Below are 143,178 nucleotides of genomic sequence, written 5' to 3' on the forward strand. Positions count from 1 at the left end.
CTGGGGCTCTCCCTGGCCCATTCCTCCTTCTCTGTGGCTCCCAGGAAGACGGCAAATTTCACCTCCAACAAGAAACAAACAACTCCCACTCACAACACCCAGACTCTCTGGCAGAGGGGAGAGGTTTCTGCATTGCTCATTTTCTGTCAAGTTAACACCAGCTGAACAATCTCCTTTTTTTCCCCTGGTGGTTCCCCCTCCCCTTCCTTTCTTTTTCCATTTCAACCACCTCAAGCAGAAGGCCCTCCGAGGCACTGGTGACTTCAAAGACACCAGGTCCAATGTGCAGCAAGTGATAAAAACCTACACAGCAAGCACTGGGCAAATTAATATCCCCTCCAGAGCCACCAGCTCTCCAGTCCCGGCTGCCCCATAATGAGGTGCTGTCCTGAAGGGGAGGGGGAGCTCGGTGCAGGAGGGGAGATGTATTTAATGTATGCAAATTGACTCGCATGCAAATTGCCACTAAGTTAAAAATAACGCATTGCATGAGGAGTCGGGTCTTTTAAAGCATTTGTATATTCATTAGGGTAATCTCTGTTATCAGTCACCTCTTTGCTTGCACATTAAGTGCTCAGTTTGAGGGAAGTTTGTGTATTACAGGTCTGGGGGGTAGCTGTGGCTTCATGCTGGTCCCAGCCACCACACAACAACTCCAGTTTTCATTCCCTTCCTCTCATAGACTACAGGGGTTAAAATCACCCTTCCTCAGAGGGGAGACACTCAAAGTGATCAACTTCAAGGATAAAAGTTCCAGAGCCACCCAGAGCAGCTCTTGACATCCTGAGCCTTCCCCAGGGGCAGACCAGAGCATCTGTCCCAGCTGGCTCAGGGTGACCAAGCTGGATGGAAGGGACAACATCAACCTTACAGCTTCCCTTCCCTCTGCTGACCAGGGATGACTGGAGCTGTGTCATGGGAGTTTAGGCTGGATATCTGGGGAAGGTTCTTCCCCCAGAGGGTGCTGGCACTGCCCAGGCCCTCTAGGAAATGGGCACAGCCCCAAGGCTGCCAGAGCTCCAGGAGAGCTTGGACAACACTCTCAGACCCAGGGTGGGGTTGTTGGGGTGTCCTGGGCAAGGCCAGGAGCTGGACTGGATGATTCCTGTGGGTCCCTTCCTGCTCAGGGCATTCTGTGGCTCCATGAAATCAGAGTGTAAATGCCTCCTCCAAGGCTGAGCTCCACAGGGCAGCTGATCCTCCCCACACCCAGCAAAACTAAGTAATGTTAGATCCTGCCAGTGATGCTAAGCACTGGGATAGCTGCTGTCAGAGGCCAGTGCATCCAGCTGATCCTGGCTCATGGATCTCATGGCAAATCCACTGCTGCTCCTACCTGGCATTACAAGGGAGCCACAGGGTTTGAACAGTGCACGGGCAGTGGAGTGGGAATGGGTGGTGGATGCCATGTCAGGATGATGGGTGCAGTCCTGCTGCCAGGGGAGTATTCAGAGACCAAGAGCATGGGGTTTGTCCACAGTTTGGTACTGAGCCTTTGCTGCAGGCTTAGGAAGGGTCTCTGATGGGATCTACATGGAGAGCAGTTCTCCATCCAGCCATGCTGGAGTAAGTATATAAACACTTTGCAGTCTTTAGACATCCAAAGCCCTGGGAGATAGCAGGGAGGGAGGGGTATCCTCTGGACTGAAACACAGAAGGAGCCCTGGTGTCCTGCCTTCACTAGGATAGAGTTAATTTTTTCCTGGTAGTTAATACATTCCCCATCAATTGCAAAGGTCCTGATGGTGCAGAAGGGGAGTGGCCCTAGACAGAAGCTCCAGCCATCCCAAGCAAGAGAACAATCCAGAAAAATCTTTGCTTCAACTGTACCAAATTGTCATGGCCAGAGCTGCTGCAGCTGGACCATCTCCAGGTCCCAGAGGAGCATGTTCTGCCATTCCTGTTTTGATAATTTCATATTACTCAGCCCAACTCTGATGAAGTTACAGTGTTAGCACAACCCTCCAGCACCTGCCAATGATCAGGAAGTTTCTTACTTCATTAGCTAACTCTGTTCCTCTTGGGAGCCTTGCTCTTCTGTCCTGTGCATGTCAAGAGCTGTAAAAACAAGCAGAGACTAAAGGGAGCCTAAGGACAGCAATAAGCATTACTCATTTTCCCTCAGCTGGAATTCTAAATCAACATACAGGCAGAGATCCACCCTGCCAAGAACCAGAACTCCTGCTCTGAGGAAAGAGGAGCAGCAGGGCTGAGCTCCCCTCTCCAAGCACTGCCCACTGGGAGCTGTCTGCTCCTCCTGTGCCTCACCAAGGGACAGACCTGAGCAGGGATGTTGATGGAAATCCCTCCTCACAAAAGCAAGGGCAGGTTTAAAGTGATTGGATTAAACTGCATTAACCTCTGTGTGGACATGGTCACCCCAGATTTAAGTGGTCATTGCTCAGTTTAGCAGGAGCCACTTCAATGTGACCTACTTCACCACCTGAGTAAATAAGGCAAACCAAATAAAGGTCAATGACTGTGAAGAAGTGGCTACCAAGAGGAGAGTGACCCACTCAGAGCCTACCTATCAACACAGATTAACAGCAGACACCATCTCTCATCCCTCTGCCTGGAGCTCCAGCTTGGAAGAGCCACTGAGTCCTGGGTGGGAGCAGGACACCCAGAGTCAGGGGGTCACCCTTAATTCAGGCAGGAGCAAAGATCACAAGTCATGTCAGCAAGAATAAACTCTCATTTCCAGGAGCTCAGCCCTTGCCTCAGCCAAGGAGTTTCAGCTTGCCAAGAGATGGGAACAGAGAGGAGATGCTCCCACACACAGGGATGTGGCAGAGCACCACACTGAGCTGCTCCCTCCAGGTGCCAGGTTATGGCCATCCCAGTTTGAACTGGAGGAAGCTGTAGTTTGTGACCTGTCACAAATATGCAGGTGATGATGAAATGGTGGGGACCACCCTGCAACACTTCCAACCTTCCCAATCTCCTTCACCAGGGAAGGCTGGGAGAGGGAGGCTCCTAAACCCTTGTGCAAAGGTGATGGCATGACATCAAACTCAGCTGGGATGTGGGGAATGGGAAATCATCAAAGCATGGAGCCAGCAGGCAACAAATGGGATTATACAGATGCATGGACTGGAGATTAAAAAAAAAAAATAAAAAGATTACAAAAAAAAAAAGAGATTACAGGGACAAGACAGAGATACTTTCTACTAGCCCTTACAGTGACTGGGGATTCTGGCACAACTGGAATGGATGGTAAGAGAGACCATTCCTGTGTGTTCTCCTCAGAGAGGACCCGCTGCTGCTGGGCTAGAAACCCACTGCTGTCCCAACCAGGCATTTGTGTCCCAAATGGCCCAGCTTGCAGGCTTCTCCTCCCCACACCACCCCATGTCCACAGCTCCTGGCCCCCAGGCAGCACATCCCCAGTGCTGTGGTGGGCAGGGGTCTCTTGTCTGCCTGTCCAGAAGAGGATGGACAACAGTAATTATTCATGCAACAGCAGCTGCTCTTTCAGCTTTCCCTGAGCTCAGCCAAGTCAGATGTTTCTTCTCTCTGTGCCATCCCCCTCTCCCCACCCCGTGCTCCTTCCCCCCAGTTTGTCATTCCCAGTGACATGCCCCACTGGTGACCAGGAGCTGGTGGCCATCTCTTCCTGTCACCAAGAGTCAAGGTGAGTGATCCTGCCAGGTGCTGCATTTTCCAGAGCATGAAGAGCAACTGAGCCTGAATCCTAATGAGCTGCCACCACTCCACTGGGGTTCAGTGATGCTTTCCCAGTGTCAATCAAGCAAAAACAGATTATCCTGCCCAGCCTGAAGTGCAGGGACCACCTCCCTTTCCCATTTGTGAAGCCCCAGCAGCTGCTGGTGAGAAAACACAGAATAATTGCTCTCCAGAACCACCTAAAGGAGGTTGTAGCCAGCTGGGGGTTGGCCTCTTCTCCCAAATAAAAACCAATAGGATAAGAGGAAACAGCCTCAAGCTGTGCTAGCAGAGGTTTAGGTTGGATATTCTGGAAAATTTCTTCACAGAAAGGGAGGCTGAGCACTGGCACAGGCAGCCAAGGCAGCAGGGGAGTCCCCATCCCTGGAGGGATTTCAGACACATGGGTGTGACACCTGAGGACATGGGTGGCCTTGGCAGTGCTGGGTTAATGGTTGGACTCAATGGCCTGAGAGAGCTTTTCCAGCCTAAAGGATTCTGTGACTCTCTAAGGATCCCCATTGGGCCATGTGTGGTGCTACACCTGCTGCCCTCACAGCATGCTCAGGACAGGGGCACCTTCTCAGTGTGGGAGCTTCTCCCAGAGCTCCAGGGCACAGCCCAGTCCCACCACAGAGCTCCCCTGACCCCAAAGGACAGGTTTGCTCTCTGCCATACCCAACTGACCTGTTTCCCCATGGCTCCCAGCAACAGCTGCTGCTGCTGCCCTGTTGTGTGGAGACCGCTCAGAGCTGGTGAGGAATTTGGGAATTTTTTTCCCCCTGAACCCAGCATCCTCCATCCTGCTCTGAGTCCTTCATGGAACACACAGCCAGGAATGCCCAGCCAAGGACAGACCAACACCTCCACTCTCAGATTATTCTCTTTTCTGTTCCCTGGTGCCAATGATCACAGGAGGGCCTGCAATCGAGACTGAAAGGTTAGAGTATGGTGAATTTGAGCTCATCCCAAATCAGGGAGTCAGGAATTCCTGCTTTCCCTGCAGGGTCTGTTCTCTCCTAGCATTGCTGAACAGCCTGGATATGCTCCCCACCACACGGCACAAACTGGAATGCTTCCTAATTAACTGCATGGGAGAGGATAAAAATTCCCTGCTCTTCCCAACCCATCCAAAAGTCAGGGATGTGAGCAAAGACACCAGAGCAGCAGAGATGGAGTGGCTGTGGCGGAACATGTACCCATCAGCATGGAAACTCCAGCTTAATCACCTACATCAGGTGTCCATTTCCATGAGATGGAGCACACACACAGGGCCAAACAGCAGGGCCTGAAATTTGGAGACATCACAGCTCAGGGCACAGGGATGTGCTCTGTGAAACTCTAATTGCAGGATGTTGGGCAGGACTGTCAAACAGCTGGCACAGCCACCCTGTCACCTCCAGGCCTGCTGCTACCTGACCCGAGCCTGCAAGCACAGCATCCCTTTCCAGACCCATTAAGTCCTGCCAAACACTGCAGCTCTGAGGCAAGGCACAGAGGAAAGAAGGCAGCTTGCTAATGCTCATCACATCCCCAGCCCAAATCAGCAGCAGAGCTCTCCACCAGCCCCACACCCAATTCTCAGCTGCTGCAGAGGATCTGATGTTTGAAGGGCTCTGCCCCTGCCCAACCTTTGGCTCAGGATCACAAGGTCACAGTTAAGGAGGCTCTGAGCTCCTCGTGGCTGTCACTGCTCCTCGCTGAAGCTGTTTCATCCCAGCTGCTCTGGTTGCAGGGGCTGTTGCTGGGTTCAGCTCCCAGTTTTCCTTCCCTCTGTCCAGGCACGGCACATCCCTCTCTGGCAGGGAAATCAAGGTGCCGCAGCAGCCATGAATTATTGCTCACACAAAGGGCCTAGTGCCCTGCAGCTCCAGGGTGCAGTGACCTCCATGAATACCTGTGCACACACCCCCTTTGAGGATTTGGAGTGTGAGCACCAAGGCTGCACAGTAAACCAGAGATTAATGCACAGCTGAGCAGAGCATTCCTAGGCAAGAATACAAAGCAGAACAAAGGCCTTGTCATGCCTTCAGTTTCTTCCCCACGGTTTCATTTATTTATTTCATTCACTTTGGAAAAAAACTTCCTGAGCACAACTTCAGCTTACAGCCCTGGCTTTGCAAAACTCCAGTGTGCAATAGGAGCCTCCTTCCTTTGCAGGAAGCAAATCTCCTGGAAAGCCAAGTCCTCGGCAGACTTTTTAGGCAGTCAGCACATTCTGGAAGCCTCATGCTGCTTCCAGGGGGTCTGTCCAGAGAAATCTACCTTTTAATGCCAGTGATCTGCACCAGGGAGGTCTAGAGAGCACCTGGTCATTCAGCAAAACCCATTAAATTCTTGGGCCCTTGGCAGGGGTCAGGGAAGGTATTTTGGGATCACTCTTCCACCTGGCTTCAAAGCATGGCAAAGCAGAGCCAAGAGCAAGAGGGAGAGCACAGCTGAGTGTGGGGCTTCACATCACACCTTAGCAGAAGGAGATAGTCAGAATCACTGAGTCATGGAGGTTGGAAAAGCCCTCTAAGATCATCATTACCCCAACACTGCCAGGTCCACCAATGACCCATGTCCCCATCCATGCTTATTTTGTCCTTCTCAGGACAACCTCCTCCCTGCCTTACTCTACTTACAGAATACTCTGAATGCAGTTGCTATAGAGGTTCTCCTCTCAGAAGAAGGTTCTCAAGATCTTCCCCTTGCATCCAAACGACACAGGATGCTTTAGGTTGGAAAAGCCCTTTAAAACCATTGAGTCTGATTATTCCCCCAGCACTGCCAAGGCCAGCACTGACCCATGTCCCCAAGTGCCACATCCACATGCCTGTTAAATCCCTCCAGAAACAGAAATTCCACCACTGCCCTGGGCAGCCTTTTCTAATGCCTGACAACCCTTTCAGTGAATAAATTTTCCAGAATATTCAGCATAACTATGATCCCAAGGCAGGTTTTGGGATGGCAGCTGTCTGCAGCACAGGTTGGGTGCTGGCAGGATAATCCACTGAGAGGGGCACAGAGACAGAAACACACTTGTGACTGTTTTCCAAACAACAACACAGGGTGGAAAGCACTCTCCTGGATTTGGATGGTGGAGGAGCTTGATGCCAACACAACAACTAGGCCTGACCTACTGACATTTCTGCAGGCTCCCGATTCCTGCATGGGGGCTGTCACTTTAAATTTGAATTGCCTGAGTATTTTCCATCACAACAGCCTGATATTTTTTCCTCATGAAGAATAAATATTTACAAACCTTCACTCTCGCCAACAAAAGCATTCTGTTCCAGAATTTTCTTGGGGTTTTGTTCTGTTTTTTAACAGTTTCAGAAATCATTGCTCAACAATTTAATTTCTCTTACTAAAACAAGCAAGACAGAAAAAGGATGCACAAAGCAGGGGAAGGATCATGGCAACTCCTGGCTCACATTCCAGTGTTTTCAGTGATGTGCTGAAAAATGGCTGAGAGCATCTGTAGGAAATGCAAAGGATAACAGCACAGTAACTCCAACCAAGGACAGGTCAGGCTGTAGGAAATGTGATTGCTTGGTAAACTAATGAGGGCTCAACCACTTCATACAACATGGGGCTGTAAACAGATGAAACAAAATGCAGCAGCACTGCTCCTCCAGCCAGAGGAGCCAACTCCACATTCCTCAAACATCTCAAGAGCTTGCAAACAAAAGCAGAGCCCAGCAAAGCCATGACCAGCTCACCCTTCATCCACCCCAAAGTCTGTCATCCCTAAGGAGCTGGCAGCCCACCCACAGGCGATGTCCCTGCCAGTGCAGCTCATTCCAGTGGGATGTGAGGGGGCTCAGCGAGGGAAGGTCAGGGTGGACACCTTGCTGAACTTGAGCTTCCAGCACCAAGCTGAGCCACCCACAGCCCCTGCCCAGCGGAGCACAAAGGGAATCATGTTTCACATCACTAGCTGGGGCTGGCAGGAACATTGTGTCCAGCTTTTGTATTCACACCTACCAAAAAAAAGTATTGTCAGAAACAGCAAGTTCAGACAATAGCTACAATAATAAATTTTGGGTGTGAAAAACCAGCCTTGAGGTGAGAACCTGAAAGAGTTCAGTCCATTCAGTTTGCTAAGAAGGTTAAAAAGCAACTTGACTCCAGTCCAGGCATTGCTACCCAAAACAATGCTAGTGGCTCTTTGCTCTTGCTCACTACAATCCAACAGCCCAGGCTGGAGTTGCAATGTCCAAATCCAGACCTGAGGTGAAAATTGCTGCCATATGGGTTCATGAGACTCAGATGCCTTTCCAGAGGAAAGGTTCCTACTCAACTGACGACACAACCAAAATTTGAAGATGTATTCTCCTGCCTGTGTGATGCTGAAGCCAAGACAGCTCTTCCTGATTTCCCCAAAATCCCATCCCTCACCCATTCTGGCTCCAGAGGTGATGCTGGAGAGCAGCTCAGAGCCTCCATGCGCTGCAAAGCCCAGGGAGAGGAGGCCACCCAGACCACACAGCGCCAGGAGCCTCTGCTGTCTAGGAATTTGTTGTAGGATATCCCATGGACAAGCAGGGATGTGGCCATGGCTGAGCTGCTGGGACACCCTGGACAGCCAAGGGACACCCAGAGCAGAACTCCAGCACTTTTCCATTACTGTCACTGGCAGAAGGGAGCAGCCAGAATGGGCTACCAGGCAGCTCCTGTGGACAGAGAGATGGAGAGCCCAGGCTGGGAGCGATGAGATAAATTCTGGAGATAGATGATTTATTGCATAACCCCCACAATATGGAGCTGCTTGACTCTATTAGGTGGATGGATGGCAGGGAATTTAAGAAGAGAAATAGATTTTTTACTCAGCTAATTAGCTAAAAAGGCTTGTCTGGAAACACGGGCCCCATTGTGTCTGAAGTCTGCTGACACACGGCTCAGAGCCACATTTTTCTTCCCTGTTATTACTCTGCCTCCCAGAACATCCCTCAGAGACACAGAGAGTGGGGTGGGATCCCTGCAACAAACCACTGGCACCCAAGACACCCAAAAAATGTTAAAGTGACATAATAAATACATGAGTTTATGTGTGTATACATAAATAGCTGCATACACTTCCAGGTATATTAATGCACCTACAGATATACACAAACATATTACTTATTAATACATTCTATACATGAAAATATCAGTATGCTAAAAAAAAATAAAGTCCATAAAAGAGCCAAGTTTGCCATCAAAACCAGTTTGCTGCCTCACATTAACCTTCCCCATAATTTAAAAGCAAACTGGGGGCACCTGATGAAACAAAAGGGCTGTAGATTGCAGATAAATAAAAGAAAAATATGACTTGACCCAGCACGGTCACTCCTGGAATCCACTACCCCAGGAAGTCATGGAGACGCACACCAGTGGAACAGACATTTTAAAGGACTGGATAATTTTATGAGCATTAATAACATTTGCAGCTATGCAAGCTAATAAAATGTTACAAGGGTAATCAAACTTCATGCTTCAATGTGTAAGTTGATCACCTGTGAGCGCTGAGAAGGAATTTCCTCTCTGGTGCTGTTGCACTGAGCAAGTAGCCAGCTGCGCCACAGGAGTGCACTTTTAATAAAAAAAAAATTAAATACTAAAAAAAAAGAAACAAAAATCAGTATCACTGCTATGTCTTTGCTTTGGTTTTCTCCTTCTGCATTAGCTGGCACTCAGCAGAGACTCTGAATATCAGTGAGATCTTTGATGTCAACTTCCTAAGGTGTCCTGATGCAGTTTTGGGGCAGCATATCCAACACAATCCAACAATAATATCACTTTACTCCTGGAGAGTTGTCCCTGTAAGCTGGCAGCAGGAATTACACCAAGCTTAACCTGTCATCCCCACACCATGGATCCCACACTGACTCTTCATATTTCCATACTGGACAAGTTGTGTTGGCCAGCTAAGCACAGGCTCTTACAGTAACTCTGAGCCCCGTCACAGAGGAACTCCAGGTATTCCCAGGAAAACCTGGCAGCTCTCTACCAATTTGAGCTCTCTACCAATTCAAAACTATCCAACATGTTATTTATAACATCCAAGCAGCAACCTTGGTGTTTCCAGTGTTTTCTAGCCTTGGAAGTTAATGCCCTCGTAATTAATGAACTGACAGCAAACGCTGCAATCTGCTGCCACAAGCTTTGCAAAAGAAAGACAGACTTTGCTCCTGTGCCTACCCTTCTGTTCCAGGGAATCCAGGCTCAGTTCAGCCAGCTGGGGAGGAGGCTGAAGGGAGGATGGGACATAACAGGAGCATCAAAATAAACCTTTCACTACAAAACAACAAGCACAGTGGGGTTATCGATGCAAATTCAAAGGGTTGGAGGGGACAAGGGTGTGCTCAAACAAGGGACCTGCTCCTGGAGCCTGTTCTATCCAAAACAAAAAGAGAAAATAGGTATTGCATAGAAGGAATATTGGTAGAACACATGCTCTGGGCTCTCCACCATGGGCAGACCACAACAGGGTCTGGTGAGCTCTCCTGTGAAGCACAGCCATTGGGAACACAAAGCTACAGCTCCCTCCCACACCCTCTCCCTCCACCATGGTTAAAACCTGTCACAGCACATATCATAATTGAGATGACCACATACACAATGTATTACCATACAACTTCAGAAAGCTTTAAGCATTCTCCCATACAGAGTAACACCTTACCTCATCAGAAGGCTTCAGGCATCTGCCCATACACAGTAACATCACCTCAGAAGGCTGCAAGCACTGGCCCTCCTTGTTCTTCAGCCCAGCCTTTTGTCCCCTCCTGTTGATGCCCTGCCCCTGTGTGCCCTCTGTTCCCTTTGGTGGTTGCTCAGTGCCCCTGGGCACTCCATGGCTCGTTGCTGTCAGTGCTGCTCACCTGCTGCTCACAGCTGCAGCTCATTGGGGATGAGGCTCAGCCCCACAAACTGTGTGCCTCCAAAAACCCACGTGTGTCACCATGGTAGCCATGCCTGAACCATTCCCTAAATCCAAGCAGCCAACACCCAGGCCTGGCTTTGCTGCTGTGCTCCTCCTGCCTTTGGGAGCACCTTTCCCTGGGTCCCAGAGCCAAGGGTTGGAAGAGGCAAGACTCTCCTGGGACAGGAGGAAAATGCATCTGTCATCAGAACTAAGGGGTGCACCACTTATCACCTGGGGAGGGTTATTCACAAATTCCTCTTCTGAGCACAAGGTGTGTTTGAAGGAGAACGTGAGGATCCATTAACCACCCTGGCCATGCATGAGACCATATTTCCTCTTCTTTGTCCTTAGAGGAAGGCTGTTCAATATTCCTTTGGGAGAGAGGAGGCAAAGGACACAAGGATTGCATGTGTCAGTCACCCTTTCATTCCCAAACAATCATTCTCACTGTGACAGTGTCCTCCAGGCCACAAAATCCATATTTTTCTGAATACACAGCACTGAGAATTGCACTCACTGCCCTCCAAAGACCTTTCCAAATGACATTCCCTCCTCAGCCCGGACAGCATTTGGCCTGGAACACGATATGCCTCGGGAAAGCCATAACTTTTCCATCAGGACAGGAAAGCTCTTTAAATCACGGTGAGAAGAGCGCCGTCATCAGAGCCCGGAGCTGAAACCCCATGTGATGTCACACACGTGAACCCAGCATGCTGACAACAGCCGTGGGGTTTAGAGTTACAGGCAATAAAGTATGACATCATGATGACATCATGGAAGGAGAAATTCAATTCCCAGCCCAGGGGCTATCAGTTACTGCTTTATTCGAAAACCTGTCACTGTGTGCATGAGCAATGAGCAGAATCCATCATTTCCACAGGTTTTTATGGCCACCATAAATTTGGAACACTTAGGCCTCAGCCACCTCCCCGTGTCTCTCCAAGCCCATCTGTCAGTTCCTGCAAGGCTCCCTCCAGATCCCAGCACTACAAATCCCATTTCTGGGAAAACCAAAGCAGCTCAGGGCTGCTATGAGATCACACAGATTGGGCTTTGGGGTGAGCAGGCACCTGTCAGCTCTGCACGTGGCTTCCCTCACTGCTGGGCTGACACAGCTGGATGCTCCATGGACAAACCCTCTGACACTTGCACGACCACTAAAAGCCATTTTAAAACCTGTTTTGATGAGCACTCCCGGGCAGATGCTTCCAGAACATCTCCTGGGGCAGGCTGCCCATCTCACCCCTGCCAAGGCACTCACCAATGTATGTTAATAAAGGATTAATTTCACAGATATTCAGCAGGTCGCAGAGGCAGAGGTGAATGAGCTCTCCAGTGAGGCAGGTGGAATATTTTGGGGTGTTTTTTATGATTAGATATCAATCTGTCTACTCTTACAAATATGATCTGGCTCATGTGGTCATACACACATTTAACTCAGTCTTCATAACACCTCAGGCAGCGATAAGGGATGGATTTCTCATAAGATTCCTGACACAGAAGAGGCGTCCTTTGTCTTTGCCTCCTTTTATTGCTTTTATTTCACCTGTTCCTGCAAAAAACAAAGCAGTGCCATGACCCAACAGATATTTCCTGGAGTATATCAGAGACGCTTGACTGTGTCATTTCCAGTCATGAGCTGGGAAACTTCTCCACTGCAATGAGCCCCTACTTCCAATTTCCTGACCTCCACAGCATTAGATTAGACCAGTCTGATCTTTACCAGATACCTTGAAAATACAGAAATGTCCTCTGCTTGCTCCCACCCAGGACACAATTTCCCAGAGTATTGAAATAAAATTTAAATTTCCATTTCCATCCACTACAGCTGCATTTGTCCTGCTCACCTCTTACAGGTCCCCTGCAAAAATGTCATCCCATGCAAAAGTGACCTCCCTGCATTACCAGTGTCCCTTGGGACCTTCTAGATATCCTTGACTCAACCCCAAAATCCCTGCCCAGGATGCTTAAAGGTGGTGCCTTTAAGGGAGTTTAGCTGATAGACATCAAACACCATATCAAGTTATGATAACACATTTTTAACTCTTGTTGATGCCCAAAACAACCTTGTTGATGCCCAGAACAACCTTGTTGATCCCTGGGGGAAAAAAAAGTCACAGTGACAGCTGGGCTCAAAAAATTCAAGTTCTGCTAAGGATCTGGCAATATCAGCTGGATCATAACCCAGAGCAGGGTTCACTTAATTTTCAAGACATTTCATGAGACAGTCTTTACACTATCTCAGTTCATTACCTCTGTGGAAAGATCAAGGATAACACTAGGGTTTGGAGATGAAAGGACTTGGCAAGTCACCTTCTCTTTTCTCACAGGCAGTGAATAACCAAAGAACAAAGCCACCTCGTTTAAGAAGGGTTGTTGGACAAGTCACTTTTGAGGGAGTCTGTTGGTACTTAGGGAGAGCAAAGGGCTGCTAAAATTCCTCACATAACCACCCCCTTCAGTTCCCAGGTCTTGCAGTACCAAAATCCACTGTATCATTTGAGCTCTGCACCTCTGATTACTCGAAGCTTTTCCTGAAGTGTGACTGTGCACTAATACCCAGCACTGAGAAGGATTTTAAAATGCCAGTGAGTTTTTCTTAACCCAATTTCCACGGTCCCCATCAGTTACACACAATTAACAGGTAATTACGGGCAGGTTCTGAGACAGCAGCCTGTGTGCAACACTCCCCCTGCCCAACGTGCCTAACACACCGTGCAGCTCCACCTTCACCAGCCAGGAGACAGGAAAAATGGGAAAGGGATTGACTCAATAACCTGAGACTTGCTGCAAAAATGTATCTCTGAGTTAAACATTCAGAGCATACACGACCAGAGCACCAGCAATTACTGGATTTGTTACTGCCTCAACTATCATGACAGGCATTGAAATAAATCTCATTTATATGACATACAGTCATCTAGAAATGCCTCTTTTTTTTTTTTTTTTTAAGAAATTCTTTTAAGATGTCAATGCACTACACATGGCTCCGTTTTGAGACCTCTCCAGACTGGAGATCAGACAAGATATACAAGCCTTTCAGCCTGCCAAGATTCATACTTGTTAGGAGAAGCCTGAATTCAGAATTTTCTACACAGTGCCTCTGTGAATGTGATTAAGGAAGGCCTCTTGCCACTAAATGTTGGCTGCAGGGATCCAGCTCCCCCTCTCCCACCATCCTGCAGTGTTCCCAAAGGCTGGGCTCATCCAGACATTCATGTTGTGTTTCCCTCTCCTACTCAGGCCTGGGATGCTTCCCTGGAGCCTGCAGCACAGCCCAGATGTTTCTCCTGGCCCTTCAGGCGTCCCCACCACATCTGGTACCCCCATGCCCTTGCTCACCACACTGGCACAATCACAACAGGCAGAAGACAGAGTGGGCTGGGGAGCATCTCAGTTGTTCTGGTCCATGGATGCCAAGATCTGACCAGCAGGTCACTGACGTCCAAACCTGTGCCAGGGAAGGGTTAGGCTGGATAGCAGGGAAAGGTTCTTCCCCCAGAGGGTGGTCAGGGTTTGGATGGGCTCCACAGGGAACTGGCACAGGCCCAAGGCTGCCAGAGCTCCAGCAGCATTTGGACAATGCTCTCAGGGGTGCCCAGGGTGGGACTGTTGGGGTGTCCTGGGCAGGGCCAGGAGTTGGACTTTGATCCTTGTGGGTCCCTTCCAGTTCAGGATATTCCATGGTTCTATGAAACTCAAGAGCATCTCCCTCAAGAGGTCCTGCCTCCACTGGCATTCCTGAAAAACCTGGTCCTAAGGCAACAGCTTCACCTTCACGTCACTCTTTCCTTAAACACTTTGGGAAGGGTCATTCTGGCAGGTGCTGTAGCTGGGAATCATCACATCCACCCACCGAGCAGCAAAGAAATCCACTTGTTACCTTCCTCCACTTACACATCCCGCTCCCACAAATTACTGCTCAATTAGGCTCTCCTAGAATCCATCACACAGCTCCAGGAGAATGTGGTCCCAGCAACTGCCTCTACAGGCAAGCTGAGGCAGTAAATAGAAAGGGCTAATTGGGGAAGGGGGGAGATGCTGTTTCCTGATGTAAAAATAACTGACACTTCCAGGAAATAATGGTATAAATAGAAAATTAAGCCATTCCTCCTCCAAAAATATTTCATAATTATGTGTCATAAAAATAATTAGGTTATGGTGAATTAGTACAAATGTTTACAACAAAATTGCCATGCAAAACATTATGGGTAATAACATGCTAATTGCTGTAGAAGCAAAAGCTGATTATGTTTCAGCAATATTAAAAGTTGCCAACTCAGCGCTACCATCCAAGCTCCGACATCTCTGAGCAGCACTGAGGACACAGGGAGAGCTGGTGAGGAGAGAGGGACATGGCAGGAGGGCAGCCTGAGCCCTGCCCTGCCAGGCTCTTCCCCTGCTGGGTGGCAATTCCCAGAAAGCTCACACCAGGTAATCCTCAGGGAGCACCCTCGGAGGATGAGGCATCGCCCTGGCTCCCTGGCGAGACTGAGGGAACCTGGAACAGCCAGGAGGGGACTCAGCTGGGGCTGCCCAAGGGGTGCCTGAGGTCTGGTCCTGCACAGCCAGCTCCCAGCCAGAGCCAGATGGGATCTGGACCCTGCTCTGTGCAGATCCTGTTTCGTGCAGAGCAGCCAGGCAGCCCTGCAGGACCCCATCCCTGAGCCTGGGCAGGACGGTGTGAGGTGAGCTGATGTGGATTTTTCACCCCAAAGCCCTGCAGGGTGGATCTCTCTGTCTCTGCACTTGCTCACTGCCTGGCACATCCCAGCTCTTCCCATTGCTTCTGGTGTAAGGACATTCCTCCTGTTCCTGCCACACAAGTGTCCCAGAGGGGTCAGGTCCTGCCACCAAAGGATGGTCTCAGCCCCTGGGCAGTCCTAGAGCAACACCTGCCCTGTTCAGTTCATTTCCCTCTGCCCAGCAGGTTCCACAAGTGTCTGAGGGCGAGCTGCTCATTCCAGGAGCCTGCCACGGCATCTGTGGGATCTGCAGCAGCAGCAGACCCTGCTTGAAGATGGCTTTTTGACAGCATCAGTGGCCTCCTGTGTGCAGGAGCCAAGCTGTCTGCACACACATCTCCACTGCTCACCCAAGCCAATGGTTTTTGGGTTGGATCCCCTTGATTCAAGATGTCTCAGAAGAATTGGGGTCTGAGTATTGCAGAGGTTTTCCACACATGCCCATAAATCTGTTTGGTTCCTTGTCCCCTTGTCAGCAGATGTGGCAAACTGCTCAAGGGGAGCACTGGGTAAAGTTAAAGGTGTGAATTTAAAGCACATTGCTTTAAAGTTAGGAAATCCCGGCAGACTGTTCTCACTCAGAACTGAAGTGACACTAATTGGGTTTACCAAGCTCATTTCCAACACAAATGCCGATAAACCGGATTACATTTCAGTGGGGGTGTTCACACAGAACTTCAACATATTTTAGCTAATCCTCTTTCCAAGTAAATTTCCCTTAAACCCTCTAAGCGTCCCATATTACAGTTTCTCCTGCAGGGGAGTTGCTGAGTTTTACCATTGAAAACTTCATCATCTTTGTCCTTGTTGCATTAGATTGGAAATAAGAGTCTTTCCAAAAGGCAGAAATTCCTCATTTCTCTTTTAGCAGGGCCTGGAGCCAAGGCAGTTCTCAGACCATTACAGAACTGGGAAAATTGTCCCAAGAGCAGGCAAAGCCCATCCTTAGTGCGAGACCTCCCTGCCCACAGCTCAGGGGCTGGAACTGGATGATCTCTCAGGTCCTTCCAACCCAAACCACCCTGTGATTCTTTGTGTGGACCCCTGACACCTCTCCAAACCCCGCACATCTCCAGCGATGACCCTCGCGTGACACCGCGGGCATTGATGCCGCTCCCAAGTTTGCAAATACTGGATGAAAGGCGCCATGGAAATGGTGGGGGTTATTTTTTTTCCTTTTTTTTTTTTTTTTTTTTTAATACAAAGCGTCGTTTGAGATGTTAATTGGGACGCAGTTTAATGAGAGGCTGTGCGGTGAATGGGCCGGGAGCCGCTCGCTCGGAGCCGGCCGTGCGCTGCGCCGCGCTCATTATGCGCCGAGTCACACCGGGCAGCTCCCGGCAGAACGCCGAGACAGAGGTAAACCACTGTTTGGAAACAAAGGAGGGCTCTCTCCATCCTAATTAGCGGCAGGTTGCAGGGAGCAGCGGCGGAAGGCGAAGGTCACTTCCCACAAGGCTCGGCTCGGGATGCCAAAACACCCACTTAATTCAGGCGGCTCAGCGGGCAGAGTCAGACCAGAGCAATTACACTGCCTGGATTTCCCCACGGAAGGGTTTAACAATGCAACTCTTGGAAAGAAAGGTGACTGCAGGAGCTCTTTATTCTGCCACCTCGGAGCAGGGGGAAGCGCAGCCCACCGCGCTGCCGCTCCGGCACCGGCACGGCCGTGGCTTTGTGCCGCTGCACCGGGAGCCGAGCTGGGAGGGCCGCCTTTCTCTCCGTTTGCTTTCTCTCTATTTTTAACTTGAGACGTGAATAAGAACCGATTTTAACATTTAAAAACCAAAGACAAAAAGAACCACAAACGTGAAGACCCTTTGGAGCGGGTTGAGTTCCCTCTGAGTACTCCCAGTTTTCTTCCAGATGCTGCCGGTGAGAATTAACCTTTAAAGGAACCATCTGAGCATGAGCCCTGGGAGCGTTTTTGGGAGCAGCAGCTCCTCTGCTGGGGTAGTCCTTGCGTGGCTCAGCCCAGGGATTCAGCTGCTCTGTTAAATGGCTCACTGCACCCCAGCCACCTCGCACAGACAGCTCTTCCAAAAGGTCAGAGTGCCTTTTTTGCCCTCAGCTGATATTTCCTCCCTGCACACACCGCGGGTGATGTGTGACCACGTCTGCACCTCTCACAGCTCCCTCACACAGCAGCTCCCTCTCAAAGCATCTGCACCGCCCTTGGCACCTTCTGCTGATGGCAGGAGCATCTCCCGGGGGCTGTGCAGGAACAAAACCACCTCCATCCCTTCCAAAGGCTCCAGAACAGGGAATTTTCAGTGGGAAAGGAAGATTGAGATTTTTCTAAAGTTTTTATTTTTAGCCTGATAAACAAGGGATGCAGACACCATCTGGAAACCCCCTCAAAGGCTTCAGATCCAACATGTTGTCCAGACCCCTGTTCCCTGTTCCAGCTAACCAGCACATACTGGATAGGATCCACCCCAATCTTGGGTGGGAAACAGCTCCAGCCAGCAGCTCAGCAGGAGGCAGAGCAGCCATGGGGTTAGGGCAGCTTTCTTTGACTCGTTTGTGAAATACATTTCAGATCACAACCTAGAATCCTAGCTCTTCTTTCCCTCCAACATGCTCCACGTTGTTCACAATCATCCCCCAGCATGGAGGAGTCCAGCAGACCTGCTTCCCACTGCTGAGCCACAGCTGCCTTGTGCTCCACAATCCCACCCCTGATGTTGGACCAGAGATGCCCAAGACATCTTTCAGAGCTGCAATTCCCCTTATTTCCTCTCCCAGCTGCATCAGCAGTAACTAATACTGAGCACTGGCATTACAGGGCTGTCCAGCTGTTTCCAAGCAGCCCATAAAACAGCTGGCAGTGCTTGAGAGAGCTCTGTGTCTGTGTGTCACAGCCAAGCCCACTGTTCCCAGCACGAGGAGCAAGCTGGCACAGGGCTGGGGACACACTGGGTGGATCTCAACAATGTGCCAGTCCTGCTCGGTCACAGGCTGGCACCTATCCTGGCACATCTCTTGGCATCAGGCTGACTTTGCAAATCTGGGTGGCTGGAGATGAAAGTTGGAGTTTTCTTGCTCTGGAGATGTTTCCAGGTTCTTTCAGAGAGTGCTGAGAGACTGTTTTAGGTGCAGGTCTGCCAGGAACAGAGATGCTTAGTGGGGAAGGGAGGTTTTCCAGCAGGGGTGTGTGGCTCTCCACCAAGCTGGAGATCCCATCGTGCCTCCCTCATTCCTGTTAAATGCATTCCCAGTGCCCCCTGGCCACAGCACTGGCCACTGTTCCCACAGGGATCCCATGGGGATGTCAGCAGCTGCCTCTATTTCTGGAGGTCAGGTTTTCTCCTCAAACCTCTCCCAAGTGATAAAACCCTCAGTCAGGTGAAAGCACATCAGTACCACCACCATCCCCACCCCCAGCACACAGGGAAAGACACACCTTTGCTTCCAGATCTCCCTCAGTTCAGGTGAGAGATTTGGTGTAGGGGCTTGAGTTAACTTATGTATTGTAAATATATGTATGGCAGTGAAAGATCTTTGTATTGTATTAGTGACCCTGCCCTGATTCTAGTTATTGTAAATGGGCTGCAGCTGTGATGTCCTTGATTGGGCAGCAGCTGTAGCCCATGGAGGTAGCTGAGATAAAAAGGGGGCGGGGTGGTCAGGGAGAGCCTTGGAGAGGAGCCCTGACTAAGAAGCAACAACACCACTGCTGTGAAGATCTGCCGTGAGAAAACCACCAAGGAGGTATGAGACTCAGGAAATATAATTATACAACAATATGAATACAACATCTGGTGACCCCGACGTGATAAAGATCTGCAGCCACAACGAACATCGAAAGAAGGTATGGAATCCCCTGGACAGCCGAGAGCTGCGGCAGCCAGAGAGCTGGGACAGAAGATAGGACAGCCGAGAGCTGTGGCAGCCTGAGTGCTGGGACTCTAGAATATAGTATGGCCTTTGAATCATGGAGCTGTAACAGCAGAAAGCTATAAGACTATGGCTTTTCAGAGAGCTGTAAGACTATGGCCTTTGAGGAAAGGAGCCTGGGAACATCTAGGGATTTGTGTGTATACAAGACAGCTGAGAGCTGTGGCAGCCTGAGAGCTGGGACAAAAATGTCTATGGTAATTGTAAAATTGTTAAAAGAAAAGGGGGAAATGTAGGGGCTTGAGTTAACTTATGTATTGTAAATATATGTATGGCAGTGAAAGATCTTTGTATTGTATTAGTGACCCTGCCCTGATTCTAGTTATTGTAAATGGGCTGCAGCTGTGATGTCCTTGATTGGGCAGCATCTCTAGCCCATGGAGGTAGCTGAGATAAAAGGGGGTGGGGTGGTCAGGGAGAGCCTTGGAGAGGAGCCCTGACCGAGAAGCAACAACACCACTGCTGTGAAGATCTGCCGTGAGAAAACCACCAAGAAGGTATGAGACTCAGGAAATATAATTATACAACAATATGAATACAACAATTTGGTTATGGCAAATCAACCAACACTCACAACAACCAAACTGCAGCCAGGGCCCCCTGTTTGCCTCTTCTCCCTGTTAAAAGTTAACTCAGAAAGTCACCAAGTACCTCACAACCAGCAATTCACAAAATTGGCCCCCTGCAGCTTGGTTCCCCTTGACATTCATTGCCTGCAGAGCCCGATGAAGAGCTGTTTATCTCTCCTCCTCCTCCTAAACACCTCCAGAGCCTCTGCTCCAAGAAGTTTGAGCTGCTCCCTTTTTCTGGGCAGCACTGGTGTTTCTTCACCCATGTTCTCCCCAGCCCCACATGTTGCTGGGAGATCACTCAGGAGACAAGAAGCTGCTCTGCTCACCAAACCTCCTCCAAGCACTGCACAGGGCATCTGCTGAGCACAGCAGTCCCTCCCAGCTCCACTCATGCTCATTTTTAGTGCATTTCTTGCTCCTACCTGGCTTGAGGAGAGGGGGCAATTGCAGCCCAGCTCCCTCCCTTTGCAGAGCACCAGAGCCAGGGAAGGCCGTGGTGGATTTTTCCAAGGACAGAGCTGGTAGGACATGAGCACCATCAAGGAGCATCCCACACTGGGCCAGCACTTCCAGGGATGTTCCTACACACCTGATCCACAGCTGCTGGAAACCACCTGGGACTTCCACCTGCTCTCCTCATGGAAAACCCTCTGCCTGCTGTCTCCAGCCCTGCAGGTGGGAGGAGATGCCCATGCTCAATGCTCTGCTGGCCAGCACAACCCTCCATGCTGAGGGACCTCAGAAACGCCCCTTCTCCACCCCCCACTCCTGCTCCTGAGCAATTAAACCCTGTCTGCCAGGGCTGGGCAAGATAAATGGTGTTTATTGGGATGGCTTTCCTGTGTGCCAAACATAAAACAAAATGCCAATCAATAGAGCTGCCTCACCTGATGGTTTTATTTCTCTTCTCCTCCCGCCCCCACTTTTAACTTTGCTCTGGAGCTCTCGGCGGGGTTTGCACCGTGGTGATAAACCAACAGATCCTCATTAACCCGTGGGCAAGAGCAAGAATTTGCCTTTTCTCTCTCTTTCCCTTTTCCCTTTTTTTATTTTTTTTTCAAAACTCTCCCTCTATCAATATTTGATGAGGGTAATTTCAAAGACTTGTTTAGTATGATCTCCACATAAGGAGTCCTTGGGAGTGTTTATCACGTTTGAGGTATAATTACATTCAAATGCTGAGACACAGTTGCCAGGGTTACAGCTGCTGGTGGTTCCTCCAGCTTTTGTGTGTCTGGGGCTTCTCACCGCCCCCTGTGCACTCCCACACCCCACGCACTCCCCTCCTCTGGGGAAGCAGGGGAGGGGGATGGATGGATGGATGGGAACCTCAAGGAGTGGCCAGAGCAGGTCACACCAGCACTCCCAGCCTGAAGGAAAGCCAGCATTCCCTTCAGGGTGTACCCAGTGCAGGGGTTAGGGGTCAGGGATGGGGTAGAGTTGAGCAGGGAGTTCAATGTTGCTGACAAAAATATTGCAGTAAATCCCTCCAGCCATTCCCTTGGGTCTTGTCAGTGAGGGAGGAGAGAGGTTTAGCTTGGATATCAGGAAAAGGTTCTTCTTCCACAGGGTGCTGGGCACTGCCCAGGCTCCCCAGGGGATGGACACAGCCAGAGCTCCAGGAGAGTTTGGACAATGCTCTCAGGGATGCCCAGAGTGGGATTGTTGGGGTGTCTGTGCAGGGCCAGGAGCTGGATTGATGAACCCTGTGGGTCCCTTCCAGCTCAGAATGTTCTATTGAACCTCCATGGCTGCAAAAGCTCCATGGAAAGGGAGGCAGCAATGCCTTTCCTTCATCCCTGGAATCCCCAGGTGAACTCTAAAGAGCCAAGGCATCAATTTCCAGTGGCAGAGGCCTGCAGAATCCCAAGGGAGAGGTCCAATGGTGCCAGCACTGGGACCTCCTTGCACTCTCAGCTTTCTCCACCCTGCCACAAGCTCCTCTGCTCTCACCAGCCCAGGAGAATCTTCTCAAGAGGTTCGTGGTGCTTGTGGACACCAACTCTGTGTGTGCCAAAATGGGGACACAAACTCCAGCTGAGACAACATTGCAGGCATTAACCTGGCTTAAAGCAGGTACACACAGAGATAGGGATGGATGGAGGGAGGGATGGATGGATGGATAGAGGGATGATCTAGGATGTCTGCTGGAGATGTGGTCTCACACTGCTGGCCATGCAGAGAGGGAAGGAGCTGCCAGCTCAAGCTCTTTGCTGTCACTTGAGCAAAGGCCAGACACAGCCCAGTGCTGTGTGTGTGACCTGACCACCAGAGCTGGGAGCAGCCCCTGCCCCAGTCCCTGCTGCCTGTGTGGACCTACTGGAATGCCCCCAAGACTCTGCTGTACTGGGAGAAAATTAAAACCTGAGCATTTCCACCCCAACACCAGATGCCATCCCTGCTGCAGCAGCGGCTTGGAGATCTCCAGGCCAAGGGCAGTGCTCAAGGAGGCACCAACACCAACCTCAGGGAAGGGGCACCCAAGGATGAGCCATTCCCTGCTCCTGGCCAGGCTCTGGGGCTGAACTCAGCCTGCCCAGCCAGATTCACCTCCCTTCCCCAGCCTGCACCCAGGCAGAGGCTCAGCTCCTACCTGGCACTTCCTGGACAGCGTCAGTAAATGCAGTTTCAGTCAGTAAATGGCAGCAAGGAACTGGGATTGAATTGCCTTTGTTCTAGTTCCAATTTTAAATAATATGAACCTTCCTACAATAGGCAGTGTTATCACTAATCCCCACAGCTGAGCCTGAAATAAGCTTACAAACCATGCAGTAGCACTGTGGGAAGAACAATTATTCCAACAAAGGATGGAGAGGGGAGGAAATAACCATGAGCTCCTTGGATTAGATGGAGGGTGAACACAATTGTTGTCAATTCACAATAAATAAATAATTATTTTTTTTAAAGCCACCAAAACACAAAACAAACAAACAAACACTAAGAACAAATGCAGCGTGAAGGCCCGGTAAAATATTCACAATTATTTCAATGGGAAAAAAAGGTACCTGCTACAGTCAATAGGTTGTAAAACAAATTCAGATGGAAGCTATTGCTTACCCCTAAATCAGCTCTAATGCACTGGCAAATGTGATTATCAGCATTCTGCAGGGAGCAGCAGCATCAGCATTCATTCCAGGTGTGCTCAGTGAAGGCTCTCTTGGCCACAGGTTCATTTGTAATTATTAAAATGCACCTTGTTAGCCATGCAGCAAGTCCCAAATTTCTGGGCAGCGGCACATGCAGTGTTTGCTTTAATTTATTCTGTGCAATTTCTGCATTATTTTACTGTGTCAATGCCACAGTGCAAATGAGAAACTCCATCTCAAAGGCTCCAAAGGGAAGAGAGCTGAGCGCTCCCTGTTTCTGGTGACTTGGAGCTGGCACGTCCTTTGTTCCTGGGGAAAGCTTTTCATCAAGGACAAACAGCCAGAGAGCTGGCAGCCACCGTGGCTGTTCCACTGCCACGGGTGGGAAAGGGACCAGCTCAGTGCCTGGGTGCACACCAGGGGGAAGGCAGTAATGTAGGGAAGGGAAAGACTGGGTATCACCCCAAGGACTCACAGCAGTGTGCTGCTGGGCCACCCTGCTATCCAAAATTACAGCAGAAAAATGGGGAGAGAAGACTTAAGATACCTTGCAGCATGAGATGTGAGAGATAACAAAATGGTTTGGGTCAGAAGGGACCTTAAAACTCACCCAGTCCCACCCCATGCCATGGGCAGGGACACCTTCCACTGTCCCAGGTTGCTCCAAATCCTGTCCAGCCTGGCCTTAGACACTTCCAGGGATGGGGCAGCCACAGCTGCTCTGGGCAATCTGTACCAGGACCTCACCACCCTCACAGGGTAAAATGTCTTCCTAATGTCCCATCTAAATCTTCCTCTGGCAGTTTAAAGCCTTTCCCTCTTGTCCAGCAACACCCCTGAGCCCTTTTCCTCAGGGCTGCCTTCCATCCTGTCCCCACCCAGCCTGTGTTTGTGCCTGGGAGCGCCCCAGCCCAGGTGCAGGACCTTGCACTTGGCCTTGTTGAACTTCACCAGAGGAATGGAGGATGCCTCACCTCATTTGTCCAAGAGGAGAGCAATGGCAAATCCAGGTGAGAAACCCTGGAGCAGGTCTGCCTCAGCTGGAACCAGGAGCTTTTGAGGAGAGGAGCACCTGGGCACAGCTGCAAGGGAAGATTGGCTCTGTTAAAGGGTTCAGCATGGGGAGATAGAGTCAGGGGATTCCCTAACTCTCTAAAATCCCCCAAAATGCCCATTACCATTCCCAAAGAGAGGGCCAGGTGGAAATCTGATCCTAAGGGTTTTTAAATATGAGGTAGGAAGGATGAAGACATTGGCATGAGGGTCCAGAGTGGTGCAGAGAGCACTGCTTGGTGGCCTCATCTCCCAAGGCTGTGGCACCAGGCATGCCACTTATCAGGGGAAGGGAAGGGGATTGAGGTGAGCACGGAGCATGTCTGAGCATTCAAATTACAAGCAGGGCTTGTAAGGGACAGGATCTGACATTTAATGCCTCTGTTTGCAAAGTGCTTGACATTCACGATAACAGGAGCGGCACAGGCAGGCGGGGAGGGCTCTGCATTCCCGGGAAAGGGAGTGAAAAACAGCCTGGCTTTCCCTCTCCACTGGCTGGGAACATCCCTGGGAGACAGACACAAAGGCAGGGAGCTGTGTGCCTCACACAAACACCTGCAGCACCCCTGGGATGGGCTGCCTGCAGACTCCTGGAAAAGTCACCTCATCCCCTGGTGCCGAGCTTCCCTCCTCAGCAGATGGATGATCCATCCCTCTCACCACATCCACAGGAGATGTGCCACACGTGTGGAGCACACACCCAAAGCAGCCAGGCTTTGATCTTATCTGGGGCTCTGAGGAGCCATTAGAAGAGAAATAAAGTTCAACACTCAGTCTTCTCTTGGAAAGCTGCAGACTGGAGATGGAAATAACTTACTTTAAGGTGCCTCTCCTGACAGCAGTTCAGGGAGGGAAGAGGGGAAATCAGAGTTACAGCTAATGCTTGGCAGGAACTGGAGGCTTGGAACCAGATTTAGTGCAGGGCTCAGCCTAGAGGTGCCACCACTGGTGTGGGCAGCTGGGTCCTCAGCAAGAGGTGCCTGAGTCCTGGAGGTGCCCAGATTGTCTGGACAGGGCTTGGAGCAAGCCAGGGATAGTGGAAGGTGGGACTGGATGAGCTCTGAGGCCCCTTCCAGCCCAAACCATTCCATGATTTCCTTCCCCAGGACAGCTCTTGTCCCACATTGGCCTCCAGAGGTTCTCCAGGCATGGCTGGAGAGTGGCCTGCACGAGCAGATCAGTCTCAGGCTGTCCCCACCCCAGCAGTCCCAGGTTTTACAGAGCAGGGCCTGGCAAAGCTGGGCTCAGGAAGGCTGGTGACAAAACTACTCAGTATTGACACAAAACAGTGCTTTCACCATGTGTGAACACTTAATTCCAGTCTGATGTTAATGGACTGTCCAGCACAGAGACAGGGCTTGTGTGGTGGCAGGGGAGGGGACAGAGCCCAAGGTCCCCAGAGCACAGCACAGATCCTGCTTTCTCAGCCATCCATCCAGCCATGTCTGCTCTTAATTACATTAAAATAACACTCTCCCACCTCATTTTTTATTATTAGAAATGAACAGATTTAAAGCATTTCCTCTCAAATTATGGTTCACCTGAGTAGATAATTAAAGGAGATACACTTTTATGTGTAATTACGCCTACTTCTGCTGCTGTATCAGGGCTTCAAAAATATTTGCAAAACAACTCAAAACTTTTATTTTGTCAGTGCAATAATTGCTGCTTGTCAGGGCTATCGGTGCCAGCATCTGCTCAAGCAGGAGCAGCATCTCACAGGCAGCCTTGCTGGGAGAGGGAGGAGTGTGGAGCTGCAGAGCATCGCAGGAGATCTGCTGGCAGAACAGCTGTGCACACCCTGCCACGGAGCCAGCACTGAGCTCACCCAGGGAACAGCTCCTGGAAAGGAGAAGGATGTTTGTTTGAGTTTTGTGGAGAGCCAGGAGGCTGGAGGGAGGATGTTCAGGCTCCTAGTCTGAGCAGTGCAAGGTTTCCCACCCAGCAGGTTGTGGAGACCCACAGGGACAAATCTCCACACATTGCTGGATGAATCTGGATTGGTTTGGTACACTGAAGGCTCAGCACAGAAACAGAAATCCAGGATGGTTTGGGTTGGAAGTGAGCTTAAAGCTCATCCAGCCCCACCCCACCCCACAAGCAGGGACACCTTCCACTATCCCAGGTTGCTCCAAGCCCTCTCCAGCCTGGCCTTGGACACTTCCAGGGATCCAGGGGCAGCCACAGCTGCTCTGGGCACCCCGTACCAGGGCCTGCCCACCCTCACAGCCAAGAATCTCTTCCCAAAATCTCACCTCAACCACTCCCTCTTGTCCAAAGTCCCTCTCCAGCTCTCTTGCCCAGCTCTCCCAACCCTATTTATTCCGTCCTTGCATTTGGTGCTTCTGCAGAGGAGCTGCACCTGTGTGGAGTGACAGCACCCACACCTGGGTGCAGTAGCAGAGGTGTGTCCATTCCCCTGACAGGGACAGGGAATGGCTCTTTCTGCTCCTCATGAGGCTGACAGGGACAGGGAATGGCTGTTTCTGCTCCTCGGGAGGCTCCCTTTGTCCCAGGGATGGAGCAGTGGCCACCTCTGCCAGCAGCCAGGAGTCACGGGCACTGGTCTGGTGTGGGATTCACATTCTCTGAACCTGAGAGAAGCAGTGAGAGAAGCAGAGAAAAGAATGATCAAAACAATTCTTATCTCATTCTCTGCTCCTGTGTTGTGCCAAAGTAGAATGCTACATGGAGATTGTTTACCCAAAGTGGTGGTGTTTTGTTTCTTTGGCCTGTCAGGACTAAGTGTGTGTGTGTGTGTGTGTGTGTGTGTGTGTGTGTGTGTGTGTGTGTGTGTGTTGGGTGACAGCCACGAGATTCAGTGCAGCGGAGTTGAGTTGGGTGCTTGTGCACATTCAGTTTAGATGTAATGTAATACAGTATGGAATAATACAGTATAATAAAGTAATTTATTAGTCTTCTGATATCAATGGAATCCTCCTCATCATTTCTCCCTGCCAGGGGGGTCACACTGAATGCCGGGGAGAGCACCGGTCCCTCTGGGCACCCCAAGGGTGACACGGCACAGCCAGCCCGGCTGGGCTCATTAATTAAGGCTGGGGGGTAATTAGCACAGCTCAAGGAGCAGAGCAGTACTCGGCACTGCCAGCCCAACCCATCCCATCCCGGCTGTGCCTCACATCCCACCGAAATTACCGAGCCAATTCCCCCTGAGGGCAGAGCTGCCAATCCTCCCTGAGGGCAGAGCAGGCCCGACACCTCCCCTGCTGCCCCCACAGCCCCGGCAGGGCCGCCCGGGCTCGGCAGGGGAACAAACCTAAAGGAAAGGGGTCCAGAAGAGGCTGTGGGGACATGCAAAGGAAGGAAACGGGGACAGAACATGGAAAAAAGTTGCTGACTCAGCACAGTGAGGCCACCTGAAGAGCGAGGGATGGCTGGGCAGGTGGCAGGGAGCCTGGAGGTCCCAGGGACTCTGCAGGGCAGAGAGGTCCAAGAGAGCAGCAAGGAAATGCCTGGAGTCCCTGGTGCAACTGCAGGGGAACAAAGCTTGTCAAGGAATGTCTGCAGCAGCAAATGGGAACGGGGATCAGGCAAGGACAGGGTGCTCCTGCACCTTGGGCAGCTCCTGGTGGGCCCACAGGTAATCCCAGGGATGCTGTTACAGCTACAGACACACCTGAGCTTCACACAGGGGACAGCAGGCTCCACAAAATCCACCAGTTTCTCCCTGACTTATAATCACAGAATCATGGAATAGGCTGAGTTGGAAAGGACCCACAAGGATCAGAGTGCAACACCTGGCCCTGCACAGACACCCCAACAATCCCACCCTGGGCATCCCTGAGAGCATTGTCCAAATGCTGCTGGAGCTCTGGCAGCCTTGGGGCTGTGCCCATTCCCTGGGGAGCCTGGGCAGTGCCCAGCACCCTCTGGGGGAAGAACCTTTCCCTGATATCCAGCCTGAACATCCCCTGAGTTGTCCTGGGGGAAAGCCCCCAGTGGTGATGAAGCTGCTGAAGTGATTTTGTGCTGCCCTTGGTTACTCTTGTTTTAAGGCACTGCCTGGTGAGCCTCACTGATCGAACCAGGAGCCACATCAAGAACCAGCCCTGCACAATCTCCAGCTGGACTCCAATTTGGGGCCTGTTTGCCTTCCCAGAGCACACACACCGCAGTCTCCTGGAGGGCCACCCACCTGTGACATTGGACCCAGACAGTGTTTGCAGAGCCAAGTGACCAAACAGACACTGAAGAGGGAAGGGAAGGTGGCTTCCTTGGGAGGATGGAGCTGCTGGGATGAAGGCTGAGCAGGGACCACCAGCATGGGGCCAGCACAAGGCTGGACATCCCCCCACCCTCCGTGCTGGGACACCCAGAGCCAGCTGATGCCCGTGGCCACTGCTGGGTGCCAAACACTCCTGGATGTGGAACCCAGCTCTGCAGGGCTCCCCTGGCAATGGAATCCCAGCTCTGCAGGCCTCCCAGGGCTCCCCTGGCTGTGGAACCCCAGCTCTGCAGGCCTCCCAGGGCTCCCCTGGCTGTGCAACACCAGCTCTGCAGGCCTCCCAGGCTGCCAACATGCTTTGAAGTCCCCAAAGCCACACTTGAGCTCGCTGTGTATAAAGAAGATAAAATACCCCATCTCCCTCATAAGGGCACGGAGAAATAAATTCATTAGTTTTTATAAGGAGCTAAGAAACTCTGATTAGAGAGCCAGGGAAAGGGCCCACGAGGGAAATGAATAATTTGGCGCGCAGCAAGAGGGTGGTAAATAATGCATGGGCTGCCGTGGCACCGGGGGAGGAAGGGCTGGGGAGCAGCTCCGGGTGTGGCAAAGGGCCAGGCAGGGAGCACATCCCTCGGCAGGGGTGGGGAATGCACTTCCCAGCCCTGCCTGAGACTTGAACAAGGGCATGTGGGCAGGGGTACACAACTGCTGAGCCTGCCTGGTCTTGAGCCTGGATATGTGGAGTTTTGGGGAGATTTCCACTTCCCCTGTTCCTTAGAGGCGCAGCAGCATCTCCAGCTGGGTCCACAAGCAGTAGAGATAGTCCCCAAAGCTGCGGTGACTTGAGAGTATCTCCATGGCCTTCTCTGGACTCATTCCAACGGCTCCACATCCTTCTTATGCTGGAGGCCTCAGAGCAAAGGGGCAGAATCCCCTCCCTGGGTGCTGCAGCTGGCTTTGGGGCAGCAAAGGGGGCTGCTGTGCAGGTTAGATCAGGGTAGTACCTGAAATCCAGCTAAAAGAACTGCCTGGAGTAAATCCTGCTCTGTCCCCATCACCCTGGAGCAGAGGGAGGACGTGGTGTCACTTAGGAGGGGTATGTGGGGCGACCACAGAAACAGGAATGAGCCCCTTGGCTGGCAACAGGAGACAACTTGCTTGAGAGCATCCCTTAAAACCTCTCCCGAGGGCCTGGAGGAGATTTCAACACTGCAGCAGCCTCAGACCGGCTCCATCCGAGCCCTCCCGGCTCTCCAGCACTGCTGAGCCTCCCTGGCTTGTCCTCCAGGAAAATCCCAGCACTCTTAATAGGCCATGAGGCATCTCCAATAATTCCAGCAGATGCTGCCAGTTAATGTGGGTTGGCACAGAACTTTATCATCGGCCCATATTGCTCCAATTACAATTTAGCCTATGGTCCTCTTGGGCTCATCTTTTATTTGTCTTTCACTGCCAAGTGTGGGAGGGAGGGGAGGTGGGAGAGGCCAGGGGATGTGTGTCTGACCTCTCCCTCCTTCCCTGCCACATCTCTGCACAGCCAATACATTCCCAGCCACTCTCTTCCCATGGGAAGGGCTGTCCTTGGGCCAGAGCTGGGCATTGGAATAAGAGCAAGAGTCTCTCACCAGAGTGCCCAGGGAAGCCCCTCATTGCACCCCCTGGAGCTGAGCACAGTCCTGGCTCAGTTTTCTCCTTGCAGGGGGGTAAATAAGGATTTATTCCAGTGCAGGAGTTAGGCTGGCATCACTCTGCTGTGCTGGAGCGCCGGGTGCATTGGGATTTCTGGGAGCTGCCGCGGGGCAATCGGAGCCAACACGCTGCTCCCATTTTTCAAACCTGAGAGCCATGAAGGAAAGATTTTTCATTCTGAGGGTTAGGCTCTGTTCTGGCAGTGACAGTCGCCTGTGTCTGTATTGAAAGCTCAGGGAAAGTTTCTTTGGAGGCTGTGTGGCCCCATAAATGACATCTTGCTCCAGCTGGGATGCAGGCGGAGATGGTGACTGGTAATCCCCTGGGGGAAATCCAACACAGCTTCCAGAGCCTGCAGCTGCATGAACCTGAATCGGGGAGTGAGGGCCTGTCAGGGACTGCCTGGCCATATCCAGGCTCTGCCAGGGGGTTTTCAGCTCCCCAGGGTCCTTCAGAGCCCCATTAACCACCCCTCTGACAGCAGGGCTCTCCCAGACCCTGTTAAAAGGCTCTCCCAAGGCAAACTACTTCGGGAACATCAAGCACTGGCTGTAAACGTCTATTGGTTACTAAAGGGGAAAACCTCAGACTGACCTGTGTGAGGGATACATCCTCCCAGCATCACAAATCCCAGAGGAATCAACAAAACATGAACACTCATTTAAACCACACCAGAAGCCCATTAAATCAAGTGCCTACTCAATTAAGGACACAAACAACTTCACTCTACCCTCCATCAGTTGCTGCCTATTTGCATCTTGAATATCCAAAGATGGCAGAGAGTCTGCTTTCATTTGTCGCGATGGGCTTGGCAAAAAGACATGCAAAACACCCAAAACTACAGTTCTATCCCTGTGCAAAGTGTGAGGCAAACCTCACGGTGGTATGTGAGTCTGGGGCAGTGGAGTCCTGCCCACAGGGACCTGGAGTAATCCCCACCAGCACACAGAACTCACTCACTCACAAATCCCTGTAATAAAGACTTCCCAGCTATAATGGCCTTGGAGAAGCAGAAAGGACTTGGAAATCTCCTGACAGGAGCCAGGAGAACACCTCATATCATCACCACCACTGGTGGGACAATTATAGGATGCCAGGGACCACAGGGCTCTGCCAGCCCCACCTACAGCTGAAGCACTGCTTGCCTCCCTCCCTAGGGTTCACCCCAAAACCCCAGCCATGGGAACCCCTAACCCCACCTCCAGAGCTCTCAGTGGCAGCTCCCATTTCTGAATCCCCAAATCCCAGCTCATTGGTGGCTGCATATTTCTAATTTACAAAACCTTTAGCCCCTGTTTCAGCCCCTGTTGTCAGCTGGAGGATGTTCCCAGTGCCAGCAGGACCAGCTGCTCTCAGCATCACCTGGATCAGAAAATCACAATATCCTGAGGTGGAAGAGACCCACAAGGATCATGGAGTCCAACTCTTGAGCCTGCACAGGACCACCCCAAGAGTGTGACAGAGCTGGCTGGGTTGTGTGATTGATCCCAGCAGGATAAAATGCCCAAGTGCAGCCATGCACGAGGAAGAATCCATTTTCCAGCCATCATTTACAATAATCCTTAAGGAAAGCAGGTTCAGGACGAGGTGCACGGACAGGCTCCAGCAGGACTCGGGAAGCTCGGAGCCAGCAGGGACAGCACTTTGATCCCAGGCAGCGCTTCCAGCGCCGCTTCCCTGAGCCATGGCCCAGCAGGGCTCTGAAAGGCGCTCCCTCCGCACAAACAGCCGCGCCAGGAAAACTCCTTCTCCCGGCTTTTTTGCTTTGCGAGCAAGCTCCGATAGGGATCGCCGAGAATAAAGTCACTTCATTTACAAACCGGGGAGCCAAATCTGATAGACATCAACATTCGAGGTAAAGTCAAGGAGCGGTGGAGCGCTGCCAGCTCCCCAAATGAATATTCATGGAAACACTCCCCCAGCTCCGAGCTGAAGAGAAGCCGGCAGCACGAAGGCTGCCCCTGGGAAGGGGAAGGCGAGGGACCAGGCTTATTTCATCCTTTTTATTGAGTGCAATTTTCTCTTTAGTACAATATTCTCTGAAAGATACTGTTACAAACTCCGACAATTTCAACACAATCAACAAATTGGGGAAGAAGGGGAGGGGGACAGGGGAGCAAAAAAAAAAAATTCCAAGGGTTGAAATCTTTTACAGACATCTCACTGGTTATGTACAGGACAGGGTAGGGCTGGCCCGGGACACGCCGCGGCTCGGGGGGACGGGGACCGGGGCGCTGCGGGACCTCCCGGAGCATCCTGGGCTGGGAACAGCCCCTGGGACCCCCTCTCCGACGCTGCTGCCCCGCTGCAATGCTGCGCTCGACGCCCTGCAAGGCAAGCGGAAGGAGGAGAGGGTGAGAATAGGCAGGTCCAGAGCTCAGAGAGCCACGCGTCCTTCCCCGCGCCCAGAGAAACCCAAAGGATTCTTACGGCACATCCAGCCTCTCAAAAAAAAAAAAAAAAAAAAAAGGAAAAAAAAAAAAAGAAAAAAGAAAAGAGCAGGGATTAATTAATATGCTGTCAGAAAAGTGATGATTTCACTGAAAGCTCTCCATTTCTCTTCAGGGGGAAAAGAGATGGAATTCTTTGTGAAGCTGAGTTGCTTTAGGGAGCAGAGGCTGGGACGCGATTTTGGGGGTGGGAGGGTATCTGTGTCCCCCCGCAGCCAAGATGCCTTTCCACCCCCTCCCACTGCAAAATGAGCCCCCACGGGTGTAAAGCAGGAGCAAACCACCAGGCACCATCAAATTGCTTTTTCCAATGTAACACAAAAAGAAAAAATTCCCATTTTCTCTGCTGCCAGGGGGAAACCAAAAGGTCTGGGAACCAGAGGAGCAGCCCTAGGAGCACCTTCTCCACACCCTATAACCAACAAGTACCACACAGCAGCAAAATCCCATTATTTAGCCACGTTGGAGAGGCAAAGATGCTTTTAATATACAATTGCACCTTGGAAACATAAAGGCAGCACATTAAATAACAAAGCAATTGACTGCTGGGTCCTTTTGCTGGGTCACAAAAAAAGGGGGCTCACTGGCTAATTATTGCTGGGCATCTCTGTGCCTCTCCAAACATACCAATGCTTTCAGAAATCCACCCCAGCTGTGCCTGACATTTCACTCCTATTAAAATTCATCATTCTCCTGAATGGAAATAATTTTTTTCTTTAGCAAACCCAGGTAGTAATGAAAGTTTTATTTAGTAATGTAGTGTTTCGTGGGAAAAGGGGCAGAGAAAAGGGAAGAGAAATTGAGATTATCTTTTTAAAAAGGGAACTTGAGCTGGGGGAAAAGATATTGCTGGCTATTTCTTGGGCGCAGGGGGCCAACTTTTGGTGCCATGCTTGGAGGTTTGGTCTCACAGCTCTCATTAACGTTAGTGCGATTAGAACAGCAAAACACCTGGGAAAAAAGCTGTAAGAGAAACGCGACTGATGTAAGGATACCAGAGCCGGGCGGGTCCGGGGGATGGGTGCGAGTCGCGGTGATTTCTATCGGCTCCGGATTCTGCCACACCACATTAAAGCCGGACTCGAGCACGGCTCCGGCCCCGGGCGCTGCTCCCGGCCCCGCCAGCGCCTTCCCCCGCGGCATTCCCGGCTCTCAGCCCTCCTTCCCGACCACCCGGCAGAGCAGGGCTGCCCAAGGCTTTGGGGGTTGTTTGCCCTGGGGAACCCGCGCCCTGCCGGGGGTGGTGGTGGCTGCAGGCTCGGCTCTCCCACAGCAGCTGCAGCCCTTCTCTTTGTCGGGCAAAAATGATCCAGGGACAACCAAGGATGATTTGGGCTGATCCCAAAGGATGGATCTCAAAAGACCCGAGGGACAGGCCATGAACAGCTGGATGAGGATTGGGGTGGGGGGACTGGGAGCAGCACAGCTCATCCCCAGCTATGCAGAGCCACCTCCTCATCCTTCATCCCACCTCCTCCTCCTCCCGGCGTGGGAACCCCTGCGAGGCGGGCAGGGCTTTGATCTCAGCCTCCGAGAGCCGGCGTGACACAAATAGCAATGAAAGGGCCGCGTCTGTGCGGTGAGAAGGCGTTCCAAGGGGGAAGGAGCTGTCGAACAGAGTGGCTGGGATGCAGGCAGCGTGTCAGCCCCCGGGCCTCTCCCTTTCCACACTCCTGGGAATGGGCAGAATTGCAAATACGCAAAATAATCAAGGATGGGTGGCTCTGCAAACGCAGCCGCTGTGCCCGTGTGATGCCATGGAAAATGGTGGGAATGGGGAAGGATGGAGGCAACTCTGGGAGTGATCCAAAGCTGTCCCTGAGCACCAGTCCATTTCCAGACCCTCTGCCAAAAGAGTCTCACCTCACCCCCTTTTCCCTGGGGCCTCCCAAAACCCCATCCCCATCAGGGACATGACATGGCACTGCCACCCAGGCACTAACTCCAGCCTGAGTGCCACAGCAGCCTCTGGCTGGCTCCCAGATATTTAGGCTGTGGAATCTGAAGAGTTCAGCCAAAGCATGATGGGGAAAAATAAGTAAACCAAGCAATATGTGCATGTTCCCCATCTGCCTGTCCATGGAAGCCCCACAAGGATGTGATGTGAGGCTCACCTGGCTCCTCAGACAACACTTGCCATGGGCTGCACCTCCTGCTGTCAGTCCTGCTTGGCACTAATTAGCATTGATAATTGCACTGATGGTGACCATAATTTTCCTGTCCTCTCTCCTTACCTTCACACAAGGGTTCAATGGCCTAATGAGGCCCCTGAGGATAATCAGAGAGGAGCAGGTTCCCCCACCACAATGGCAGCTCCTGCACAACTGAGGGGATGGGGGGGCAGAGAAGGGAAAAGCACAGCCCAGCTGCTGGATGGGGAAAGCTCTGAGTCTTGTTTACTTGGGGACACAGAGAAAAGTTCACTCCAATTAATTTTTTTAAGTGGAAGGGCGTTAATCTCCTTACACTTATCTAGAATTAACGCAGCCTTAAGGAGATTTTTGCCTAATCCACTTCCACGTGCGCCCCAAAAGGGCACTGTCTGCTTTGGGAAGGAGCAGAGTTCAGCTAATCCACTTAAAATTCACAGGGCTGGTTTGTTCAGATTAACCTCCTCCAGCACTAATCCTCCAGAGACAGGCCAGGAGACCTCAATACCATCCTGCCTCTGCCACTGACAGGGCCACCCCTCCACGGCTGTGTTACCTGCAATGCAGCTGATCACGTGTTGGGGTCCACAAGGACACGGAGATGTCCCAAAACAGCCACTACAGCAGAGAAATGCAGCAGGGTGAGACAGCCAGGGGCTTTGGGGCTGTTTGAATTCCAATGGCCAGAGGAAGGAGAGCAGATGATGCTCAGAGACAGATGGGGAGAAGGGGGCAGCTGTGCCCAGGCTGGAAGGGTGCTCACAGTGCTGGTCCATGGAGGACAGCCAGCCAAAAGTGACAGCCCTGGGATGCCACCCAAGTGCCAGCAGCTCTGACAACCCCAAAAGACACAGGTGAAGGGCACCATGGTCACCAGGACAGGTGCACTTCCCTCCCCAGCACCAATCTGCTGCTCTGACAGGAACCAAGACACCACACTGATTGCTATGGCTCCCACCTCACATCTCTTCCTGCCAGGCAAAGCAGAGGAGGTCCTCTCCTGACTGGAGCAGCTCCCCTTTCCATGTCAAACTCTGGGAAGGCAACGCAGCCCATCAGGGCCCAATGATGGACAGGAGCCAGCAGATCTTCCCTGAGACACAGAGCCAAATCCTGAGGACATCAAAAATGGGACAGCACAACCCAACAGCAGCTCTCACACCTCCCAGACAGGCTTTGGAGGAGATTGAGCTCAGCTGGGAGAGGCAGAGCCATTCCCCCATGGCAGGAGGGTTGATGATCCAAGATGATCCCAAAGAACACCCCAAAAATATGAAAAAGCCAAAACAGGAGCAGCAAAGAAATCACTGATGGTATGAAACAACTTGCCACAGGATCCTGTCAGTGTGGAGCTGGCTTCTCTCCCATCATCAGTCAAGAAGTTTCTGGAACTTCCAAAATTTTGAGGAGACTCACTGGGAATGATCCAAGTACTGGATCACTATCCACCCTGGCAGGATCCTTCACACAAGAGGCACCACAGCAGACAACAACCTGACCACTAAATCCCCTGCAGCTCCTCATGCAGTGGGGACACTGGGGCAGCAAGGACAAGCAGCACCTGGATGAGTGTTGGAACTGGATGTGACTCCTTGGGCCCCACCCTTTCCAGCAGGAAAGGAGGACAGGTGGCCTTGGAGCTACAGAACATTTCTGGGTCTGTAAATCCATTCCTCATCTCAGAAGCTGATTGATCCTTTTTTTTTTAAACTCAGATTCAATGTTTAAGAGTAATGATTTCCAAGTGAACACAGAGTGGCTCAGATATATCGGCAGTTTTTATGGATCAGAGGCAAAAGCCTTAATTCAGACCTTAACAAAGGGAAACTCATCTCAGAGGACAACGGCAGGGGCTGATGGCAGTGCAAAAAACCTTTCCTAAGTGATGCCCAACGATTTATCCCAGACCATGGGCCAACTGGGATGTTCCCACAGAGATGTCCTTGGGATGCAGGCAAACTTATTGCTGAGATTCTGCAACCCAACCCCAATCCCAACCCAGCCCTTCCTTCTAATCTAACACCTGGAAAAGCAGAAAGCAGAAGAGATCCTATGGGACTCAGGCTAGGGGGAGGGATGGCCCTGTTTTCTCCTTGGCAAAGGAGCATTAGAGGCATCAAGAGCTGACAGGCTCAGAAATAATGGTTTGAGATCACTCTTATTTAAAAACCGGCTGCCTGCTGTTTTCATCGCAACCCCTGCTCTGACTTGCAGAAATATTTAAAATTAAATATACATAAGTGCTTTCAAAGAACTGTTAATTTGAAGGTCATTAAATGGCATAAAATACATTCCTTTTTTTTATCTGGGAAGAGGCACATAATTATGCCATTAATACACGCTCTTCTTCCACATTCAAGCCTCAGAGATGCGAGGGGCTTGGGTTCACCTTCCCTGGCAGAAGCACCACATCTCCTTTTAATTACTGCTGTGGAGAAGCCTGCTGCTCCTCCATTACACCCAGGGATGGGCAGTGGAAAAAGCATGGAAAAGCCCCAGGGGAGAACAATGCAGCTGAATTGCAAATGGGGATTTTTGGGGGATGAGGGAAGTAACAGCAGGGCTGGAAATGTGGAGCCACTTGGCAACACCCAGTCCAGTTGTAAGGATCTTGCCCACTGCTTCTCACATGAGACCTTGAGCCAAGCTCAAAGCCAACCCAGACACACACACACACACAAAATCCCCTAAAAAGACACAAAAGGGTTGAGGTTTTTACAGTTGCCATAGAAATGGAGAGAAGGAGCTGATGACTGCAGAGCACAAAGTGAAAGGCCAGGATCAGGGGTGAGGGTGAGGTGGGCTCACCCGGGCACACAGCCACATCCATGCATGGATATTCAGATATGGGATGCAGCAAAAGAGCAAGGCACTGTGACTGAGCTTCACTCAGGAGCAGTGGCAGGGATCAGGATCCAACCCAGTGGGGCTCACCAGCAATGGGCCCCTCCCAGCCCTTCCACATGGCACAAGAACCTATCAGGACCCTGTGTGATGGATGGAACCCAGCCCAGAGGAAAGGCCTGTGCAGTTGGGGTCCTCTTTGATCCAAAATTCCTTTTTCTTCCCTTTAAACCATAACTCTGCAGGCAGAAAAGAGCTTCTGAGCCATCCCTTCTCCTCTGCGATGAAAGAAAGGAAGTCCAACACCAACCAGTGTGAATCAAAAGATGTGAAACTGGAGTGTTCATCTTTGCACCAAGGAAGAGGCTCTCGCCGGAGTAGGAGCAACTGAGCAGCATCAAAGAGGTGCCACCCAAGTCAAGGTGAGAGCCTCTTCCCTGGCATCTGACAAAGGAAAAGGAGGAGCAGGTCAAACACAACAGTGCTGCCATGGCCAGGCAGGGATAGCACTGTCACTTTCAGTCAAAAAGGCTTCAGTTTGGAAAACTGATTTTTGTGGAAGAAAGGCCTCTAAAGTAACAGAATGATCTGTCAGAAATCATCTGAAATTTTTATGCTGTTTTTTTTCAAGAAAAAGCAAAAACCAAACATAGCTATTTTGGACTTTGCTCTTTGTTTTCCACTAACGGACTGATGGCCTTTCATGAAATCTTCTGGTTGAGATAAAACAACTTTAATTGAAAGGCAAGAGAACAGGTGGCCTGTGGTGACCCTCCCCAGCAACTCCCCTGACCCATGATGGCTCTTCACTGCAGGGATTTGTTTGAGCCCACCTACATCCTCTTTGTTCACCCCCGAGCATCACCAGTCTGCTGCTGGGCTCTTGCATGACCCTGGAGGGGACACATACAGATCCCAGCACAAGGCCAAGACGTAGGGACAGCTGGTGAGGAGTGGTGGCATATGGGAATCATCTGCTCTGACACAGCTCAGGAGACATCAGATGGTGGACAGCTGGGAAAGGGCAACAGAATGGAAGGGCCACCAGCCCTGGCAATGCCCAGGAGCACTGCTGGTGGCCCAGAACCAAGGAGCATCATCCCTGGGAAACTGAACCAAGAGGGTCTTGGCATCTCTGATAGCACCTGAGCACCCAGTTTGACCCCTCAAGGGTACTTGATCTGCTGAGTGGGATGGGCAGGACTGAATGATTCACATTTCATATTCACCACAAAATGGCCTCAAGCTGTGCCAGGGGAGGTTCGAGTTGGACACCAGGAAGAATTCTTTCACTGAAGGAGTGATTAAACACTGGAATGGGAAGTGGTGGAATGCCCATCCTTTGAGGTGTTGAAGGAACAGTGGATGTGAAGGAACAGAGAACTGTGGCACTCAGTTCTCAGGACTGGCTGACAGGGTGGGGATCAGTCACAGGCTGGACTCAATGGTCTAAGAGATCCATTCTCACCCTGTGGCACTGTGGTTCTGCATTAAAGGGTTTACATGAAAGCAGGGTTGCTGAGGCGTGCTGGGGCAGGGACAGCACCGAGCAGGCTGCAGCAGCTGCCTTGCAGGTGCTCACAGGGCAGGCAACAGCGGCAGGGGAGCCATAAAGGTGCAGTATTGATATTTATCCTATGTGGCTGTCACTTGTTCCTTTAAACGCCTTTAGCTTCCTTCTAATAAAAGAGAAATCATAAAAAAACCCACAAAGGACCCTTCAGTGCCAGCGAATACCAATGTGGCGGGGCGGCGCATTAGCATGCGTGGCACCCGCTCCATCTGCATGTTGTGTTCCGTGTGACAACATCCCAGAATACAGATTTGGGCCGCCAGCATCCCGAGAGGTATTAGCAATCGCCTATCAGACAGGAAGAGGAGCAGTCCCTGCTGTTGTAAACAAGGGGGGTTTTTCTCTGCCTCTTTCTCTGGGGGGAGTTCAGTGAATTCAAACAAGCTCATTCCTGCATCTTGTTAGTTCCCGTTCTTCAGCAGAGCACGGGTTACCTGCCTTGGGCAATGGAAGAAAAAAAACTGGAGGTGTAGAGAGCACCCCAAAGGGTCCTTCACCTGCTGGTGGTGATGAACCATGAGCACAAACGTGTTCCTCATGAATCACCATGAACTGAGCATGTGCTCCTCATGGGATACACAGGGGTCCACCCAGCCACAGAGAACCCTACAGCCCCAACACAGGAGGGAGTGTCCCCACTCAGGAGATGTGGACAGGTGCTGGCAGCAAACAGAGCACAGACTTCTCTCCTTGTGTTCAGAGGCAGCAAGCAAATCTGGTGAGGCATCTCCTGGCATAGATGGGAATACAATAGGGCAGATGGACATGGAGTAATCCCATGGTGTAGCTGGATATGGGCAGTCCCATGGCAGAATGGGAAAAACCACAGCCCAGGTGGGTGTGAGTCATCCTCACAGCACTGACGGACACAGGACATCACCTCAGCACAGACAGACATGGGCTGAGAAGTAAAGCAGCCCCTATAACACAGCTGAACATGGGGCATCCCTGTGGCTCAGGAACACCTCCAGGACATGGATGGATGCAGGACATCCCCATGGCACAGGCAGATGTGGAGTACTGCCACGGTGGGGATGGAAGAGTGAGAGGGATGAGGGTGAGTGAAGAGGACAGAGGATCTCCATGTACATATGAGCCACCACACCACCAAATCCCAGCTGGGACCTGCAGCCCCTGAGGCACAGCCAGCCCTTGCCACTGCTCTGCCACCACGCGGCACAGCGCCAGCGAGAGCACGGTGATGGATCATTGCAACTCGCACACAGCCCTCTAAGTAAAAGCCTTATTAAGAGTTCATTTGTTTTATAAACTCCTGGCGCGATCCACAGGGGAAGTCAGATGGCCCAGCCTGGCAATATTCTGGGTAAACACTGAACACGTGTCGGGCAATTTTAACCAGATCAATTTGCCTAGGAGACCAATGGAGGAACCAAAAAAAAAAAAAAAAAAAAAAAGAATAATAAAGATTAAATTAAAATATGGGGAAACATCCACTGAAAGAGGCTATAAAGAAAGAGCAGAAAAATACAGAGCAGGACGGATGGATGGACAGAGATACACAAGACACTTGGACCTACCTCTGAAGCCATGAAACCTAAGTCCATAAATCAATATCAAAATCCTTAGGTCCACAAGATGGGGGAAAAAGTCCTCCATAGCCATCTTCCAGACATCACCGAGGCCCTGGAGGCCTGAGCAGTCCATTTCCCAGAGCATCTCTCCTCCTCCAGCAGCCACCAACCCAGTCACAGCCACGCGGTGGCTCCTCCAGTCCCGTCCCATCCCCACCATGCCGGCTGGCCCTTGGCATCCTCCTCCCCATGTGCAGGATGCCAAGCCCTTCTCCATCACCAGGTGCTTCCAGGCTGCCTCCTGCCCCTGGGGGCTGTGGGTACAACCCCTGGCCCCGGGCCTGGCCGGCTGCTGGCTGCAGGGTCAGCGCTGGTCTTCGGTCATGGACGAGCAGCGAGTCCACGGAGGGTTGACAACATACACAGGCGCACGAGCGCGCACACACACACACGGGAACACCTCTTTCCATTTTCCAGGATGGAGAGGTTTTTTTTTTTTAATCCTTTTTTTCCTTTTTGCAAAAAAAATGCAAGCAAAAGAGAAAAAAAAAAAACCAAAACCCAAGGTTTTCTATTGAAGGTACATCTCTTCTTCAATATGAAGACATTAACTGGATTGAGTCGGATCCCCCATGCAGTGGTCAGTGAAGTCCTTTGGTAGTTGCCGGAGCGGCACCCAGGTGGGATGGCAGGGAGCTGCAGAGACATCTGAGGACACTTCCACCCAGTCCGTGAGCAGAGAGGGGAGCGGGGTGAACCAGGAGGGCTGGGACAGGGAGGAAGGGCAAAAGAAGAAAAAGGAAGGTGGTTCCTCCGGATAGGATGCTCCATCTCGTGCTTCTCCCTTCCCCAACAGCCCCTTCCTCCTTCTCAGTTTTGACCACTGCTCACTGGTGGCAGGAATGGAGTCTGGTCTCTAGGGTTTGGGTTTGCTTCCCCAACGCACATTGGTTTGTCTTCATTGTTTTTTATGATTTTTTTGTGGTTTGCTTTGCTTTTTAAATATATGATTTGTACATATTTATACGTATTTATACGCTGTCCCCCATGACATTGGTAAGTGTGCTTCTGTTGGTGAGGAACGGAAGTCACCAGTCAGAGGTGAGTCCCAGGAACACCCTCGGGCTGCAGTGGCAGTCCCCAGGCAGCAGTGGCTCCTCTGGCAGCGCTGCCCCATGTCAGTTCCTCCCCTCCCACCTCTGCCCTCCCCGGCCCCTCCCCGTGGGACAAGGGATGTCATGCCATCGAGGTCGGAGACTGGCTCATCTGTACTCGCATGGACTGCACGCTGTTCAGGATCTTCTTCTGGTGCCCAGCCAAAGTCACCCCTATTCTCAGGAGGTCTCTGAAAGACAAGCAGACAGAGGAAAGTCAGAGGAAAGTCAATCCAAGGGTAGTGAACCTGGTTTGCTGTTGCTAAGGGACCTTATCACTCTCTACAACTTCCTGAAGGGTGGTTGTAGTCGGGGGGGGGGGGTTGGTCTCTTTCACCAGGCAGAACCAGAGGACACAGTCTCAAGCTGCGTCAAGGGAAATATAGCTTGGATATCAGGAAGAAGTTTTTTACAGAAAGGGTGATGAAGTTCTGGAATTGTCTGCCCAGGGAGGTGGTGGAGTCACCATCCCTGGATGTGTTTAAGAAAAGATTTGTGGCACTCAGTGCCATGGTTTAGTTGAGGTGTTAGGATGTGGATTGGACTCAATGATCTTTAAGGTCTCTTCCAACCCAGTCATTCTGTGAATTCTATGGAGGTAAGTTCAGCTCAGTTCTACAGAGCCCAAGCATGGCCCCATGAGCATCACTGAGAGCAGGGAGACACCCACACATTGACTCCCAAATAGTGAATATGGCCACCTCCAGACTCTGGGTGACCAATCTAAGGGATGCTCACACCTGTCCTTTGCCCTGAACTGACCTCCCACCTCCCCAGCTGGGCAGCACCCTGCTTTCGGGCAGCCCTGGCATGGCCAACTCACTCGGATGTCATCTGGGCCACCAGCTGCAGGGAGGTGAAGCCAGCAGTCAGGAAGCTGTCCCGGTACTGGCTCATCTTCACAGCGCTCAGCCAGTCGTCTACTGAGGTAAAGGCAGTGAAGTCGGGGATGGAGCGGTCGAGGAGGGGCTGAGAAGGCCTGAAACAGGACACACCACTGAGGACACGCCTGGCTGGCACCAAGGGGCTGCCCTGCCTAGCATAGGGATACACTCCCCATTCCACCCCTGCTACCCCTGTGCTCCCCCCAGCACACACACCCATGGAAGGCCATGAGGAAGGCCTGTCCCATGGGAAGGCTGTCGTGCCAAGCAGTGCTTTGCAAGCTCACACATTGTATTCCAGCTGTGGGAGCCACAGGGATGAGGCGTCGGCAGAGCAGCCACCACACCCAAACGGTCACAGACCATAAAGAATCAATAGCAAAGAACTATTGCTGTTGCTTGGCTGAAAACCGCATGTTCTTTGTCTGACTGTCAGGCAGAGTGAAGACAGAACTCCCCTGCCCCCATCTAAGGATTTACGGATTCTTGAGGTGCTCAGGGAGCCTTTCCCCACGGCGTGGGAGGGCGGCAGGGAGCAGCCCCACACCCAGCACTCACACAGCGGTGATGGTCGCCACAGTTTTGAGGCTTGCCGGGTTGCGGATCATTTTGTCGAGGGTGTTGACGATCTCGGTGAAGCGCGGGCGGGTGTTGCGGTCCTTTTGCCAGCAGTCCAGCATCAGCTGGTGCAGGGCGGCCGGGCAGTCCATGGGCGGCGGGAGCCGGTAGTCCTGCTCGATGGCGTTGATGACCTGAGCATGGATGAGGGAGGGGGAAAGCAGATGAAGGGATGAAGGACTCGGGGGGCTCCCTGAGGCAGGGGGGCTGCAGGCAGCCGGGAAGGGACGGCCAGCCTGGCTGATCAGCAGCCGAGGCAGCGGGAGGAGCTGGGTGCTCTCCGAGGTTAATCTGCGCTCTGATGCTCCGCGGCTGCAGTTCCTCCCAGCGGAGAGCTGCCACTCATTATCTCGGCAGATCTCGCCAGAGTGCAGCAGTCACACTTCCAAAGCTCCTTCCCCGCTTGTAAACCCTCTGAACGTTTTCAAAGGCCCCGCAGCTTGCTGAAGTCCAATTACCAGCCCACTGGCTTTTCTTTCCAATTTCCCTCCTTGCATCCTCTCACTCACCAGCCTGTTTCATCTCCAAACCGAGTGCTGCTGAGGCTCCAGGAAGGAGCAGAGAGCCCTTCAGGCAGGGATTTCTTGGGAATGAGCCAGACCCCAGCCCCCAGAGCAGTGTGGATGACCCCCAGTGCTTACATCTTGGTTGGACATGTCCCAGTAGGGCCTCTCCCCGAACGACATCACCTCCCACATGACGATGCCGTAGCTCCAGACATCGCTGGCCGAGGTGAACTTGCGGTAGGCGATGGCCTCTGGTGCTGTCCACCTGACAGGGATCTTGCCCCCCTGCAGAAAAAGGAACTTGAGCTGAGAAATGTCTCCCTAGGCAGAGGAGGCTGGATGCCCATGAGTTGGGGCCATCCCACACACACCCCAAACCATGGGTTCCTGGGGACCCCACCAAGGAGTGGGCATGTGACACCTGATGGGATGAGGGGGCAGGAGCCAAAAACAACTGCATGAATGTATCTTGTACCTGCCTAAATAGCTTAGCTGAACAAAACAAATGGGTTTATCCAAGGATCTACCCCACTGACTGACACCACCCCACTCCAGCTGCCCTGCAGGACCCAGCACACCAGTGGCCCGTTCTCAGGTCCATTCCCAGGGAGTCACCAGGTGACAAGACTAAGCACAACTGGGCTAGTGCTTGTCACAGGTGAGGAGCCACAGGCATCCCCATCCCTTGGCCTTCAATGAAAACAAGGCTGAACTAAAAGCATCCTCCACAGATTCATCTGGGCTCCCATAGCTGCTTGAAGGTCCTTCCAGCCCTACTTTTGGAGTGGAAGGCAAAAAGCAAAATACCTTTAAAAGCCAATGGAAAGTACCGTTGTAGGAAAGTGCCTTTGGCAGAGAGCTCTTCATGTCTCCCAAAGGCTCAAAATCAGGCTCAGCACCTCAAGCCACCTCACCAAGCCAGAGCAGGTCCCAGGGCCAAAGGCCATGCCAAGGGTGCAGGGATGTGAGGAGGGGCAGCACACACAGAGGGATTGCTCCCTGGGAAAGCTCCATAAAATAACCACAAAAAAAGCCAAGGGATAAGGAAAACCACAGACACATGGGAATTTTCTGGGGGCAGGACTGCACTGTGAATCGTTTAGCACAATCATTTTCCACAGCCTTTCCGAGGACGCGTCAGCCGCTCTTGAAGGATGAATGGCAAAAAATTTGATTTGAATAACTACAAATGGAGAAATTAACTGCTAGGTTGTTTTTCCTGCCTTTTCCCCAGAGCGAAAAGCCTGCTGTGGGAGGCAGAGTGATGCAATCGCAGGCACAGCATCACTTCCCAGCTGCCGGGGAGATCTATTATGGCCCAAATTAAATAAAAACACAGATGAGATAATCTCTTTTTATCTCTGAAGGTGGGGAAAAGACTAATTCATGTCTCATCTCAGCAGCTACTGCTGGGGTCTTTGAAGGAAAAATGAAAGCTGGGTGGTTGCTCAAAGGCTGCTGCCTGCAGGAAGGGTCTGGGCAGTGAGCGGGGCAGGTCTGGGGGGAACAGGAACATCCCACTGAGCAGGGCAGGGACAGTGAGGGGCTGTAACTAGGCCAAAACATTGAGTCAGCCTTAAAGGCATGTCCCTGGCTTTCCCATTTTGGCAGCTGGAGCCAGCCCTGGCACTTGGGCACAGCTCAGCAGCCCAAGGAATTGCTTTGGCAGGAGCTGGTGCAGCCTCGTGCCGGCACCCACCTCACACTCTTCTATTAATCCATTAGATGAGGCCAGCCTGCTGCTCATCCCTGTCCCCTCTGGTCATCCTTAACACCCCTCAGGGGCTCACAAGCAGGACAATGGCCACGGTGGGGAGCTGGGGGTCCCCTGGGGTAGCCAGGAGCAGGGGGAGAAGAGAGCTGCTGTTACCTACAAATGAGTTAATTAAGGAGGAGAAGGATGTCTGGGGAATGGCAGAACTCCCATTAGGCTTGGCTCTTTAATTTATGCTTGGAACAAGTTTCCAGCAGGAAAAAGCAGACCAGACCTGGAGCACTGGGGGAAGGGGTGTTAAAACACCATCGCTGTGCTGCCAGGAGTTGCTGTGATCTCCCTGCCTCCCCTTCCCGTCTCTCCAGGGACTCCTCTGTGCACCTTTCCTCCACAGAGGAGAGGGAAGAGGCTTATCTGCAAGCTGCAGAAGGCAGAACGGTGCTTAGGGAGGAGGGAGGTGGAAACTTCTAAAAAGGAGGAAGAGAAAGGAGGGAAAAGAGGATAATTTGTGGAAACTACAGCCAGGACCATGAGCCTATGGGGACCATGAGCCTCTGTGATGGGAACACTCATGAGGTACTCTCACCCGTGGCAGACTGTACACTCAGCACTTTTCTCCTAGGTGCAGGCCACAGGGAATGCTGGGCAGGAGAGCATCCTGCAGGAGGTACCTACCAGGGAGCTGGTGTAGGTGGGGTCAGACGTGTCGTCCTGCAGGTAGCGCGAGAGGCCAAAGTCGGACACTTTGCACACCAGGTTGCTGTTGACCAGGATGTTCCTGGCAGCCAGATCTCGATGCACATAATTCATCTCTGCCAGGTACTTCATCCCAGCAGCAATCCCTCTGAGCATTCCCACCAGCTGTATCACTGTGAACTGCCCATCGTTTTGCTGCAAGCAGAAAGAGCAGGAACTGGGATGAACATCAGACCCCACAGTGGGACCAGGGCCACTCACCCTGACCTCAGGAGGATTCTGCACCTCCCCAGAGACTCCAGCTGCCCTGCCTGATTCCAGCAGAGGTCAGCACCCCAAAAGACACATTTTGGAGATGTATGGCACACTCCAGCCAGCTTCCAAACTAAGAAAACAGGCTGAGATTTACAAATGGGACACCAACATCTCATTCCCACATCCCATAGCCCACGTGGCCCCACCTCCCACAGCTTCCAGGGAGATCCATTGTGGCCTAAATTACCCGCAGGAAGGAGTCCAAGGCGCCGTTCTCCATGAACTCTGTGATGATCATGACCGGCCGGCTCTTGGTGACCACCCCCTCGAGGCGGATGATATTGGGGTGGTCGAACTGGCCCATGATGCTGGCCTCGCTCAGGAAATCGCGGCGCTGCTTCTCCGAGTACCCAGCCTTGAGAGTCTTGATGGCCACGTAGATCTCCCGCTTGCCGGGCAGCTTCAGGCGCCCTTTGTACACCTCTCCAAACTCCCCTGAGAGCACAAGGTGGAAGTTTTTAGGTTGGAAATGACCTCCAAGATCACTGAGTCCAACCTTTGATCAATCAACCCCAGAGTACCACCTCCTCCTCCACACTAAACATTGCAAAGAGCAAGGAGTCTTTGCCCAGCTGAGAAATGGCAGCCAATTCACACTTCAACAACACTCTCCTCTACAAATCTGCCCACCTGTCCTCTTTAAAAGGGCCCATGTCTGCTGCTGGGGACTTGTTTGGGTTTGCAACCTTCTTCAAGGTGACAGAGCCCAACATCGACACAGGCATTCACTTGTACAAACCCCCACAAGGATTTGCAGAGCAAGTGCCTCCACATTTAAGGACTACCTCAAATATCAGGTGTCAGTGTTGTTAATCTCAGCTGCCTTTCTGCACATCACTTATCTTGGGGTGGGAAATAATTGGGCTGTTTACATTGCTGCTCTCTGATTTAAAATACAGAGAATGCAGGAGGGCTTTCACTTCACCAAAGCACAATTTGCCTGTGGAGGGATTATATTTAAGCCATGTTTGCTGCCACTTTGCCTTGATGAGCAGCAAAGGCCAGGTGATACATTGCTGAACTTGATCCCAAACAAACTGACTCATTGCTTCCTCACAGCTTCCCCTCCCTGGCTTCTCACTTTCTCCTCTAAGAGTATGACACAGTTATTTAAAAATGGCAATAAAACAGCACAGATCACACACACATACGCATGTGTGTGTATATATACATATGCAGGGGAGTATGGCACAGACTACAGTGAGGTCGAGCTTTTCTTGTTATCTCATGGAAAAGCCACATGGAAAATCCCAAGAGGCCCCATGGTCAACCAGTGAATACATTTCTGGAGCCTTTCCCACCTCAGAGGAACTTTGAAAGCATGACACAACCTCATATCCACCCTAACCCACCACAAATCCAGCAAAGCCTGATGTTTAAAGCATCATTGAGGCCCTCCAGGTGAAGGACCGTGTGTGCTTCCCCAAATAGTTGCTCCAGGTGGGTGCACAGCCACACAGGAGCAGCAGAGAGGGCAGGGAAGGATGGGCAGCAGGACACAGAGAGACCCACCTGCCCCAATGACCTCTTCAATCTTCACAAAGGACACGTCGATCTCCTTGGCGAACTCTCGGACGGCTTCGTTGGGGTCCTCGTAGGTGAAGGGGTCGATGTAGATCTTCATCCCTGGAGAGCCTTGTCACAAGGAAGACAGGAACAGCAGCAAAAGGGAGAGAATTACAGAAACAGAGTTAATAGAATTGTTTGGCTTGGAAGAAGCTCAAAGTTTACTCCTTACCATCCCTCATGAGCAGGGACATCTTCCACTAAACCACTTTGCCCCAAGCCCCATCCAACCTGACCTTGAACAATACCAGGTTCAGTGGATCCCCACAGTCTCTGGGCAGCCTGGAAAACCGACAGCAGTTGTACCATGGCCAAGAACTGGAGACCCTTCTGTCCCCACACTCTCCACTAAGTGGCTGCTATCACTGTACTCACCTACCCAGACCCTTTATCATCCCCTCCAGGCCACCAATTCACCCAACTCTGCCCTCCACTCCTCTCCCATTATCCCTCCTCCTTCTCCTCCTGGCAACGGGAGCAGTTACAGACCTGAACTACAGCACGCTGGCTTTACAGTGAAGGCTTTACGAGGCTCCACGTGTTAGTGAAGAAATATTTATTTACCCAAAAAGGCCTCTGATGGCTTTGTGGCTGCTACTAAATTGACAGAGTGCAGCAATTATGACCAACAAGCGGTGTGGATCCGTGAAATACGGCTTGGCTGGATGCTGGGACACGCGTGTCCTGAGCCCAGGGCAATGTGTGGTCACAGGATCTGGGCATGCTGCAGGGACATGCACGGAGTGGGATCTTGCCCCTTTCCAAGGGGGAAAAAACAAAACCAGGTCCCCATATTTCCCATATGGGTTTGCAGATGTCACATTTGGATGGCAGGGGCTTAAGGAGCTGCCAAGGGCACGGTGAGGACACAGGGCTCAGCTGGGCACCAGTGTTGTGGTGCCATCCAAAAGGGACCTGCATTGGGCTGTGGCGTCCCCCTGGGGAGGTCAGCTTCCTGTGCCATTTCTCACCCAGAAAGGGGACTGGGGATGGCATAGCAGCCCCTCAAGGTCATCTCTGGAGGAGACCAGGAGGGACATCACTGCCCAGTTCCCTCCCCAAGGTATTTCACCCTTATAGGGATTAACAGCCCTCAGTTACACTGCTCAGGACCTTTCCAAGGCCATGATCCCATCACACCAGTGGTTTCCAGAATCCCTCCAGAGCTGGCATACAGATGGATGCATGGACCACAGCATCACCTCTGCACCAGGAATCTAAATCAGCTCCCAGCTGTGAAATAATTCAGGAGGAAGCATGAAAGCCTCACAGTGGGCACTGCTGGTGCCAAACAGTCACCAGGGAAGAGCTGTGGGGCATCAAGGACTCAGGAAGGACCAGGCAGGAGCATCCTCACCCCCAAGAGGGCCCTTTGGGGCAGAAGTTCTGCACCTCAGAGGCAGGGGAGGCTGCAATGAAGCCATCTGTGCATCTCCCACTTCATAAATCCCTTTATGGCTCTGTCTCATACACTTTAACTGCCCCATAAATTCTTTTACAAGAGCAGCTGATGCTCCAGCCAGGATTACAAAGGGATTTACAGGATCGTAACGGAGACTAGCTCACGGATCAAAATATTGAAAGAACAGAGGGGAAAACAATGCCCAAGTTTCCTCTTCCCTGTCAACACAGGCTGGTTTTCAAATACCCTCTGATGTGTCCATAGGCTCGGTAATCACCAGGAAGAGCTCACCCCTCATCCTCATCCCATCCAAAATGAGGGATTGGGCACCTAAACCCACTCCTCATCTCTGCCAACATCAGCCCCCCAGCTCATCATTCCCACACCAGCAAAAGCTGGGTGAAATTTCAGGTACTGGAGCACATCACCAAAAGCAACCATGGTGAGCCCACCTGCAAAGACCTTTGTGCTCTTAAAATCATCTCAAGAATCCTGAAAACTGGATTAGACAATTTTTCACTACTGCAGACAAGGGCAAATTTTTTATCACTCTTTAAAAGTTGAAGTGCTCTGCACCACAACCCTGACTCCAGCAGCCAATTCCTTCTGGCATCACACTTCCTTGGCAATAAATATCATGGTGACAGAGAAAATCCCTTCCTGTTGAACTGCTGGTGCTTCAACAGGGAGTTTTTTCCTCCTTCCCCAGTCTCAAAGCTCCCAGTGAAGCAATGGAAAGGATAAACCACAAACAATTATACCCTGAGAGACCCCATCTCACCCCAAAATCCACTTGGAGCACTCTGCCAGCAGCAGGTGATCCCAGGGGGCTGCTGGAGGGATGGCAGAGCTGTGCTGGGAGGCTGTAATTGCTGTGCCGCTGAACACATGGTGATTTGTTCCAGAGGATGCTCTCATTACTCCATTAGTTGCTCACCACAAATTTCCCACCTGTTTTGCTCTGCACTGACAGAGTGCCCAGAGGCTCACTAACCTTGACAGGGTACTGCTGGCACCCTGGATTTCTGACACCAGCCATCACAGCCCCCAGGTTTAGAAACACAGGACAGGCACATGCTGCAATCACTTTCCTACCCAGGCTGAGCATCCTGGATTTTGGGGGGCTTGGAGCCAGCTAGGGATGCATGTGTAGTAGGGAATGCTTCAAAACAGGGGAAAAATGTGAAAAATCAGTCTGTCTGCAGCCTAATGTGAGTTTATCCATCAGGCATCAAATTGACCTTGCCCTGCCCCCCACAGTGCAGCAAGGTGCAGAAAAGAGGGAGGAAAAGCACAGGTCTGTCATCACCCAGTGATGTTTGGAACACAGTTTATTGTTTCCCAGGAGGTTCAGGGCCCCCCAAAGTGCTGCCACCTTGTTGGGAGGGTTCAGTGTGATGCCAAGAGGGTCTAAAGAGATCCAGAGTGCTTTGCTCTCTTGGCTGGACTCTCCTGCTTGTCTCCACTCCCTCTTTAGCTCTCGCCAGCCCTCCTGTTCTTCTCAGCCAGGCCAATTGCTCCATCCCCATTCCTCCCCTTTGCTCACCCATACTGCTCCCTGCTTTCCCATCCACCCTTCCTCCATCCCTGCATCCCACTCCTCTTTCTCCCAAGGAGGCACCCAGGACCAAGATGGTTCTTCCCACAAGCAAACTGCACCTGGGAAGCAACTCTAGGAGAGCAAAAATGGGATTTACATCCCACAGGGATGGGGCATGGAACCAGCAGACACCAGGAAAATCCTGGCCCCCAAAGCTGCTGCTCTGCTGTTTTATTTTCATGTGCAGTGCTGGCTGCTGGAGGGGCACCAGAGCAGACATTACACACAAATACATCAGGAATTAATTCTGCTGCACAGCTCCACCAGCCACAGAGGTCTCCTAGGAAAAGCTCAGGCTCTCCTAATTGTTTGCCAAGGGAATCAGCAGCCCAAAGCCAGTTAAACATTCCCAGTCACTGGCTGCACATCCTTCCCAGAGCAAGGAATAGAGCAAGCACCAGCCACACAGCCAGGACAGCAGCAATGCCAGCAACCTCATGCTCCCAAAATCCAGAATCCCTCTAAACGCTCAGCATCAATCCAGACCCAGGCAGAACCCGTGGCAGGAGATCAGGGGCTCACCTTCCCTCTGAACACCACCTTTCTCCCTTCTTTTCTCCTCTGGGAGTCTTCACAGCACCATCTCCCCATCCCTTGTCCCGACATACCCCAAATCCATCACCATTCCCCAAATCCATCAGCATTCCCCAGATCCCTCCTGGTACTCTTCCACCCACAGTGCTGCACCACTGCAGCCCACCCTCCTCACACCCTGACAGACACGTGGACATCTCCACTCCCACCCTAAGGTCCTGTCCATCTGCCATGGGGCTCCCACCACTCCACAGTCCCCCTTGGAAGGGGAGGAGTGGGGCAATGCTGGGAGCATGTTTGGGAGCATCTCCAATCTGCGTTTCCCACTTTCCCTGCTCACCTCTGCCGGTGCTGTAGTGCTGCAGTTTGTCACTGTACACGGCCTCCTTGCTGTAGGCACGCTTCCTGGGAGAACAGGGGAGACAACAGCCAGGATTCAGGCAGCAGCAGCTGCTGGTGGCCCCAAACCACTCCCCTGCCACCAACACTCCATGAGCAGCGGTATTGTGCTGCTCCCCCTGGTCACACATCCACCCCTCCCACCCCTAATGTGCACCTTAGCACCTCCCCTTGCAGGGACACTGATCCCACACTGATCCCACAGGGACCCACCTGCTGCAGACGATGGAAATGGCCACCAGGGAGACGATGAAGACCACCCCAGCCGCTGCAGAGCCCGCGATCAGGGGCAGCTGCTCTCTCAGCTCTGACTTGTAATCGTCTGTGAGGGAAGAGGGACGGGGTCAGTCCTCCCTGACACCTCACAGAGTGAGAGCAGCCCTTGGGAAGGGATCTCCTCTGATCCCAAGGGTGCTGCTCCCAAGGCAGTGGGACCAGGGGGATCCAGGCAGGGGATGAGCCAGTGCCATGTTGCACTGGTGTATGCTTGGTTCATACACCTTTGGCTTAAAGACAGGGGAGAGAACATTCTGGAAATAACATCAGACCAATGTGCACGGGCCCAGTTTCCCAAAGGTGGCTTGGTCCGTGGCTTTGGCATTTCTCTTTTCTCAATAAATTCATTTATTGAGCAACCTGATCTACCAGAAGGTGCCTCTGCACAAGGCAGGGGGCTGGAACAAGATGAGCTTTAGGGTCCCTTCCAACCCAAACATTTCTGAGACTCTATGATTTAAACCTGTTGGCCACTTAGACCAATTTTAACATGGGGTCTCACAGACACAAAATTCCTACAAGTTGTAGGAAAGGAGAACACCATTAATAACCAAGCCAGCCAGAGAATGCTGTGCCAGGACTTCACTCAGATCAGACTTCAGAGAGTTCACATAAATTATATCTAAACTCATACAATGGTGAACTTTGGGAGTGAGGCTCAGGGGAACCTGGGAACCCTTACCACCTACCCTGCTTGTAGGTTTTAATATATCAAAATTTGCAGAGCCATGGCACCCTCCCTTCCCCATCAAGCATCCCTTGGAACTTCCTTTGTCTGCTCAGCCACCCCTGCATCCTTCAGCAGCAGGTTGGGGTGAAAGCCAAGGTGGCACAAGGAGGACAGGATATGCCTGGGGGAACCCCCAAAAAGCTACAGGCACCCTCCATGTGTCTCCTCCATTTTTCCCTGCCCCATCACTGGTATGGGTATTCTCAACAGGCAGTATCCAGCAGATCCCACATTGCTTGGGCTTCTGTAGCATTCTAGAAATACCCCTCTTTCCAATGCCCCATCAAGGTCTACCAGGCTGTGCCACCAGCCACATGCAAGGGTTAAAATAAAACTCATCCAAAAGAAAGCATTTAGCACCCTTTTATCTGTATTTTCTACTCTGCAGTTAATTACTGGCAACTAGATTTATCTCTTGCATGCTGCTGCTTAAATCCTGAGAAATTCTCATCTAACAATCAATTATTATTTAATAAGCTACACAATCCATTCTTATTAAATTTCAATTAATTGCTTATTTGAGGCAGGATTTTTCTTCTCGCTTCTCTAATCCTGAATATTTGAGGCATTGGAGGGGGGTTTATTACCATTTCCTTCCCTTTGGTCACCCAGCATGGTTTTCCTCTTCCCACCCCAGCTGGCACTCGACACGAATGCATGCTTGGGGTGACCCATTTTAGGGAAGAAGAAAAGCTTGAGGGAAGACAGGCAGTGAGGCTGGGAGCCATGGATGTCACCTAAGCAGAGAAGGAACCACACCAGCAGCTACAGGGAACAGGCTCTCAGCTGCCCTAGGGGTAGGAGAATGTAGTTGTTTTGGTTCACCAATTCAAGATCTCCCCAATTTTAAAATTTCCCTAAATTCACTAATTTCACCTCCCTAAATTTCCTCCTATTCCAAACCATGACACAGGACTTGCTTCACTCACCAACTTCTGGATAAGCCCTGAAGCTGGGATTAATGGAAAACACTCCCATGAGTTAGTAGTTTCTAAAGGAAGCCAGTGTTTGTGGGTGCAGGGAAAGGCTGGGGCCAGAACAAGCCATGAAGGTCATGAGCTGGCGCAGCACACCCCTTTGGCATGGGAAATCAGCTTTCAGATGGGTCTGACCATCCCAGCTTTGCCCTGATGGCTCAGATGGACTCCAAGTATCCCAGACCCTTCCTCCAAGGGTCTACAACTGTCCTCCCACCCCATCACACCGTGCCAGACTCACAGCTGGTGTGAGGGGGCTTCTGTCCCCACAGCTCAAGGCAGCAGAGACAGAAATAAATAGTGGTGGAAAATCTGGAGCTGGGAGATTGAGAGCGGATCCCTCCTCCCGCCGGCGGTTAATGAGACACAGCCGTAAATCACCCGGCTCCTGCCCTCTGCCTGCTGGGACAGAGCTCGGTGCAACAAGCTCCTTGAATCCCACCAGAGCACATGGAGACACTGCCATGGCACTGGGACAGAGATTTGTGCACACAAACTCCTTGAGTCCCACCAGAGCACGAGGCCGGAGAACCCCATGCCACTGGGACAGAGCTTTGTGTACACAAGCTCCTTGAATCCCATCAGAGCATGTGGAAACACTGCCACAGCATTGGGACAGAGCTTTGTGCACACAAACTCCTTCAATCCCACCAGAGCACATGGAGACACCGCCATGGCGCTGGGACGGAGATTTGTGCACACAAGCTCCTTGAATCCCACCAGAGCACATGGAGACACTGCCATGGCGCTGGGACAGAAATTTGTGCACACAAGCTCCTTCAATCCCACCAGAGCACATGGAGACACCGCCATGGCGCTGGGACAGAGATTTGTGCACACAAGCTCCTTCAATCCCACCAGAGCACATGGAGACACTGCCATGGCGCTGGGACAGAAATTTGTGCACACAAGCTCCTTGAATCCCATCAGAGCACAAGGCTGGAGCACTGCCACAGCTCTGGGACAGAGCTTTGTGCACACAAGCTCCTTGAATCCCATCAGAGCACAAGGCTGGAGCACTGCCACGGCTCTGGGACAGAGCTTTGTGCACACAAGTTCCTTGAGTCCCATCAGAGCATGAGGCTGGAGACACCACCACGACACTGGGACCGAGCTGTGTGCACACAAGCTCCCTGAATCCCACCAGAGCACAGTGCTGGAGCACCCCACCCCACCCGCCGAGCCGCACTCACCGTCGGTGAGGGTCTGGAAGCACATCTTGCCGCTGTACTTGCCGTAGCCGGCCACGGTGCGGGCGCGCACCTGCACCACGTAGACCATGCCGGGCCGCAGCCCCTCCAGGCGCGCCGTGTTGGTCTGGCTGCGCGCCATGGACGAGTTGTACTCGTTGTGGTCCTGCGGGCACCCAGAGAGAGCCACCCTCAGTGGGACAGGGACAGCGGGAGGGCAGCCCAGATGTCCCCGTTGAGGGCAGGGATGGGGTTCTGCTGCAGGGGGATAAGGAAGAGGTTCTGGTTCTGTGTCAGAAGAGTCCCTGACCCAGAGGATCCCACAGGAAAGTCTGGAAGAATTGGGATTGTTCAGCCTGGAGAAGGCTTTGGGGTGACCTAATTGTGGCCTTCCAGTACCTGAAGGGAGCTGCAAGAAGGATAGGGATGGACTATTTATAAGAACCTGGAGTGACAGGACAAGGGAGAATGGCTTCCCACTGACAGAGGGTACATTTAGGTCGGATATTTAGAAGAGATTCTCCCTGTGAGGGCAGTGAGGCCCTGGCACAGGCTGCCCAGAGAAGCTGTGGCTGCCCCACCCCTGGGAGTGTCCAAGGCCAGGTTGGATTGGGCTTGGAGCAACCTGGGCTAGTGGAAAGTGTTCCTGCCTGTGTCAGAGGGTGGAACAAGATGAGGTTCAAAGACCCTTCAACCCAGGACATTCTATGATTTTATGAAACAGGACCCATGAGGAACTGGGGAGGCCTCTGCAACACGTGCCTCCCAGGCAGGCCCCAGCCCCACCAGAGCAGGGAGAATGGAATAGCAGAGGGAAACAATAAGATCATCCAGAGCAAAAATAATTTATGAACAACAGATTCCTCCTCCTCAAATGACTGACGTCCTTGTGCATTTCAGAAACATCCCACAGTTATGGAAACCTCATGTCCCTGCCCACAGCACGGGGGATGAACTGAAGGATCTTTAAGGTCTCTTCCAATCCAAACCATTCTCTGATTCCACTAAACACTGTAATGTGCCCTATGACACCCTGCTCAAGCAGGTTCAAGGGCAACTCTCTGCTGGGATCCCCAGCCCCTGCAGTCCTGCTCTGCTGGCACAGCTCCTTGGCCTAAACCTTGCTGGAAACCTCATGCAATGACAGTCTCCACTGTCATTTTTTACCACATTCCCCAGTGCTTTGCTGGTAAGAGGCTGCTGGTGATATCATCTAATTATTCATACTTAGAGGAATTCATTAGAGCTGGCGAGACACAGGAGAGATGGAACAGCTTGGGCCGGGCACGGTTCATCGCAGGGCTTGGAAGCATGTCCCCTGCAGGACAGGACAGCTGCCAGGGACAGGACCAGTGGCAGGCAGTGACCCAGGGCAGGGACAACCTCCATAACCTTCCCTGGTCATCTCCAACCCTCTCCTCTCCTCCTGATGCCATCCCCATGATTCAGGTTCATCCTAGCAAACACCAGAGCCAAGGCAGCCACGGGCACTGATGTGCTGGACAAATGCTGCCACAGGGAAGGAATGGCTCAGGTTGGACAGGGCTCTGAGCAACCCAACCTAGTGAGAGGTGTCCTATGGCAGGGGGGTGGAACTAGATGAGCTTTAAGGTTCCTTCCAACTCAAGCTGCTCTGTGATTTAGCATCTACAGTCACAACTCACTCCCATCTTCTGCAGGCAGCTCGGGTGACCTGGTGCCTGTCCTGCCTGCCCATTCCCAGCAGAGCCAGTCTCAGAGCCCATGGCTGCTGCCCCTGCCCCCATGCCCCAGCCCAGCCCCCAGCAGGGCTCCCCAGCTCACCGGGGCCGGCCTGGAGCCCACGGTGCTGCCCACGTCGGGCGTGCAGATGCGGCTCAGCTTCTCGTAGTAGCGGATCTCGTAGTCCAGGATGATCCCGTTGGGCTGCTCGGGCTGGGGCCACGACAGAGTGATGCTCCTCATGGTGGCACTCACCTGGTGCATGATGGGCACGGTGGAGGGGGCTGCCAAGGAAGAGGAGAGTGGGAAAATTAATGGAAAAGAGTAGGAAAAATGGCCTTGAAAGGGGGGAAATCCCCACGGCAACCCAGATCTCCCATGCCTCTGGCTGGCTTCCCCATGGGACCAGCTCACTCATTAGCAGTGGGAAGACTGCATCTCAGCAGCTTTACATGGAAGCAGAGCAGCAAATCACTGAGGGAATTCTGCTATTTAAACCAACTGCTCCTTTTAATTAGGGGCTTGGAAATCCTTGGTGTTCCTTCTCCCTGGGACTGCTTGCTCCAAGGATGTCTCCCAAGGTGGGAGAGACACAGCAAAGCTCTCCCCAGTGGGGCAAACAAAGGTTTGGTGACAGGGTCCAGCTGTGTGTGACATCTTTTGCTGTAACAGCCTCTCTGGGGAGCCAGCACTCAGCACCCAGGGAGCTGTGCCACAACTGCCACCCCACACACTCTCAGAAATGGGATGGGGAAGCAAAAATCTGCCCACCCTGAGGACAGTGACAGGGAACCAGGGCAGGGACACCTCAGCCCAGCTCTGGCTCCAGAGAAGCTGCTGGGGATGCTGTTAGGGGCTCTCAGGGGATGCTCATCCTCAGCACCCAAATTTGCCTCCCCTGGGAAAACAGCAACACTGTCCTTCCACCATTAGGGACAATGAGCCACTAAATCAGTCAGGAGGCCCTTTTCCAAATGCTTTGTGCCCTGCAAGCTATACTTATAAGGGGCAGAGTCAGCCAATACAGCCCTAATCCTGCACTTAATCCTATCAGAAGAAAAGTATCCAAATCTGTCCACACCCACAGGGGCACTGGCGTGTCCTGTCCAGAGAGTCAGCTCCCAGTCCAGACATCTCTGCCCTCCTGCTCCCCCTCACCATGCCTACAGTGCTGGGCAGGGAAAATGCCTCCCCTCCATGAATCCCAGGAATACCTGAACCCAGCACAACCAGCCTGGGGCACAGGATCATGCCATGGAGGGAATCTGGGGCTGGCAGGAGCCCTGCTTCTCATGGTGCCAATGGATGATGTGGATAGTTCAGCACTGCCTTTGTTTACCCAGAATACTTAATAATCCTATATTATTTTTTTAATCTCTCCACATCTGCTCCAGGAATATGCTCATGGGATGAAATTAGGCACTCTGATTGATTGCTGTTTTATTAACTCCCATTACTTTGGATGGGGCTGGGGAAATGGTTGGAAAAGCCCTCTGCAAAGTCAAATTGATTTTAGAGGAAGAGCACCAATGCCGTGGATATCCCTGGTGAATTTCCATCAGGTTACCCCACAGCCCAGCATTTTAATGTTTGCAATCAGCCTTTGCAAGACAAACAGGGACCACTGGGGTACAGACAGACAGATGAAGGTGATCTGGCTGTTCCCAGCTCCCCATGGTGGGAGAAGGGCTAAAAAACACCCCAAAAATCCACCTGAGGAAAAAAAAAGGCCTGGAAACAAGAGGCAGGTTTGGCTGCACGTGGTTCAACAGATAGCGATGCCAGCCAGGCACAAGTGTAGATTTGTATTCCCTGGAGCTAGGAGACTGAAATATTTACACTGGTTTACACTGAAATATTTACACTGAAATATTTACACCAGGTTTCTCCATTGTGCTATCCAGAGGGAGCAGGATGGTGAAGGCTGCCTGCCCTGGCACAAAGCAGGAATTCCCATTCCCTTTTTAAACCCAGAGCACATGGGTTTCCATCCCCTCTGATCCTCAGGGCAGCCCAGGACCAGTTGCCCCCTTGCCATCTGCACACCTACTCCCCCAGCATCCCTGTTTGAGCCAGAGCTGCTCATTCAGCTCCTGATGCCTGACTGGGGACAGGAAAGGGAGCAGGGGAGCCTGGAAAAGGAGACAAGGGGAAAATGATGGGAGAGGGACGTGCCAGAGGAGACAGAGCCTGGACTCAGCCCCAGGATGCTGCTCCCTCTGTGCTGTAACACAGTCAGACAGCATTTCAAGGCTGGATTCACCCCATCTCCCTTCTCCCAACTGGAAAAATGGTGATGCCATTTCATCCCCAAGCCATCTAGAGGGAGATAAAAGCAGGTATCAGATAACCCTCCCACCCTGCCCAGGGCACAGGCAACCCTTCCCTATCCCCATTCCTCTTCCTCCCTCTTCTCCTGGCCATTCTCCCCACTGGGGGCTGGGGTTACCACAGCCATCACACACCCTCACACCCAGGAGCTTTTCCTTTTGGACACAGAGCTGGCAGCCAGCACAGGGACAGCCAAACTCCCTGGTGTGACTGTGTTCAAGGGGTCTTAGGATGAGGGAAGAGACGAGGATCTGACTCTATGTTTTAGAAGGCTTCATTTATTATTTTATGATATATATTAAAACTATACTAAAAGAATAGAAGAAAGTATTTCATCAGAAAGCTAGCTAAGAATAGAAAAAGAAGGAATAATAACAAAGGCTTGTGGCTCAGACTCTCTGAGCCAGCTCACTTTGACTGGCCATTAATTAGAAACAACTAACGAGGGCCAATCAAAGATCTACTTGTTGCATTCTACAGCACCAGATAACCATGGTTTACATTTTGCTCTTGAAGCCTCTCAGCTTCTCAAAAGGAAAAATCCTAAAGAAAAGATTTTTCATACAAGATGTCTGTGACACCCCGGCAGCAGCGGGACTCACCGGCCTGGTTGGTGGTGATGTTGACAGAGACGTGCTGCTGGGGGAAGGGGCTCTTGCTGGACACGCCGTTGACAGCCTGGATCTCGAAGGTGTAGGGGGTGTGAGCCCAGAGGTTGCTGATGAAGACGCGGGTGTCGGTGAGGCCCAGCTGGCGCGGCACGAAGTCCACGTTGTCGTCGCAGCGGGAGCAGGCGCGCCGGTCCGAGCGGCACTTCTTGCACACGATGTTGTAGGTGACGTCGTCCCGGCCGCCCGTCTCCCGCGGCGGGTGCCACTCCAGGATGATGGACGTCTCGTTGACGATGGAGATGACGTTGCGGGGGCCGGATGGGACACCTGTGGGGAAGGAGAGGCACTGAGACACGTCCTTGGACTCCCACAGAGGCTCCAGCACAGGAAGGACACCCCAAGGCTCTGCAGGATCCACACCTCCTCCCTCAGGAGGAATTTGTGTCCACAGCTTGGCTTAGCTCGGGATCAACTTCCCACACTGGCATCGCCAACCACCTGCACTGCAAACAAGTTCCCCAGATGGAGATGACAACTCCTCTGGTATTTTCAGGGTCCCTCATCATGGGGAGGAAAGATGAATCTGACTCCATGTTCTTAGAAGGCTATATTATATTATATTACATTACATTACATTACATTATATTATATTATGCTATACTAAAACTACACTAAAGAATAGAGAAAGGATACTTCCACAAGAAGTTAAGAAGGCTTAACAAGAGACTAATGAAAAACTCGTGACTCTCTCCAGAGCCCCGACACAGCCTGACCATGATTGGTCATTAAGTCAAAACAATTCACATGAAACCAATAAACCAACTCCCTATTAAATGATAAACAATGTCCAAACACATTCCAAAGCAGCAAAACACAGGAGAAGCAAATCAGATAATTTTTGTTTTCATTCCTCTCTGAGGCCTCTCAGCTTCCCAGGAGAAGAAATCCTGGCAAAGGGATTTTTCAGAAAATATGATGGCAACAAACTCCAGTGCCACAAACCCACTTAAGCGTCCAAAAAAACTCCATGCGGAATGCACACAGATCCATCCATGAAGTTGAATCCATTTTAATCCCACCAGGAGATGCTGAGATAACTGCAGTGCTCACATGGAGAAGCACCTCAAGCAGATTATCCCAGCAAGAGAAAAATCACTTAGCCAGCACCATGGAGAACCAGAGAAGCAGCAGGAGAAGAGAGAGTCAAAAATGGAAAGTGGTTATTAAGGGTTCAATATCTCAAGTTGGAAACCTAGGAATGTCCCAGCATGGAGGAAAGCCAGCACCACTCCATGGTTTGCAAGCAGCTCCCATGTTGGACAAGAGAAGAAAATTGCATTGATCAAAGCTGCCAGGAGCCATTGTAAATGCTCCAGAGGATGGGAATTGAATGTGGCTCCGATTGCAAGCACTGCTGGATGGGGGCTGCAGTCCCTTCAGGAGGAGCCCAGGAGAGCAGCACTGAGGTACAAACACACAACTGCACAGACCCAGGGAAGGATCTGGGGTCAGCCAGGACGGCTCCGCAGCCAAAACCACAAAACTCAGCTGCTTGGTTATATTAAATAAGGGAAGCAAGGAATTCCTGATGCTGGCTGGGCTGGGGGCTGCACTTCCAAGAAAGAAAAAGGACTTTGCCATGATACAGGGAGCAATAAAAATGATGGAGGACTTGACCTGCAAGGAAGGGTTAAGAGAGAGAAGCACACTCTGTCTTGGGGAAACCCATCCCATGGGAGCCCTCCTTGTGTGTGTGTGTGCCAGGGAACATCGTTAGGGCTGTGGATAAATCAGCCCTGTTGAGTGGCCAGGGATGGGCAGGACAGGGACAGATTCATCAGCACCATGGTGACATGGCTGGTGGGATGGAGAGGTCATTCTGCATGGAGACACTCTGGGAGCCCCTCTAAGCCACTCCCGTGGATAATACAGATGAAAGATTTTGTTCCGTCCAGAGAAATGACAGCTTTAAAAATAAATTAAGATAATAATATTCCATTCCCTTTAACCCATTTCCTCTTTAGGAGTTAAAGTGTCTGTCATGGAGCAGCCAGCAGTGCAGCATCCTCATTGGAAAAGGTTTTCCTGTACTTGAGGCACCACAGCACTGCCAGGCTGCCCCATGGTGGAGATGTCACAGAGAGTTACAGGAGGGTTGTAGGGGCCACAGCAGGGACAGAGCAGAGAAAAGGACCTTGATTCCCCAGGGGAACAAGACTGCAGGACTCACAAAGGCTCAACGGGATCAATATGAGTGATTTACCCCCAGAAATCTGCAACCTGCCTCAGGAGCCTTAATCCAAATCCTCTCTCCATACCTTAAGCTGTTAATATCTTTTCAAGAAAAAGGAAAAAAAGCCGTATTCCTTCCCCTTCCCAGCAGCAAACTGCTGGTTCCCCAGATTCCTCCCACTTTAATTGCAGCCCCTTCCCTCCTCTGCAGGGGCCCAGGAACTGCAGGGATCACCCTTTGGAAGGGTTCCAGTCCAGGGCACAGCCAGCAGCTCCACAATGTTATGCACTCCTCTGACACAGAGAAACTTTGTGGGTGAACAGATGGCACCTCAGATTGGAGCACTACAAAATCAAGCACTGACGAGAAGAAATAAAAATCAGCAAAGAGACTTTTTTTCCTGTATTCCTATAGCACAGCACTGTTGTAAATCAGTTATGCAATGAGGCATAATAAAGATCTGTAGATTATCTGTAGTTGTGCAACCTGCTGAACACCTGTAGGAGAGCTCAGGTGATCCAGCAAAACACACAAATCCTTTCCTTGTTTCCTTGATGTGTGCTCTGAGCACTTCCCAGCATGGAGGGTCTGGAGCATCCATGTGCTCAAGCTCCACAATAGGCTGGTTCTAGGGCCTGGAGTGTATCTGGGGGGGATTGAGGCCTGAGTTTCCAGCAGGCTGAAGAGCACAGCAGCTCCTTCCTCTCTCCTGGGCTTTTTTCCCACCAAAAAACAGGCCTGAGGACACTGCTGCTGTGCCAGGCAGCTCGGGCAGGCAGCCGAGCAGCGACGCATCGCTGAATACCAATGCTTAATGCAGCCTTCCCCCTGTTAAAAAATACTCCATCTGCAAGACTATGAACAAGACAGCCAGAGCAGATAACTTTAAATCCTCATTTATCCTGGGGACTATCTCCCTGCCATCACCACCGCTGCCTGGCTGATGTATAAATCCCAGAGGCTGCCTGTAAGGTGGGATGTGGAGCCGCCCCATCCCTCTGCCTTGCCCACCCAGCTGTGCTCTTCATCCCATCCACAGCGGGACAGGGGGGAGAAAATAAAACAAACTCTACATGGAGTGAGATTTGATCCCTGCTGCTGTCCCAGGAGGGAGGGGAGTGTTGGGAAGGATGAAAGTTTGACAAGAAAGTCTCACAGATATGTATGCTTAGCAGAAAGATCTTTAAAGGTAGAGTCTGATGAAAGAATAGAGATGGAAGCAAGTTTTGATATATAAGAAAAGAATTGCTGAGCCAGTCTTACTGGCTAACCAAGGAGGCAAAGGGTGTGTTAGTTAGAAGGGGTTTTTATGACTTAGAGCAAAGGATAAACCCATCTCAAACAAGATGTTTTTACCAAGCAGAAAGAGAGCACAGGCAAAACAAGTCAGCAAAGTCGCAAGTACAAAAAAGTTCTCAGAATTTTCCACTGCAAGAAAACTGAAACACAACTTCTACCTTAAACTGTAATGTACTAACTTTTAGTGATTATGGTAACATGAATATGGTAATTATAATAGTTATGATAAGGTATAGATTGGTTCTACTGTATTAAGATGCTAAGCAAAGAAAAGTATATAATGCATTGTAACCAAAAGAAAAGTATATCATGCAATGTAACCAAAACCAAAGGGTCTCCAGACCTGCCTGCAGCTGGAGCTGACAGCTGTGGGCACAGGCTCTGTCCACCCTGGGCTGCTGTAACATTTTGTATACAATAAACTACATTTCGAAGAGCTGCATGGAGTCCCACCTCTCATTTAGGCTCTTACAGTGGCGCCCAACGTGGGGCACCATTAGTAAGAGCCTGATTTAGGGATTTGGGACTCCAGGCCTGCCTGCAGCTGGAGCTGACAGCTGTGGGCACAGCTCTGTCACCCATGACCCTGGACTGCTGTAACCTCTTGGATGGAATAAACTGCATTTTGTACGCAATACACTGCATTTTGGAGAGCCCCTGGAGTGCCACATGCCCCGTTTGCGCTCTCCCGGCCATACTCACTGGTGCAGGCGGCGGCGGGCGGGTCCCAGTCTGCCCGGTAGTAGCCGTTGCGGCAGGCGCAGAGCGGCGAGGCCTCGGCGCTGGAGCGGCTGTTCGGGGGGCACGGCACGCACAGCCCCGCGCCCTGGCTGGCCTTGAACGTCCCTGCGGGGCAGGCTGCAAGAGAGAGCACAGCAGCTGGGTCTGAGCTGTTCCTGGACACAGGGGAGAGCAGGTCCTGTCCTTGGAATGGGGTGGAAAGGAAGGAGAGGAGAGGAGACACAGAAAAGCTTCACTCTTATAAACGGCGTAGCACCTTCCTGTGGATTAATGGCCAGAATTTTCCATGTTGGCTGTGGATTATTCCTGAAGCCGCTAGCACCACATGGCAATAATCTTTAGCCAAGCAGAGCAAGGGGGCTGCAGTATCTGCTTTGCTCCCGGCTGCTTGCACCCAGGCAGGGATATGGCAGGGGGCTGTGGGACCCTCACCCCCAGCAGCACCCATGGGGACATGGACAAGCAGGGGCAGTACAGCTCCTCTTCTCCTGATCAGTCCCTTACACCATCCCCAAACAGCCTGGCTCAGGACCCACAGCTCTTTTTCCACACAAAATTTAAATATTTAATTAAAAAGTCGGTGTGAAACCCATGACAGTGTGTTATGGGTCCATCCTGTTCATCCCTCGCAGCCTGGGGCTGGAGCTTCCCAGCCTCTGAGTTCATTCACGCAGGAAATGGCATCTAATTCATAACAGAGAAGATGTTCCAGTTACAGTGAGGGTTTAATCAGCCACAGGGGAGGTTTCATTAATCAACCATCTCGCTGCTCTGTGGAGAGAGGGCGAGGATGGAGTGACAGGGATGGGGTCCCTCATCTCCACCCCACCCCACCCATCCACAGTGATGGGCACTGATGAATGATGCTCATCCATCCCTGACATCCAACAAAATCTGACGGAACCAAAGGCTGCAGAAGGGAATGAATATCTGTATTTTGGCACACGTACCCAAGGGGTCAGACTTCCATCCAGCCCAGGAGAGACTGTTCCTGGCCTCACAGCAGGGTGGTGCCAGCCCTGCCCCTGTGATGCTGTCCCCCAGGGCACAGCTCTGCAGAGAAACACCCGACGTGTCTCATAAACACGGCGATGATTGAGATAATGGAAAGTGCCTCTTAGCCCCTGTCTGCTGCATCAGGATATGAGGCATCTCCTAGCAGCCATGAAGAGGAAATTAATAGGAGCAAGCAGGAGTAACCACTTTGATGCAATTTCCTTGGGAGATAGTGGACCATCTAATCTTTATTGGAGCCCTTTAACCTGTCATTCAAAACTCATGAAGGCCTCCTGCTCACACAGCCTTCCCAGATATTAACAGATGATAGAAAAGAATAAATCAAAACAATATTTTACAATTTTATTATTCAGAAGATTCCTCCCCCCAGCCTGAGGCACACAACTGGCTGCAATGAACTGTCTCTTTGCAGTGGCCCTGACAGCTGGGTGGGGATGTGACATTCCAGAGGAGCCAGCCACCATCTCCCACTGCCCTTGCTCTTCTCCATGCTGAGTCCTCCACATCCCACCACAGCCACCCCACGCATGTGGCACCTTAAGGAAGGACTCAGGGCCGTAACCCACCACCTCATGCAGTGGGCAGTGAGACACACAGGGCCACCATGCAGCCCAGAGGGTCTGAGGGGACCTTCAGGATGCTCCACAGCAGAAAGCAAAGCGATTCAGACCCTTCCCCAATACACACACAGAGCCCTATTCCCATAACAGCACAAGGAGGCACAGAGTTACACAGACACACAGGGCAGGAGACAAAACCACAAGTGCACACCAAGGCTTTGAGTGTATCTCCTTCCTCACCACATCCCAGCAGCCTTGTGCTCCCACAGGAAGAGGAAGCACCCATGAGACAGGGAAAGGAGGACCTGTGGGCTCTGGAGCTGGATGATGTGTCAGAGCACACCTGAAACAGGCCAAATTCTCTGGAGGAGCAGGAAAGGGAGGGCAGTGGAACCAGGGAAGAGCCACCTGAGTTTTAATGGAAGAGGATGGAGGAGGGAAGGAGGATGATGAGAGGATTGCAGTGCTATGAACAAGCCTCGGTTTAAAGCTTGAGGGCATGGCGGTGGGTTGGCTGGAGAGGTTTGTTAATGTTTAATTACAATTAATCCTAGTGATGCTTTGTCAAAACACCTGAACATGGCACCCTGCACCCCAGTGTCCACAGGTTTCAGTTATCACTTCCCTTATCCACAAATTCCTGTAATCTGCAGGCACGTGGCTCTTAATTGCTATTATTACCAATTAGCTTTTCTCTCCTATAATTACACTGTGCTTGCCTAAAGCCTCCCACAGTTTCAGGGAGGTGGATGCCTTCTCCTCCCTCCCAAATACACCGTGGGTGCAGCACTCCCCTCTGGCTGCCGTCCCTGTGTCCTCTCTTTCTGGGGGAGCTGAACCATGAACCCAATACCAAAAACACAGCACAAACCCCCAGGGCCCTGCAATGCCATGGTGGGATCCATAATCCCTCACATGGCAAACTCACAGTCCAAGTGCAAGGCTCAGATGGAGCACTCGAGCCCAGGAGGGAGCAATAAATCACCCCATTAATGGCCAGTGCAACATCTGCCCTAATTTAAGGGCTGCTCCAAGAGCTTCCCAGAGCTGGCAAGGTCTGCATCCATGACAGAGTGTCACACAAGGGCAGGATGAGGCTCTGCCTCAGCTTTCCCTGTGGGAACAGGCTTCTTCTGCCAGTGCCCAGGCTGTGGCACAACCTGCATCTCTTCAGCCCGGAGGAGAATTAATTGATTGTTGATTATGGGGGCTGGATAAGATTAATGATGTGCTTAACTATCCATTTCCTCACATTTAGGCACCAGGGGTGTGTTTGTAAATGCTGAGGCACAGAACTCCTCCGTGCTGCTCAGCAGGGAGGATGCTCAGCACTTAACCCCCCCACAATCCAGAGCTGCCCACGGATCCATCATCCTGCCTGCACACCAGGAATGCTGCACATCCCAGGTGTCAGTTTGCCAGCAGGACTCCTTTTCCAGGGCTGACATGTCTGGGGGTGGCAGAGAACATCACTGAAACTCAGGCTTCTTGCAGTGAAATGTCATCAGTGGAAGTTTGGGGGGAAAATAGCTGCAGGTTGCTGTCACGTCCAAGGGGTGATTGTAAGGACGTGGCCACAGGGCTGGATACAACTGGGGACTCCCAGCCAGAGCTGAACCTCTCCTATTCCCCCTCAAAGGCTCAGAGGAGAGATGTGTCACATCTCTCATACAAGCAAACACCCAGTGAAGGCACCACAAAGCTGTGTCCCCACTGCCACCTCCCTCTGCAGCTCCGGGAATCACAGAATGTGGGAATGACAGAACCTCAGAATCTGAGAATAACCAAATCACAGAATCTGCAATGACAGAACCTCAGAATCTGAGAATAACCAAATCACAGAATGTGCGAATGACAGAACCTCAGAATCTGAGAATAACAATCACAGAACCACAGAATCTGAGAGTAACAATCCCAGAACCAGAGAATGACAGAACCACAGACTCTAGGAATCACAGAATCTCAGAATAACAGAATCACAGAACCTCAGAATCTGAGAATAACAGAATCACAGAACCACAGACTCTAGGAATCACAGAACTTCAGAATCTGAGGATAACAGAATCAGGGAATCAGAGAGTTACGGAATCACAGAACTGGGGAATCTAAGAATGCCAAAACCACAGAATCACAGAACCACAAATATGCTGAGTTGGAAGGGATCCCCAAGGATCATCAATCCAGCTCCTGACCCTGCACAGACACCCCAACAATCCCACCCTGGGCATCCCTGAGAGCATTGTGCAAAGGCTCCTGGAGCTCTGGCAGCCTTGGGGCCGTGCCCATCCCCTGGGGAGCCTGGGCAGTGCCCAGCAGCAGGATGGATTATGGAAGCACTCACTGCACACAGCAGCACTCTGAGGGCTTTTCACTGCTCACACTCTCCTGTATCCTGCATCATTGTATTCCAGGTGCCAGGAGTCCTAAAAAGAGCCAGAGATAAGCAGGATCTCTGGCCTATCCATCCCTGCTCCTGCCCGAGGCAAGCCACCATCACAGCCTCTGTGGAAAGGGTGCAAATGTGGGGATATTCCAGCATGGGGGTATCCAAGCATTTCACTCTCAAACTAAATCCTCTCAGTTAGCACCTGGAACTTGCACTTTTTAATTACTCTCTCAGGGAAGCTTAAGTCAAAAGAGGAAAAAAAAGAAGAAAAGAAGAAAGAAAGGAAACATTACCTCTACGTTAACTTGCTCTAAAGCTCCCTGGGGAGGCAGATTGGCATTTTTCCTTCTCAGATTTTAAAACAGGAGCTTCCCCAAGGAATTACAGATCCAGCAGCGATTCAGAGAGCCCTGACGTGCCCCAACCCTCACCAGCACCCAGCAAACCAAGTCAGCAGTGCCTCATCCATCCCATGCCCCTCTGTCCCTGCTGTGGCAGAGCTAACCCCATTTTCCAGGCATCCCAAAATCCACATTTGTTTTGGGTTCCCTTTTGGGTCCAGGGCAATCCCAGTGTCTTTCAGCACACCTGTGGCACTCTGGCACAGCAGGTGATGAAAAGCTGTGCTAGAAGCAGCAGCACTGCACGAGATGATGCCCTCAAGCAAGCTGGAGGTGTGGAGAGCACTGTCAGGTGCCAAGGCACTAAAGAGCCTGGATGATCCAGCCTTGCTCCAGAAAGACCTGAGGAAGCACCAGCAGCACCCCTGGGAGATGGGCAGCAGGGTTTGAGGACAGCACAGGCCAGGAAAAAAGGAGAAACTGTGGCTCATGGCATTTGCAGCCTGCCAGAAAGAGATTCAAGGCCCCACTTTCTGCAAACAATAATTTATCTTTAAGAAAAAACAGTGGCATCTCAACCCACTGTTGCATTGTGCACAAGGCTAATAATTTTTTGATGAAACTCCCCAAAAAAGGGAGGAGACGCTTGCTAGAAACCCCTTGTGCATTTTGTAGACACCACCAATACAGAATTTATCTTTAAATACATTAAAAAATAAAATAAGGAGAGACAAAAATCAATTTTTTAGCCTTCAAACTGGTTAGCCCCAGAGAAGGGTGCTTTAAAATGCTCTCCTTGCCACCCTGCTGTCACCCTGAGTGGCCGAGGTGGCAGCTAGGACACCCTCCCAGCTGAGAGACACCATCCAGGCAAATAAGCACCCACAGGAAATTGTGTGCTGCAGCAGAGTGTCACTGAGAGGGTGCTGTGACTGCAGGGCAGGCACTTGGCACAGCTCCCCACCCTGTTCCCGGGGGGGACACACAGACCCCAGGCTGCCACCCAGTCCTGCATTAGGGCTTCAGCGCTTTGCTATGAGGCTGACACAGGCAGCAAGTTGGGGGGAAAGCAGCAGAATTGGGCAGGTTGTCAGCCACAGGCAGAAGCTGTCAGCTCCCACCTTCAAAGGGTGACAAGGGCACTGCTCTCCCACCCTGCTTTCATCTCCCTCGTTATCCCCCTGCACACATCCCTGGTGCCAGAGGTCTGATTGCATCCCTGCACGGTGCTCTCCTGTCATCCCTTCCCTCCTGCCTCTCTGCTGGGGAGGGGCTGGCAGGTTGTTTTGTGAGGATTTTGCCCCCATCCCTGCTTTTTAATGATCTGATTGCCTTTTCTATTAAGCCAAGTGTTTCTCCAGGAACCTCTCAGCCTGGCACGGGGAGCCCAGCAGGCAGCCAGCAGTGCCAGGGGTGCTCTGCCATGCCACCCTCCACCAGGCACCCACAAATTCACCCCGAGAGCTTTCCATACTGGGAGCAATGCCAAGCCAGGAGAGCTGGGAGGGCACCTGCATCCTGACCATGCCAAGAGACTCAGCCCTTAAACACCCCATCAGCCACCAAATCCCAGCATCCACCCCCAGTGCAGAGAAAAGAGTGTGACCCAGGTGGAGGAACAGGGAACTCCAAGCATTCCAGCCCTGAAGTATCCTGCTGCTCCCAAGGAGGGAGCTCAGCACAGGACACCAAGCCATGCCAGAAACCACAGCACAAGGGGACAGGATGTCACTGCCAAATTTTCTGAAAAATCCCTTCACCAGGATTTCTTCTCCTGGGAAGCTGAGAAGCCTCAGAGAAAAGTTAAAACATAATTATCTGACTTGCTTCTCGTGTGTTTTGCTGCTTTGGAATGTGGTTGGAGATTGTTTATCCAATTTATGTGAATTGTTTTAACTTAATGACCAATCTTGGTCCAGCCCTTGGTGTCAGGACTCTGGAAGGAGTCACAGGTTTTTCATTAGTATCTTGTTAAGCCTTCTGTGAGTATCCTTTCTCTATTCTTTAGTATAGTTTTAGTATAGCACTCTTTAATATAATATAATACCATAAAATAATAAATTAGCCTTCTAAGAACATGGAGTTAGATTCATCATTTCCTTCCTGCCACAGGGGACCCCAAAAAATACCACAGACAGGACAGCCCAGCAGAGCCTTGTCCCCAGATCCTTGTCCCAAAACCTCATTTTGGTGCAAACTTCACCATTTTGTAGCCGAACACACCCAAATTTTGGATTCCCCAGAGATGCTCCTGCCTTGGGGCCATCTGAATCACAAACAGCACCTGCCCCATTGTGTTCCCTTCTTTCAGCACTGTCTAGGCAGAAACTCATGAGATAAACTCATGAGATAAACATGAGCTTCCCAGCACCGGGGCTGGCATCCTGCAGGCACGGGCTCCATCTCTCCCTGCTCCACATGATGCAGCTGCTTAATTAAACCAGCCCTCCACCTCGGGAGGAATAGGCTTAGATCCGCCTTGGGACACATGTAAATTAAAGTCAGAGCCAGCCTGCCATGGTTTATTCATGGAGGGAAGTAAAATTCAATGTGGTTTTACCTTTCTCTGGGTTTTTTTTTCTCTGCTTTTCTTCTCACAGATGGAAATGAATTGGAGCAGGGCAGGATTTCAAAGGTGCTTGCAGGGTAGGGAGCTGTGCGAGGCATATTAGAGGCAACAGGAGTGGATGCATCCCTGTTCACCTCTCCCAAAAACCCACCCCTCTCCCCAGAGGAGCAAATACCTGGCTGATAGAGCAAGGTGCTCACAGACTGAAATGCTCACCAGAGTGAGCCCCACGTGCCTTGCTGGAAGCAAAACACAGTCCACGCTCTCTCAGAAGCAGTTTTCCCCCAGAAAGGCTTACTTGGAAAAATTAGGGGTCTCTGGAGCAAGGGAGCACCAACACCAAGTGTTCAGGTGACACCATGGCCCTAAAGAAGGAGCTGAAGCCTCGAGCAGGGCAGGGAAGCAGCTGGTGCAGGCTCCCACGTGCCTGGCTGCTCACTGCCTGCAGCAGCCCAACAGCTCCATGCTCACCCATTTAATCACCACTCTGGGCTCCACTCTCTCTGCTTTTCACGGCTGGGAGGATTGTGAAGGTCTGAAGGGAAAATCTGTCCCAGATGGATGGGAAGAGAACAGAAGAGAAGAGCAGGCACGCCCTGGGCAGACGGTGCCCCAGGGCTGCCAGCTTGCCACGGAGCAGGGAACTCACTCTGCTCTCCAGAACAGCCAGAGGGGGGAAAAAACCCAACACTTGTCATGGCCACTTCTCCAAATCACTGTTCTCCCACTCAGGTTTTGCTCTGTTTTAGTTTCCACTTGGCTCCAGGCTCACTGCCCAGTCCCATGCCACAGTGCCCTGACCACAGTTCCATTTCCTTGCCATAAACCAGCCACTCTGAGTGATCAAAGTGAATAAATTAATCAAACTCCAGGCAATTCACACACATACACAGGGAGGGTCACGGCAGAGAGAGCAGCAGACACGTGGCCATGGCAGTACCAGGCACAGGCAGCTCCTCACCATCCTCACTGCCCCAGCTCATTAGTCTGAGTCAACAAATGAAAGGGGATGAAGCTGTCATCGAGGATTTGATGCTATTTAACCTGCTCGTATCCTTCTTTAAAAACAGATTAGCAGCTGCAGCCTGGCACAGGCTCTTCCCTCTGCCATCCCTGCAAGCAGGAGCTTCCAGTGCCTAAAGGGGCTCCAAGGGCCTGGAGTGACAGGACAAGGGGGAAAGGCTTTACATGGACAGAGGGCAAGGCTACACTGGATATTGGAAAGAAATTCTTGGGTGGGGAGGCCCTGGCACAGGGTGCCCAGAGAAGCTGTGGCTGCCCCTGGATCCCTGGAAGTGCCCGAGGCCAGCGCCTCACCACCATCTGTCATCCACAATGAACCTCACAACGAGTTTGGAGTAAAAATATGGGGGACTGAGATTCAGGTAGGACTTCTGTCCCAAAATCACAACCCCCAGAGATGCTCTACTCCAGGCATCAGGCTCAATGGAGAAATATTTTTTTTCCTCATGAACCACAGCAATGTGAAATTCCAGAGTTGCTAGACACAGACTGGAAGAGCCAATACTTCCATGTGCCACCTAACCCAGGACATCATGTTCACCCCTCAATGCCTGCATGAGCCATTGAGCCACCTCATCAACAGGGAAGTGAAAGGCCACAAAAATTCCTGGAGGATCCCCAGAAGAAGCTCCTCCCTAGGTCCAGAGCTGCTGTGGTTAGAAGCCCCCACAAAAAAGATTCAACTTTCCTTTGCAGCTAGGGATCTTGGAAACCACCAATGTCACTCCAAAATTCCAGCCCCTCTTCTGACTGGGAAATTGGGGTGGCATTGCCACTGGGCCCCCCAAAGCACAGTCCCCTCCTGGCTGGGAAGCAAACATCTCCCATCCCTAACAGAAACCAATTAAGCACCTCTTCCTCCTTCTCCAGCTCATGCCACGCAGTGTCCCCTCCATCTAGAGAGCATCAAGTGCTCATTAATTACATCTGAAGTGGTTCCTCGTTAGTGCTGACACGTTAGTGAAGGAAGGGCCACCCCAGGATGGGGCTGGGGAGAGTTTCAGCCACAGGGCCAGGCTGGCACAGGCAGGGACATGGGGACACACAGCTTCCCTGTGTCCCTGCCACAGCACTGCAGGACACCCTGTCGGGTCACACTGGCGTGGGCAGATGTCCCAGCATGGAGCAGGACATTGCCATTGCCATCCTGCTGGAGGTGAGCCCTGGGGACTCTGGTTTGGCTGACTGCTCAAGGATTACATCCAGGAATAGATCTGCCTTGGGAGGACATCCCAACCAAGGCACATTCCTCACCCACCCCAAGAGTGCCACGCAAGGAATTAATTAGAAAAACAATTAAGAGAGCTTTCCAATGAATATTTATAGCAGAGCAAGCCATAATGACTATTCCTGGGAGGAAAGGCGCCCTCCCACCCAGCTGCAGAGAGGACACACAGCACCAACAAGGGTGGCACCTCTGAAAAGCTCTTCCAGCCAAACCATTCCCACATTGGGTCACCCCTATGGCACAGTGGGGAGGGCAGACAACCTGCTCTAGAGCTCCTGGGCAGGAAAGGACCTCCTGCAAGCAGTGTGAACACCCTGGCACTGCCCATTTTGGTGCCACCACTGGGGACAGGACAGATGTTCAGAGCTGCAGGGTGGAAGAACACTCACTGACCCCACCTCTGAGCCCAGACAGCTTCTCCCTGCCTAAATTTCCAGCTGTGTCTACGCTGATGATAGCAACAAGCAGGCACAAAGGAGTGGTCTCCTCCATCCTCAACATCTGCTGCACATAAGTCAAAACCACCTGAGATTGCAGGGATTTACTGTACATAGGCAGCTCTGGAAGATTTTCTTAGCTGTGAAACATAATTTGCACCTTGGGCTCTCTAAGAATAAGTTGTCTTCAATAATAACACGCGATTAAGAGCTCAGGAGCAGATCCTATGTGAAGCAGGAGATCTGTGATAATCCCAGGTCTCTCCTGTCACCCCCCTGCAGCACTGCCACCCTTGCTTGCCTGGTGGGCTGAAACAGAAGGCCATGGAAGAGCCAGGAGATTTGGGTTTAGCCAGAGAATGACCAGAGAGAACCTTTCTGGCATACCCAGAACCATTTCAAATTCCTGGTTTTTATCAGTGCAAAAACCATAAATATCAAAGTAATCCCTGCTTGTGAGGAGGGTGACCAGGTCCCTCTGCACCATGGACAGGACAAATGCCAGTGAGCACCAACCCTTACCAAAGCTATGACCAGGGCCAGGGCAGATCTGTTGAGCCTGGATATGTACTATAATAAAGTATAAAATAAAAAATAAAAGCGTAAGTCAATATCGTGTCTCTCCTCAAGGGCAATTTCCTCTCTGCCTGCAGACCCAGGAGAGAAATTCAACTCATAATTCCCCCTGTATATCATTTTCCAGGATGCCCCTGCTTTTACAGACAAGTTTTAGGCAGCAAAGTCCAGAGACCAGAGCTGAGGCTGGAGCTCTCCACCTTCAGCTTGGCACACAGCTCTGTGCCCCACAACTGTCCCCCAGCACAGCAAGGAGATGGCCACAACACACAGAATATCACCATACCATTGCAGAAGGCTTCAACCCATACAGAGTAACACCACACCACTTCAGAAGGCTGCAAGAGTCTGCTCCTCTTGTTCTTTAGCCCAACCTTTTATCCCCTCCTGTTGATGCCCTGCCCCTGTGTGCCCTCTGTTCCCTTTGGTGGTTGGTCAGTGCCCCTGGGCACTCCGTGGCTCGTTGCTGTCAGTGCTGCTCACCTGCTGCTCACAGCTGTAGCCCATTAGGGGTCAGACTGAGTCCAGCCCCACCCCAATCACCACAAACTGTGTGCCTACATCCCCTGCCAGAGCATCATCCCTGAGAGGCCCCAGGGAGGGAAGGGATGAGACAAGACAAGGACAGCATTGTCACAGGAATTGCTCCCTGCTCACAGGGGGGGTGCTGCTGGGAGCCCAGCCATGCCCAGGCAGGATGCAGCCACACTGAGAGCACCAAGGTGACCAGCCCCCACCCCAGCTCACAGCTCTCCTGCCTCAAATCCATTTCATACCACAAATGTGACACAAGCAGATGATCCTGCTCTGAACACAAAGTGAAGCTCCTTCCAATGCCATTAATGAAATTTTTGTGGCTGGAGTCTGGGGTGGGAGAACAGCAATTCCCCCCTGGGCTGGGTGCAGAACTGAATTTGGGTTATGCACAGCTCTGGTTTGATGCTCCCACACGAAGGCAGGGCGGCTCCTTGGCCGTGAGTGCAGCTCTGGCTGAAGATGGATGGGTTTTCCCATGGCTCCTCCAAGGAAGGGCCTGTTGGAGAGCACGAGCCACGCTGTGATTTAATCTCCCCGCTCCCCTCTGCACACATCCCCTGCCATCCGAGGCACCAGGCGTGACAAATGGCCCCTTGTGCCACACTCAGGGCTGACACCACGGCACCGCTCCATTTGTCACCATCCGAGCGCGCGGCGGGGCTCGAGAGGGGAGCAGATTAAACCCTCCCATTCTGCACTGATTACTTCTCCCTCATCCTAGCGGGCCCCATTCTTCCTCAGCAGGGTCCCAGCTGGCACATCCAGCCCACACAAACCTCCTTAGACAGCCAGGGGAAAGCAGGGCAGCTCCTTCCACTGGGCCATGGGGTTTTCACCACTCTGGGTCTCTCACTTACTAAAACATCATCAGTGAAGGGCTGTTTCCCCAAGCAGGAGTTGCAGGAGACCCACAAAGCCCAACTGCTGCCCAAATGAGCCCAACTACAGTCCAACTGCTGCCCAACTCAGCGTCCAAATGATGCCTTGCACAGAGGAGTGGTGATGAGTTATCTCACGGCTTGAGGGGGGAAAATCCATTTTATTATTATTATTATTATTACAGAATCACGGAATCATTAGGCTGGAAAAGCCCTCCAAAGTCACTGACTCCAAACATCAACCCAGCACTGCCAAGGCCACCACTAAACCATGTCGCCATGTGCCACATCCACACAGCTTTCAAACACTTCCAGGGATAGTTTTCCATCACTTCCCTGGGCAGCCTGTTTCAGGGCTTGGCAGCCCTTTTGGTGAAGAAATTTTCCCTAATTTATAATCTAAACCTCTTGAAGCCATCTCCCTTGTCCTGTCCCTGTACCTTGCAAGCAGACCCTGACCCCCCCAGCTGTCCCCTCCTGTCAGGAGTTGTGCAGAGCCACAAGGTCCCCCCTGAGCCTCCTTTGCTCCAGGCTGAGCCCCTTCCCAGCTCCCTCAGCCTCTCCTGATGCTCCATCCCCTTCCCAAACCAGGGTAAAAAACTCCTTTTTTTAATGTTTTAAATTATTATTGTCACCCTGCTGGGAGAGACACTGGCCCCATGGGCTGTAGGGTGCAGCACAGCCCCAAACACGGGCGAGATCCCCACCCCTTGGCAAGCAACCCGCAGCAAGAAGAGCCATTCCCAAAGGAGCTCTCTCGTGACTGGAAAAAAAAAAAAAACAACCAACAACCCAACAAAAAAAAAAAAAAAAAAAAAAAAAAAAAAAACAAAAAGGAAAAAGTTATAGAAAGGCTTTAAAAGTGCCTGGCTGAGTCACAGGGTTTGCCAGGTGCTGGTTATTTGCAAACAAGGGTGAAACAATGCGGGTGCCGGACATGGGCCGGATCCGGCGCTTCCTTGCGGCTCTCCCATTGTCCAGGAGAACAATCCCTGCTCCTGCTGGACAGCAAAGGCAGCAGGGTGAGAGACAGGGCTCCTGGGCTGGCTCACTGGAGAAGGCTGGCCAAGATGGGTGGGTTTCACAGCCCACTGCTGCAGGGATGTTCATGGAGCACACATGGAGCTCTGCACCCCAAAATTCCCCAAAAAGTTAATTTGCCCAGGGTCTTCAGCTACTATAGGAAATTTCCTAACTGGATCATTAACAGAACAAGGGTTTGGAAGCAGTTTTATGCCTCCATTTGCAAATAGTCACAAGGAAAGACCCTTGGGTGAGTGGGAAAATCAAAGGAGGATTTTTCTTCCTGTTTTAAGGCTGGAATCAATGTTATTAACATTCAGAATTCTCATGGTAGGGAAGAAAAATACATAAATAGCCCATGGAACAATTTAAGGAGGAAAGAATTGATAAACTGGAAAACAAAGCCATACATGGAAGCTAATCCCTAATCCCTCTGAGGTCACTGCCACAGCTTGGGAGGCCCAATCCTGCAATGCTCACTTGGCCCCCACTCACACCTTGCCTGGGGTATTTTCTGTGTTTCTCCCTTTTTTCTCCTTCAGACGGGTCTGGATCACAGGGATGGTTTGGGGACAGGGACCGGGAGTGGTGGCAGTGGTGCCCAAGCCTCCTCCCCAACAGCAGCCAGGCCCCATGGACCCTCCCCATCCCTGTGCTGGGGGAAGGAAAAGGGCCTGAATCCATCAGAGACACATTTGGGCTAATAATGTCTAATTAAGAGTTTCATTAAAACCCATCACACTCATTAGAAAAAAAAGTTAACAAGGTTTTCTGGACATTTTCCTTGCAAAATTATTACGGAGGTTAATGGATGCCTTCACTAAGGCATAATTTAGGAAAAAAAAAAATCACACTTTTTTTCTTTTTCTCTCTCTCCTTTTTTTTTTTTTTTTTTTTGTCTTTGTGATTCCACTGTTTCTCCTCCTCAGTGTGGCCGTGGTAAAACTGGGCTGCCTGTTCCACCCAGTGGTGGAAGGCGGGAGATCGCTTCCAGGCAAAGGCAAAGCCCCTCCAACAAAGGGGAGCATCCCTCCCTCCCTCCGTCCATCCCTCCCTCCCCCGGCTGGATTCAGCAGGATCTGCCAGAGCTGCCACTTCCCAGCACAGCCCGAGCAGGGAGAGCGGCTTGGGCTGATGCAGGATGGGAGAGGGGCAGGAAACTTGATATTGCGCCAAAAATCAAAAACAAAAGGGAAAAGAAAAAAAAAAAAGCAGAAATTAAAAAAAAAAAAAAAAAAAAAAAAAAGCCCATTGTGAGCAGTCAGAGGTTTGTGGCTCAGTTAAGCCTGAAATAAAACACTCCCAGGACATGTTTGCTGCCGTTGTAAAAGCAGCTTTTGGGATGGTTAGTGGGGTAGTGTGTCACAGGTGCTCAAGCCCCAGGGAGCAGAGGCACAGCAGGGCACAGGGAGGAGGAGATCCACAGCCCCAGCGTGCTGACTGCGCCCAGCCGTGGGATGCTGGGCAGGAGGAAAGCTTGGAATCCCAATTCCAACCCTCAGGGAAACATTTTCCTAGGAAAACACTTAAATCACCCTGAGCATCACTCCTTTCTATCCAGCTGCCAGGCAGAGACCACAGTGTGCATCAGCTGTTTGTCCACAGTTTGGAAAGGTTTGGAAACAAACTGGGTGACCTAAACCTGGTCCCTAGTAAAGAGCTTCAGGAAGTGCTGATGGGTTTTAAGCCCAAATATTTATTTTTTTGTCCCCAGCCCTTGTTCTACCTGGCCCATTCTGGGATGCTGCTGGCCCCATCCCGTGCCCTGCTAAACCAAATCCAAGGGGAGGTGGAAGGAAACAAGGGCAGGGGAAGCAATTTCTTTTTACCTCTTTGTTTTTCCCCTCCTGCTTTAGAGGATAAAATCTCAAAAAAATGATCACTTAGAGGCCTGGAAGGAGCTGGAATGAGATGCTGGAGTGGTGGGGAGGAGAGAGGTCAGCACAGAGGCTGGAAAGATGATTTCCAGCCACGGGCAATTGCACGGACCAGCAGATTGGAGGAAAAAATAAAAAATTAAGCCATCCTTAAAAGCAAAAAAATCGGCTTTTCTGCAGCCCCTGCCAATGCCTGGTGTGCTTCACCCTGGCCCAGGCATCCAGGCAGCTGGGCATGGAGCTGCAGCACACTGGGATGGGATAGATACAGATAAAGGCACGGGGAGCAGGGTCCTGTGTCCCCATGACCTCCCTTGCTGCCATTCACCCATGGGACAAAACCAACATCACCTTCATCACCAAGGAAAACCTCTCCCAGGTACCCCAAAATGGTGCAGGAGCACCAGGCTGGACCACGGAGCAGGGAAAAGGCAGGCAAGGGCACAGCCAGAGCCCAAAAATTCCCAGTTCTCAATACAGAAACAGTTGCATTGGGAAAATCTGACAATTCCCTTGTTTTAAGCGATAGCAAATTGTTCTACTAATAATTGCAAAGTGTTTGCAGTTATTTAAAAATCACTTTATAAATCACATTGTTTCCAATCTTCTGTGATGGATAAGGAGAGGGAATCAATAATTATCACCCGGGCTGCTCGGCAGGAGGGGAGGATAACAGGGGAACCAGCGTGGAGCTGCTCACCCTCAACATTCAAGGTCGGAGCTGGCCCTCCCGCTGCTCCTTTCCCCATCCATTCCTCCACACAAAAGGACAAACATGGAAAGGAGACAGAGCACTCAAAGGGGTGAAGGAGATGAGGACAAACCCACAGAGAGCTTTGGCAGAGGCCGGGCAGAGCCCAGCACATCGGGCAGCAGGTGAGGGAGGATGGGGGGACCTGGCTGGAGATGGGATAGGGGAGCGGCTGCTGTGTGGAGATTCCGGGGATGCCTGGAAGCAAGGCTGCTGGATGAGCAGCCTTTGCATTGCAGGCAGGGCAGCCCAGCTTTGCTCTTGTTTTGTGGGGTTTATTTTGATTTTTCCCCCCTGCCAGGTCAGATTTGCAGCTGCTGGAGCAGACAGGCAGCAGCGGCAGATTGGAGGCTCCTAAACCTGCCAGCACAGGAATTCGCCAGGAGGGCAAAACTGAAAGTGAGACAAGGCCGGGAAGCAGCAGGACTGCTCTCTCACCCCTTCTTCCTGAGTTTATAAATACAACATAGAAATTCAGCACAAAGGTAGTTCAGTCCCAGACTTTTTCCTTCTTTGTGCACCCGAGTTAGTACCCGGCACTGGGAAGGTCAGGGAGAAACCCAGCGTGATTCCAGCAGACAGAAACAGTGCCCAGTCCTCAAACTCAAAAGCGATAAAACCAAGAGACACAGCCAACATCCTAGTGAGGGGTTCCTTTGCCATCATCAGGTTTCAAACACCAGGAGAGAAAGGGTTTAAACAATTTTCCTTGGGGAGAAAAGGCGAAATCCACCCAGCCTGCTCATCCAAGGTTTCCCCCGCCTCCCAATGATCCCTGCTGCCACCTTCCCTCCCACGTCCTCCCCAGCACCATGATGCATTGCCCCTTGACCACACAAGGAAGCCATAAAGCAGGGCTGAGGGACGGGCCAGAGCAAGACAAATGGATTTAATATCAGCCCGAGGAGAGCGTGGGCTCTCTCGCACACCAAATGAATTATTCATTTGGGATTGAGGCAGAGCCTGCATCTCACACTGACCCACCCCCCCACGGGCACAGGGTGTCCAACAGGATGGGCTGGGCAGTGCACTGGGAATTGGCACGCAGCTGAGAGCTGTGCCAGGGAGCCTGTGCCAAACCAGCCCGGGATGGGAACAAACAACGGGGCTGATCCACACAAAGAATTCCCCTCTCTCCCACGCCCACCCTGGCACCGTGGTGGGAGCAGCCCCCCATCCCTCTGACCCCAAAACACGAGGATCATCTATCTCCTCAGGGCTCTGAGTACCCCCAATGAAGATGACGTTGTGCCTGTGCCTCCCCCAAGCCCTAAGCGCCACTTAAAGCCAGGATTAATGAATCCCTGAGTGCCCAAGCTCCACTGTCAGCACGAACCCATTCCAGTCTAATGGCCCCTTGATGGGCACAGCTCCTTCCCAGGGGAGCGAGGATGAGACAGAGCTGGGGGAGCCAAACAATCCAACCCTATCTTTTTCCCCACCACGCAGAAATTAAGCCTATTTTTTCAGCCTTCAGATACTGAGGGATTTTCTTTTTTTGGGTTTCTTTTTTTTCCTTGGTGACAATTCCCACGAGCTTGCTAAGTGTCTCATCCCAGGCTGATGAAGGTTTGGAGCAGATGTCAGGAGTATGTGCTTCCAGGAGCCAGGGTGCAATCCTGGCAGCTTCCCTGCCAGGCACACCAGGCAGAGGACTAAAACCCCTGCCTAGAAAACAAAGTCAAACAGAAAACCAAGGCATTTTTATTTCTAAACTTTGCCGTGTAACACCTCCTGCCCACCAACCTTCATGAAGGGCAGCAGTGGGCTTAGGTCTTCCCTTGCCAGCTCCAAGGCCCATGGGGATACAAGGAGGAGCGTAATGGCCAATGAACTACCACAGAGCCAGAGTCCAGCCCAAGGTCAGATTTTTATTCAAATGTAGTTAATTTTCCCAAATTCAAGATGTTAGCCCTAAATCAAGTTTTTAGGAGGGGTTTTAGTGAACTTCCAGCGGATGAGGGATATACAGGGCTTGGGTTCCTCAGCAGCATTGAGCAGGGATTTCAGACACACAGCTCTCATTCAATCCCAGCCTCTTCTCTGTCCTGCTGACATGGGAACTGGAAAATACTTGGAGCTCTCCTCCACAGACAGCATCTTACCAGCACCCATGGAATCATCAAACAGCACATTCCTGTCATCACAGACGTGCTTGGTGCCATTGAACACCTGCTTGCCCTCCACCCACAGCGTACTCTGGTGCCTTTCAGGATCCTACAGGCTGCCAGTCAATCTATAAAGGATATTCCTACTCCTTGGAGCTGCGAGGATCCCTTAATCTCCCCCTCAAGGAGTCTGAATACAAAGCACACTCCCCATGCAAAGGCAGAATGCTCACCAGGAGCTCAGCAGTTTCTCCTTGGGGATCAGTGCTGAGGAGTGGGAGCACAGCTGGAGACAGGCACCAGGGCACAGAAAACCCAACAAACCCCCAATTTCCTGGGGTCTGCTTGGTGGAGCTTTGATGGCATGAACACTTGACAACCCTGCTGGAGTTTGCACAAGGAAAGGAAATTACAAAAGCCATGGAGATGTGTCTAACACCCACTCTCAGCAGGTTTGCTCCCACACTTTTCATCCTGCTGTTGTCAATCCTCTGCCCGTCCCCAAGCACTGAGGAGAAGGTGCATCACAGTCCTCCCAGGGGTCAGGAGCACTCAAGACCCCACTTTCCTCCAGCTGGCAGAAAGGTCAACACCACCAAAACCCACGGTTTTACATTGTCACTGTTTTCCTACATTTCTGGCAAAGTGACATTACTTCCCAATTCCAGTGTTTAGCTAAAATTAGTATTTGTTTTCCCATGATGAGAAATGTCATTTTGCCATACAACCATGTGTGCTTTCTGTGTGTTGGTTCAATAGCAGAGGAACGTCTCGCCAGAAATGCTCCGTTTGCAGAGAGCCCTCCCTCTGACTGAGAGCTTCAGCTCCTCACAGGAATCTCCTGGTGGGAACAAAACCACCCTAAAGCTCAGCCACAGAACTCACAGGAATCCCCCAGCCATGCTGTTTGAGAAAGGATTCTCAGGGTTTCCTGGTTGTCAGAGATCTGGCACAGGAAGGTGTCACCACCCCCACCTTCGCCAGGTGGGAATGAGGCTTTGCGTGGTGAAAACCTACACAAGTTTCCAGGTTCAGAGCAAACCATCAAACAAGCTTCTCCACAGCCAGAATCCCAGCTTTGCTATTTCCACATATCCAGAGTTACAGGTGGAGAGGAAACACCTTGAGGGACTCCCCAGGGAGCATCACAGCCAAGCCTGGTGGAACACACATTCCCCCAGCTGCATCAAAAGAGATCCAAGCTGGACCTCTTCCCATCACAACCTGCCAAACCAGCCCTTAAGCACTTCAACGTTCTTCTTCCCAACCCTTCCTTGTCAGGATGGTGTTAACCTTCTAGAAGCTATTCTAGAGCCCTCTTGTCTCCCCTCCTTCCAAGCAGCATGCAAAACCAACACCTGAATTAGGGAGAGAAGAAGGAAAGAGGGGTCTATAGAAAAAAAAACCCAACACTCCGATGGTATTTGGGAAATATTCACCACAAGGGCAAAAGGAGATGAAAAGCAGTGAGCACTGTTTCCATTTGCATCATCTCACACTGAAGGACTCCAGCAGGCAGCAGCACACGTGTGGGGAACCCAAAAACCAGCAAACAATTCCAATTAACACAGAGAATCAGAGCACCCCCAGGCCTGATGGCAGCTGCCTGGCTCTGCCAGGGAAATAATCAGGCAGATGACAGAGCCTGCCCAGTGAGTGCAGCACTTTGAAGGCACCACACCACAGAGGTGACTTCCAGCAGGGTGGCAGTGGCATCAGCACTGCCACACTGCTCACCAGCGCTGGCCACTGACCAGAGCACACCAAGAAACCACAGGCTGACCACTGCTCCCAAATTCCTACTGTAATTTCCTCCCAAATTCCTGCCTGCTCCCTGGAGCAAAACCACCTCAGGGGAAGTACTGCCCACCACACTAAACGGTTTGCTTGGGGACAAGCACAAAGGGCCTGCTGCCCAAAGCCACCCTTACCTTTGCAAGCCACGTTGTTCTCGGGCTCGTAGCCGGCCTTGCAGGTGCAGCGGCCGATGGGCACCATCCACTCGCCGTCGCCGTTGCAGTACAGCTTGATGGGCACGTCCACCTCCTCGGCGTTGGGGATGCAGGTGCCGCGCGCCGTCACCAGGGACGTGCTCTCCGCACCCGTCATCGTCTCTGGGAAGATGGCGAAGTTCTGCACCACGCTGGGGCACTTCTTGAAGAAGACCCTGACAGACAGCAGAGACATGCAAGCCCCATAGTCCTGGAAAGCCAGGTAAAAGCCATTGCGGGTCAGGGGCCCGAAACTTCTCACTTCCGTGTTCACCTTCATCAGCCGGCCCCCAAAGTCCACCTGGGAGAAGCTCTCGTCAGCAGCGATGGTGTCCACTTTGAGGTAGGGTGCCTCCGTCCAGAAGGCTGACTTCTTGGTGGCAATGACAGAGTCTGTCTCGTAGTAGTAGAGGTTGAAGGTCTCCTTGCAGGAGCCGGGGACGTTGGGGAGGCTGCTGCAGTCGCGCACAGTGAAGCGCATCTCGGTGTAGATGCGGTGAGCCCCGCGCCGGTTGATGAAGGTGGTGAGGAGCCAGTTGTTCTGGTTGGGCTCGAAGACGTTGCACACCTGGTACGTACGGATGGTGTTGAGGTTCTCGTCGTAGCCACTGACTTCTTCCCACTGCAGAAAGGAACGGGGAGAGGTGGTGAGGAGGAGGAAGAGGGACCAGTGATGGCCACTCGCTCCGCACAGGGCAGGGCTGGGAGGACAATCCCAAAGCTCCAGAGGGGATGAGGAATGTGGTTATGGACCCACAATGCGATGCACATGCAGAAACACCAACCAGGCCAGGACCAGAAGAAATCCCCACCCTCTTACCCCTCCATGCCTCTCCCCATTGCTCCCGGTTGATGTTAAAATGTCTTTCCCACATGGGCAACTGCCTTATCTGCCCTGAGAGGATGTAAAAATGGGAAGAAAGATGGCCCAGGCATCTGGAGGCATGAGGGAAGGCAGCCCATGAGGCTACAGCTTCATTAAAGGCCGAGCCAGCACATGGGCTGGAGAGTGAGCCTGACCCCAAGCTCCCAGCACAACGGGATCATTTCCCCCGGCAAAGAAAACCAACTAAATAAAACATTACTGCTTGGAGAGAGGGAATATAGATTTGCAATTCGATTTATAGAAGGGCATTAATATAATCCAGGCTACAATTTCAATTAAGGGACAGCGGCAAACTGTGAACAGTCTATGATGGCATTAGAGTCCTACAGACAGATTTATAACCTCATAATCCATTCATTTTAACTAATCCATGTTTACAGTCTCCTCATAACAGCATTATTCATATGGCAATCTTTAAGCAGCTCCCTCAGTATCAGGGATAATTTCCAGGAGCAATGCTGCAGCAGCGCTCACGCCTGTGTTTATACAGGGCACGACGGGTGATGCCACCCTGCCCTGTCACACTGAGTCCTGACAAGCTGATGCACCACAACCAACCCTGAAACCTCACAGATTTTTTCCCTTCTTCCCTTTTCCATTGAACAATCACATCTCTCAACTCATCCTTAAGCTTCCCTCCTGTGAACCACAGCCCTGATGTAACAAAACACAGGTTTTTGTTTTGTTTTCAAAGCAGGGCCCTCCTCACGCTGCCAACAAGTGCAGCAGAACATTCACTCCCAGGCCCACCTACTCAGTCCTGCTACACTTAAGCCAAGATCAGAACTCGAGGTTGTGCATTGTTGTTAATCCATGGTTACCAAACCAGCAATAAAGCGTCCCTCATCCAGCCCAGTGTTCTTCCTTCTCGTCCCATGCCAGGAAAGCACTGCAAAACCCCCTCTCTCCCCTGTGCACAAGGCATGGGGATTCAGTGCCCCTTCATTACCAGACACCTTTTCAGAGCAGAGCTGCACAATCCTCCCTGACCAAGGGGGTTGCCATTGTTTGCTGTTCCCACCTGGGCTTTGCATCACAGCCCTGCCTCCAATTAAGGCCAGACAACGAGCTCTCCTCCAGCATTAGCACCAGCCCCATGGCTCCACTGTCTTCACTGCAGGAATCCTCCTCTTTATCCTCAAAAACCTCAGAGCCTCAAAACTCAGAGCCTAAACCTGCCAACAAAGGTTTCCTGCATTTAGCAATAACATGAAATGCCCTTGGAAAACCCTCAGCAAAGTCCAGGGCCAGATCCTGGCACTGCTTTGTGCATCCCTTGGTTGACCACTCCAGGTACTGGGAGCAGCGGGTCCCTGTGGCTGGAAGGATCCACAGTGCCAGCAGCTGCTGCCACCAATGCTCTAACAGCAACAAATGCATCATTTTGATGAGATACTACTAAATAACTCACAGGGAGCTGGGGATTAAGTCAGTGTTGTTCTCTGTCTCCACTATGATTTAAAGCACGTCCATCAAGAAGAGCAGGAGAGCCCACATCCTGCCACAGCCCATCCTGGGACACCACAGCTTTTTACCCTGGCTGGGGAAGGGTCTGGAGCCCCAGAAGTGGCCGAGGGAGCTGGAGAAAAGGAGGCTTAGCCTGGAGAAAAGGAGGCTCAGGAGGAACTTTCTGGCTCTGCACAACTCCTGACAGGAGGGGACTCAGGGACCAAAAGACAGAACAAGGCCTCAAGCTGTGCCAGGGAGGTTTAGATTTGATATTAGGGAAAATTCCTTCCCAGAAAAGGGCTGTCCAGCTCTGTCACAGCTGCCCAGAGCAGTGGTGGAGTCCCCATTTCTAGAGGGATGTAAAAGCTGTCCCTACAGCTTTTGTGGCACTTGGAAATATGAGTCAGTGGTGGCCTTGGCAGTGCTGGGTTAATGGTTGGACTTGATGGTGTGACAGGGTTTTTCCAACCTAGAGGATTCTGTGATTCGATGATTTTAGCTAAAAGACTTGGCATTTTAAATACTTTGTGGAAGATTTAATACACACTGCTGCAAAGCAGAAGCCTCCCCAGAACTCTCAGAGGAGCGAGAATTGGGGGGCTGCAGGGAGGCACAGAGGGATGGAGGGATGCATACAGTGGGATGCAGGGATGGGGCTGGGGAGGGGCTTTACAGAGCAGCTCTGCAGAGGGTGAGACCACCCTGCCTTACAACACAAGCTCCCTGCCTGCCTCACACAGGCTTTCAGTGACAGCAGCTGCAGGCAGCTATTTATATCCTGTCTCCATCACCTGCACGTGCCCCTCCTGCATTTTTCCGGCAATTTATCTGGGCCCAGAATTTTTCCAAGGCAATTCAGCAGCAAAATACCCCAATTCAAGGGGCTCTGAGATGTCTGGAGTGGATTTCATGCCTGCTGCAGGTGTGGCCCAGCTTTGGTGATGGTGTCCAAAATTTCTTTTGGAGACTTGGCCAAGCCAGTGACACCCAATCAAAGATGCAGCCTGGCATCCTCTCCCCTCTGGTGCCACCACATCCTGGAGTCCCCAGGGATGGGCCCTGCTGCTGCTCCCAGCCTGCCTGTCCCACCATGGTGCCCATCCATCAGCTCACATCCCCTCCCACCCGCAGCTCCATCTCTCACTTTTCCTGCCAGGAGAATGTGAGTCAGGTTATTTTATGCTTCCATTCCTCAAAGGCTCGTATTATATAAAAAAAGATGTTTTAAGTGCCTCAGGGTGTTTGGTTCCTCATTACTTCATAAAAGTGACATTAATCGCCAAGGAAGAGCACTGCCGAGTGCAATTACGGATGATGTTCCAGGTATGAAAGCTGTTTGGAGCCTGCTAATGTTTCCTAATTATAATCCTTTTGGCACAGGGAGAGGGAAGGCATGAGCAGGGGGATGGAGAGCAGTGATGGGGCTGAACCCTTCACGAGGAAGGAGGACAGGAAGGGAAAGAGAAAGCATGGAGATGGAGACAAGCTCCATCTTCACCAAGCCCCAGGACTGGCTCGGGAAAGGATGCTCAGCCTGGCTCAGCCATGCCCTGGCACTCCACACCAGCCCTATGGGGCACTGCTGTTCCCACTGACTCCTCTGGCTTCCCACCAGCATTTTACCCCTCTAAATAGTGAGGTTAAAAACGTGGATCCCCCTAGATGACATCAGGACAATGGAACTTACCCCTGAAGGTGGGTTGGCAGTCCAGCCCAGCTCGGCCGTTGCCGTCCGCGTATCCATCAAAGTTTCTGAGGAAACAAAAGAAAAGGAAAGTAGTTATTCCATAAGTTTTTCCACTATTTTATAGCACAGAGATGTGGGAAGACACTCAGTTGCTTTCCCAGAGCATGCACCTGACCCTTGGAGAGCTCAGGAATCATCAGAAGGTGCCCTAATGGACTCAAGGCAGTTTTGCTCTGGGGCAAACGGTGCAGGACAAGACTCTTGGCAAGGAGTCACGGCCTGAACCCAGCTCACACTGCCAGATCTGACCCTTCCCTGCCCAGGAAAGGAAAATACTATCACCAACACAAAGAAAAACCCTAAAAACCAAAATGTGCTGTATTTCACGGAGTAACATCATTCCCTACTTTTAGATGGAAAACAAAAAACCAAAACAACAAAACACAACAAGAATAATAGCGAGAGCAACACCATAAAGAAACAGATGGGGAAAACCCTCCAGGTTTTATTTATTTGTTTGCAGCAAGCAGACATGCAGATTAATTGCCTCAATTCCTGCATCCCAACCAAACAGGAGGAGATGTGCCGCTGGCAACTGGCAGAGCTGAGCATCTCCAATCCCTCCCCTTTCCTGCCTGGTCCCAGGTACTCACAGCAGTGCCAGGAAAAGAGGTGCAACCAGAGAAATAAAGGTCAGGAAATAAAAATCAGCCCAGGAATCTGTGCTGCCGCCGGGCTGCTGCTTTTTAATCTCTCCTGGGCCGCTGCAGCAATCACAAGCGGGAAACAAGGCTCCGATTAATCTTCCAACCCCTCCCTTCGCCGGCCGCTCCAGGATGCGAGGCTGGAGAAGCGTGACCAGGATCTCCCCGCCCTGACACGAGTGATAAACGCTCCCAAAACCCCTCCCAGGGTGAGCGTGGCCCTGGGGCAGGGAGAGCAAGGCAGTCCCCAGGCATGGAGTGAAAGGCTGGAAGCTGGCAAAGCATCTGCACCTCACACAGGTCCCAGGATGCTGCAGTGGCACTGCCAGGGGTGCTCAAAGCCCACAGCCTCCCTGCTCTGCACAGAGCCAGGCTGCTCCTGCTCACAGTGCCCTCAGAGGGGACAAGGTTCATTCCTGCTCCACTTGGGAAACAGAAAAGCATGGTGACCTTCATGCTGTCACATGTCACTTCATAGTTTTGGTCATCTTCCATTTGGCAGAAGGCAGCTAAAAATGAACTACCCCAGCTGCAATTCCTCTCCAGCCTTGAATTATGGAATCCAGGAATGGTTTGGGTTGGAAAGAACCTTAAAAGCCCACCCAGTTCCACCCCCTGCCGTGGGCAGGGACACCATCCACTATCTCAGGTTGCTCCAATCCCCATCCAACCTGGCCTTGGACACTTCCAGGGATCCAGGGACAGCCACAGCTCCTCTGGGAAGCTGTGCCAGGGCCTCATCACCCTCACAGAGAAGGGTTTCTTCCCAACATCCCATCTAACCTCTGGCAGCGGGAAGCCATTCCCCCTTGTCCTGGCACTCCATGCCTTATCAAAATGGGGCCAGGGGCTTGTGCTCCAGACCTCCAGCAAGTTTCTACTCTCATCACCCTTCACCTTCCCACCACCACCACACCTTCCTTCCCTTCCAAACAGCCCAGGCCCTAATTAAACAGCCATTAATCCTTGCAACAGCCCTTCAAATGAACAGGAAGATGTCTACAGGCATAAATGGGTGTGGAGGTGGAAGCCACAGGCCATGCAAACATCTCCCTGCCAGTGGGCTGCATGGCAAGGGATGATCTGAGAGCCCCTAAAACACTTGGTGTTCTCCCCCAAAGCAAACAGGATGTCCTTGTGCCACCCAGGAGAACCTGAGGCAGCACAGAACAGGGAGACACGGGGACCATGGCCAGGCTGGGACCCAAGCTGGCTCATCCACCCTCTGTGATAAATAAGGACAGGCTCATTACAGGAAGGGCACTTCTTCCAAAGGTCTATTCAGAAAGGCTTTTCACTCCATCATCTCCCTTCCTGTCCCACACACTCAGAGCTTCCTTCCCAGCTCTGACAGAGGAATGTGCTCTTGATAAAGCACAGCTGCCCTGCAGGACAGCAGCACGTGAGGACCAGCCCTGCCCTGAGATGATTCTCACCAGGACCCTCCCAAAGCCTCATCCCTTCCCTCCTCCTCCTGAGGTCCTCCCCAGACACTCCACATTCTGCAAGGAAAGCAGGAAGGCACAGCAGCAATGCTGAGGAAGACTTCAAAATAACTAAGATAATAGAGAAATTAATTAACAATAAATGAATAAATGGAAAGAAACCGCAGGGAAGCTTTCACTTTGGATATTTCTGGAGTCTCTGGGTGATTCTGTGGCCTGTGACCAGGGAGCTCACATCCAAGAAGTTTCCACCACAGATGCAGAGCAGTGATGCAAAATGTGGAATATGTAAAATTTTCTTAAGAAAAGATGTTCATTAATGTTTGATTTGTAAGTTTTAAGCCTAATCAACAAGAAAGGAGATTTCACTCATGAAACAGTGGGTCACAAGCTCTAAGTGATGTCCAGGTATTGGAAAGAGAAATTCTTTTTAAGGTAGAATTGCCTTGCTAAGATCTAGGGCTCTGCATGTTTCAGTGACCTCAGTCCTAGGGGGAACACTGACAATGCTCGGGAAGAAGGATGTGTGTGATGTGCCACTGAGAGTGGGCACACAGAATGCAGAACTTAGAGGCCACAAGGACATTTGGCAGGACCCCAAAAATGAGGGAAAAACTGATAAAGCCAACCCAGCACTTTGTACTGAAATCAGCCCCAGCTGGGTGAAAGGTAATTCTGGCAGGGGCAGGTTATGACCAATGAGTCACAGACCACTGACCCAAGAAACCACCAACCCAAAAGAAGAGAAAGACTGATCATATGGACTAATTAGCATGAGAAACAAGATAGTCTTTAACCAACAGAAGATAGAATATTAATTAATAAGAGAATATTGTAGCCAATAAATGCTAGTTCTTTTGATTGCTAAAATGTATAAATAGTAAAAAGCTTTGATAGTTGGAGTGCTTGAACAGCACCAAGCACCCAGGCTTGGGCAACTCTGAAATAAATAATCAATGTCTCTCTCAAGTGTATAATTATTGGCTTGCTGCATACTGGATTCCATTTTTGTGAACAACATTTGCACTTCCATGGCTCCATGTTTCCAAAGCAATTTGCAAAGCAAAGGAAAAAGCGGGCTGAGAGCCTGGCCCCCTATAGATCATCTCCTGCACAGATCCTGTCCCATCTCCCAAGGGCACTGCCATAGGCAAGAAGATCCATAAACTGGAAAAATTATTAACTTGGGAGTTTTTTGTTAAGTACAATAAGATGGTTAAATCCCCCTTCGAGTTCAAATTCCTGCTGAGTTCACCCAACCCTGTGACTGCAGAGGCACTGGCATCAGAAGGACATGGCTCAGCAACTTCCTATTGACCTCTCCTATTTCCTCTTGGAGGAAACCTTGGCTTTAACTTCATTTTCTGAAATGAAAAAGTGACACTGTGACCTTGGTGGGGCACTAATGGCCAGGCTGCTCGGGGCTATGGCTGCTGAGCACCCTCCTTCAACAGATCCCAAATTCTTGTAGAAAAATGGGGAAGAGACGGAGATCCCAGCACCCACATCTGCAAAATATCCCTACAGGCTGGGGGACACAGGATCCACCCCCCAGCCATCCATCACTTGGGATTGGGCAAGGAGGACAGGCAGGGAATGCTGCTAATGAGGGGATTAGTGCAGATCAGTGCCTGAGCAGCCCTAATGAGTAGAGAAGCCACATGGACACCTTGCACCTCCCATCCCACCTGCCTCGCCCTTCGTGAGGACCAGGCCTCGTTAATTGGCACGGGGTATTAATTAAACCCCCAGGGGAAGAGCCTTTCCCTGCACCTCTGACATCCAGCACAGCACCACTGCCCAGGTCGAGTGAACCCTGTCACCTGGATCCAGCAGTCCCACCATGCCAGCTCCGTGCCCAAGGCAGTGCCACCCCCTCCCCTGCCCCAGGCTCGCTCCTCCAGCATCTCCCTCCACCCCTGCCCACCTGGGCACAGCAGGTACCTGGGGTGCTCTGCCATCAGGAGGGAGCTCAGTAAGTTCACTGGGAGAAGTCTCTGGGATCAGAGGCTCTGCTGGCCAGGCTGTGACAGCCCAACCCCTCATTAGGGAGAGAGGAGCTCTGCTACCGAGAGCTGAGCTCTCTTGGAGTGAAGAATCTTCAGCTGTATACAGTAGATTTTCTTTAATGGACACATTACTTTAAACTAAGCCTTCACCATCTGTTCCAGTCCCTAATTATCAATACAAAAACAAACGTCTACTCACAATTACACTCGTAACAAGTAAAGATGCCAGCAATTAGAATGCACCAGCTTCCCTGCACGGAGCAGCACATCCATCTGGGATGGCACTCTGAGATCCAGGCAGGCAGGGCTCGCTGCTGTCCCGGGCTCCCCACACCCTCCCGGGCAAACCTGGGCAGGGACGATGCCTGCGGCAGGATAAGCTGTGCCTCAGAGGAGTGAAGGATGGGCTGGCATCCTTCCAACAGCAGGGAAAAAATAAGTTTATTTGGGTGAGAATAGCCTTCATCTCACACCAGCTGATGCCGCCTTGCCAACCACCCTTCCCGCAGGATTGAAGCCTCTTCCAGAAAAACCTTCCTGAACTGGCCAAAATGAAGCAGAACTTATTGCCCAAAACTCCCAGCCTCAAACCCGTATTTCAGAGCTCCCAAGGGCAGGTTCTTGCCCATCATGCTGGGATAAGGTGTCACTGTTCCCTGGAAGGGGCGGGATCCGGCTGCAGGCAGACACACAAAGGGAGAGGGCCAACCCGTACTAACCCAACCTGACCGCGTTTTGACGCTGTTATCTGGACAGAAAGAGATACAACGACAAATTTTCTGCTCAGGGAGGCCACAAAGACACTTCTACAAGTGCATCACTCCTCAGTAATTGCCTCGGGTCCCTCTCCCGAAGCAAGGAACAGCAGCTCTCTCCCTCCTGCACGAAGATAACGGCAGGAACCAGCCTAAGGCGCTCGAAAGCAAATGCTTGGGCATATGTAGAGAGACACAGGCTTGTCTAAGACAACCAAGAGGAAAAAGATAGAAATTAAGCAAAATAAGGAGAGAGGAGGCTTGATAACAACAGATGGGGAGAGGGAGATTTGGAAAGTATGCCAGCTGCTGGAAATAAGCCCCCCATGATACGTGGGGAGCAGGGAGGTGGGTGCTGATAGCTGAGCCTTTGGAGGGAGGGGAGATGGGAGGGCAGGGCACACAGGGCTCGGGTATGGGGGGATAAAGGATGCTCCACAGGTGGGAACCTCAGAGACCCATCCTGAGGTGTCTCAGTAAGTGTCAATGGGATCAGCACAAAATCCAGCGCCAGAGCACATCCCTGGGCACCCACAGCATGGTTTTCTGAAGGGGAACAATAGCAAGACTTCTTTTCCATAAGGAAAGCACTATATTTTCCCCTCTATTTCACGCTCATAAATGCCAAGCTTGCTTCCTACCTCTTCCTACCCTTCTGAGAGCTTCAGCAGAATCAGCCCAAGGCGAACGCACAGCTTGGGAAGCTTCTGTCCAAGTTTGGTGACATTACCAGGGGAAGGGAATGACAGGGAAACAGCGCCAAGACGCTTTATTCTCGAGCCTGGTGCTAAATAACATTAACTGCTATGGTATCACAAGCTCTGCCTTCCCAGGGCTGCTGTGACTTCAAGCCATGTCCACGTGCAGGTGGCACTACGGCTTCCATCATCACCACCACTCCAGACACTCGTGGTGTGCATCACACCTCTCGATGCCAATGGAAGGAAACTCCCACAGGTGCCAGCAGAATAATCAGAATTTAATTCTCACTGTTCCCATAGGTTAATTTATCCTCCACTCCACTCTGGTGAGACCTCACCTGCAGCACTGTGTCCAGCTCTGGAAGGACATGGGGCTGCTGGAGGGAATCCAGAGGAGGCCAAGAAGATACCTAGAGGGATGGAGCAGCTCTGCTATGAGTTAAGGCTGAGAGAATTGGGATTGCTCAGCCTGGAGAAGAGAAGGCTCTCATAGATAAAGAGGCTTCAAGAGAGCTGAAGAGAAACTGTGGAAAAGGACATGCAGTTACAGGACAATGAGGAATGGCTTTCCACTGACACAGAGTACATTTATGTTGCCTATTGGGAAGAAATCCTTCCCTGTGAGGGAGATGAGGCCCTTGCACATGTTGCCAAGAGCTGCTGTGGCTACCCCTGGACCCTGGAAGTGTCCAAGGCCAGGTTGGATGGGGCTTGGAGCAACCTGGGATAGTGGAAGGTGTCCCTGGCCATGACAGGAGTCATGAACAATAGGAGCTTTAATGGTCCTACCCAAACCATTCTGGGATTCTATGATTCCATGAAAGCATTCAAGCACACACCAGGAAGTTGCCTGAGCAATTCCAGGTTCCTCTCTATGACCACACTTCTAACCACAAGTCCAGGGTTACCTGTGCAAGTTTTTAATATATCCTTAAATTTAGACTAAACTGGGAAAAAGCAGGAATACAGAATCCATACAGCTCTGCCACAAGGATTTAGGCAGTGAGCTGCTGGAGGCACATCCCACCCCAAATATCTCTTCTGCTGGGGGACTCCTCATTTGGTTCCTGCTTGTAACTGTGAGGGGAGCGCTGCCGTGCCGGAGCCAGCACAGCTCCTGCACATCAGGAATGCTGTGGCATCTCCCAGACGGTTTAATTACAGCACTGGAGCGGCAGCAAAGGTACGAGCAGGATCAGCCTCTCCCCTCCAACAAGAGCTGCTGCTCTTCACAGCTTCCTGAAAGCGCTGCCTTCCCCAAGCCGCTTCCAGCATCTCTGCGCTTTCAATCAAAAATATTACAGCAACAACTAATTACGTCCCATCATTCCCAGGGCTCTCTGCCTTTAATGGTGCATTTTGCTGCTACACAGCGACGGTGGAACGGCTCTGGAAGTGCATAACGAGCTCTCCCCATCAATCTCCCGCGGGTTCGTTATGAAGGATTACCCACCGAGTAACAAACCCCGCCACGGAGGGGGAAGATGCGCTAAACAACAACAAGTCAACACAAAATATTGCCTTGCTGCACTCTAAGGGTCTGTGCAAACCTCTCAGGAGAGAGGAGCAGCTGAGCCCGCTCTGCAAAGACATCCCAGCCATTGCCAGCATGAGGAGGTCTGCGGTGGCCAAAAAGCCCCTCACTTCCAGCTGGAAAGGGAAGGAATTTCTGTCTATCAGGCGAGGAGGAGTGTGCTGTGTCAATTTGTGATGGGCTGCATTACGCTGTGGCTGCACAGCACAGGCCCGGCCTCCTCCGGGATCCCCCGTCAATGCCATGGATTTCAGCGAGCAATGAAGATGCATCGCAGCAGGGCAGGCGATAACTTAATGAAGCTCAGATTTGGGGGTGTTTGCTCAGCAACTACAGAACAACTTTATCAATAAAGCGCTGCCTGCTGCGCTGTGGGATGAAATGCTCTAATTGCAAGTGGCAAACGCTCCCCACATCGGGATACGCTAAATTGAAATATGCTGCTTGATGTGCCTGAAAGCACCCAATCAAATACCTGCTTCCATTTTTGCAAGAGTCCATGCATTCATACACATGCACGGCAAGAGAAAAACCCAAAGCAAAACCCCAGCCAAAAAAAGTTCAGGGGGTGATGCAAAGTCAGGACCATGTGGACCAAGCCCCGTTTACAACTCTCACTCCACCTCCAGCCCCAGCATCTCCCCTCGGTTTCCAGGCTCCAAAGGGACTTGACCCAGCGTGGGTATGTGATGTTGGACAAGCTCAGATGAAGCCATACAATCCATTTATCATAATCCTACCGAGGAGAGAGACAGTAAATCAAAGAGACAACCAGCCTGCAAATAAATTACTGAGGGGAGGGAGAGGGGGAGAGGGATAGAGAGGAAGAGAGAGAGAACTGCAGAGGGAGAGATAAGGGAAAGGGAAGGAAATGACAGAGAATTACCAAAAAATGCATACATCACAGGAAAAAAACAAACAAAGGGGACCAAATCAAATGGAAAGATAAGAGAAAAAAGATAGGGCTTTCAATACCTTTTGTTTTCTAAATTGCAAACCTATTTTAGAAAATTTGGAAACAAGTTTTCAACTATCAGGAACTCATTTGCTCCTGTCATGACAGAATCAGTTGCTGATATCATACTTTTTATAATTGCACACAGGCCCTGGATACCCAAAATCACACACACCATACACACAGGTCACTGTCCATACATCATCATTTACAGTTTGGCAGCTCAAAGTCAAGCAGCAACCAGGGCTGAGACAGCACTTTAACAAACACCCTGTCCCCCCTCCCAACACAGACCCAGCCATGCCAAGGGCCCATTCAGGGCAGGCAGATGATGCAGTTGTCTTTCAGGAGAACATTTTCCAGAACAATGTCACTATGCATCTAAATCCCCATCCCTGCTTTCTCGAGGCTGGGCTGCCAGCAAACCTCTCAGAACGCCGCAGCCTGCCCCAGAAATCACCATATGTCAGGCTTGGCATGCAGCTCACTTCATCCTCCACAAGATGTGGAAGAGGAACTCAGCCAGCCAGGGATGGGCAGAGGCTCTCCCAGAAACCTTAACCTCCAAAAATCATTGTGAGACTGCCTCAGAGAAGGTCCAGCTAAGTGGTGGAGGAGGTCTGGTTTGAAGGAAAGATCACTTAGGCTGGACAGAGCACTCATCTGCTCTTCAGCATCCGTGAGGTCAGCCCTCAGCAGCACAGGGCAAAGCAGATGAAGGCTGAAGGTCAGGTGCCTGAGGACACTCTGTCCCTCGTCCAGGTAGTCAGGTGGTTCCAGCACAGGCAGGGCACACCAGCCTCACATCACTGGACTTTCTGGGTGGAGACCAGCTGGCTTGGACACCCATTTCACTAGCTGAGAGAACAAGGAGGATCCAAAACCCCACCCATCATACGTCCTGGGGGAGCACCGAGTCTTGAGAATAACCCAAACACCAACAACTTCCTGTTTTCTACTACTTTTCCATAGCTCACATCTTGCTCAACATCCAGTTACCCACATGGGCTGAATGTGGTGTGCTCCAGCCAGGTGAAATGGAAGCAAGGAGGTCACCCATAAGGACATTCTGCCAGGAGCTCCCATCTTGGGTAAAGGGAACTTCATCACACTATCAGAAAGCAAGGAACTCCAAAAAGAGATAAAAAAATAATAAATACAAGCAGCCTTGAGATTTTGCAGACAAGGGCCATTTGAAGCCTAATGAGTTCTGTGGAAGTGGGCTCCTTATCAGCTGGGATTCCCCTGGAAATGAGAGCCTCTAAATACAGAATTAGTCATCTGAGAAGACAGAGCTGCCATAAACATCAATAGCATCTGCAATTACACGTGCTAGGATGAATTACAAGGATACACAGTCTTCATGCCTGAATCCACGGCACCCATGGGATTGCAGGGGATCTCCCAAGCAGCAGGCTCACATATGTCTTACAGGGGCACATGCTTGACTCCAAAGCCAACTTCCAGTGCTGGAGTACAGTGGGTGCACTGAGCTTTGGTGAATTCCTGTGCCAGACCTGTCCCTGCCTTTACCCACAGCTCTCCTTCCCCGCTGGATTTATTTTGCCTTACTCGAGGGTAGCACCGCCTGTGAGGAAAACTCTAAAAATCAAAACATTTATCCTGCGTTTCCCTACACGCCTTTATCACATCTTTAGAGATTCAGGATGAGTCACTGTCTTGGACCACGTTCTCCAGAAAAGCTTCACGTTTGCTACAAAACCAGGCATCTCATGGAGCCCTAAATGTGAAATGCCAGCCCAGCTGTCGGAGAGCCCTCGCACCCAGAGCCGCACCTGGCACCGTCCAGCTCCTATTTACTAGATCTTATTTTAAAATGTCACAGGAATTCTGCGTGAGCCACAAACATGACAGACTGCTCAGAGCAAGCACTGCCAGGGGATTTAAGCTTAGCACAGGCACAACTGTTCCCAGTGCATCCGAGGGCTTGGTGCTTCCCCAGTCACCAACACTTTTCACCCCAGCACAGCCCAGCTGCAGCCACACTGATCCTCTATTTTTTTTAATGCAGCTTCTGACGCGTACTAAAGCCTTCTGGGGGGCTAGCCAAAAATTTCACTAGTAAGTAAGAACTAAAAAGCAGCATTTCTGGTCCACCCACACACAGGGGATCTCAGGGGGAGAAGAGGGAAAGCAGCAGGGTGAGTGTGGAATCGCACCGGGATGCTCTGGCTGCGCTGGGGATGACGAGCGATCCGCAGCTGCGGGAGCAGAGCCCTCAAGGAGAGGAGGTGGAAATATTGAACCTCAAACGGAGCAAGCTGCAAAAGCGCCACCCCCCAGCCCGGCGCCGGCCGTGCCGAGCGTCATCTCCCCGGCTTCTGCACCATATGGAGTCAGCCCCGAGTGCAAACGAGGCAAAGAGCAATAAATCTGTGCCACCACAGCAGCACGCGGCTGCCGGCAGCGCAGGGAAGCTCCGTCAGGACACGGATGGGATGGGGGAAGGCTCTGCCCGCAGCCCTGAGAACGCCTTGGTGGAGAAGCCCATCACCCACTCAATCCCCACCAACAAAAAGGCACGTGGCAAAGCCAATCGGTCCATTGGAAAGGGCAGAGCACCCATCAGCAGACCCTGCTGGGTTCTTGGCTCTGGCTCCACATACGAATGTCCTGGAATTCTCAAAATGCGCTGGAAACTCGTCCTGGGCTCTCCCAGCTTTGCCTTTTTTTCTTCTTCTTCTTCTCGACTTTTAGATTTAGACAAAACAAGCATCAGCCAGGATCTGTAACCATCCTGCAACCTATCCAAAAATCTTTCCTATCAGTCTGAGCCGCCTTTAGCTATGTACACACACAGCTGGTCTGGTGAGTATTTGCTGAGATTTCCAAACACCCATTCACACAAGGTGCCAGCTCCACAGGCCAGTGGGGCTGGGTTAAATCCTTGACTAAATTCACCAACAACAACGAGCAACTGTAATCACCTTGGAAGACTCTATTCATCAACAAGGGTTCAGGACCCTTTGCTGTAAGCTCATGGTGCATCATCCAAATGGTGCCAGAAGCAGTGGGCAAACAGCTGCCTGCCCCCCAGCTCGTGCCAGCACAGAGACAGCACCAGGGATCCCTCCATGCCAGGAGCCTCTTCTGTGAGAAGGGAAGAAACACAAGCACTACTCTAAGTCAAGCTTAAATCACAAGATTTTGCTCAGCGCCATTCTTAGGCCGAGCTTATCCTGCAAGCTGCAGCGCCCAGCTGAGCTGCACAGGCACAGCTCCCACAGGCCCTGGGGGTGAGGAAGGGGAGGAGGAAGAGGAGGATGCTGGCAGGAGGTGCCACTTGGCAGGCAGCCTGCCTGGCACACCCCTGCCTCCAGCCCAGCGCCTGCGCAAGCTGGGAAAAGGCTCCAGCATGAGGACGGCCATCTGCGTGCCGGGAGCCGCGCCAAAGCCGGTTCAGGGATTAGTTCTCCCCCTCCTCCTCAGGACAGCCTCCTGCCCAAATGCTGACTTTACAGACGGGTGACACCTCACCAAAAAACTTCAGCACAACTGCAGGAGGTAACCAAGGAGAAGCCCCCCAGTCAGGCAGCCCAGTCACTGACCAGAGCCCAGGAGGTGCCTGCGACCTGCTGCAGGTGAGGGATGGTCCTGGCACAGCCAGAACAGCTCCATTTCATGCAACACCAGCTCTGCTCATTTTTAAAGCATTGCTGGTTGATGATAAAGTTCCCCTGAAGCTCATCTCCATACCCACCTCTTCTCCTGATGACGGTGACCCATCCTCCCTGATTGTGGTTTCCTTGCTGAAATAAATCACTTTAAGTGCACATTGTGCTCAGGGTCTCATTACTGTTCATCATCTTCTGCGCAACAGAGCTGTCACATCCTCGCAAACTCTGTCACCTGGGCGACACAGGAGCCATTTGGGAGGGCAGGCAGGTGGGAAGAAAGCACCCTGGGCTTGACAGGGTACCAGCTTCCCATTCCCCTCATCTGCAGTGTTTGAATAGTGGGCTTGCAGCCCTCATGGCACAAAAGCTCAGGAGGACAAAAGCAAGAAGGAGCAACACGTGTCCAAGATGGGATCAGTGCACCAAGGCCCCAGATGGATGGCAGCAGGAGTGACACAAGCACCTTGATGGCCAAGAGGGCTTTCCTTCAGCAAGTTATGTCCCTGCTAGAAAACCTCCTCCAAAAGAAGTGGAAGAAACTCTCCTCCCCTAGTTTAGAGGAGAAACATCCAAAGAAGGGAAGGAGGAAGAGCCAGGCACAGGGGCAGCAAGACAGTCACCAATCCTTCTCCAGGTGGATTCTAGGCAGCACCATGCTCACCTGTGATGAGCTGCCTCATCACAAATGGGTGCTTACAACTCCACGAGGTTGCTCCAGATCAATCCAGAACAGAAGACTGGGTCATGCTGCACACAGTAAATTAAAAGTTCTTTGCCAAAACCCCACATGGACCCACCAGACAACAGCAACACAAAGGCACCATTTGCCCATCACGTCATTTTTGAAAGGCTCAGAAGGAGAGAAAGGGAGTGATTAAGGCTGCTGCTAATCTTGGGAGTGTCCACAAAGATGGGTCTGCGGGGTTTTTATCAAGGACTGAGTATAAGGGTCTCAGCCCTCACAGGACCACCCAGATGGCCAGTGGTTCTGTGAGGGCTGAGACCAGGAATGAAAGGCCAACTCACACAGCCAGGAAGAAGCTGCTCACGCATAGCCATGTGGCCAGCTCCTGCATCCCTGTGCATCAGCACAGCTCCCTGGGGAAAGAGGCTGTTTCACAGCCTGGTGTCTGGGAGCCTGCAAAGGTTTGGGTTTCCCACCAAGTACTCAACACCTACAAATATCCTGGAGTGCAGCTGTGGAGAAGACACACTGCTCTCACACCTTCCTCAAGTTTAACATTTGTACTTCTCTAAAATTCTTCATCTCACTCATCCCATCACACCTTCACAGGAAAACACCTCTCACTGCTCTGATGACCAGGGCAGGAGAAGATCCCCAGAAATGTAAGCAGGAGAAAAACCCCACAGATGCGGCAGGAGAAGACCCCCAGACATGTCATCCATCACTGCCAGGAAGGGTTCCCCAGGTGGTCCCCGGGGCTCTGCTCAGCTCTCCCAGCATCCCACCCCAGCATCCCAGGCATCCTGCTGCAGGCTGGGGACCCCCGTGCCCTCTGCTCGCCCAGGGCACTCGCACACATGTTCGCACACGCCGGCACGGAGCGGGAGGGGAAGCCGGGCTGCAGGAATAACACAGGCACACAAACAAAAGAGCACAAGCCATTAATCTGGGTGAACCAGAGGAAATGAAATCATTATGTCTGCAGCTACAACATCCCGAGGAACAAATTTCCTGCCTGGATAATAAATGGATTCTTTTGTTTCACATTGGCCCCAACCACGTGACTCTCTTGGCCTATTCCTCATCCAAAACATCTTGCTGTATAAATACCCAGACGGGTTTGAATTTCAGCTGCTAAAAATATGTTTTAATTATAATAATATATAATAATAATAATAACAACAACAAAAAAAATCTGGATCTACAGGCTCCCCTCGCCTCCTAAACAACCTCTGAAGACTTTCCAGCAGGCAGGCAAGCAAACAAAAAGTCCCAAATTGCCAAAAAAAGCTGAACGGTACAAATGCAGCCTTTAAAAAATGACTGAGGCACCTGAAAGCAGCTCCAGGTTAATGCTTGCAATAAATAATCCCTGCCAGAAAGAAAAATGACGGGTGCATGAAGATTTGAAGCACGATGGCCCAGAAGTATCTGCTAAGCACCTCCCAGCAGCGGGACGGGACCAAAGCCACAAGGCACATCAATGACAGCTCCAACTTTGGGGCCGTGCAGCTTTTCTTCTGAGCCAGGTTTTCTTCTGGTGGCTCACTAGGGCTTGGGATTTATCCATTGCATGGATGGGGGGAATGCAATATCTGGCCTCCTCTGGCTTGGCAAGGTGCTCCTCAGCTGCAGGAGTCTCCAGGGATGCAGACCTTGAAGAGAGCTGTGTGAATGACTGGTTCCAACTGTTCCTTTAATCTGCAACTCCATCACATCATTCACTTAAAACCACTTTTGCATCTAATTGCATATTTTGCTTCTGCTTTCAGCTTCTTTTTGCTCCCCTTCCCAGCTTCACCAACACATTGCAAGCACTGCAACAAGTTTCAAAACAAGAAGCGGTTTTGAAGCCAAACATCAAAGCGCCTTGGTCTTGCACAAAGTCTAAATTGTTTGGATGTCAAAGAGAGACCTCCACACAGGGAAACAAGATCAAAAATTCCCTCCAGCTAGCAGGCAGCCATGGGAAGAAAATCCAATCAAGCCCACCATGCTCACCCACTGCTCCTACTCGGGGTTGAACTTGTTCTCCATCATCCCAAACATCCCAGCACCCAATGACTTCTCTTCAATTCCACACACACACAGAGGAAACCTCTGGTGCATCACACCAGCAGAACCTCAATTTTGTTTTCCTTTTAGGATCATCTTTAATTCCAATTATATTTTGGATGCCAGGGAAAGCATACAAGAACAGTTGCTGCCTCATTTCTATTGCTTATCGCCGCTGTTACTTCAAGGAAGGGGAGGAGGAGAAAAAAAGAAAGGGGAAAAAAAAACCCCAGTCCTTGGAAACTAAATATTTACACACCCACATAAGCTAATCCCAGCAGATCCAAGGGTGGGAAGCCTATTTAAAAAACATCCCTAATTACTTTCCCATTTTAAAGGGAATAATCTGGCCATTAGCTCGAATGCTTTACTTAAGTAATCACTTATTTTTCAAGAGGAATAATCTGCTGGTGTTTGCACAGACAGGACAGGGGACTGAGAAACCATTTTTATACCCTTTCCTCAGGTACAGCTGCTAAGAGCCAAGTGACACGGAGGGGATGGAACCGAGGGGAGTCAGGAACTCAACATATGCCACCCTTGGGAGGCCACCCCTGGAACATGGACAGAGCCACCTCGTGGCCTGAGACCTTGATGGTCACTGCATTGCACCACAAGGAATCTGTTGGGAAAAGGGGGGATTCTCAGGGCAAAATGGGAAAGAAAAATGGGAACACCAAACACCTCAAAAGGCCACCAGTCCCCTCACAAAGATGCTCTGGCAAATGCCCCCATCCCTCCCAGCAATGCCAGGAGCAGGGAAACATAGCAGGCTGATACTGCAAAACACTGATCCATCAAGAGCATCTTTCCGTCCCTTTTTGCTGATGTATTAACAAAACATTCTCTTATCAGAAGATAAAGTGGTTTCTGCTGGAAAAAAAACGTCAGTAATCCAGACATAGGGATATATTGAAGGATTCCTAACAGCAAAGCAAAGAGCAGCAATTTGCTAATTGGCTGCTGAAGGAAAGGGCTGGAACCCTGAGGATGGGCACAGGTTTGATTATAAGACACGCACGGTGGATCATTTAGAAAGATAAAACCGCGCTCGCTCCGCCGCAGCCAGCTATTAAAAGTGGAGAATGTTATTTCAGGTAATAAAGAGCAGGACCTGAGGACCAGCCTGGGAATTCAAATTTACAACTTGTATCAAATTCATCTGCTGTAAAACTCCACCTAGTTTATAAGTTTCTCACCAACTTCATAAAACATGTTTTATTATTATTGTTTTCTGACTCTCCTGCCTTAATAAAATTCCTCTCCCAGCCTGTGTGGGTGTTGCATTATAAACATTTGCACTTTGATTCATTCAAGACTGCAGAAAGCTTTCAAGGTAACCTATTAGGAATACTTTAAATGGTTCAAAGACATCCCAGTTTCCCCTGAATGCTGCAAAGCTTTAAAGAACAAAATAAAAACGTGGCTTGCTGCAAACCACCCCCAAAAATCTACTGGGCTGGTGGCTCAGGGGATGGGAGTGACCACATAGGTCAGTGAGGAGCGGTCCAGAGTGGGAAAACACAAGAGTTATCAAAACACAGGCTAAGGTAGGCACCCACCCATCACTCCCAAAGCCCTCTCACCAGGGAGCTGGAGGGACTTACTAACAAAAGATTCTCCTGGGGATGATGTGAGTGCATCCCACTAGCAGGAGGCAGGCAGACCACTTTTGGGGATGCTGCTGAGTGGTTCCCACTGGTGGGAGGCAGCTGGACTGTTTTTAGGGATGCTGCCAAGTGGTTCCCACTGGTGGGAGGCAGCCAGACCATCTTCCCACAAGCTAAGGAGCCAACCATACAAAAGCAGGGATTTCCTCAGCCCTGGCAAGCAGAGCCCAGCGCTGGCACACAAAGCAGGGCTGCAGGGAGCGTCCTTCTCCAAGCAGCCCCTTTCCTCCTGCCTCAGCCACAGCCCAGTGAAGCTAAGGAGCAGCTTTCCATGGCTTTGAGCAGCTCTGAGCAGCCTCCCTGCCGTGGGCACGCAGCAGCGCCGCCAGCGCGGCAATAACCCACGCGCGGCACGAGAATAAAAGCTGAGCTTTAGAGGGATGCTGAACACAATGAGCTCGTGCCCTGAGAGCTCCCAGCAGCCACCTCCTCCCCTCCACTGAGTTAGCTGCAGCATCCAGGGGTCAGGGGGCACTGCCAGCCCATGGACAGAGCATGGGAGGGCTCAGCCTGAGCTGGGCGCAAAGAAAAAGGCACTGATGCCTTTAATTCCTGCACAGCTGCTGCTTTTCTCTGCTTGACTGAGCAAGAGGGAGGTTACCTGGCACAATGCACACGGCTCAAGGAGCCACACACCCCTCCCCAGGAAACACAGTACAGAACTGATCCCCCTTTATTTCATTGCACCAGAAATTACCACCTTACAGTCCATCTCTGGTCACAATAACCTCATTGTATGTGACTTCCCAGTGCCTCTGTTTAGAGTCTGATGGCCTCAAACATCTTAGACCCCCACCAGCAATTTCAGGTCAAAAAGCAAAGCACAGGCAGCAAAGGCCAGGAGATTCACCCACTTGTGTGGAGCTTCAGCCAAACTCCACAGGCTGGGGAAGAGCTCTGTGCTCCAGGTTCACTTGCAGCCAGGTCATGCCTATAATTTCCAGGACTAAATAAAAATTGCTTTAAAAATAATCACAGCAGAAGAGCAGGGATGGAGTGGCCACGTGGTGAGGGCACACACCTATGGAGCAGCCTCTCCAGCTCCATGGGCACATCATGGGAGGGAAAGGTCCTGGACTAGTCAAAACCATTACAAGAAGCACTTCTGACAGTACAATTGTGACAATTTTGTTACTTCCAAACACATTTGTTTCAAATGAAAAGCAAAGCCAGCATCAAACGGAGCACTGCAAGAGCATCCCACTCGTGCTCTCTCCCTACACGTCCATCCTGTCCCTTGGGCATTTGGAAATACGAAACTACAGATTTCTGGTGAAAACACCAAGGTCAGCCCCAGAGTGCCTCCAGCACATCAGGCTGTCTCCCTCTCAGTTTGCCCCATTCAGAGGGCAGGGAATGCCCAGAGCAGCCCCCCACAGCCAGCCCCATTCTCCTCCTGCCCCCTGAGGACAGTGTTTCCCTTTTAACTCTTCTGCTGAGTTCCCAGTTTTCCTGGGGAAGATGTAATTCACATCCCTCTGCCTGTTCCACAGTGATTTAATGTCTTTTGAGCAAAATGCAATTATCCTCATATCAACAGGGCCCTAGTGAGGATGATAATGAGACGGCTCCAACCCCGCAGCTACGGAAGTGGCTGAAGCCAGCGGAGGCCTCCAGTAATCAAAGGCCCATCCCTGGCCTCTGATTGCTGAAAAAGAAATGAAAAACCTCCATAAAACTTCAAACACGGCCCTTCCCTGCTCCATCCCTCCACCCTTGGTGTGGTTTTAGCAGCAGGAGACAAGTGACCAACAGCAGCTCTGGGTACCCCCAAGTTCATCACAGCCCCCTGCATCTTGGGCGTCACCTGCCAGGTCACCTATGGCAGCGAGGGAGCACAGGGGGGCATCAACCTGCTGCTCAAAGCAGCCCTGTCTGCCCAGGTTTTGGGGCTCAAGAAGCACCCTCCACCCTGAGTTGAAGGTGACTTGAACAGGACACATAAATAAAGGTGTCCCCCTGCTCTGTGGTACTCACATGCCCTCTGGATGGAGAGAAGCAGAGAAAAGAATGAGCAAAACAATTCTTATTTGCTGCTCCTGTGTTTTTGAACATGTGGAATTTATTGGAAGATTATTTACCATTGCTTGATTGGATTGCTTGATTGCTTGATTGGATTCTGGTGGACATTGTTTATGTTAATTAGCCTGTCAGGTCCAAGCTGTGTCAACTTTCTTCAGTTTAGTATGGTTCTTATTAGTGTCATACAGTGTAAAATAGCTATAGTATAATATAGTATAATAAAGTAATTAATTAGCCTTCTGATATCATGGATTTCTGCACATCATTCTTCCCAGACATTGGGTTTGCCCTGTTGTAAATACAATTCTGCTCAGGAAAGATGTGGGTGTGCAACAGGTCTTGGGCTTTGCAGGACTTCAGAGGCTTCCTGAGAGACAGCAGAGCCAGGAGCAGGGAGCATCCAGCGGGCTGAGCTGCTCATCCTCTCATAAAAATAATATATAGTCAGGCAAAGACACCAAAACCTGGCTGTGCTTGGAGCAATCCAAGGAAAATGCTGGTTGGGTTTGAATTATCCAAAGCTTGGTTCCCAGTTGCTGCTGGGAATGTGGCACATTGGGTACCAGTGCATTGGAAAAGCAGGTGGGATGAGAGAAGGGCTTTTGAGGAGAGAGTATCATAAAACAATCCTTTGAAGCAGTGATGAAACCCCCATGAAGGATGGCAGGAAACAGCCTGGAAGTGAGGATTTCCACAGCCCCTTGCCTATTCCCACCCTCCACTTTTACTCATTGCATAACAAAATAAAGCTTCATCAGCTCCAACCACCAGTAACCCTGACTGGATGCATCCCCAGATAATAAACATTTCCTTCACCAACTAATGAGCACATACCTGAGGCTCCACTGATGCCTAATTACTTGGCCTGGATATTTCAAAATTTTAAATAAACAAATAAATAAATGAAATCCTAGAATCCCAGAATGGTTTGTGTTGGGAGAAACCTTAAAGATCATCTCGTTCCAACCCCTTGCTATGGGCAGGGACAACTTCCACTAGATCTTAGTAATAACCTAAATAACCTTAATACTGTTAAAAATTGCCAAGATTAACTTAATACCATTTTTTTTCTCCCCCCATCCAGAAAGGCCTAGGAAGGACTCAGTCTGCTTATTAAGGGGAATGACTGAGAAGAGGAAAAAAAGGAAATAAACACTCATCAATTAACTAGAACCAATTTTAACCCTCACCTCCTCTAAACAACTGCTTTCCATGACCATCCATTGTGACCTAAGTGCACAATATGGAGATGTCCACCAAGGGATGCTCTGGGACTCCCTTCCTCCCAAACCAAGAGCATCCCTGGTTTAAGTTGGAAGAAGTGAGGCTGAAGGACATTCATCTTCCTTGTCCAGGGCTCAACACAAGCCCCTTCCCCTTTGAACTGTTGCCTCTGTGATTTTTCACTGCGGGGCTCCCAGCAGGAACTTATTAAAGCCAGACCAAAGCACGTCTTGCTTTAATAGTAATTAGGTCACCCTGGGTTGTGGGCTTAGCAGGCAAAACTATAATTATTTAGAAACATCAAGTTTAAATGCCAAAGAATCTTAATGGAGCTGAGCTAATTAACCAATTTCAACTAAGTAACTGATTAGCTTAAAAAGAAAAAAAAGATAAATCAATGATCATAGACAACAACATTTTCCTTTAACAGCCTTTCTTGCAGCAATTCTCAATTGCACAAACCGAGCCCAACAACCCCTGCTAACCAAATATTATTGTAATTAAATATTCAGCAGAAAGCCTCTTCAATTATTCAGAAGACTGATAACACTTGGGTTATAATTGGGGTGGTGGGAGAGGTTTCCAGAAGCAGGGATTGCGCGCACCGCCCAGCTCCGGCGGCTGACGCAAACCCAGGGCTCGTGGCATCAGCACAGGGCACCCCTCCCGTGCCTGGAACCAACCTGGGGGCAGAAACGTGAGCAAACAGACCAGATGGTGCACAGGCTCTCTGCATTCCTGCTATTAGAGCAGAAATTTAGGGGACTAATGGCCAGTTTCCAGGTTTCACACCGTTTTCCAGCGGTAGCGTTATTCCCCTGACAGAGGGCTGGGATGAAAAGCAGGCCCTGGTGTATCATTATAATTCACTAAGCAGCATTACCATAGGAAATTACAAATTAGCTTTTCAGCAAAGGATACGGACGTATTTAGATTAGCCATAGAGAAACTACAGAACCTTCCAGCCCATTCATCAAAGCTCTTGTAGCTCCAACTTTCAGGGAAATGAAACAATAATAAATATTGAGCAGGGAAAGTTAATCTCCCCTGAATGCACTTCAATAATTCAAAAGTTGTGAGAAATAAATAAATAGAGCACAGATCCTTTCGTGCCTACAAAACACGTGTCCTGTTTTTCTCACTATTTCTCATGATGTGACTTGGTGGGAAAATGGATGGTGACCAAAATAAAAGAGCTCCAAAAACTCAGCTGTGGCTGTGAGCAACATTTACAGGGAAGGAGGGAGCCCATCCATGCCTACCACTTATCTGGAAAGCCATGGAGGTGATTTGGGCAAGAGCTTGCTCCCATTATCCCTAAGGAAAAGGCTGTGCTGCCTCTACCTGCTGTGTGTCTGTTCCCTTCCCTGCACACTCCCAGGCAGCCTCTCAAGCTGCTCATTTTTGGAATGTCTGTGGGTTTACCCCTAAAAGCTGAACAATGCAATAACCAGCTCAGGGTCCATAACCACCCAAGGTCCCAGCTCTTTCCTGACACTACTCTGCCATCACTCCATCCTTTTCCACACCCTTCTGCTCTCACACCAACCTGGGACCTCTGCAAGCAACATTCACTCCAACCTTCTACCATTCCAGAAGGAGATTCCTTCCCAAATTGCCACCCAGCCGACATCCAACCTTAACATTTGCCTTGCCCAGGTATTGTGTGCATCAACCCTTAATAGCTCTGTTTGCAGCAGAACAAGGTCAAATTGAAATGCACTTTCAAATCTTAGGGAATATTTGGGGAAAGCATTCCATCACACAACCCCAAGTATTTACCCAGCCTTGCTGTGCTGTTAAATGGCTCCTCACACCAACACTGTCTGTTTGGAGGGAACAAAGCACCACAGTTTGGGGTTCCTGCAGGAAGCTCTTTCCATGTGTGCTGATCTTGGGGTACCCCCAGCTGGGAGAGATAAAAAAGCCCCCTGGAGCTGGCTGGACTCAGCCAGGGCAGGGCACACACCAGAGGAGCCTCAGCCTTGCTCTGAGCATCACCTCATCAGCCTCATCCCACAGCACTCCCACTGCACCAGCACTGGGGTCTCTGAGACTTTGCTGACCAGATCAGCATCAAGTTACCCACTGCCCAAGGTACCATTTCCCCCTTTTCATCAAATCTGAGCATTTCTTTAGCTCACAGAACCCACCTCTGCTAGAAACATCTATTACTCAGCACCACAGCCTGGATCCAGACAAACATATTTGGCCTCTTTCATCATCCAATATCTGTATTTTCTTCTGATTTCTAAGACCAATGGAAGGGTTTTATCCTATCCTGTTGTGTCAGGAGCTGCACCCAAGATGGGTTAGAGGAGACCTAGCAAACCCTCTGGCAGTTCACAGCACAGCAGTCAGGGATGCTTAACACACAGGAGAACATGCAGCACTCCAATATCCAAAAGAACAGGAAAACACAATCTGCACCTTGTCCATGAGCAGAGATACTGGAAGTTAGTCAAAAAAAAAAAAAAAAGGAAAAAAAGGCAACATAAGCACCTGCAGCATCAAGCCCCTTTTCCATGACTTGACAAAACACCTTCTCTTCAGGCTGACAAGATCTGGGCTCACTCATCATGCCAGGAATAAGGGTTCCCCCTTAGGACTTTCTTTTTCCCCTCAGTTAGTTTGAGCAAAGAAAGCAAGAGTAACCGGACAGCTGAACAGTAGCACTCGCAAATTCCCATGAAGGTTACCACCTGCACTTGCAAATTCCCTCCTGAAGACTTATTTCTGGCTTCTCCTTGAGAAGGGCTCCGCGCGGGGTGGAGCAGCTGGGCAGAGGTGGGAGCCCACAGGGTGCTCAGGGAAGCTCCTGCTCGGCACAGGCTCCGCTCGGGCGCCTGGCAGAAGCACAGGAAGCCCAAAGGATGCCTGCAACAGATGTGTGCATGCTGAGCCAACAGGGAGGAGAGCAGAGCAGGGCAGGCAGGGAGCACGGAGCACAGAGCGCGAACCAGGGACGTCTCTCTCCAGCCAGACCCCATCCCTGCTCCTCTCCCAGGCAGCAGCTCTGAAGCTGGTGGATAAGCAGGGCAAGAAAACTAAGCTGGATTCACCAGCCCCAAGCAGAGCTTTTCACCTCCCTCCCGTGCTCTGCTTACCGTGATGCTGCAAGCACAGAGAGAAAAACCTGGGTTTTAAAAGAGCAGGCGCGAGGCAGGGAGATCCTGGAGAGGCGAGCAGGCCAGGCAGGTGAAACAGAGCAGGTGGAGGAGCTGCACCGAAATGGTCACCAGCCCCATCTGACCTACCGACAGCTCCAAGCCGAGTTAAAACATGTAATGTCAGCCCATTACCACCCTCTCTATATGCTAAATGGATTATATTTGGTTCAGCTAACACGAGAGAGCACGAGAGCGGCTCCTGAGTGATTGCAGGCTGTGGGAGAGACAGGGTATTTGGTGCTGTCATCTTCTCACATCCTTCTTCCTCTTTGTTGCAAGGCACAAAAAAAAAAAATTTTAATTACTACAAACGTCCAGGTGTCCAGCAGAAAAGGGTCAGCTAAGCCACAGGATTTAGTAAAAAATCAAGGAACCATAAAAAAAGTCAGGTAATGACTCTATAACATCCAGGTTCGCATGCCACAGGCAATGAGTTAGCAAGGTTTTACGGAGAACAACGAGGGTGGCTTGGAGGCAGCCCGTGCCCTGACTCCAGCTGCATCCTCCTCCTCCTCCAGCCGGGTCCAGACCCCCAGACGCCTCCCCCACCATCACAGGAAAAAGACTTTTTGTCTGGTTGGCTGATTGGGATGCAGGGAGCCATGCCTGGCTCGGCTGCCTCTGCAGCCCAGGGCAGAGCAGGGCACCAGCCGCGGCTGTCAGAGAGGGCTCCTGGCTAATCCAGCCTCGCCGAGGCTCCGGGGGAAAGCCAGACCCCAGGGCAGGGCAGGTTCTACGACACACTTCAGATCCATTAGAGAACACCATGCTTCAATCTAGCAAATTCAACCTCTGTATCAAGAGATCCAGTAGGATTTAAATAAACCCCATAAAAGGTATTTTCTTTATACAACCACATCATTAGACTCTCGCCTGAACTCCAAACCGGATTCGATTGCTCTACCTCAGAAATCCCCCATACAAAATTTTCCCTGAAATCTGAGATCTCTCCTAGGATACTACTTTACTATCCAAGCAACTTCCTGAGCAGAGCACAAATATCACCACTCCTCGACAGGTTGGGTCCTGGGCAGGGACACTGACTGTGCCAGTGCTGCCGGGGAGAGCCGGGCAAGCTGGGGAACACCCTGGGTGACACCCACGAGTGTCGCCAAAGCAGGAGGGAGCCCAAGTCTCCCGTGCAGCCGCAATTCCAGCAGTGCCTCAAGCCGCTGTCGCTGCCAGCCAGGCGCTGCTAACAGGTCTCGCCTCTTCACGTGCGGCGAGCAAACCGCGCTCGCTGCATCACGCTCCAGCATGGCACCAGCACTCCCACCGCCAGCTATTCCCGCAGAGATGCCATGAAGCACGAAAGGAAAACACGTGTGCCAGCCAAAGCCAGCGGGAAGGGGATGCTGCATGGAGCGGGCCTGCCCGCCGCGATCCGGCAGCCGTGCTTGCGAGCGGAGAGGAGCTGCGGCCGAGCCCCAGCGGAGCAGCATTCCAGCTCCCGAACCAGCTCCTCGCTGCCGGAGCTGAGCCGGACTCTCCTGCCACCAGCTTCCAGCCATAGTCACATTAAACCCCCCCAGGAGGGCCCAGCCCCGGCAGGTTTGAGACCCCGAGCATCATCTCCCGCACCCCGCCTCTCGCTGCTCACAACCCCGGGGCTGCACCACGTCCCCTGCCCGCAGCCACCGCTCCGCCGCTGGGCAGCCCCTGCCGCGAGCTGCTGCTGTACCAGCAAAAAAGGTGGCAGCGGCAAAATAAAGAGAAAAAAAAAAAAAATCGAAGCGATACTTCGAGAGCCGTGCCGGACACGGAGCAGCGACACGGCACCAAGGCTGGGGCGGGCTGGGCTGGCTGTCCCACCAGGCCGACCGCCCGCAGCCTGGCTCTGGGCTGCAGGCACCTTCCTGCTGCCCAGCAAACCCCACGACCAAGCGGGAGATGGGGAAAAGATCCCAGCGCAGTGGCACGGACCTTGCTGAGAGAACGAGCACGCACCTGCTCCGTGGCTCCATGGCCGGGGAAAGCGTCCCCGGGCTCAGTTCATCCCCAGAAACGGAGACCACCTGCCCACGGCTCCCGGCGCATCCATCCCCCGCCGGGGCTGCGAGCAGGAAGAGGGTGGGCAGAGGCGGCTCCGCGCACCGCCACAGCCCCCGGAGGCAGCCCCACGGAGCAGGGGAGACCCAGACGGGACTCCGAAGACGGTCCCACCGCGGCCCCGGGGACCAGAAGGGACCTCGGAGGTGACCCCAGCGCGGCGCCGGGCAGGGCTCGGCAGGGAAGGGGAGCCGAGCCGGAGCTCCCCCCACACGGATGCGGGCGGGTTTTCTCCTCCATCCCCGGCCCCCCTCCCGAGGGCACGGGCTGCCAGTGCCGCCCGCGGGCCGGGGAACCCGGGCTGCCACAAGAGGCCGGGGCCACGGAGCCATGATCCAGCCCGGTGCCCGTGCCTTACGGCGGGGGAGTCGCTCCCTGCCTGCTCCCCAGCCGGAGACGTCGTGGGCGGCGCAGAGACCCTCGGCTCAGCATCCCACTCGCTCCCGGTAGTCCCGGTCGCCGCTCACCTTCCACGGCGGCCGCGGCGGCGGCCAGGCAGAGCAGCACCACCAGATCCGCAGCCATCGCCTCCTCGGGCCCCGCAGGCGTCAGCCGCTACCGGCGGGCGGCCGTGAGCGGGCATGGGGGGTGCGTCCGCGGGCCGGGTGGCTCCGGGGCAGGGCGGGCCGGGGCCGCGGACGGGACGGGCCGGTGGCGGTGCCGGTGCCGCTGCCCGCCCGCCCGGGTCACATCGCCGCCGCGAGTGGCGCGCGCGGCCACGCCGCCGCCGGCCCCCGCCGCCGCCCGGCCCCGCCCCCGCCGCCGCCCCGCCAATCCCCGCGCCCGCTCGGCCACGCCCCCGCCAGAGCCCCGCCAATCCCCGCGCCGCTCCCCGCATCAGCCACGCCCCCGCGCTCCGCGAGCGCCCGTGCGAAGGGGGACGGCGCCCCCTGGCGGCCATGGCCGCCCCTCACGCCGTGCCTCCCCTCCGCGGCACCCGCGACGGGGCGGACCCGGACCCCGCGGAGCCGGGACGGGCGGCGACAGCAGCGGGGACGCATCGGAGAGATCACAGCGCCGCAATCCCGCTCCCCTCTCTCACCCCCAAAAGGAATCTGGAGCGAACTCACGGCCCCACAGAGACGGAGCCCCTGTTCCCAGCCGCCCCCAACGTGGCCGCTCCCTTCAGGCTCAGACACCGCAGGCGCAGGGGTCGGGCACAACGCGGGGTCCCCTCGGCCTCCTGCCTTCTCCTGCACCGCGCTCCCCCTTCGCTGGGCATCGCTCCGGCCGCCGCGGCCACATGGGCACCCGGCAGCAGCGGCCTGGCTCGGGGGACGCCGGGATGCTCAGCCCCTCAGCCGCAGCCCCGTCACTGCCAGCCCAGTGCCGTGCCCTGTACGCACCGGCCCAGCCAGGAGCCATCTACACCCGCAGCCTCCACAAGGAACCACCCAGGAGGATGCTCGCCCTGTCCCGCTCACCGCACACCCCGCCCCGGTCAGCCTTGGAGGGCTCAGCATCCCCCGCTGCTCCGCCGCCCACCCGACAGAAAAGCTGAGCCTGGCCCGCCCCGTCAGGGATCCCAGCACATCGGGGTTAGGGACAGCAGCACACGCGGGTTCGGGAAAGCAGTACGGGCTCATTCTGGTCACGGCCGCACGCCACGCTGGGACCAGAAACCCTGCAGAGACACCGAACGCTGGAAAATCATCAGCTTTTCAGGGAAAGAGCGTGCAAAAAACAGTCAGAGGTGCCACGGGAACAAGAGTTTTCCTTTTGCGGTTGTGCAAAATATATTTGCAAGCAGCTCCTATTCAGCTGAGCAAATAACTGAAAAAATTGCCAAGAAGCTTCTGGCTAAGTTTTAAGGAAATTTGCTTTCATCTTGACAACCCTTCTTCATTTCCTTCCCATGAATATCTCAGCAATCCAGTTTACTCACTCAGAGGATCACAGAAAGAAAACTGTGAAGTAAATGTCAGTATTATTTGCATCTTTATCCAGTCTGCCATAAAAGCAACACCATGTTATTTATCTGATCTAGCACAACTCAGTAACAGCTCAAGTATAGAATATTCATGATGTGCAAAGCAAAAAAATGTTAATCGTTTGAAAATACAAGAGACGAAGAGCTGAGCCGGTGAATTATCCAGAGAAGTGCCTCATTTTGGGGGGGGGGGTTTTCCTTCCAAATAATAGTTGTCAACTGAAAACCTTGCATTCAGAAACTAACATTTGACCAAAAAAAGCCTGACAATTTCTGTAGGGTAAAAAAAAAAGAATAATACATCAATATTCTTCTGATTTCTTTTCAGCTGGCCAAAGAGTTGGCTGCGCTGGGTGAAAGCCAGCTGTGTTTGTTCAAAACGTTTTCTGTTCTGTCAGCCCTGCTCTGAGTCTCCCAACAGCGAGGCTTTGCTTCTCCTGGAGGACGCATCTCCAAAAAAGCCGTGTACCATCTGGGGGTGGGAGTGAGAAGGTGGCAGCATCCTGTCACAGGGCTTCCTTGCACACCCAGTGGGATTGTCACCGCCTGCCCCAGAGACAATGCCCACCAGCGTCCCCTTGGAGGGCACATCAAGGGCATTAAACCCTGATGGGGCTTTGGGCACATTTTGCTCTGTTTTGCTCTCTGAGCCAGCTCTGTGTGGGAGACAAACACCCCATAGAAGGCAAAACCACCCTCTGGGCTACCAGCAAGCTCCAGCTGTGCCCGGCAGGCCCCTGTGAGGGAAGGACACGGGGCCAGACCTGCTGGGAGCACGAGCAGCCCGCAGAGGGAGGGCTCTGGGTGGTGCTGTGCCCGGGGGCACGGCCGGGCCCTCAGCGCTCACAGCCCGCAGCAGCACATGGAGATGGCGGCAGTCGGCTGCCAGAATTAGCTCTGTCTTAATTAACAGCTTTGCCTTTGTTCTCAGATGCTGCTTCAGGAGATGCCAAAGCCTTTGTGGAGGATGAAGATCTGGGATCCCAGTGAAAGGAAGCATCAAGATTTATCATATGGCACAGCACAGATTTCCTTCACAAAAAACCCTCGTAACCACCTTCGAGAGCAGAGGGGTCACAGCCTGTGCCAGTCTCTGTTCATCCCCACCACAATGGCTGTGACAGGAGCAGCTGAAGCACAAACATGAATCCCACCAGGCCATCCTTGTGCTCTGGTAGCAGCAACCATGCTACAAGGGAGGCTCTAGAGGGGTCACCCCAAATTCTTAGGGCTGGGAAGCAGCAAGCCCACGCTCTGGGAGCCTGACATCTCCAGTGACAGTAGGTGGGAGGTGACCAAGGCTCCTGCCCTGCACCAGAGCCACCACCCAGCTCAGACCGAGAGCTCACTGGGACGGTGCCCTTGGTGGCAGGAGAACCCTGTGAGCCTCACACTCATGTAGGAGCGGCTCAGAGCAGGATAAAGGTCAAACAAACCTCCCCTGCATCAGCCTCCCAGAGCAGCAGAGCTGGCAGAGCACACAGGAGCCTCCCCAGCCAGGACAAGCACAGAGCTAAAGCAGCCATGACACTCCCGGTTTATTTTCCAAGCCAAGGCCAGGCCTGCAGGGAGGGCAGGAATCTTTTCACACAGCGCAGGAGCGCTGCTCCTGCATCCCTAATCCTGCCAAGGCAGCACAGGCTGCTCCCAGCAGCTTGCCTGTGCATTAATTGTAGAGGAAAAGCCTGCACCTACAGCATCCTCTCAAGAGTCAAAGCCTGGTAAATCCTCTCCCTGATAAGAGAGGCAGGTCCCTTCAATATTCCAGCATTCCAGACTTGTCTGTTGTGCACCACATAACAAGAGCTAGGTGAGACAGGTAACAAGGGCAATGCTGGCAAGCAGCATCCAGCCCCTGCAGCACCTTCTGCACAGCTGAACCCCTTCCTGTGAGTCTAAATAAATGTAATATGATGTAATAACATTAATTAGCAGCATTAAATGTTCAGTGTATTCAAGGCACAGCTCAGCCACTTGGCACGGTGCAACCCAAACTGCTTACTGTTCTCCCAGGGGAAATAACCTCAGGGAGACTTCTGGGCTTGAATACCATCGGGAAGCTGAAGGGAGAGAGGGAGGGAGAGAAGTTATTGTCCTCTCCAGGCATTCACAGAAAATTCAGGCGTCTTATCAGAGCAGAAGAAGCTGTAGGAAGGACAACTCTTTTGTCATGTGAACAATTTGAGGACTAAATTGAAGTGAGACGTGAAGAAAAAGTAGGTGAGATGAAGGTTAATTTGGAAACCAGAGTGAGAACAGAGGGAGCTGGGCTATGGAAGAGTCTATTAATTCCCTGGGCAAGAGATGCAGCCTGAGCCAGGCCACAGAGTAACTCCTAGCACAGTACAGAAAGATAAATTGCAGGTTCTGCTGGTGGAATATTCTGTTTATTAAGTTCCAAAATAGGAGACAGTCAAGTGCCAAGTGCCTCGAGCCTCTCAGTGCCTGAGAACATATTAATCACTGGTGGGAGCAGTGTTCAGGCAGCTCAGTGTCACACCAGGCACCATGTAACAGGATGGACACAGCACATCCTCCCCTCCACACTGCCACTGACATGGGGAACAAGGCAGGGGAAGGCACCTGCTCCTCTAGCAATGGACAGCAAGGACAGATAAAGATCAACAAGTTCCTTTAGGAGCAAAATAATCCACTTTGATTCATAGGTGCTGCAATTTCTGCTACCTGACTTTTCCTCTTAACTGGGTTTTTCTGGGCAGTTGCAAGTCCCAGCAGACCTGCCAGCTGTGGGACAGCACAAGCACAGATCAGCCATGCCACTTGCTCCTCGTTTTCCCTTTCTCCCTAGGATCTCCAGGTGGAAGGATCTCTTTGTTCCCTTTGAAGGCAGAGGATTAACAAAGGCAAATGCAAAAGAGAAAAACAAAAACTCCTTTGTCTGAGGATGGATGACATCTTTTTATCTGTTTCTAATCTAGCTTCAACTTCCATTTCTTTAGGAGGGGAAAAAAAATCCAAAGATTAAATTTTATGCCAAGGCAAGCTATAATAAGTGACAGAAACACTCCATCTCCGGGTCCCTGCTAGCTCTGTGAAGTCAGAACATTCACAAGGAAGACAGCAAAATATAGACAGACAAACACTTTCAATGGAGATTTAAAATAAAAACTCTCCTCATGTTCCAAATGCAAAAGCTACAGAAAAATATGTCGCTTCTCCAAGGAAATTTCATTATCTTGAAGTGAAATGCAATTTATCTTTGGAAGCTTTAAAAAAAAAAATAGCAGGGAGGGGAACCTGCCACAAGAGTTTCACTTTATCTCAGCATTTGGTTTGTTGCAGTCTGAGCCGTGTTCCCACATCTGGAAGCACACAAAGGGTGGGAAGTTTTAAGGTACAAGTCCATCCAAAGAAGGAGGGAAGAGGGAGAATGGTCCAGCCCACTCCATATCTGCTGCTTCAGGGTCCCATTCAGATGTTTTCCTACTGAAATCACACATTAGAGTGCAAAAAGCTGCCTTGGATCAGGTGCTCACCTCATGCACAGGAAACTTGCCATTTTTTCCTGCTTTATCGTGATGAATTTGCAATTGTCACCTTGATCAATGGTCCCATGAACACTATCATAAGGATAATATGATTTTTCCCCCCTATCCTATCACTCACAGGGTAATTACATGGCTGATTGCACTCAAGGGCAAGAGCATGTGTCCTGCACCCTTGCACAGAGCACACAGGTGCCTGGTACTGCTGGCATCAGGGCACTAACAGCAGTTTTTCCCAGGTAAAAGGAGCAAAACCAAGAATATTCAAGGCTCAAAACCCACTAGTCACACACACAAAGCAGTGAATGTCTCAACAGGCATTGCAGCCTCCCTCCTGTACTGATCATCAGTCTCACAGACACAGGAGGTGAAGGCCAGAAGGACCTACTGCACACCCCAAACCTCACACAGGAGTTCTGCCCTGATCACTTCACTGCTTGCAAGAGAAACCTGCCTCCCAGCCAGCTCTTTACCAAGCCACTGCTTTGATAGCCCAGGGACAATGTGAACTGTCCCAGCAGTGCCCCTGGGCCCCTCTGGACAGGGATCACAGGTACCACAGGGCAGTTGGCAATATCCAGGCAGCCCTGCCCACAGCCACTCCCAAGGGATCAGCTGCCAAGAGCACGAGATGCCATGTCCTGGCTCCCATCATGCACACCCTCCTGCTCAGGCAGGGGCTCACAGTCATATGAGGAGCAGCTGAGGAGGCTCAGCTTGGAGAAAAGGAGGCTCAGGGGGCACCTTCTCAGACTCTACAACTCAGCAGGGTGGAGCCAGGCTCTGCTCCCAGGGAACAAGGGACAGGACAAGAGGAAGCAGCCTCAAGCTGTATCAGGGAAGGCTCAAGCTGGACATCAGGAGGAATTTCTTCCCTGTAAGGGTGGTCAGGCATCAGAAAGGGCTATGCAGGGAGGTGGTGGAGTTCCCATGCCTGGAGGTGTCCAGGGAACTCCTGGATGTGGCTCTGGGCTGGGTGACATCACAGTTTGGACTCTGATCCTGGAGGTGTTTTCCAACCTCAGCGATTCTGTGATAAGCCTGCTAGTAACCTGCACATCGCTAGCTCTGTTCCATGAATCTCCATCCAGGGAGGGGAGGAAGGAGGACAGATAACTTCCAGGGACAGGATAAGTGCCCCAGCCTCAGCTCCCAGCCCTGCACAGCACAGCTCAGGGTGTCCAGGCACTCCCAGAGCCACACACAAGTGCAATTCCTAAAGCAGGCTGCTGCAAGAGGAATAAAGGGAGTCCTCGCCAGGCTTGATTGGCAGGAGACATCGAGAACCCTTCAAGAGGGGATTTGAGGGAGTTTTGCATTTCAAACAGGGCAGGCAGGCAGAGGTTTACCCAGAGTGAAGAGGGAAGCAGCCAGGCTGCTGTTTCATCGGTTAACATCTGGCAGCTGCAAAGCTCAGAGATAATTCTGCCTCCGTCCTCCAGAGAGTTCGGATCTGGGAGGGATGCCAGAGATGTGGCAACTGGGAGGGGATGAAATTCCTTCACAGAATCCAAAACAGGCAGGGAAACATCACAATATTCTTCCTCCCTTTAAGTAAGTGACTCTTTGGTGCTGACTGAGCCTGTGGAAATGTGTTTTGTTGTTTTTTTTTTTTTTTTGTCTAAGTGGAAGCAGGAGGAGAACAGAGGGGGCGATACAGGTGGGGGAAGAAGAAACACAGCAACAGCTTTTTTTTTTTTACCAAAATCAGACCTTTTTGATCAAAGCCTGCAAAGACTTCTGATCAGGGTCTGCAAAAAAAGCTTTTAATTGTTACCTGTGTTTCTATTTTTATAAAGACAATAAGGACATCAAATTATTTCCATTTAGAAATACCGGTTTACAGAAAACCAACAGGAAAATACAGATTTGGATTAAAAAAGAAAGATAAAAGAAAGCTTTCAGCCAAAACTTGAAACTTATTCAGAGGTAATTCTGAAAATTAACTGTCATGTGTTATAACAGTTTGTGTAAGACCATAATTTGTGACCAGATTGTTTCATTGTGATCACAAGGACAATCCCCACCTGAGCAGCATCCTGTGCTCTCCATCTCTCTGCCAGCTTTGCACTTGGGGTGGCTGCAGCCAGCTGGGGACAGTGACAGCCCTCACCAGGAATGGGCAATACAGCAGCAAGGCAGCTCTTCAATTACAGAGGAAATTGTCCCAATGAAGCATGAACACATATGCTTCTCTGCAGGCATTTCTCCCGTGAATGCCACAGCTCATCCCAGTCCCTTTGCACATCCCCGGCTCAGGGCGTGGACAGAGGAAGGAGCAGCTCAGCAGGGCCATCTCAGAGTGGCATTGGAGGTGAGTCTCCAGCTCCACACCCAAGCACAGGTTACTGGGACAGTCTGTCCCCACTCCCACAGTCTCAGCACACCCTGAGATCCCCAAGCCTGAGCAACAGCGGCCAGATTTGGCCATGGATCTGCATGAATCCCTCAGACTGGGGAATGGGCTCCTGGCTGGCACAAATCTGGGGAGAAACCGAGCAAGGAGAGCTGCTCAAGGCTTCAGCCAGACCAGCCATCTCCTCCCTCCACTTACTCATCAACCAGGGCTGGGGACCAGCACCCCGTGTCCCCTCGGGCCACAGAGGTGGCTGAGGTTTTCCCCCACCAACCTCTGGAGGTCAGCAGCCGGCAGCACTGGGGCTCCGCACTGGCTGCCGCTGGAGAGAAATAAAACCCGGCCCAGGAAAGCAATGGAACTCGGGAAAGACGCGGTGGCTTGGACACAAGATGCTCTCCACACACCATAGATGACCCCAAACATTTGCAGGGGCTGGCACACATCCTCCCTTCATTGCTCTCCTTCCCTGCAGACATGCAGGAGTGCAGGACCTTCCTCATTAAGAGGAAATGATTAATTTCCAAAGCCTGCTTTGCCCATTTAATATCCTCAGGTCTCGTGCCAATTTGTCCACAAGTGAGCCCCGTTCTGGGAACAGGAATGAATCCCCATTTCACTTTGCCAGCCTCCAATGTCATTTGCTCATTTCATGTCTGAAGGACGCTACAGCAAACCCTCTACAGCTAAATCATTACTGATTTTACAGGGGTTACAAGTTGCTGGTGATGTAAAAAAAACTCTTGGTGAATTTATTACACAGAATCTGACATTGTCCTGCATAAATCTCCATGTTCATGGTAAATAACAAAGTTTTCTAGACAATGTGAGACACCAACAAGAACTAAGAAAAGTGAACTGGAGGTATGGAAGGAAGCACATCCAGACCCCCTTGTGCAGAGCAGAAAAGGGAGTCCTTACCTTCACCTGGTCCAAAAAAGTAAAAACCAAAAGAGGAAAGCAGCAGAAACCCTGCTTTTTCCAGCCAGGCAGGGAAAGGCAGCAGGTCTGTCAGGACAAGGTAGACACCTCCTCCCAGGGACATGCTTCCTTGAGCATTACCATGATATCATGGGCCAGTATCCCCCCACACTGCTTTGCTGTGTGCCAGAAGCTGAATATTGACCAAAAAGGTGGGTTTGCCCTACAAACAAGGCTGTGGCAAGCTGTCCTCTGGCTGGGTTACAGCTCACTCTTGGTTAGCTAGAAACAAGAATTCCTGCCCACTGGAAAAAAGTTCCCATTGCTGTTTCCATGCTGCTCTCTAGCAAAGCTAAAGTCTGATTTTCAGTAAGGATCATTAATCTCATTATTTTTAGATGACATTTCTAGGTGTGTTCTCAGAGCTCCAGGCTCACAGCACAAGCACAGACAAGTGGATGGGTCCATTGTGCACCAATATGAGATCACTCCCCAAAATGGATGGAAGCAGAGGACAGGTAACAAGTCTGGAATTGTGCTGGTCAAAGAGGACAAACGCTCACCTGGCAGAGGACATCTCCCATCAGAGGTAGGCTATGACATCCCCAGAGCTCACTGACAGCTCAACCACATCACTCAGGCTCAGGACAGTGGAACCAACTCCAGCCACTGCTCTGGTGGAAGGAACAAAAGGCCCCTACTTTGCCAGAGGGGATGAGAAGCATCACTTCAGCTACTGAGAACCAGCACACCTGGGCCCCTCTTTATCCCACAGCCACGTGGCAGCTGAGACTCATTTCCTCCTAGCAGGGCTCCTCTGCAGCTGGAGAGCCCTGCTGGGGAACACCCACAGGCAGTGGGGAACACCTCTCCCCATTGTCCCATGTCCAGCTCTTCCTCACCAGGGGACAGCTCCCAGACACCAGGTGAAAGCTCTCCTCCTGCTGCATCAGGAGGAGCTCCTGGGCTTTCTAAGCTGAGGAAGATCCTTCAAAGTCAAGAGGAGGGAAGGCTATGGCTGTGCTATCCCTGGAAGTGTTGAAGGCCAGGTTGGACAGTGCTTGGAGCAACCTGATGTAGTGGAAGGTGTCTCTGCCCATGGCAAGGAGGTCTGAGATGATTTTCATGGTCCTTCCCAATCCAAACCATCCTGTGAATCTCTGACTGGGTTGGGTTGATGTATCATAACATGCTCCCAACTCCAACTGCTCCACACTGTGGCTAGGCAGCCACAGGACTGTCACCAGCACCTTCACTGTCCCCATCCATCAGCATCTCCTTCAAACCAGCAACTTTCCCACAGTATTGCTCCCACATTCCCTCCAGGAGCTTCAAGCATATCCTGGTGACATCATGCTACACCCCCTTCCCTTCCCTTCCCTTTAATTTCTTTCATCAAAGTTTCTTTTCATCTCCCACCTCCTTGCTCTGGGGTGTTTTGCTCACCTCTTGCTGCCCGCAGAGCTGAGCCACTGGGCTGGGAAGGGCTCTGCACCCAGTGTGGAGGTGGGAGCCCTCCCAGGAGGAGCAAACACAGTGTCAAAGCCCCCCTGAGCCTCACAAGCTCCCTACAAAACCCACAGAGCTACAACAGAGCTCTGTGGGATGAGCTGCACACCTTTGTCTATCAGACAAGCACATCCCCAGAAAATGGAGACTTATACTGAAGTGCGTTTAACACGGGCTCAAAGCACGGTGTTTAATCTGTGGGAGTCTCCACACCCCCAGGCATGCTTGGGTCATGCCAGCACAGACAGCAGTGATCCTGAATGCTAAAGGAAGGAACGGGGAAGAAATCCCCTGGGCTGGATGGGCAGACACAGCTGGAGGCACAAAGGTTATCTCCAGATTGCAGGTGAGATGCTCCTGCCGGCAGGGTGTGGAGACAGTGCCACACCAGAGCAAGACCTGGGAGAGGGAGAAGAGATAAACCTGAGCAGAGCAACACTTTTCAGCCTCTTTGGCAACAACAAAATCAAGCCTTCATTTCAGATTAGCTGATTTTCATGCGAGTTTGGTTTTTTGAAGGTTAGTACAACCATACAAGTTTACATGTGTATGTTTGCAGCAGAATAGTGACCCCTTTTGAGGCTATTCAGTGTTACATTGAGCTCATTCTCTTCATTTCTCTCAAAATAATTGGGAAAAATCTTGCAAAGTGTGGCCAAGCCTCTTCAGAGGGATAAAACACAGGGTTTGCTTCAGTTTTGCTGCTCCAGACCATGTGGCTGGAGGCTGCAGCACACAGGCCAGACTGAACTGGGGTTGCTGGGACAAAAATGCACTTTTTCCCCATTTGCACTGAATGTTGTCATTTTGCCAGAATCCAAGCCCCTGCAGTTAGCTGCAAATCATCCATCAAAGAAAGAAAAAATCCTTTTCTCCCCCTCAGCATCAGTGAGCCAGGACAACACATGCCAGAGCCTGGGAATGGGGATAACGCCACTATCTCAAGGCCAGGCAGCACCTCGAGGCTGACACACTCCACCCCTACCTGTACCTGCAATTTTACAAACTTCATAAATGTACATATTAAATAATCTATTTACCTTTTTTTTCTAAGAAAATAACCAAAAGTTGAGAGGCACGGCACAACAGACAACCTTAGCTGTGAGCCGCTGATTTTTCTATGATACATTACATCCGAATCCACCGGTGCCACGAGCAGAACGTACCAATTTGGGTAATTGGTGAGGGCCTGAGAGCATGCACACACTGCTGATCTGCCCTAAATGTATATTTACAGTGCAGGTTGTTTGCATTTCTGATGATCTCCGACACCAGAAGTTAATCAGCTCCTCCAGTGCACGCAATCAGCTCTGCAGCATTCTCCTCTCTGGTGTGGGGGAAGCCGCTCAAACTGTGATTTCAGAGCTGCCAAACACCATTAAATGTTCAGTGGAGCAGGGAGAGGATGCTGCCAGGACCAGGACCACTGGCCAGGTGCTCCCTTGGGCCAGAGGACGCCTGGGCAACAGAGGGAAACATGAGAACAACACTGGAACTCAGTGCTGACCAACACTCCTGATAGGGCAACCTTGAGGCTGGTTTCAATTTAAACCTGAGTGCTGGCACAACTCTTCCCACTGGATGTTAGCATTCCCATTTCCCCACCTAAAATCCACTTGAGTAATCAACTGTATAGCTAATGACTGGGGCACCAAATCAGCAAAGTACTTGAGCACATGCTGAAGTCCCATTGAGAGAAATTAGACCTAAGCAGACACTCTGCTCCAAGGTGAGGGGGCTTTGTGTAAAAAGTCACAAGAAGCCTGTTCAAAACAGGTGTAACAGCGCATGGAAGCAAGCCATTCCCACTCAAGTGGCTTCCAAGCATGCTGCTCAGCACCCACAAGGACCTGTCAAAAGCATGGGAAACCCAGAGCTTTAGACCTGACTTTATTTTTCTGGCAGCCAAACCTGAGTAGGCTTTAGAGGACAGTCCTGGAATATTCAGGTGGCTCCCAGGTCCTAAATGCACGAGAGCACCTCCAGGGATGCCCTGAGGAGGCAGCTGGGGCATGGGTGAAGGGCACAGCACGCACAGGCACCCCACGCAGGACCAACACAACCAGTATCCCCACACTGGGATCCCCCAGCCAGCCACAGGCAGGCCCTGCCCAGCCCTGTCCCTGCAATGAGATCCAGCACTGCTGAGCAGCAGGTGGGCAGGGTTACAGCCCAGGGACCCCAAAAGGAGCCCCCCTGGCAGCAGCACTGCCCCAGCTTTTCCAAGGAAGGACTGAGTCTGCACATTCCCCCCGTGGCCACGCTCCCACCCTGGCTACCCCCTCACGCCTGCTCCCCAGCGGGTTCACAGAAATCCCACATCTCACCCCCCAGGCACCTCCCAGTCACGCTCCGAGTGACGGGAAGAGCAAAGATCAAGTTTCCCTGAGCACCAGAGAACAGCAATGACGTTTGGTCCTGCCAAGGACAACACCTCTCCCTGGCAGGTTGTGCAGGTAACCACCTGACACGGTGAAATTGAGCTGTAACTTGACTTAAATGTGGGATTTTAGAGCCCCACGCAGTGTTAATGTGTGTGTATCAATATGTATATACATCAATAACCAATGTGTTCCAAGGAGACAGTTTTCCTGGAAGTTTTCCAGCATTTGGATATCTTTATTACTGTGAGTTAGGTCAAAGCCCTAACTTGCATTAACTGGCACAGCTCTGCTGAAATCAATACCCCTACGCCAGCTCCTGCTATTTGATGAGGTGGCCCAGAATCTCTGTATTGGTTTTACTGTCTTCCTTCATCATCTGCCCAGTTCCCCCTGTCCAGCTGTATTTTTTCAGCTGATTTTAATTTTACTTGTGGAGTCCTGGGCAAAGGCTGCAAGCAAAGAGCAACCAACCACAAGTGCTACACTTATAAGTGAGCAGTCCAGTTGTGTTCACCATCTCAGGGAGGATTTGCTTTCTTTGGTCTCCCAGCACTTGGAGATTACTCCTTGATTTCCTGGAGATCCCCATGTCTGACATTTCCCCTAATCCCTCTTGGTGTCCAGCTTAAGGGTCGAGCACAAGACCAAGCTGAGACAGGGAGTACCACGAGGCATTCACGCTCTCCCACGTTCACCCAGGGCGCAGACACACCTGTAACAACCAGCAAGAAGCCTTTTCTTACAACAGCCTCTTGCAGAAAGTCAAAAGCAAAGTCACAGACATATTTCACTGCAGCAGGAGGGTAAGAGAGAAGGCCCTGCTCAGCCTCCACAGGGGGAGTGAAGCAGTTTACGTGCTAATCCCAGTGTGAGCAACCAGAGCTGGCACCAGCCGGGGCCACTTGTCTGACTTCAGCACTTGGCAGGGAGGCACGGATGAACACAAATATGTAGCACAGACCCTGGCTGCCCAAAGCCACGGGTCGTTTGCTGTCAGCAAATGGAGCCAGACAGAAAAATAAATACAGAGAACATCTTGAATTTGGACAGTGGTTCCTGCATGGCTGCAAGGTTCAGCAATGCCCCTGCCCAGGCTCTTCAGTGCCCACAGCTCATCTAATGGTATGGCCAAAGGGAGGGACAAAGCTATCCCTCCTCCAGCTCACATGTGTCCATACAATGCTTCCAAGCTCAGGGATTTGTTATTTCTGGGGGAAAAAAACCCATAATCCTGAGGCCAGAGCAGAGAAGGAATGAGGGCAAAGAAGGGATTTTGGCAGGAGAGTGCTGGAGGATGATGCTGTGAAAGGGTTCTATTCCAGGGAAGGCAGCCTGATGCTCCCATGGGACACACAGTGCTGTCCATGTTGACAGCCTGGATCCAAGTGTCTGTCCCCACAGATGCCTTTGGAAGCACCACCTGTACATGTGCAACATCCTGACACTCCATGCCAGTGTGACAGGGCTGGCACAGGGAGGGAGCAAGGACGGGATGCAAAGCAGCAGACACATCTAAATAAGGCCACAGAGGTAAGGGCAGGATTACTTCAAACAGTTAAAGTTTCATTTTAGTAGATACCACAAGGGGGAAAACATTCCCGATGGTAAAGAGCAAAACAGGTACCTTCTTTTTGCAAGGAAGTTTTTGCAGCCTGCCTCCCTGAGGAAATTAGGCATGTTTATACCCAGCCAAGTCTGGACTCCTATTTCAAATTCTCCAATTAGGCTTGTCCAGCTCGAATAACATGGATCTACAAGTTTTTAGCAGGGGTTTACCCCAACTTCGCTCCCAAAAAATCATTATAATTAGCATTTCTGTGATTGGATCACACAGCTATCTGCTGGAAAAATCAAGGCAGAAGATGACAGTGCCTTGATGCACTGGACACTTCATGCAGCTCCATCTTTATGAGTCTGGACTTTGCATGGGGGTACCCTCAGTACCACTTAAGCAAATTGGCTCAAGGACAACAAATTAAACAAAGCCAAGCAAATCAGCTCTGAAGAGCCTCACATCCTCATGTCCTTCCAAAATTATTGTGAGCCAGGCCATTTCCTCATGTGCTCATGAGGGAAAATGTAATATATCATTTTGCACACCATGACCTATCCCCAGCCCTCCCAAGCATTTGCTGGCAAACCATGGCACTGGGTGCATCTGATCCAAAACCATCAGGGAGAACTTTCCTGTTTCCAAAAGGACAGTTCAGAGGATGGAAGGGTTTCTGACTCCTGCTGGGGTCAGTGGGAGTTTGGTATCACCCACAGATTCCAGCATTTTGCATTCCTGGAGTGAGGAAGGTGCATGTGCCCAAGGGAAAACAATGCTGGGTGAAAGCCCTGTGGGTCACTAAATAGAACCACTGCAGGAAGGATTTGGGTTTTCCTGGTCTGTTCTGAATCCCAGTCAGATTTGGGCTGGAGGGGCAGCAGCCTAGGCCAGCTCCTGTAGCAGTCCCCCAGCACAGGAGAATTAATAATTAAACACAGGCCAAGCGAGGAATACTGGGTCTTGAAGGCAGCTGCAATATTTCCATTTTAAAAGGCAGGAGGGCAGGTGCTGGAAGTTAAGTGCAAATTCACCTCCCTTCTGCACAACAGCATTCCAAATAAAATTATTAGGGATGAACTAGTCATTGCCATTTACATTTCCCATGGTCAATGGCACGTTCTGACTGCCCTAGGAATGGGGGAAACAGCACAGGAAAACTCCAAGAACACACACCATTCCACCAGCAGTGAGTGAGTGGAAGGGATTCTTCCAACAGAGCTGGATGGAGCTGCTCCCCCACCAAAGCACCTCTTCAGAGCCTTCAGCTGAAGCCAGCTCTGAGCCTCTGAGCTCCCTCCACTGTGGCAGTGGATTTGCTCCAGCCTGAACAAGGCAGCCCCAGGGCTGGTTCCCTGCAAGCTGGGCTGGCCCTGGGAGCCCTCAGTATTAACAAACCTGGTGGCTCAGCCCACCACCCTGGCACAGGGAACCTTTTACTCCAGTGTAAGGCTGCTCTTACCTGTCTGTACTCAAACATCAGGTGTCCAGAATCCCACCTGGAGCCACCATAAAGCCAATGGCTCTGAGCCCCAGCCCTGCCCTCCACGTGTTTTCCAGCCCGGCCTGTCTGTGGTGCCCATGCAGAAAGACAGGCAATGTCACCCTCCCGTGCTCCCTTAACTGCTTATCGATCCCAAAGAGCCTCCAAATGGAATTCTCTGGCCATCTATCATCCTCCATAGCCCGGGAGATCCCCTCTATGTTACAGAGCAGACATCTCAGTTAGAGCTTTATTTACTGCCAAGCAGCAATTGAACCATCCCGGTTCGATTTATGGCCGGCACAGATAACCCCACTCAACACTAGTGCCAAGGCCAGTTTAACTTTCAAATACTCATCTCTTGCCAGCTTAACCTGTGCATTTTCTATACCTCTAGCCCAAATTCAGACTTCATCTCTTCAACTCTTTCCAGTACAAGCTGGGAAATTATTCCCTTGCAGGGTGTCTAATAGATTTCCATTGTGTTCACTGCAGTCCTGAAATCAGAGCTCAACTCATCGGGCTTTGTTTTCTGAAAGCCTCATCCTGAAGCTGGTATTTGGGATGTTGGGGATTTAAATGTCCAGCTTCACGCTCAGGACAAGATATAAGGAATGACAGGAGCAAGGCACACCCATGATGTCATTCCACTTTACTGGCACAAGAGCAGGGACACCCTGGCTGGCTATGGGGGATCCAGCTGAACATCCTGCCAGCTTTGGCAAAGGGGCTGGAAGCAAGGACATCCTCCCAGCCCCTTCCCAGCAGGCTCCAGAGATGCAGAAACCCAGCAAACAAAACCTCTCACTGGTCTGAGCCTGGGCTGCTATTCTAGCAGTTTGCCATGGATAATGTTCATACTTTACAGCTTTACAGAAAGTCACCGAGATTGATACAGATCTTCACTTTATTAATTTCTCCAGCTACTAGCAGTGAATTAATCCAGCTGGAGACAGGTTTAACTTCTCAATAATGCCCAGATTTTCCACACTGTCAAAGTGATTTCCCATTACCCACAGTGGTGTTTGGGTAACCAGGTGGAGCAACCCAACATCCCTGCATTGCTCCTTCCAGACAGCAGAGCTGCCAAGAGACACTGAGAACACACCTGGCTGACAGGTGTCCTCTCCAGCTAACAGTCTGTGGGGTTTAAAGAAAACCTTTTTTTAACTAATTCTATGTCTTGGCAGGACAGAACACTAACACTGGGGAGAGGAGAAAGTGCTACTTAAGGACTTACAGAGCTGCAGCATGACGCCAGTTTTAAAGCACATCATACAAGTGGCTGCTTTTGCTCTCAGAGCTCGGTTTAGGTCAGTCTTAATTTCACATTTTCCCAATTGAGTTCTTGTGCCTTTGGACTAACAACACATGTGCCCAGTGTGCTGGAATGTGACCTGTCCTCCCCTGCAGCACTGCCTGCACCACCTGGAGCTGTGGATGCAGCAGCTCCTGCTAAAGAGTAGCTGTACCCTGCCAGCTCTCCCTTCCTGCTGATTAGCTGGAAGTCTCTGTTCTTGGCCTCGTTGTCCCTGGCATTGAGATGCTTCCCTGGCTGATGGCCTGAGACCACTTTTGATGGCCTTACAAAGACAATGCCAGCACCTCCTCAGCTCCTCACACACTGCCCAGCACCCAGCACCAATCAGAGCCACACTGCAACCCAGCAAGAGAGGTAAATGTCTCAGGATGCTGGTTCTGATTAATCATATGCTTAGAAAGGTTCTAAATAATACATAAAGAAAGAAAAATACCAACAATGATAGCTTGGCTATTTCTGAGCTAATCCTTGCAGACAGAGGTGAGCTGCACCCTGCATGCCAGCCCTGCTAAACCAATGTCGCCTCCCAACTCCGAGGTCTAATTTAAGTGAGATTAATTTGGTGTTTAATCTAATCACTGTTCCTGGAGTCCACAGAGCACCTCGGTGATAACCCAAGAGATCTTTCCAGACAGCCACAGCCCATGCCAGTAAACACCTCCTCCTTCCCAGGTGCCACCACCCAGCACTCTGCTTCCCAATCCCGCTCTGCCTTTTGCTTTCACTTCCTGCCCCAGCTCATTTCCCCATTGTCCCTCTGTGCTCCATGGCACCTGCACATTTGAGCATTTCTTGGTGCATTCACACATGGACATTCCATCAAAACCACCACACCTGGCACGGTAGAGGGATCTTCTCCTTTATGGGCTTCTATAAATGATAATGACACTCACTTGGGCTGGCAGGTGCAAAGATCAGCCCTGTCAGGACTACGAATTTCATCTCATTTCCTCCTTTTCCCATAACTCATCCTAGCTACTCCACAGAAAGCAAAGCTGCAACAACTTTGACAGAGTACCAGAAGATCTTGCTTGCATCCTCACCAGCATGGGAAACTTCCACAGCTTCTGCATCACATGGGCAAGGAGGTAATGACAAACCCAGCAGGGACTGAAGGTGTCTTGGCAGCCACTGTATTTTAGAAATATTGCAGTATCCATAGGTGAGATGGGAGCGCTGGGATGGGAGGTGTGCTGGAGGCTGGAAGCACTGGGACATCCCTGATACTGCAGACTTGCCCACTTATTTGCTCTCAGATAGTGAAAACTAGAGGGGGCAAAATGAAGTTCCTTTTTAGCCCTTCAGACAATGTCTGCATGTTATTTTAGCATCTTCCAGGCAGGACAGCATTTTTGTCCCTGCCTGTGGAAGCGGGGTGGGAACTGAATGATCTTTAAGGTCCCTTCAAATCCAAACCCTTCTGTGATTCATTCTATGATTTATTGTACAGTGGCAAATTAATTTAGGAGGAAAATAAAACCATTCAGCATCTGAAATAGAGCATTATTTCCTGCAGCATTAATCGGTGGCATCAGTACCACGTAATTTGTTACCGGTGGCACATTTCTGTATGGCTTCATTTCCTTAAAAGCATGGGAATTAATGAGGTGTTTGTGTTGGGAAGGGCCTGGCAGGCACTGAGCAGAGTGTGGGCAATCACCAGAGAGGCTTCCTGGCATGGAGGACGTGGTGGGTTTGTAAAGCACGGGGTAAATACTAGAGCTCTGCTGCCCTACGGGGATTCACCTGCTCTGAGCAGACGTGGCTCCAGCAGCTGAGCACCTGCCCTGCTGTATTTAAGTGCAGAACAAGAATTCACCTCACTTAAGGTATGTACAGCAATACTGAATCATCACTGCTTGTTTCTCAGAAGCTGAGTTACTGGGGATGTCTTTTCCCAGAAGGAAGTCAATCAGGGACCATCCAGCCCAAGGGTGTCACTGGCCCGGGGATGTCACTGGTGCTGTGAATCACAGCCCTTCTGCTCATGCCATAATTGTATTTCAGCTCCTTATCTTGTGTAGACTGAGGAACTCCAGGAGGGAAAACCCCCATCCACAGGCAGGGATCCAGCCCAGGGGAAGAGCTGCTGAGGGGACACTCTGCTGGTGGGGGTTGGTGACTGACTGGTGCATACTGGAGCCATTCCTAGGAAAGGGAGAGATGGGGGAGAGCTTGAGGATAAGGTTGAGGAGGGCAATTCCGCCACTCTGTTCTGCCCAGGTGAGACCCCACCTGCAGTGCTGTGTCCAGCTGTGGTGTCCACAACATGAAAAGGACACGGAGAGGGTCCAGTGGAAGCTGGAGCCTCTGTGCTTTGGAGCCAGGCTGGGAGAGCTGGGGGTGTTCACCTGGAGAAGAGAAAGCTCCAGGGACACCTTAGAGGCCCTTCCAGTGCCTAAAGGGGCTCCAGAAAAGTTGGAGAGGGACTTTGGACAAGGGATGGAGTGACAGGACACAGGGAATGGCTTCCTACTGCCAGAGAGCAGAGTTAGATGGGGTATTGGGAAAGAATTCTTCCCAATGAGGGTGGTGAGGTCCAGACTTCCCCCAATTTAGTATTAATATGGGTTACCCTAAAAAACCTTCCCATGTTTTACAGGGGTTCCAAATGTATTATCTATTTTATACACATGTATTATAGATTTGGTTAAGTTTGACCTTTTAAGAGCTGCCCTATACACTTGCTGAGCGTTACATATAAACTGAGCATGAAATATTTCAGCCAACAGCTTCCAGATGATGTGTGGGTAAAATTCAGGGCTAGGGAAAGGAGAGGCAGCCTCAGAAAGTCATATGCTACAGAGAAATGTGTCTCTAACCTCAGCTCTGCACCCTCTGACCTCAGTCCTCACTCCCCAAGACTTGGGCAGGGGCTCAGGTAACCTTATTAGGTGTGCTGAGATCCCTGAGGACAAAAAAAAAATGGTGCAATGGTGACTTCAACTGCCAAAGTTCTAAATAACTAAACACTTTTGGGGCTGGTCAGAAAACAGCAGGAAAGTTATAGGAATTAGGGAAAAAATCCTCTGTTTGATATTATCTCATGGGCATGGTATAAAAGACCTTTCCTACAGGTAACCTGGTAACTCCACCATCAAACTCCCACTAAAGCAGGGCAGAAGCTGCTCAGATCCCTGGGTCAGAGCTGGTGACTGTGGCAGTGGATCTCCCACCGCAGGCATTGCAGTATTAACATTTAAAAAATCACGAGACCTCAAATATCCCAACGCTAAGTCTCATGACCTTTAAGTCAACTAGATTCAGGTTTCTTTTTCTTTGACTCTTGCTGCGCTTTTGGGATGGAAATAAAAGACCTTTTTAGATTTAGGGAACGTTACAGGGAGCCTCCACCACCCGTTTCTTCCAACATTTACATTTCTGGTCTCCTAAATTCAGTTCTCATAAGTGCTGGTTTATTTTCAAGCAGTTCTTTTTCATGATACCTAATTTTGATAATTCTTGCATTTAAGGCAATTCTTGACACATTTTTAGGCTCACATTAAATGAGTCTCCCTTTGAGGTTCGCTCTGAGCTAAACCAGCATTAAGGAGTCCTGAGGTTTGTCCAGGTTGGCTCAAAAGGAGTTAGGAGTGGCCTTATGCATTTTATGGGTTACAAGGAAAGCCAAGGACTGAAATTCAAAGACAATATTAGAAAATTCCCCAATTCTGAGGTCCTAAAGCACAGCCCCATGCTGTGCCATGTCCGTGGGCACACAATACCCCAGCAGTCCTCATTCAATCCTCTTAACACATTTCTGCCTTTGATAACACACTCCCCTGAAAAACCAAACCCCAGCTCAGAGAAAGCCATGCTTTGGGCTGCATTCGTTTGGTTGGCTCAAATGAAAAATGTAGAGTCAGGTGTTTGTCAGCTGCTCTATAGTGCTGAAAAAAAGCCCTCTCCTGCTTTTCCTCTGCGTTGCCAAGGTGTGTACCTGAGATAAAAGTCCCGTTTCTGACCGAGGCACTCGCTCCTGCTCTCCCGCATCCATACCATCATCCCAAGGCACCTCATTGCTCCTGGCCTTTGGCATCACCTGCGGCCACGAGCAGGCAGAGACCCCCAACCCCGCCTTTCTGGGCTGCAAAGAGACACAGAGCGCCCTCAAATCCGCTGCCCACGTTCAGCAGCCCCCACTCCCCTCCTCTGCAGCCTGGGGCCGATGGAGCCGCGGGCACGGGGACAAGGGACATGGGCTCAGCTCAGCGGGCGGCTCTGTTTGCACGTACAGATAAATATACACGAGGCAGAGCCGAAAAGCCGCAGTCAGCTCCCCTGCGAGCCCTGCGGCTCCGGTTACGGCGCTGCCGCTCCCGGCTCAGCCGCCAGCCTGGCACGGCACGGCGCGGCACGGAGCAGATGGTCAGAGGCGCTTGGCCCGCGGCCGCCGCCAGCCCCCGGCTCCTCACCGCCTCACATGGTGCTCACCGAGGCCACCTGGGCCTCCCGCGGGCCGGGCAGGACACAGGACACCGGGGCAAAGCCGGAGCAGTTGCTGGCGTGGCAGGGGTCGGCACGGAACGGCCGCCAAAATCACAGCGCCCCTCCCAGCACCACCATCTGCTGGGGAGCATCCCGATCCCGCTCCGGGGCGAGCGGCAGACTGGGGTAGCCGCGGGCAGAATTTGGCGAGCGAAACACCCTTAAGTAAAGCAGGATGACAGAGGGACCACAGCAATTCAGGCAAATCCTCAAAAGCCACGATCACCCAGTAATGGCCCACCTGCAGTGGCTGTTGGTGTGCGGGTTCCTCCTGCTGCCCAGAGCTCCCAGGAAGGATCTGCTGCCCCGTTTGCTCCTCGGACAAGGGCACAAGGAGCAGAAGGGGCACAGCAGGACCCGTGTCCTGGGCTGCAGGGAGAGCAGGGAAGGGGTGGCAATGGCAGGAAGCAGGTCCTGTGCCTGGCCACCACCCCACAGACGGGGACAGGGGGCTGGAGTCAGATGCTGCAGCCAGGCTGCAGGGAGAGAAGCCATGTGCAGGTATTGGCTGCGTGCATCACTTGGTGCTTCCCTGCCCTCCCCATCAGGGGCTTTGCACCCTCACCAGCCAACTGAGAGGGTTCTGGCCAAGAGCAGGGGTCACTCTGGGCAATGGCATGAGAGCCCTCATGGCAGGGCAGAGAGGGGGCTCAGGGGTGCATCAGGGTGCCCCAGGGAGTTACTGCAGCACCAACATGGCCCTGAGCACGTGAGAGCCAAACAGCTCCAAACTCTGCTCCAGGAGCCCCGAGCAGAGCACGGCCATAAAGAGCAGAGGCAGCCGCGCTCCAACTTCCTGGCACTCGGGGAATCTTCCTGGATCATGTTTCGTTCATGTGTCCTTGGCTCATCTCTGTACAGTTGAAAAACACTGTAAGGGGAGCCAGATAATTAGGACAGCTGAGGTCAAGAAGCAAAACCCAGAGAGCCAATTCCTGCTAAATTGGAGACTTGCTGCTTTTACCAAACCTGTGTGTACAGCCCTGCTTTGCCGAGAGGCCCCTGCAGTCAGGGACAGCAGGACCATGGTGCCACCAGAGCTCCATGTTGCTCCACAACACGGTCCCAAGGAACTGCCAGTTCCACTGTCTGTGGGATGGTGGTGGAGTCACCATCCCTGGAGGTGTTTGAGGGATGACTGAAGGTGGCACTCAGTGCTCTGGTCTGGTTGGCAAGGTGGGGATCCGGCAGAGGTTGGACTAGATGATCCTGAAGGTCTTTTCCACCCTAAAGGATTCTGTGATTCTGCCATTTTGGGTCACCAAACCAACAAGAAGGCAGGCAGGGTGCTGGCCGTGTGCCGTCTCCATGCTCCGGCTCACGGCTGGGGACAGGGGTGTCACTGCAGTGACACTCAGCATTTACCGCTTTGGCTCTGCATGTCCTGACCTGCACTAGCGGGAAAGGCTCCCTGCCCCGGGGGATGTTCCCAGGCACTGCCACGACACAAATAAATAACAACAACAATGCTCCGAGGGTGGCGCTGGGTGGGGCTGTCATCTGACCCAGCGGCACCGATGGAAAGAGCGAAGAGCTGGAGCCTGGGTTTGCCCCCAGCACTGGGAATGCTCTGGCATTTGACCACCGAAGGGAAGGGCTGCGGGGTTCTTTGGAGAGGAGCTGGGCTGGCACCAGCATCCACACAACTCCAGGCTCTGCTGGGTGTCCAAACACACCAAGCACAACCCCCACACCTAACTTCCAGGAGATCTTCTCTTACCTTTTGTATGGCTGCTTGTTTAAGGAGTACTTTAGAGCGATAAAGATGCTTTGCCTCTCCAGGGTATTCCCTCACTGAATGAAGACTGCTCCTCACTTCCTTGGCTCTTTGGGGTTGGGTCTTCTGAGCTTGAATAAGCCTAGAGCAGAAAGGGACACAGATCAGGAAGGCAAGACATGCCCTCAGCCCAAAGGCACCAGCTCCAAACACGACCCTGACCATGGGCAGGGAGGAGGAAGAAGCAGCTGCCATGTTCATGTCACCAAGGGATGTTCCCTTGCCCCCCTTGTGTTATCCAGTGGAGGAAGCAAAACACAGGTTTGAGGGAGCACCACTCCCTTGCAGGTCTGCAGCTCGGTCTCTCAAGCCCTGAGAAGTGACAGCCATGCTTTCCTTGCAGGCTCTGCCCAGGCTGTGCCAGTGAGGATGACAACAAAGCCAGCGACCTCAGTAAGTCAGTGGTGAGACCAGCACTGGAGTGACACACCAGGTGACGCTGGCACTTAAAAATGTGACCTTAAGTACGGCACCTTAGGGTTCATGGAGGATATGGCCTTACATCTTCTGCTTTTCCACTTTTGGGGGATGTTGGGAAAAACAAAAAGAGCTTTCTCCAATTCTACCAATCAGGAAGAATAAACGCCAAGTGGTGCTGTATGGTGGATGCAATACCAGATTGCCACTGGCACCAGCCCGGCTCCCCAGCTTCCAGGGAACTAATGAATGTTCACAGAATCAGGGCATGGCTTGTGGTGCCATGGGCAGGGACACCTTCCACCAGACCACTGTCCAACCTGGCTTTGGACACTTCCAGGGGTGGGACAGCCACAGCCTCTCTGGGCAACCAGTTCCATGAAGTTATAAAATATTTCTGGAAAGACAGAAAAGAACCAAATGCCAGGCTGTGCTGGGCACTGTGGCAAACCTGGGACTTCTGTGGGCAATCTGAAGGGGCCAGGGAGAGGGAGGCAAAGCAGAGCATCACTCCTGGAGTGACAGCCAAGGCACACTCCTGCCCTGAGGCTGAGCCCATCATGTTTCCAAGAGGAATGCTGAGGGAACAGCACTGTCCTTGCAGCCGCCTCAATGACAGGAATAATGTGCTGCAGAGCTGAGGGGAACAATGGGATGATGATAATGAAAGTACAGGAGTAAAACTCATTACTGGAGATGCTCAGGAGGCATCCTGAGGGATCCCCTTAGGCTTCCTGGGCTGCTTTAACCCTTTGGGCATGGCTCTGGTACTCAGGCCATTGTGCTGTGCTGCTGACTGTGCTTTCCTCCTCTTTTCCTCCCATTTCTTTATGAAAACAACTTTCCCTTTCTCCACACAGAGCACAGTGCACATCACAGCACAGACCTGCTGTGCCCTTCAGCACTCAGCTTCCTGGGACTGTGCATGCAGAGCAAAAAGCATAATGGGGTTTCTGGGCAGCTGGTCCAGAAAAGAGTCCAATAATATTTTCTCCTCTTCCAACAGTTCACATGGAGATGGGAGCAGTGACTGGAGAAGACAGGCAGCCCAGCTCCACAGGTGAGCTCATTCAAGGGGAGAAGCCTTCCCTGACTGCCTTTGGGCCTCCTGGAGCAGAAGGAATGCATTTCAGCATTGTTGATGTTGCTTAGGATGCCCTGGCATCCTGCCAGGTTCCTGAAAAGTTAGAGATGCCCATCAGGCATCTCCATGGCAACTCTGGGATGCTGATCCCAGCTGGGTGCAATGTCCATGTTGGAACAGCAAGCTGCCAGGTTCATCTTCCCTGCACTTTTGGAAGGGCAGAGGGAACTGAGAGGGGCTCTGATTCCTCTTGATGCACTCCCAGGCTGCTGGAGGAGCAGCACATCACACACCCAGGGCCTCTGACCTGTGGAAGGAGCCAAATGACTCTGCCCAGCTGGTGGCAAAATTCCTGGCAAAGGTATTTTTGGCAGGTTTTTTTGGAAGGTACCTGGTAAAAGACTTTTTGGAAGGTTTGGCTGGTACAAAATGATTTGGTGTTTTGGGCTTCTCCCACAACCTGGTGGGTGTTTCATACTCCAGCTCATATCAAACACCCCAGCATCCCCATGGCAGAGCAGCAGGAATACAGGACACCACTGTGGTGTTGGGATTTGGGGTGGGAATGGCAGCAACTGCCAACCTGAGAGAAGGTGTGGCCCTCAAGGAAGGCAGGAGATGCAGAAAATGAGGATTTCATCCATACCTGCAGGGCCTTAGCCAAAAGAAATGAGTTTATGTGCAGAAGAAATAGTCCAGCCTCCCCTGGGGACACCTTCTTCCTGCCAGCCAGCTTCACATGTTTTGAGGGACACAACAGACTCCTTCATGTCACTCCAGTCCTGAGGACACACAGAATCAGCAGGGTTCCAGGTCCAAGGATGCCTAAAGGCAGCAAAACCCAGCCTGATTCACCGTGAATTAAGTATGTGTCTCCTTTTGGCATTGTCACCCCTCATCCCACCCAGACAAGCACCAGAGTCTCCACTCAAGAGCACCTGAGATGGTGTTTTGGTAGCCATAGCTCAGAGGGCTGCCCAAAGAAACACCAGGGGTACTTCTTCCAACAGAAGCCTTGCAGTAAATTCCAACTGTTCAACTCCTACTCCTGACAGTGCAGCAAATCTGGATAGAGCTTCTCAAAAACAAGAGCCAGTTACCTCTACACTTCTCCAAGGCAGTGGTGAACTTGTTTCTGTTGCCAGCATTGTGTCCTCAGCTCATCCAACAGCTCAGGTGTCCAAGATGACCATGAGAGCATCCAGCTCCCTCCACAGCATCCTGGCACCTTGGGTTGTTAATAACCCCAGTGAGGGCTGTTCCATGACCTTGCCCCAAATGACCACTCAGATCCTTCAGCTTTAGCCCAGGTAAACCCAACAGCAAGCCTGTCCTCCCAAGGAACAGCAGCCCCACTCACAGGGTGTCTCAGGAGGGAAGGTTTGCAGGTTCAGCAGGCTCCCTGTCACTCCAGAAGAGTTGATTCCTACTGTGTCCACTTCCCTTCAAACACCATGACTCACACTGAGCTCCAGGTATTTCTTCCAAACTTGCCTTCCATTTACCTTTGCCATTGTATTACAGAACACCAGGCTGGCTGGACAGTTGAGATAACTCCTCTGTCCACTGGGTCACCAAGAAGGGCTCTGCTCATCCCTGCAGCAGAGAGAAGTTGATAAAATGCAGGAAAAGTACTTTCTGCATCTCCCAGGATATGCCATGCTGCTTGTTTAATTAGAAGGGGCAAAACTCCCTCCTGAATAAACCAGAAATAGCCTTCTAGGGAAAAAATAACCCTGCTTGGGTATTCTGGGGGATTCTTTGAAAGAACAGCTATACAATCTCCCCCAGTCTTGCACAGTATAAGAGCCAGAATTTTGGAGGAGGAATCTGCTCTGGGGGAGAAACCTCCTTCACCTTTAATGCTGGTAAAAGGAAACAGAGTGTATTTTCCTCTCCCCCTTCATTTCTTCTCCTATGTGTTTTCCTCTGCCCATCTTGATGCATTTGGTGTCAGGGGGCAACTTTGTGGGGAGTGTTTAACAATAAAGAACATCCCCAAGGGCACTGCTAATGAATAATGCAAATTATCAGGACACCTTAACAAAAGAACCCCAAACCCTCTGCAGGGTCCCACAGGCCCCCACTGCCTTCAAAGGATGAATTTTTTGAAGATTACACAAGGATTAATGTCTAATGACAGTACCACTCTCCTCGTGCAGAAATGCCAGCAGCAAACCCAGGCCAAGCAGCAGCTTAGGTCAATGATCCATGCTCGGACAGGCAAGGCAGGAGAGCTCTGGAGAGCCTGGCAGCCTCTGGTGCCCAAAGCAGCCAGGGCAGGAGCAGCTCCCCTCTGCCAGTGCCCCCCGGGGGCACCCGGCCCCTCCTGCAGTCTCTGCCCCAGGACATCCTTGTGGCATTTTTTGGTTTTTAAGAAGCCGTAGCAAAACACCTGCTGAATCCCCAGCTGCCTCCACAGCTTGTTCTTGGAGGAACAAAGCAGCAGTGGTCACAGCAATGTCTTTTGTCACTGAAGGAAGGGAGAGTGGAAATTCCCAGCAGAAATATCTGCAGCTCTCCCTTAGAGCACTGAGCTGTGACACACCCCGAGCACACCCCGCTGCTCACACAGCTGTTCCCACAGCTCTCTGCAGCCTGGGTGTCCCCAGGCTCCTCATGGAAGGAGTGCTGTGAGCCAGGGAGCAGCCAGGCTTGCCTTTTATCCCCAGCAATCCCTCTCAGAATGCAGACCGTCTGCCAGAGGCTCGCCCACCTGCGGGCAGGTATTTCCCCACAGGAGGCAGAATTCCCCTCCAAAGCATCACCCCTGCTGAGCCTCCCAGGGCTCACAGCATCCACTCCAGCCCTCATTGTCTCCCTGACATCTAAACACGTCCTTGACCTCCCTGGCAGGGCTGCCCCTGCCATCAGCTAGCTTGTGTGGATACCAGGAAACTGAATACACGGGCTTACAGCTCAGTGGAAAGTTCTGCGGCCGTCTTAAATCATAAAGCACAGCTGCTGACACAGCAGAACTGCAGAATGAGGCATCTGAGCAGCCTGGCTTGGAAAACACCAGCAGGAGAGTAAGGGCAGGGAGGGAGAAAGGACAGGGAGGCCAGGAGAGCAGATTAAAACTCACCAGAGTGCAGCTGTAATGTGTCATCCACCATGGATGTGCCCAGCCCTCCAGAGTGCATTTGCAGTTGGGAAAGGAAACAGGAGCTGAGATTCAATGTCTGCAAATGCAAAGTAATGGCTGGTTAAAAAAAAACCAACAAACCCCAGACTTCAAATATATCTGCAAACACACACATGATAATGAGCTCAGAATGAGACATTCTGAGGAGGAGAGGGATCTTGGGAGTCTGGGTGGAAAGTGCAGTGAAAGCAGCCAGCTCCTGGGTGGTGAACAAAGCCAGCCTGAGGCTGGGATGGCATGGGCAGAGACCCTGACAGGAACCACAGACACACCTGCACGTGGAGCATGGCTGGCCTTGGTCTCCCATCTCAAATGGGACACAGCAGAGCTTGCAGGGCTCAGAGGAGGAGGAGCAGCAACAGGGAACAACTCCTGCAGGAAGGCTCAGAGGTGGCTCTGGAGCTGCTTCATGGACAGCACACCTGGCAAAAGCAGGGACACTTTGCTGTGACACAAGGAATGCCAAATGAAAGGCAAAAGTTTCAAATAATGGGTATCAGCCATCAGTCAAAGGGGTCATCAGGATATGTTAGTTCCAAATCACATGAAGGGGAGTTCACCTTTAGATGACTTTGGTGTTGCCTCCAATGGGGTTACAGGCCCAGGCTTTCTCTCCAGACAGTGGAGAAGGCCCTGAAGCACCAGGGTGTAACATGTGCCCCAAGGTGGACAGCCAGAGCAGGTCACCTACCAAGGAGAAGGGCAGCCCTAGCACTTACTCCAATGCAGGCATCTACAACACTTGGAAAAACATTTGGACAGCCTCACCCATGGCCCTGGCAGGACCAAGATTCCCAGCAGCCTCCCTTTGACAAGCAGAGGTGGAATATCTTCCCAACACACCTTCTGCTAGAGCCTTTACAGGCCTTTGTGAAATCAAAACACCTGCACAAGAGTCACAACCCTTTCCCAAGAACACAGCCTGCAATTTCCCTTTCCACCCAATGGGATTCAAATAACCTAATTCTTGCTCTACATTCATGCATTCCCTCTCTCCTCCAGATCCCCCCCCAGAGAAACACCAGCCATGAGGTAAATACTGTAATCATGGCACTCTGATAGCAGATTTTGCTTTCTGGCCATTAATTCTTCTCCCTGGGACCTTGGTGAGCATTTGAAATCCTGCAGCAAATCCAATGAGCTGCCTTTGTTTGAAAATCAACATGGCGTAAAAGGTTTTCTCCTTTCCCTCCTCAAAATGTAGATATTTTTAGCTTCAAAAATATCCTGGTCCATGGGCAGATGTTGCTGGTCATGTTTTTATCTCAGGCCAATGAGGAGGTTACTGTTTTCCTGGAAAACTTATGGAGCAGGAGGGCTCACTGCTGCATGGGAGGCAGCAGCACCCACCTCAGGCAGAGCCTCTGCCTTCCTCATGGTACATGCCATCAGAAACCTTCAGAAATCACCATCAGAAACCTTCCCTTTCTCCTCTCCAGGAAAGAAGAGAGGATAAAACAGGAGAAAGGAAAAAATGAGGCTGGAGTGGTTTGTACAGCCTGGCAGGAAGGGCAGAGCCAGCAGCCCCCAAAGCAGCAACCACCACCACATGTTCAGCTGTGGAGGCTCCAGCTCAGAGCTGCCAGGGAAGGAGCATCTGAGCTCCTCAGCTGGTACCACCAGAGAGTCCACAGCAAGGTCAGCTCAGGTCCCAGCATGGCCCGGGAACTGGAGCTGGCTCTTGCCAACATCCCCAGATGTGAGCCATCACATGGCTGAGTTGGAGAGGAACAAGGACAAGAGCAGAGCTGAAAGAGCAGCGAGGCCAGGACACGCAGGGAAATCCCTGCAGATGGGAGGCAGGAGCAGAGTGAAGAGGGTTGGAGCAGATTTTGGTGCAGGACCTGGGTGACACCAGGCTTAGGATTCAGCTGTGCCAATGAGTAGCTCAGGAGAGCAGACTATCCCAGCTGGCATGTGAGGGAGAAGGGCCACCAGGCACACCCCAGGTGAGCGGCCGGGGAGGAAAGGGTGCTCCAGCCCAGGCAGGAGCTGTGGGGCTCAGTGACAGGTGACAGGGGGGTGCTAAAGGCCAACAGGCAGATGGTGAAACTGTGATTAGAAAGTCACTCCAGCCATAAATCTCAGGGACCTGAAATGGAGATGGGCAAGCCCCAGATGGCTTGGAAATCTGCTTGGCAGAGTCCAGCATGGCTCAGCGTGCATCTGGCCCTCCTTCCTCCTCATCCTCCTCCTTCTCACCAGGTTTAACCACCTCCAGCCAGCTCCTCACAGCCAGAGCTGACCCTGAAACAAAATTTAGGGCACCCCTGAATCAAAAATTCCTCTAATGCATGAGATAAAGAGCAAATCCTGGGCCCCAACAACATTGTCATCCATCCTGGCACAGGACCCTGGCCACATTGCTGGGGTTGCAGGCACATCCCATCCCTGGTGCCCCTGTCTTGGCAAGAAAGCTGTGGCACCATCCAGGGGGCACAGGGGGCTCAGCACTGTACCATGGGGCACCAGCAGAGCTGGATGGATGCAGTTCCCTGCGGCCACAAGCTATTTCTGGACATGCTGAGGAGCTGCTTAGGGCTGGATTTGCAGGCGAGCACAGGGGCATATCAGCTGTCTGTGCTCTGGAAGGGGCTCAGGAACAGAAAAGGGGCCGGAGATTGGGAGGGGACAGGTTTTATATAGAGATCCACGGGAAAACCCGCGTCTCCAAACACAGTAACCTAACACCAGGTAGTAGTACCAGCTCCTGCCCGCGGATCCAGGACAACAAATTTCCCCACCTGCAGGCATCAGAGCCCACTGCTCTCACACTCCTGCCCGGAAAGCACCAGCAACACCCACAAAAAGCCCCCCTGCCCATGCCAAGCTCCTGAACTCCCCTCTCTGCCCGCGGGTGCCTCTCACAACCTTTCCCCAGGCTGCCGGAGAGCCCTGCAGCCCACAGGTGCTGCCGCTCCCCCGGGACCCCCGGCCAAGGCAGGGGCTGCCAGCACGGCCGGGACAGGGGCCAGGGGTAAAATTAGAACTCGTGTCCCTGCCAGCCCTTTCTGCGAGCTGCAGGGACCAGCTGAGCCCGGCTCACCCGCACTGTAACCCTTCATGTCCCCCGCCTGGTGGGCCGGGACAGTTACTAGAAAGCCAGGGATTTGCAGGGCTTTCTTTGCTTTGTGATCAGCCGTGCCCAGCTACCCCGGCCAGCCGGGCTCGCAGGCCGATGGGGCACAGAGGTGGGGTTTTTGGATCCTTTGGGACAGTCAGGATTGAAGCCTGCAATTCCCTTCCCTACTGTCCCTTTCCACAACAGGCAGTCCTGCAGAAACCGATCCTCCCCACTTCAAAGGTTCGTGTCTCCTTTCCAGCCCCTTCTCCCCACGGCTGCCCTCCTCCTGCAGCAATTATTGTTATTATTTACGCTCCTAAGCATCCTCTGAGTTCTGCCGGGGGACAGGATCCAAAGAGAAAGCCTTTTAAGGATTTGTGCCAGCGCCGGGAAGCGAATCCCCCCCAGCGAACAGTGGTGCTGGGGGATTTGAGTGTAGACAAGTGCTTACAGCTGAAAAGGGCAGAGAGAGGGGAGGGAGCCGGG

The 143,178-nt window shown here is 51.6% G+C and overlaps 1 protein-coding gene across 2 annotated transcripts; it reads right to left on the reverse strand.

Moving 5' to 3' along the window:
• Window positions 1-31,781: 31,781 nt before the first annotated feature.
• EPHB1 (EPH receptor B1) lies at window positions 31,782-112,335 on the reverse strand. Of its 2 annotated transcripts, none has more exons than XM_063166666.1 (17): window positions 112,226-112,335; window positions 87,143-87,207; window positions 83,061-83,742; window positions 63,780-63,935; window positions 59,537-59,872; window positions 56,706-56,887; window positions 54,906-55,068; window positions 51,943-52,051; window positions 51,671-51,735; window positions 47,741-47,863; window positions 46,416-46,663; window positions 45,893-46,108; window positions 43,639-43,788; window positions 42,938-43,131; window positions 42,319-42,474; window positions 40,348-41,686; window positions 31,782-32,119 (listed from the first exon to the last, which is right to left on the reverse strand). In XM_063166666.1, the coding sequence occupies exons 1-16, from the start codon at window positions 112,281-112,283 to the stop codon at window positions 41,578-41,580; spliced, it is 3,012 nt and encodes a 1,003-aa protein (XP_063022736.1). In that variant the 5' UTR covers window positions 112,284-112,335; the 3' UTR covers window positions 31,782-32,119; window positions 40,348-41,577. The 2 variants fall into 2 exon arrangements, with proteins under 2 accessions (XP_063022736.1, XP_063022737.1); XM_063166667.1 differs by lacking the exon at window positions 112,226-112,335 and adding an exon at window positions 87,796-87,917.
• Between the last annotated feature and the right edge of the window lie 30,843 nt (window positions 112,336-143,178).

This window comes from Melospiza melodia, chromosome 12 (genome assembly GCF_035770615.1).
Source record: "Melospiza melodia melodia isolate bMelMel2 chromosome 12, bMelMel2.pri, whole genome shotgun sequence".
NCBI classification, from domain to species: Eukaryota; Metazoa; Chordata; class Aves; order Passeriformes; family Passerellidae; genus Melospiza; species Melospiza melodia.

What these genes read in the sequence shown, in the direction of transcription:
- EPHB1 (XM_063166666.1), bottom strand. Translation starts at nt 112,283, where the DNA reads ATGGCTGCGGATCTGGTGGTGCTGCTCTGCCTGGCCGCCGCCGCGGCC. An exon ending in TGAAGAGGTCATTGGGGCAG is followed by an intron (nt 46,664 to 47,740) that starts GTGGGTCTCTCT and finishes TTGTGCTCTCAG; the next exon opens with GGGAGTTTGGAGAGGTGTAC. An exon ending in GTGGCGACCATCACCGCTGT is followed by an intron (nt 42,475 to 42,937) that starts GTGAGTGCTGGG and finishes GTCCTGTTTCAG; the next exon opens with GCCTTCTCAGCCCCTCCTCG.